Raw genomic sequence first — 142162 nt, forward strand, 5'->3', positions numbered from 1 at the left:
ATTTGCAGGGATGGGCCTTTGTCTAGAGCCTACAACTAGTTGTTTTTCAATGAATTTTCCCTTGTAGGAAACCACAATATTAGGCAAATCAGAACACATAAGTCAAACATTTCAACTACTGGTCTTTCCACCTTAAAACTTTCATATTTTTTTTGGTCATTGTTTTTTCTAATTAGCTGCTATATCCTGAGTCACATTCTGAGTCAAAAAAACTAACGCAATTCAAATTCTTGAAAAACATTCCCAAAAATTTAATATGGATAGCAGCCTAACAGGAGTTTGGTGGACCGCTGGTGGTATATTGCATAAAGTGGAGATGGGATCCAACTCTAGCCAAAATGCTTGTGCAAACCGGCATTTATTTGCCACAAAGAGCATTAATAAAAAATTTTGTACACCAAAGTTTTTTGGGGTTCGGGAAAAGGCCGTCTTGGTGATGTCATAAAAAATGTCACCCTTTTCCTGTGAGAAAAGTAGTTGGCAGTGTATGCATTATTCGAGTTGTTCATTTTGAAGCTTCTGTAAAATGATTTCTAGTGCTAGTAGCAATTTTTGTAGTTGAGAAAGTGCGAGGATTTTCCTATTTAAATTTTTTTGCAAAGTTTTTTTTTTTTAATGAGAGATTTGTTATATTTAAAACTGTTAGGATTCAAATTTAATTATAATTTTTTTTAACATAACGAAGTGAAATATTGAACCTTAATTTGACCTAAAATTAACAATTAGAAGTGCAATTTTTTTTTCTGACCGATGGCCAAAGCTCTCGTAAATAAACAAGTAAAAAGGACAAGAACTTAGTAGTCATTTTAGTTGAACTTGATCAACATTCAAGAAGGATGACAATGACTTGATAAATACACCATTCGACCACCTGAAAAAAAGACTTTTTTAAAGATAAAAAACAAGTGGTAGACAAACAAATAAGAATTAAGTGACTTCCTGTAAATAGCAACAAAAAATTATATTTTTCAACAACAAGAAGGAATCTGAAGCAAACTTGTAGTAAAAATTTTGTCTATAAATTAAATTTCTCTTGTTAGAAAGAGGCATCAATCTTCTCAACTCTCTCATTTCTCTATGGTATCTCCCTCCCTTCTTTTGTATTTATCCGGTTTCTTTTCTTTTTTTTTTTTTTTTTGTAATTGGTATTGGAGTAAGAATCAAAACAAAAAACTTTGCTAAATCGATTTAATCACAACTTGAAGAATTGTTTAAGATTAAAATAGGCTTTCCCCCTTTTAACTCTACTAGTGAGGCAGTAGCCACCGAGGGTACAGGGCAAAACCGCGTTAATAGTGAAAACATATTTTTTTTCTTGGCTTTAAGCACCATGTGACTAACCTCATCTTCTTCCCACTTTTCCATGGAAGTCTTCATTCCCCTTTCATATAAATATACAACTATATAGGACTGTTCTTTTACGTACTTCCAATTCCATCCCTCTCTCTCTTTACCCACCCCTTCTCTTTACTTCTTTTTTCTTACATGAACTTTAGATCCAATCCATACTTAAAATCATTGGATCTCCAATATTAGATCTTCAGGGCAATATCCTAGAGTGTCATCGATGGCTGCAGTAACGTACTTCAGTTTCCGTAAGGTACTTTTGCTTTATCTTGCTTTGTTTTTGTTGATTTTTATGCTCCTTTGTGCCTCCATTGAGAGCCATGAGCTTCAAACCAATCGGTTTGGTGCTAGAAGAAGATTGCTAAAGCTTGAAGAAGACGATGAACAATTGTTGCTGAAGAAAAAAAGCTCTGGTTTGTCCACCAAGAACAACCAAACCAAGCTATTCAAATCATCAAACCTATCCCCCAAAAACCAAACTAAACTTATCAAATCAAATTTGTCCACCAAGAACCAAACCAAGCTTTCCAAACCTACCAATTCCACAAAAGCAACAACAGTCTCTAATACCCTTTCCAAGTCTCCATTCAAGCAGCTCAATTCCAGCTCTCAACTGAAGAAACTCAATTCCACTTCTCTCCTGAAGAAGAATCTCAATTCCGCTTCTCAACTGAAGAAACTCAATTCCACTTCTATCCTGAAGAAGAATCTCAATTCCACTTCCCTGTTAAAGAAGCTCAACTCAACATCAAAAGCCACGAACTCCTCCAAGACCACTTCACTTACCTCCAAGAAAACCTCGGATCTACTCAAACTAAGCCCATCCAAGAACAAAACAACCACCAAAATCACTTCTACAAAAACAGCGGAAGACAAAAAACAGACTGACCCTGAATCTTCAAAACCCCAAAAGAACTCAAGCAAAGAAAAAATCCCCACAACCCAGAAACCAAAACAACAGAAAAAACAACCCAGTTGGATTGATCAAGAAGATGGTTCTGATTTAGTAGCTGAGTTCCGAGATCTCCCAACCAAGTTCCAGCAAACCCTTATCCCAGACCTTGAAAAATTTTCAACAACCTCAAAAGCTTACATTGCCAAATACAATAACCAAATCATGAAACAATTCAAACCATATGTCGGCAACAAACATGCCCCTACCATTGCTACTATAATCTCTTGTGCTTTCCTTTTAATACCATTGCTCATAGTTTCCCTCATTTTTAACCGCATCAAAGCCTACTTTTCACTCCAAAAAATCCTCATTTTCATCCAAGTTTACCTCTCCATTTACTTCTCCATCCTCTGCCTCACTTCCCTCGTTACCGGGCTCGAGCCACTGAAGTTTTTCTACGCTACTTCGCCCTCAGCATACGTCTGTTTACAGGTGCTTCAGACACTTGGATACGTGCTATACTTGCTGCTGCTTCTGATGCATCTGATTTTTGTTTTCTCAACCGAGTCCGGGCTGGGTTCCAAGATGTTGGGCTTGGGCCAAACCTTAGTGGGCTTTGCCGTTGGGCTACATTATTACGTGGCAGTGTTTCATAGGGTGGTTTTGCATCAACCGCCCAAGACTAATTGGAAGGTCCATGTGATCTATGCCACGTGTTTCCTGGTGGTTTGTCTGTGTGCTAGAGCCGATAGGAGAAAAAAAGCTTATTTGCAAGACGGTGGTGAAGAGGGAAAGAAAAATTAATTAATTAATCTATATTTTTTTGTGTTCAACATTAAAAATTTAGTTGGTCCTAAATTTATAGTGGTCATAATCTCAGCCACTTAAAATTTGTAGCAATAAAGAACACAATTGTTGTCATAAATGAGATTGTCTAAGAAATTCCCAACGGTCTCTTTCTTTTGTTAATTACTATATTTTTTCCCTTTCCCTTGCCCTTTTTATTTTTATTATTATTTCTGGTTTATTATTTAGATAGAGAAATGTAATTTGTCGACTGTAATGTATAGTGGGCAGTGTAACACAATTGAACAACAAAAATGGTGTTAATTACTTTTGAAAATAGAGAAGAATTTTGGAATTGTATTTCCAAATCCAAGTTTATATAAATTTTTTATTGTTAGTTGTAGCAGTAGCTATATAAATGGTAAGAGGCTATGTTAAATTATTTTAATTTTGAAATTTGACAAGAAAAAGTACAAAAATGTCAGTTTATCTGAGTAATAGTACAAATTTTAGTTATAAATTTTTTTAATATAAAAGAAATTTTAATTTAAAAATCAGAGATAAATTATAATTTATAAATTTATAAATATTATTTTTTAAAAATAATTATAGAAATCTATTAAATTAAAATTTAGATTTTAACTAAACATAAATTTATAAATATTAATTTTTTTCATTTTTCATGTTAAATAATAAAAAAAAAACCCTCGATTTTATTTATAAGTTGTGGAATTTTTATGGCACCAATGTCAAAATCTAGAGATTATAGTCGGAAGCTCCTCCGGTTTCTTCAGTCACTGAAACTAAGGCATCTATTTTCCTAGGATAGACTAGAGTGGACGTCTCACGAGCGTAATATGGAGCGCGCGTTACGGGTTAAAATCTTGGTGACCGACGGTTTTGTTGGAATTGTCGGTGACTGGCTGGATTTTGTACAACCGATAGTAAAGTGCTTACGTGTCTTGTCTTGACCGTAGTTTTGTTCTCTGTATACAAGTACTTTACGAATGGAGCGGGTTGTACAGTAAACTAAAACCCCTGGACCCCTTTGATTTCATTTCATCATAGATTAGACAATTAGATGATGAAATCTTATCCATTATCTAACAAAACTCTTAAATAAAAGGAGGGTCCCACTAAATGTCATTATCCGGAAGATTAAGATGATTGATCAAGATCTTGACCATTTAATTTTGAATAATGACTTTTTAATTTTAACCCCTTGGGCTATTGGCTCTAGGACTTGTTTGTGCGTGATTTTCAATGGAGAGGGGAAATCCAGGAAAAAATGCAACTGGTTTTTCATATAGTTTGGTGAGATGTGTCGATGCAATCATTCTTTCCAATAATTTTGAATGATAATGATATTTTTCTTTTAATTTAGTTTCACTGTGAGAAATATCTCCTCCGTTTTCTCACGATCAAGGGTGGAGCCAGCGGAGGCAGTGGGAAGTAGGTGCCCATGGATGATGGATGGAAGTCGTAGTAGAAGTGCAGCATCAGTTTTGTCAATTGGAAACAAAGTACAGTTAGTTAATGAAACAATCAAATCTACCTGTCTTTGAAACATTCTCCAGATTTAAACTCCATGGTTGGGTTAGACAGTCTCCCATATATATATATATATATATTTGGAAATTTATTGGGTGTGTCTCATTTCAAAGTGGTGGTTGGATTTTAATTAATTCTATTTTCCACAAGCATGGACTTTTCCAAATATATTTTTAACAAAAAAAGTTAAAAGCGGTTAGGGCTAATTAGGCATTTTGGATATGAACTTTCAACACAATTTTGATTGATGATCCAAATTTTATGACATTTTTATAGGCTTAAATTGATTCAATCATGAATCACATGTATATTAATCTGACAAATGTACCATAATTTTAGCGGTAATATGAAAAAGGAATCCTCTTTCCCCTATAGAACATGCAAAAATAAGGGGCAAAAGCTATATAATATATAGTGGTTAAAAGAAATAAAATTAGTATTTGGGCTGAGCTTGGGTCTCAAAAACTTTGCTCAAGCCTGTTTGAAAATGCTGATCGAGCCTAGTTTGTTGTCTAAGTCTGGTCCGTTAGATCAAAACTAAGAGCCTAGCTTCTAAGGTTATTAGAATTACTAAAATTGTATCCTATGTTATTAGAATTGCATCTAAGGTTATTAAACTTCTATTAAAAATTATCAAAATTTTATCAAAATTATATTAAATGTTATCAAAATCTTATTAAAGGTTTTCAAAATTGTATCAATGGATTCAAAAACTCTATCATAAGTTAGTGAAATAATTTCAAGGTTTATAGAAATCAAAATTATATTAAACATTATAAAAATTGCATTAAAGGTTACTAAGATTGTATTAAAAATTATCAAATTTTTTTCAATGTTACTAAGATTCTATCAATTGTTACCAAAATTCTAAATGCGGTTATAAAATTATATTATAAATTACCAAAATTATACTAAAAGTGATCAAAATTATATATATATAAGTTACCATAATTTTATTAAAGGTTACCAAAAGTGTATAAATGATTATCAAAATTATATAAAAAATTATTAGAATAATATCAAATGTTATTAAAATTGTATCAAAGGTTATCCAAATTGTAACAAAGGTTACCAAATTATATAAAAGGTTATCAAAATCAAAGTAATATCATAGATTATCAAAATCAAAATTATATCAATGGTTATCAAAATTATTTCAAAACTTACCAAATTATATAAAAATTTTCAAAATTATTCAAGATTATCAAAATTTCATTAAAGGTTACCAAAATTGTATAATAAAGACCAAAATTATATCATAGGTTAGTATTAAGCACTTTTCAGTCTAATAAAAAAAAGTTCCATTCCTTTATTAGTAATTAATGTTGCAACATCAATATTTTCAAGCCTGTGAATATTTATTAATTTAGAAAAAAAAATTTCATTTTTGTTAGGCTAAAAAGCGTCAATCTAATCACTCAAGTGGAAGATAAATCAAAATATCAATTAATCACATAAGAGATAATAATTTAACATAGTTTGGTCTAACTAACTTACGTCTACAAATGAGAAACAAGATCCACTAGTTGTAAAAAATTACATCAAAACAAATCATATCAACCACTTAACAATCAATACTCATAAGACCCTTTTAATCTCCTCTAATCCTAAAGAATATTCTTAACCCAAACAAACAGATACCCTTGTACACAATTTCAACATAAATAAACACATACCCATATATACCCAGTCATTATACTTACGTGGATCCTCTCAATCTCTTCTGGTCCATTCCTATATACCATACCTATGTGGATCCTCTCAGTCTCTTCTAGTCCACTCACAAACATACAAACATACAAACATACACACTTAAATACATAAATTCTCAGTACTCCTATGGGGTGTCTATTTCATAAAATCCTACTACTTTCTTATATATTTTTCTCATACCTAACCCTATAGAGACTTTACCTATTTATAAGTATACAAACTTGCTTATTAAAATTTTTTTTTCTTTTAGAATTCTTCTTTTGTAAATCTTTTTATCCATCAAGCAATATCTAACAAATCTCAAATAAATCTGTTATGAGATTTCAATTACTATTCCCAATAACTTTTAGAAAATTAATTTGAGGGATATGCAATTCCACAAAGTACAACATTAATGTTTTTTTTTTTTTCTAACATGATTGCATTAACAAATATTTTATGCCTTTCACTTCTTGGTTTAACGGCACCAAGATAGATTATTAGGCATGTAAGCAAACTTGACTTGGAACCAAAACAAGCCCCTTTTCCATCTTCTAATATATATTCCTCTTAAACAAATAAACAATAGGAGTTCTTGATCAATCAGTTAGTTTATTTGCTTCAATAATAAAAAGTATTGGATTTGGGAACCAGTAATCTTTTGTTAACGATGTGTTTATGATAAAACTTGTGAAGATTTTGCAAATTTTACATCATTGCCTTAGATTTTGCTTAACAAGTATAATGAAATGGAATAAAAATGAAAAGCTTATTAATATAATTATTAAAATTTATAATATTTTTAATTTATAATTTAATAATTAAATTAATAATTTTGTCATCGTCACTTATTTTCATCATTTTTATCAAACAAAGCTTTAAAGTAATCTATCTACTTTTGATTTTATGTACAAAAGGTATATATGTAATGAGATCACATTAATGTTCATGCATGTATAGCAATATGTTGCAGTCTTTTTTTTTTTTAGATATGGACCAAAAACTCGATGAGCTGAGTTGTTTATGTCATAATTCATGGTGTTGGATTCCACCTGTTACCTATCTTTTATTGTTGGAGTCAAAAGCAACAATCCTCTATTCAAATCATACACATTTCTCTTTTTTTAAAAGTGTAGCATTCATAATTTAACTGCATATATATGTCGCAAAACTACATATAACAATCATATTAGTAGAAGGGAAATATAAGGATATGAGAATTAAGAAATCAACCAATAGAAAAAGGATCAAAGGAATGTTAAAAATGAAATGAAATCGTTGAGGATAAAAGTGTTAGCAAAAAGTCCAATTCAATCAAGCTAGCGGAAGTAAAAGCCAAACAATCAATAAATCACATAAGAAATAATAATTTAACATGGTTCAGCCCAATTGACTTACATCTACAGATGAGAAAAAAAAATTATTAGTTATAGAAAATTACAAACATACAATCATATCGACCACATCCATACTAATAGATACTTTCAATTTTTTTTAGTCTTATGGAGTATTCTTAACCCAAACAAATACATAACCATGTGCACCCATTCACCATACCCATGTAGACCATTTTAGTCTCTTCTAATCTATTCACAAACATTTAAACATACACACACTTAAGAAGTAAATCTTTAATAGTCATATGGGATGTTTATCTCATAAAATCCAACAACTCTCTCATATATTTTTCTTATATCTAACCCTATAGAGACTTCACATATTTATAAACATACTAACTTACCTATTAAAAATCTCTTTCCTCTTAGAATTCTTTTTTTGCAAGTCTTGTTATCCATCAAGCTATATCTTACCAATTTTAAATAAATCACTTATGGGATTTGTGTCACTATTCATAATAATCTCCACTTTGACTCAAATTTTATTAAATCATTGATTTTTATGCTAGATATTCTTGGCTCTACCTACAATGAAAATCTCGTAATAATCATCTTCTAGTGCGTATCTTTAAACTTCATGCAAATCAATATTTAAAACATAAACTTGAACTCTTCCCTTAAATTAGCTTCTTTCGACTTGCCTATTTCATGTTTTAACCTCAACTCTAATACTACTTGTTAGAATCACAATAAATCTAATACCACTTATTAAGATTATCATAGTTTTGATATCACTTGTTAGGTAAAAAGCCTCAATCCAATCAAGCCAATAGAAGTAAAAATCAAACGATTAATAAACTACATAAGAGATAATAATTTAACGTGATTCGATCCAATCGACCTATATTTATAGATAAAAAAATATGTAAGAGAGTTATAGAGTTTTATAAGATAGATATTCCATATAACTACTGAAGATATCTTATGGTTGTGTATGTTTAAATATTTGTGAGTAGACTAAAAGAGATTGAAAGGGTCTACATAGGTATAGTGCATGGGTGCATATGGGTATATGTTTATTTGGGTTAAAAATACTCTATAAGGCTAGAAAAGATCAAAAAAGTTTATAGGTATTAATTATGGGTGTTTGATTTGATATTTGTTTATAATTCTCTATAACTAGTAAATATCTTTTTTCATCCGTAGATATAGATCGGTTACGCCTAACCATGTTAGATTGCTATCTCTTATATAATTAATTGATTATTTGATTATGCTTTTGTTGGCTTGGATAATTAATTGATTTGTGATTTTTTACTTAATAAGTGATATCAGAACTATCGTGATCCTAACAAGAAGCACTTTTAAGATCAAAGACACATGTTTTTATAAATGTGTTCCATTCTTTCGATAATTAATTTGTTGGCATTTTAAATTTTAATTTTTTTAAGTTATATTCTTATTTTATCTAACCTAGCATAATTCTGCTACAATTCAAATGATTCTCTACCTTTACAACAATGTTAACAACCTAGTCTAGAATTCCATATTTAAATTCCAAGCATCATATAATTGTATGTTAACAACATCACTTGTAATTTGAGTTATTCCATTTAGTCTGTACTTAACTACTTTCTTTATTCTTATTGTGACTTATGTTGGCTCTTCCTCTATTTTTTTTAACATTCTTTAGTTTCTTTATCTCCAAACTAGATATATACATGCATTCTAAGCTATGCATAAGATAATTGATATTAGAGCTCTCCCCTTTATCTTTTTCTTTATCCAAACTCACTTAGTAATCCAGTTTCTAATTCTTCTATTGATTTTACACTTCTATATAATCTTCAATCAAATTTTCTTAATGTAAGCATAATAAAAAAAAAAACATATGATTCTTGGATTCATCCTTTTATTAATATAAGTAACATCTGCCCTCTATCTCTATTCCCTAGCCTTTCAACATGTCTTTAGTTGGGAGCCTATTCTGAATAACCATCCAGGTGATAAGTGAATGATTAGGAATATGGTATCTAAACCATAGAATCCTATGCCATCCAACATTCTCCCTTTTTGGCCTAAGTTCATTCTATATCACTTTGGCTGAGAAGTTGTCCCTTGAAAATGGCCATACTTCTATGCCATTATCCATCTTAATAAATTGTCGAGCCATCGACCTCAGTTGGAATAGTTTTTTTCATCTCCAACTACTGTTATGTTGGGTTGCCATTAGCTAAATACTTTTTCTTTTCATCATGTATCTTCTAGCTATGCTATCCATATTAATCCTGTTTTAGTAAGGATGGACCAAAGGTTCTTCAATATACAAGCCTGGTTCTATGATAATATGTCTTTGATTCCCAACTTACCTTTTGTGTTGGGATAACAAATTCTCTTTCAGCTTACTCTAGCTTTTTTCATTAATCCTTCTCTCACTTTCTTGAAAAAACTTGAACACTGATTGAATAAATTGTAACCTTCCTACATAAGATAAATGTTTGATAAACTAACTTTTTAATTTAGCTAAAATCTTATCTAACAAAGAGAAACAATCTTTCTGTCAACCTTTTAGTTACTAGTGGCACTCCTAAGTATCTTATAAGTAGCATACTTACGTTGAAGCTAGACACTTGTTATATTAATGTAAACTTCTCTCTATTTATCCCTGAATGGTAAAGTCACTTTTTTCACAAGTTAAGTTGTAACATAAAAATAGCATAAAGAGCTTTCAACACATCTTTTATCCCAATCATAAAGTCCAAGCTCTATTTTATAAAAATAAATAAGTCATCTATGAAGCATAAGTAAGTTAGATTGATCCTTTTTGCATTTAAGGTGAAATACAAACACTTCATGTTTAGCTGTTGCATCATGAAGTCTTGACAGTACATTGATTGCCAAGTTAAACAAATAGAGAGAAAGAAGATCTTCCTGTTTTATCCCTTGCGCTCTTTTAAAATAACCCACTAGTCTTTCATTGAAAGAAATAAAAGAACCATAAATTAGTGATACAACTCTGTATTCATCTTATTAACTATTCTTATAGCCTAATTGCCTTTAATACAACCAATAAGAATTTCCAATATATAGTGTCAAATGCCTTCTACAGACCTACCTTAATCACACACCTTGGAGATAGAGTTGTTTTACTATAGCCTCTTACCATCTCCTATGCCATCAGTACATTTTTTATGATGCTTTTCCCCTTTATAAAAACACTTTGGCTCTAACTAATTATGCCAGGTAGGACTTTTTTTAGTCTATTAGCCAAGATCCTAGTAATGCATTTATAGATTATAAAACAACAGAAGATAGGTCTATAATCTTTAATGTTGCTAGAAGTTTTACTCTTTAGGGACTAAAACAACAATCATAGAGTTACTAGTTTGAAAAAAATTACATTATAGCACTGTAAACATCTTCACCTACAATCAACTAGGCTTTTTTGAAGAAATGGGCTATATAACCATTCGGTCCAAAAGATTTATCATTATTAAGTGAAAACATAATATCTTTAATTTTTTTCTTTTATGACAGGCTTGGTTATTATATTCTACTCTTTTGTTGACAATGTGCTTTGTATTAGTTCAACCAAAAGCTCCTACATTCAACTTATAACATTTTTGTCTTCTGTTTCTATAAGCTTTTAAAAATAAAAGACTGGGTCTTGCACAATTTTAAAGTATGTATCCAGCTTGTTCCCATCTACATCAACTAAGATTGTTATGGTATTCCTTTGATAAAAGATCATAAGTATATTTATGATAAAAATTTTAGTCTAGAACCCTGGTTATCTAAAATCAAAATAATCAATGAAAAACATTGGTTATATACAATTTTAAAAGAAAATTTTAGTAAAAAACCACTAAAATTATGGTCTAAAAGTCCTCATTTTTGTGATTTAAATATCGTAGATCTATACAAGATTATACGAGTAAAACTTATTATTTATACCAAGCAGGATATAGATGAATTTGAAATTCAAATTTATGATCTTTTTTCAAAAGGGTTAATTGAATCAACAATTAGCCCACATTCAAGCCTTGCTTTTTTGGTAAAAAACCATGCAGAACAAAAATGTGGTAAACCTTGTATGGTAATCAACTATAAGAGGTTAAATCAAAATTTAGTTTTTGATGGATATTTTATACCTAGAAAAGATGTTTTGATAAATTTAGTGAAAAATGCTAAATACTTTAGTAATTTTGATTGTAAATCAGGTTTTTGGCAAATCATGCTTTCAGAAACCCCTAAACCTTTAACTACATTTAGTACACCAATAAGTCATTACCAATGGACTGTGATGACTTTTGAACTATGCAATGCCCTTCAAATATTTCAAAGGTAGATGGATACAATTTTTACTAAACATGCAAAATATTGTTGTGTTTATATTAATGATATTTTAGTATTTTCAAACATTCTTGATGAGCACTGAAAACACTTGAATATTATTGCTCAAGAATTTATTACTTATGGTATTATACTCAGTCTAAAAAAGATTAAGTTAGAAAAAATTGAAATTGAATTTTTAGGTTTAAAATTATCTTCATATGGTCTCTTTTTGTAAGATCATATAATTTCAAAAATTAAAGATTTTTCAAAAAAACTGAAAAATAAAAAAATTTACAACAACTTTTAGGTTTTCTTAACTATGGAAGACAATTTTTTAAAAATCTCTCAAAAAGAGAGAAGGTTTTGCAAGAAAAACTCAAGAAAGATGTTGATTTGCAAAAAAAACTCAAGAAAGATGCTGATTTTACCTGGACATCTTTTGATTTTGATATTATTAAACAAATAAAATTAGAATTAACTTAATACCAAAAGTATATTTACCTAAACAAAGTGATTATCTAATTCTTGAAATAGATGCCTCAGATAAACACTAGGGATGAGCAAAAGCTCAAAATAATGAACTAATTTATGGTTATAATTAAGATAAGTTTAAACAAAATGAGCTTAAATATATCATTTTTTAAAAAGAATTATTAGCTATAAAAAATGATATTACTCGTTTTCACATTTATCTTGCTCTTGAACATTTTGAAATCCAAACTGATAACCAATCAGTAAGGGATTTTCTAAAAAAAAAAAAGATAGACACTAATCCAAGAAGAATTAGATGATATAATTCTTTATATCAATATAGTTTTACTATTGAATTCATCAATGGTGATAAAAATCTTCTTGCAAATTTACTCAATAGACCAAATGGACAAAGGCAAAAAACCTTTGAACAACCAAGAAAAATGGAGAACAATTCATAAGAAGCAAACTAAAAAAGTTTCTTCTTCTTTTTCTTTTTTTCCACTATCACCAATTCCTAAACCAAGAATTTTTATTCACACTCTTTGTGGTTATCTTCCTTGTTAGATACCACAAAGACCCTTCTATCAACCTCCTGCACTACAACCAGTAATGCAAAATCCCTATTCTCAGATTGCACAAGATCCAAATCAATGGATACCCATTTCATATTCTGAAATTGTATCTTTAATAGAAAAACTTTTGAAAGATACACAAATGAAGGAAATAGAAATAAAAAATTTCTATAATCTAGGTTTTCTAGTTGACATATACAATATGCTTAACAATACTTGAAAATCCCATTTACCTCAGAATAAAGCTCAATTCTAAAAAAGATTACCAAATTAGCTAAGTTTTTAGCTAAACAAGCTAAAGAAAAATAACTCTTTGATCAATTGGTTTTCGAAAATCTTTTTTCTTCATATCTGCTAAAACAACAAGACATTGATTTCTTTGCCATTGAAGAAAACCAATTTTCTATTCAAGAAATAAACAATTTCTTAAATCTTTGTGAATACTTTAAAGATAAACAATATTCAAAATTAATTCAGTTAAAAAGAATTCTTTTATTTGAAAAAGCTACAATATTTCTCCTAAAAGAAATATTCCATAGAATATACTCTTCAATACTTCTCGAAATAGAAAAACTATTAAAAGAAAAATTTTTTGAATTTTATTTCTCCATCTATCTACAAACAATATAAATAGGTGAACAAATTCCAAAATTAAAATTTTGACTTGATCATGAAACATTCAATATAAAAAGTATCGAATTAGGTATAATAGGTGAAATTGTTGTTCAAAACTTCTCTTTTCATCATCTCACCTATTTTCTTGCTTTCATCAAGTCTAAATTTTCTAAGTTTGTTAAAGAGAAAAATTCTTTTAGCCATATCAGATGTGGGAAGTTTCCAAATTAATGTCAGAACCAGAATTAGAACCATCAATGGATGCTCTTGAAAATTTTGAACAGTTAACTCAAGCTATTCAGAAGTTTGCAAATTTATCAAAATATCAATTTCACATAGGAATATTTATGATGAATATTGCAAAACATTTTTTATCACTGGCAAAAACCCAGAGTTGATCTCGGACTTAGCAACCACTGATGGCCAAAGAATCTTTATCAAAAAATTTTATACTGCTATCAACCATGAAATAATAGTAAATTCTCAAGTAGTGGAACTACTACAAAAATTATAAAAAAATAGAAGATATTGATCCTCCTCAACATTTTTTATTTCAATATCAAGAAGGTTGGCAAATGTTAAATAAATTCATAATAGAATCCTTACAATCTTTCAACCCTGAAGATGAAAAGCTAATTAATATGGATAACATTTAAGAAGGATAAGCTAATCCAAGCTTATCTTCATTATTGTAACAGATAGTTGAACGATAGCTCGATCTCTAATACAAATCATTGTAGCAAATAAGCTGAAAAAACAACAGACAACCACAATAAAAGTGTATAGTATAAAGCTATGAATAGTACTTAGATTGCTACGGTAACTTAACTAAAATTAACCAATCATAGTTAGAATTTGTTTATAAATAGGACCTTTGTAAGAGAGTAAAGCAGAGTCTTCTGGTAGCCTCTCTCACAGCTATTCTTTCTCTACCATCCTCTCTTATTTTACCATCCTCTATTTGGATTTTTGTTTTGTTTTCCTTTTTCTTCTTCTGCTTCTTTTTCTATAAATGGTATCAGCCATGTTATTCTAGATTTTTGCTTTAAGAATCTCTCTTCTACCTTCATCAATATTGTAAGCTCTTTAAATAGATTTTTCTCCCTTATTTTCAAGTCTTCTAAAGGATTTTGAGATAGCATGACAGTTTGAATTTGGCCCAGGTCTTCCCTTTCGGCATGAGTTTTTGTAAAAAAATCACCATAGTAGTTTTGATTGAACTTTCTTAACTCCACTTTTAACCTTTTGAGTTTTTTATGCAGCAAATTCATAAGATTGCCTCAAATAGTAATTTACCTTGAACTATCCACAATCTTATTGAACTTACATTTTTAGTCCAATAATTGAAAATTTTGAATGGTTTTGAAAGCAAATGACATGTTTAGCATGATATAAGTTGCATTGGTGGTTCGAAACCTCAAGTGTTAAGAACTCCACATGAGACTACAAATAAACTAAAAGCCAAAAATCATTTATGAGAACTTTGTCCAACCTCCTTGCTAAATGATATTTTGGTTGATTAATTGTCTAAGTAAGTTTAGGCCCTGTAGACACATGCTTAAGTAGCACTGCTTTTCATTTCAGAAGTGAATGTTTGGTTGCCATTATAGTCTGAGCTCTTATCAGTTTGAGCAATGATGTTAAAGTTACTAGCTAAAATCCAGGGGTTATCCAGAACATTACCGTTAAGACCAATTAGGTAAGACCGTAGCCTTTTTCTCTGTATGCCATCATTACTGCCATATATTACAGAAAAATAAATTTTTTGGATTCATGCTAAATACAATATATGATACTTTGGTCTGTGACTTTTATCAAATCAGCTAGCACATGATCCTTCTTAAGGATCCATAATCTATCATTAGGAGATGCGAAGTAATTGTTAAAGATGCTCCATCCATTGAAATGCTTCTCTAGTATAAATTGCAACTTATATTGCTTAACTCAAGTCTCTATTAAATAAGTAATGTCTACATTTAATCTTTTTATTTTATCTATTACTTCATTTTGCTTTTGAGGATCATTAAATCTTCTAGTATTCCATATGAACCATTTCATGAGGAATGATAGTAAGATTGACTTCCAGAGGTTGTGGACCCTGCCTTTACTTGTTTCTTTCCCTTATCTATAGGTAATTTCTTCTTATTCCCTAAGGTTTTCATCAAATCAACTACCCTCACAGCAACAACTATTTACTTTCGAAGTGAAGGCAAAATTAAATCCTCTAATGCATTTCTAGGATCCAAATCAGTACAAGCATATTCTATTATTGTCTTTGACTCTTTAATAGATTTTGATATTATAAAATTATTTGTTCAGTCAACTCGAGCAATTAAAGATGGGCTGTGCATCAAATTTCTCTTTCCTTTTATTGTCCCCTTGTCTTTGTTCTATTCTTCATCATTTTTCTTGCTCACCTGTGCATGTTCACTAACCTTATCATTACTCTTCTTTGGCACCCACACTTGACCTGTTGCCCAAAGATTCAAATAGCAGTCGAATAGCGGTGTAGCGATCGTTATTTCGCGGTCGCACCACTATCCGTCACCGCTATTGGAGAAAAAATGAGGGAGAATTTGAATCTCGTCTATAGCGGATGAATCACGATCGTGAATTACAATGTAACGATGAATAGCGACAATAGCAATCTGTTATTGCCCGCTATTACCGCTATTCCTATTTTCATTCAAAAATTAAAAAAAAAATAATTTGATTTTATTTTAAAACTTAAAATAAAAATAGCTAGAAAGAAAATAAACATCAATTTACAAATTTAGAAAAAAAACTCACAAAACTTAAACTTTTAAAAATATCAATTCTTTCAAATTCAACTTCAATCATAATCAAGTATATGCAATTTAAGGTAAACAATTAATTTAATACTCAAATTATCTTTTTTTTTTTATTTTCAAAATTACCATGATTTTGTGTGTTTTAGATTAGATTGGACTATGATACATTGGTAGAAGGAGGCATGAGTTATTGAGACTTAAAATAAGAGATAAAAGATGAGAGTGAGACTTGAGGTTGATGGAAGCAAGCAGATAGCACACATTAAATAAAAAGAGAACTGAGAGATGAGGATGAAGGTTTGGAGAAAAAAAAATTATTGAATGCAAGGTGAAGGGATGAGAAGTTGTGTGGGTTTGTGCATTTAGTCAAGAGGCAAAGGAAGTAGACTCGAGGCTATTATTGTTGAAAATTACCCATAACATGAAGGCTGTCAAGTTTGATTTACTATAAGTTTATAAAAAGCAATTCTCTTGACTCATAAATGATAATGCTCTTACTTAATTTATAAATGTCTAATCACTTATTATTTGATTTATATATAATATAGTTCGGTAATAATTTGATGAGTACGGTAATTAAATAATAAATATATCATTTGTTATGATTATTTATTTTTTACATATTTATTTATCTCTTATTATTTTTTAATTATCATATAAATAATTTTTTAAATATGAATATTTTATTATAAATATTTTTTCTTAAATAAATAAAACACATGATATGATATAAATTACTTTAAAAATCATAAAATAAGAGGTTTTATGATTAATAATTATAATTATTATATTTCATACCAAGTTGAGCAAAATTTAAAAAAATTAACGATCACGATAACTACAATAACCGCAAAAATTTTCATTAAATATCCGCAATCGTGACAAACATGATCGCTACCGCAATTTAAATCCCTGACATCAATGAATCTTGAAGCTTCCAAACTAGCCTTCATTTCAACACAAATTTTTACGTAGGTCAATCTCTGCCTATTTGCTATGATCGAATCCATATACAGAGGATTACGCAATGCACTTGCTATGTAGCTCGGCCCTCTCTTCTAGTATAGTTACAATGGCACATTGCCCAACTGCACCTAGATTGGAAACTTATCCATATTGAATTCCGAAGATTTTATTCTTGGTACCTATTTCTAGACAACCAGCGGCTTGTTTTATATGTGCCAAGGGCCATGTTCAATTACCCAATCTCCAGCTACTTCATTCGAGAACTGAATCACATACAAGTTACGTCTAGCAGGCTTAACCTCAATCGACCATTCTTCCCTCATAAAATGTTAACCATCTTTGAAAGAGATTGAAATTTGGCATTCCTCCGATGAATTGGGCAATGAAAGAACTCTATCGATGGTGAATCCCTTCCTTAAGTACTTCATCTAAAGGTTTCACTGTTATTCTACCCTCTACCTGTACTGGTGGAAAGTACTCCAATGTTTGATCAGTTGAAGCAGAGAAAAGCTGTCGCCAATCCATACCTTTTTCCTTTGGCATCAATTCTACCGTGGCAATTCCTGTCATGTTCCCGAACCTTACATCCAACTCCTCTCTTCACTAGACCAACTTGAGCATCAAGACTCTGAATTTCTTCCTACGATCTAAATCCCTTTTCATTGGCAATTAGATTTGAAATCATTCCTGTTGATGAGCTACCCAATCAGTTCATGACACTGTCATCAATTCAAACAAACAACAATGGATTTGTTTAAGAAAATCACAATACAACAAGAATTTAAAAACTCCCACAAAGAAACAATCATTTTTATGCAATTTTCATGAGAAAATGATGAAGAATCCAAGGAGATCGTGGAAATCCCTAGCCCAAGAAAGAACATGCTAACGTTGTAAATTTCAATTAACGTCTTTATCAATTTTAATTTAGTATATATGCTAGTATTTTCTTTATCCTTCCTATCATTATTCGGGCAGTTTCAGGTTATCCGTTAAGCACGAAAGTAGTACTCGGAATGATTAAAATAAAAAAAAAATGTAATTGGATACGGAAATGGGGAGTGATATTTATTTTTATTAAATTTAATAATTTAAAATATGATATTATAATACATAAAAATATAATAAAAAATATAAAATATAATATAATTTAAAATATTAATAATTATATATAAAATTAATAAAATTAAAAAATATATTTTATATTTATATAAATTATAATACATACATTTTTGTAAAATATTATATAAATACATAAATTTTAATCAGTTACAAAACAAAAATATATAAATCGTGATATCTACCCTAATCAGTACCAGCATAAGGAGGACATTTTGAGTAATTTCACTTCCCCCATTATTTCAAAACGGTAATAAAAAAACCAGAGACAGGCGTGTAAGAAAATGGGACCATAGCCCACAATTAAAGAAGAAAATAATAATACAACCGGAAAAAGGAAATAATGCCAGGCCCATTTGAAAATAAAATCTTTTCCATATAATTTCCCCACGTGCTACACCTCAACAAACTCACCACTACCCAATCAAACCAATCTTAAATGCCATCTCAGTGAGACTAATAGCGCGTGTCCAAAAAATCGCGTGGGGAAGTGAATGCATTTTTAGGGAAAAAAGGAATTTCTCTATTGCATTAAAACAGTATTGTTTTTCTTTCCTTTTCATTTTGATTTTCAAGTTTTCATTACATGAGTAAGATCTTCTTCACTTTGCTATCAGAATCCAAAACCAAAAACAAAAAAAAAAAATAAAATCTAAATAAAACAAAAGCATCTCCTTAGTATCGGCTACCATAATCTCTCCAAGTATTTTTTTTTTTATTCCTTCCTCTTTAAGTTCTTGAAAGCTCACATTTTGAACAAAGAACTGAAAGCTCTACCACAGAAAAATTTAAGGAAAAGTCTTTTACTTTTTTGGCAGGAACTGATTCTTCCAAGGTATCATCTTTCTTTCTTTGTCTTTTTCTTTTTTTTGTTGTTGTTCATGTTTATGTCTGGGTTTGCCTTTTTTTTTGGTTCTAAAACTCATTTTTTTAAGTCATAGTGTGTTTCAGTGTACTCTTCTACTGTTTCAAAGGTTTGGTCTTTTACAGATATATTTTTGAAATAATAAATTCTGGGTTTTGTTTTTTCTTCACTGGATTGTTTGATTATTTGAGTACTTTTTCTTTATTTTTTTTGTTTAATGGGAATTTTGGATCTTAATTGAGAACTTGATGTGAATAAAAGCATTATACTTTAGATCCAATTGATTGCAAAATGTGGTAGCTGAGATCAGAATAAATTATGCTCTTTGTTTTGTTTAGGTCGTGTGTTCATTTTGTGCCTTGGAATTTGGGTTCAATTAAGATGTTACTGTCTTAATATTCTTGTTAACTGATTGAAATGATTTTGTAGCATATCATTTATTAGCTTAGACTTTAGACAAGTAATGGAGTTATTTTGATTTTGTTCAATTATTTTTTGTCTTCTTTTAATTGATATTGGAAGTGAATTACAAATGCTTAAACGTTATAGTTTGTAAGGGAAAAGAGTGAAAAGGAAATTAATCTTTTAATCTTTTTCCAGGAAATGAGTGTCTTAGTTTTCTTTTTTTTTTTTTTTTTTTTGTGTTTGTATTGTTTTCTGGATTGAATGTTCATTTGACTAATAAGAAAAAAGGTTCTTTTAGTTTCAAGAGCACCAGAATTTGGATATAATGTCAAATGATGCTAGTTGCCAAAGGAGCTGGTTTTGGTCATTATCACTTTAATAGGCTGAAAAAGACAAGCAATACATGTCACATGCCTATAGGCTATAACCCACTAGTTTTCGGAACTGTAGGTTGGGATGTATGTGAGATAAAATCTAGTAGACATCAGAGAAAGTGACAGAGTCATTTGTATTTAGAAATTAGGTAATTATCCCGAAGGGGATAACGCAAGCATTTAGAATTTGAAATTTTAACCAAGAAGTCATGATGGAATCTTGGGGATGGAAGAGTGGGATTTATGTGACGGCAAATGGCTGTAGGTCAAGCCCAGTGGACTTTCATGTGTAATTCAAAAAAACAAAAAAAGAAAGAAAGAAATTAGGTAATTGATTAAGAATGAATCAAAGTACGCAAACTTTCACTTTAAAAGAATTTAGAGTAATTTGTGGAAATAATGTGTAATTTTGGATCATTTGCAACTCTATCAACATGCTAAATTAGAACAAATAGTAATGGATTTGCTTTTTAATGAAACAATTTTCTAGGTTCATTATGATGGTTAGAAACACGGAGAACCATACCTGCCATTACCCGAGAGTCAAGCTCCTACGTCTTCTATTACTATTGCTGTAATGATGTTGTTTAAATAATTTCTTCCTTTGCAAGCTAGATGCTAATCTTATTCATCATTGTTATGCAGTGTTCAGGCTTTTCTATCTGATTTGCCATGTGGTAATGTATCTACTTGGTGCCTTATGAATCTTATGCCAATAACAATCTAATCATGGATAAGGTATCTACAGATTGTCCCTACCCAGGGTGCTTTTTCTGTGTCATGAAGGAAGGAAACCCTACTAAACGCAGAGCCAGTATTCTAAAGTTCTTTAGAGATCTTCCTTCACAAGATGATGATGGTCAAGTTCTTCCTATCAGTGGCCTTTGGAATACTGCCATGGCACATCCTAATGATCCTGAATTCATTGAGTTGGGGATTTTTGAATGCATGTCTGCACTAATATGGAAAGGTCTAAAGAATCGGCGCTGGCTTTCTCATGACCAAAATATATATATTCCTTATTATGCAGCACATATTATTGGATCCTACACCATGAATGTGGAAGAGTTCGCGGAAAGCGCTGTGCATGCTGGTGTAATTCCTCCTTTAGTTGAGCTTTTGAGAGGTAGGTTGACTTGGGTTGAACAAAGAGTGGCAGTGCGAGCTCTAGGACACTTGGCTACATATACGAGTACTTTTCCTGCTGTAGCAAGTCATGGAGAAATTCTTGAAGTCTCTATTCAGCTAGCAATGAGTTCACTGGAAATAGTTTACTCTCACTTTTACCAGTATGTTGATAGAAGGCTAAGTTATCACTGTGACCTGCTTACTCGTGGTATGGGTGGTGTTGAAATGGAGTCAAGGAAGGCTGAAGAATGGGCTAGTCAGCTGCAATGTTGGTCCCTTCAACTCATTAATTGCTTTGCTTTCAAGCCTGAGTTTCTTCCCAACATATGCAAACCTGAATTTCTTGCAAAACTACCAGGAATGTGGGGTGGACTTGTTAATGAAAACTCACCGGCTGGTATTGGTTTGTTAAGAACCATCTGTCATCATAAGCTTGGTAGGGGACCTGTTGCTAGCTGTCCTGGCATTATTGAAGCATTATGTAATATTGCTCGCTCATCTGATGATTGGCAATATATGGCTATTGATTGTCTTCTTTGGTTGCTTCAAGATCCAAGCACATCTCATAAGGTATATTCCTCTCATAACTGGGTGAGAAAATTTAATGTAAATTCCATACTGATGTAGAAGGCCTGAGACCTCTGTACTGCATTACTGCCACATTATTTACTGAGTCTCTCTTTGACAGTGCCCTCTATCCGTAACAGCTGATTCTATTCCTTCAATGGAATCTGAGCTAAATCATTGAGCATGCATGCTTCCCTAATTTAATTGGATTCCATATCACCTTTTCATCTTTTGGATGTTTATTTTGCGGAAAGTGAATTTGAACTCAATACCTCTTGAGGCAAGATATGGTTAATAGGATGATTTTTCCTATGCCAAATCCTCCTACTTATGAAAATCATCTTCACATTTACTCTTTTGCAGAATCATTATCATCTAATAAGCACATGCAGCCATCTAGATTGCTTTTGACAAAACGTCATTGGAGAATGAAAAGAAACAAGTTGAATTCTGAAATATTTGGGAAATAGTCCTTTCTTTTTTTGTTATAGAACATGTCTTTAAGCTTGATCTAAATCTAGGTTGCTTTTGACAAAAATGTCATTGGAGAATGAAAAGTAATAAATGGAATTCTGCAGCATTTGGGAAATCCTCCTTCCTTTTTCTGTTATCGAATATATGTCTTTAAGCTTGATCTAAATTGTCATGGAGATGTAATTCAGGGAAATAGTCCTTGTACGATCTTGCTTTACCTTGATTTCCCCTTTTCTGTGTCATGTCTCCTGCCAATGCAATCTAGGTAGTCAGAGTTATGCCCCCCATTTTTGGTGTTTGTAGTGTCCTTTTTTATCAGAATAAAAGAATCCTGATTCCCGACAGATAATAAAGCATGCAAATTTATATTGAAATTACTTAAGCCAGTGAAGAAGCACCCATGTCATGGTTGACTTGATGAAATTTTTCATTCATTCATGTATCATATATCTATTTTAATATCTAAAGTTAGAGCTCTACGCTCAACATAAGCTGTCAGCTGAAGTCCAAGAAAAGGTTTTAATATGTTGATACTACAATCTTTGGTAGAGAGCCTTATCTCAATAAGAAATTTTGCCACGTAATTCTTTGCCTTTTGTTTTGGAAGCTATGGTATTCTCTGTAGAACTCATCTTCGTTTATTATACAGGTGATAGATAAGGCAGTACCTGCCCTTGTAGACCTTGCAGAGATTACAACTCTGGGTGATCACAAAAAGCTTGGAGATTCCATTGTTAATGTTCTCCAGGAATGTACTCAATCACAAGGGATGGGACGCAGCTCTCTCAGTAACCGCTCAAAAGAACTGATTGAAGAACTATCGAGTTCCAGGCAGAGATTGAAGTGGGAAAAGAATATGCCAAAGGAGGATCTCCATATTAAACAGGCTGCTGCTTTAGTGGTCAAGCTTGAAGGAAACTCTCTTTTCTCATCAGGAAATATATCTGGAGCTGCATCAAAGTATTCAGAAGCATTATCATTGTGTCCAATGAGATCCAAGAAAGAGAGAGTTGTTCTCTACAGTAATCGAGCTCAGTGTCATCTTCTATTGCAGCAACCCTTGGCTGCCATAAGTGATGCTACACGTGCATTATGTATTCACAACCCACTAAACCGTCATGCCAAAAGCCTATGGAGAAGAGCTCAGGCTTATGACATGCTTGGTTTAGCTAAAGAGAGCTTGCTAGATGCCATTCTCTTCATAAATGAATGCTCTCAGTCAAATGACCCTGATCTCTCATCGAGGCAAAATAAGGTTCCTGACTATGCTGAACGATTAGTCAAGAAGCAAATGCGTGCAGCTTGGTTATTTAGAGAGGCAGCTATCAAACATGGGGGTGTGCACTGTGAGGGTGATGCAGGTGATATGTATGGCCAGGATACTGATGACTCTGAATGGGAGACAGCGAGTGAAAGCGATATAGGAAATGATGGAAGGGATGAAATGGGTGAGGAGGATGACGATGATAACGAATGGAAGAATGAAGATGATAGGAAAAATAAATATGAAAAACCCTCAATGAAAGGTAAAATTTAACATTTTAATATTGTATTAACTTTTATTGCATTTTGACATGTTTGGATGCTTGCATATGCTACCAATTAAACAGTAAAAAGTAATAAAATAATGATAGTAAAAGAAAGGAGAAATCTGTTTTTTATTCCTTTTCTGATTGCTGAATAGAAAGGAAGGTGGAAGGGGGCTGTTCACTAAAGAGCAAAATGATATCGACACCAGGTTGAATTTGACTGATGTGATTCAATTTTGGTTTATATTGCATTCTTTTAGGTTATTTAACAGTTATCTTGCAGATGTTGGGACATCCCACATAGGAGCCATACCTACCTTTAGAAAAGGAGGTTGCAAGTTTGAATCTCCTGCTAATACGTCTCTATTTCCTCTATTCTATATTCCTATTGCTAGTCAAACAAGCCAATTTGACCCAAGCTTGAGCTTGAGCTTGATAATTCCTACATCAGCTAAAGTCAAGCTTGCTTTTTTTTTTTTTTATTTTATAAATTATCCAAAAAAGAAACAAATAAGCTTGCCTTTTTTAAGCTCATATAAAACTTAATCTTGGCTTGAGGCCTTCAGCTCCATCATGATGAGCCATGCTGTTAGGCTTGCTCTTCTGTATTCGCTAGTTTTGTCATGTTTATTAACTCGTCAAAAGTTTTTTAACCTTTTTTCTTTCAATCTAATCCATCCTTCTTAGTTCTTCCCATATGGAGACAATCTTTTTGTTCCTTAGTTATGTTAACGACATGTGGTCGTTAGTTACTTTAGAGAGAAAAGGGGAATTGTATATGATAAAAAGTAATAAGTAAAAATAAAGTCCATTTGTTAAATTGCCATTTTCATGGGAGTGCTTCTTCCATCCTAGTTGCTTCATTCGACTCATACAATATATCTAATGGTTGTGAGCGGACAACATTTCACCTCTACTGGATTTGCTATGACTTTTTACTATCGTCCAACCATTACTGAGGCTTTTGCTTATTTTCAATACATGTGAGTGAATGTGTTGGTTGCAGGTCTTTGTATAGGTCTGGACTGCCTACCCTGCCTTCACCCATGACCTCAACTTTTCACCTAGAGTTTTGCTAAACCAGCTTTGACAGAATTGTTTCATCATTTATTACTTTTATGTTTGCATGTACAAGGGTATGGGATATTTGATGTTCTCAGCCGTGTGCTGCGGACATGAATGCAAGTGTTGGAGTGTTGACATGTACATATGACATCTGACTGGACATGTCAACGGTCAATAAATAAATATAGATAAGTATGTTTCAGTATTATTGTGCATATTTTATGTAAATAATGGTTGACGAACCTATCTAAATTTCGTTATTTGCCTTCTGTTATATTTTACAAAGGTCAGTTGATAATTCTATTATGCTAAAATTTAGTATCATCCTTACACATGAATTAAATAGACTTCTAGTCTAGAATTCATAGTCTGGCATAAGTGAAAAACAATAAAAACTATAGTCAAAGACTGAGACTTTGGTATTCTTCTCTTATTTGTTATATTTTCTTGTCTTCGCCGAATATACTTGACCTATATAAGGTCTAACAAGGCACATGCCTGCTTGTTGATCTTTTAACTTTCATATTTATGTGATCCTTTTTTTTTCCTTGGTAAAAGTCGGACTTTACTACCATGTTCAATATTAATCCACCCTTGCAGGCAAAAGGAGAAGAAAGAAAACACGAATTAATATATAGTGCTTGCAAATTCAGCCCTAACATCCCATGTCTTCCCAATCATGGGTTGAGGGTGCAGAAGAGTTGTAGTCTGCAATCAACCTACCACATATCGGCTACTTTAAGGCACCAGTAAACTGTGACAAACAAGCAATATTTTTTGTCTTTGTCAACTTTTTGGGTTTGAGGGGTTGAAAGATGTCCACTATCGAATAATTCATCTCAGGAGTGTTATATGTTTATTTTTTAGGAGATTATGATGTTTTAAATCTTGTCACCTTGAGCTATGATGAGTAGTTTGCATCATTCTCGCGCTTGATTAGTTTGCTAGCCATTTGTTGTTTTTGGCCTTTAACAATGCATTGTTTCCTTGACTTTCACAGATATAAAGCACGGGTTTAACATGCAGCTCACAGAAGATGAACCGTAAGTGTTTGAAGGACAAACAGCATAGATATTGACCAGTAGTGAACAAAAGCTACTATGATTTGGCATTTGTTATTTCATGTTCCAGAGCTATAGCCTAGTCGCATTTAAAGTTGGTCTTATGTCTAGCTCAGTGAAGAAGCAGCTTGGAAGGGAAGCTTTTCTTTGGTCATTGCTAGAGGTAAAACTTGTTTTACAAACATTTGTTATATGTTTTATGTTTTTCTTTTCTCCTGATTTGTTCTTGTTAATTTCAACTGTAGAAATTGACAGAGATTTTGAGTGTAGGGAACCGTTTTGTCTGGAGGGTGTGAAGCTTTGTGAGTGATCTTAAGATCTTTGTGTATATAAAACCCTAAAAGGTTTTTGGCACTGAACTATCATATTTGAATGATAATTGTGATATCTTATGATGGTTCGAATTTTTTCTTGTGCGAGGAAATTTTGGACGTTCATGCTAGCTAAAAGGATTATAAAAAGGGAACACCACTTTTGTATGACACGTCAGCACAGTTGCAACGGTCCATGTAAGCCCCAATGTTAGGAGAAATTATTATATAATCTTTTTTTACCTGAATTAATCAGACACAACCAGACCAACAGTTATGTTGTCTATTAGTAAAATGTTAAAAACTTTTAATTTCAATGATCATAGGCTCCAATCTTCGAAACCTCAAATATATATATAAATCAGACAACGATAATGAATACATGTTCAATTGACAACTTTTAATTATGTGTTGCACCTTGATTTGTCGAGTTTATGATTAACATGGTAGGAAGAGCTTATATAAACTTACTGGATTTGTGGAGCAATCATTCGGAGACATGCACGTGGAGCCAACCATGTCATTTGTTCAGGTTCATCTGCGAAATTAATTCCCATTCTCATGGGTTATTTTAGTAAAGAAACCTGTGACGTACACAATTAATATGATTTAATTTAATTGATTTATACAATTATTATCAAAAAATGATATCTAATTATTTTTAAATTTTATAAATAAATTTAAGAGATTATCACATACTTAACTATAATACGCCGTAGATCATTCACAAGGGTTCAATGAAATTTATCTGCAAACACGATTTAGTGTTGTGAAAATCCTTTCCCTACTGTAACTGGTCACCGAATGAAGTCTTATAAATAAGATTATAAACCTTTATTTTATGAAATGTAATATTGTAATCTTATATCTTATAATTAAGTAAAAGGCAAAAAATCAAACAAACCTATGAATAAAAATTTAATAATCATTCAAGTTTTTGTCATTTTGTTGCAATCAATTAAATTCTTAAATACTTATTTTCATCAATTAAATCCTTTTTAAATGAATTTATTAACAGTCAACATTCATTTTTATTAAATTAAGTACTTAATTAAGATAAAAATAAATGTTTAATAGTTAATTAGATAAAAATAAATATTTAAAAATTTAACTGATTTGAAATAAAAAATTTAAATCTTAATTAATTGCAAAAAATAAAAAACTTAAATAATTGTAAAAAATTTGTTCGAAATGTTTTTTAACCTTTTGTCAGAAAAATAAAAGTTCTTATATCTTACTGTGGTTTTAATTTGAAAGGTTTGAAAATGAATTTAGCTTGGGAAAGTACATTAGACTTTATTAAGTTAGCCAGTACAAAAACGTGGAGAGCCGTGCTTTTGTTTCTTTCCTGCTAAAATTTAAAATATGGAAGCTTTAATTAAGAATCTAAATTCCAAGCTTAGGAGTCTGTCATATAGGAGTAAGGGCCATTTTTGGGAACCAATTCCATTTTTGTTTTTTTTTGTATTTTCCAGAAATTGATACTATACTAGGATTATTATCTCCCAACTGCCTAATTTCGCTTTTAATTGAAGATGGGAACGTCTAACCAAAAATTTTCAACTGCCTCCCAAGCGAAAACAAAAACAATTCCATTCCCAAAGCCTCCCAAGCAACCCAAACAACTGCTATCCCTGTTGACCCATTGGTTATCGCGCTTTCCGCCCAACTTGGTGCCGTGAAACTCTTTTCTTTTCAGGATATATATATATATATATATATTGTTATAAAAAAATAAATACTCTGTAATTTGAGATAAAATAAAAGATTCTTTGGGATAGATTTGAACCGAAACGTTATTAAATATCATACTTTAACAATATTTTTATAAATTAATTAAATTGTTAACAAAAAATTTTGTTATTTTCATTTTCTTATTTATATAAATAATAAAAAAATTATTCGTATCAAATTCAAGACTTGATTTTTTGTGTTTTTTCTAATTATTTTTGTTTTTTTTTATTTTTCATGTATTTTATTAATTTAAATATCGAAATACATTTTAAAATCATTTTTGACACTATTAAATTTTTTTTTTGTGATAGATCAAGATCTTCAATTGTCATATCAAACATTACATTAATAAAAATAAAATTATTATTAATTTAATAATGAAATTGTAAAATAAAAAATAGGTTTTTTTTTTCATATTCCCGTAATTAAAACTTTAATAGAGTTTTCCTACTTTGTTATTATATTTATTGACAGTAAAAAAAATATGTTTACTTTAAGATTCCATTTGACTTGAAAACAAAAATAAAAAAATAAAATTTAAATTTATAATAACACCAAAAAATAACCAAAATAATGAATAATTTTATTTATTTGAAAATATAGTAATTTTCTTTTAAAAATTAAGAACCAAAACAATTTCCATTTTAGGTTTCTCTTCGCTGTTATCAACAAACTAAACCTTAAAAATGAAAAAAAAATTACTGCATGTTTGGCATAGGGGGGGAATGGCATGGGAAAGTAAAATATTACCTATTTTTATATCGAAATTTTTATATTATATTTATTTTTATATTTATATTTAATGAATATTTTAAATTTATTTTTATAATTATTTAATAGATATGAATAATCTCATAATTTTTTAAAAAAAGTAAAATCCAAAATTTATACTTTTAGTTTTTTTATTTTTACCTTATAAATTTAGATAATTTTTTTATAAATATATATTAATATATATTTTTAATAAAATTAAATTAATTTAAAATAATAATTTATATTATTTAATAAAAATATATTTATTAAATATATATAATATAGGTATGAAATAAATGTGTTATTATTCATTTTTATCTTTATATTTAATTAAAATTTAAAATTATTCACATTCTCATCTTTATTTTTATAATATAATATTTATTTTTATCTCTTTCTTCATTTAAATATAAAAATTAAAAATTTCATTAAATATAAATAAAATTAACATCAGACATGCTAGACCCAATTGCCCTCAATCGTCTGCCAAACATACTTCTACAATAAAAGAAGGTAACAATTGAAGCTCGAAAGGAAGAAAATGTGAGGACATTATTTCAACATTTTGGTCAAATCCAACGTTGATATGATGGATCCATGCCATAATTGTAAAGATACGACAATGACTTTTATCTGATCATTTAATTTAATTATTGATGCATATTTAAAAAAAAATTAAAATTAAATATCTTATCCTCAATTTAAAAAATATGCATTGTTGCTTTACGTCATTTTTTGAAAAATAACGTGCAGTTGTGTACTTCAGTGCATTGGCCCTCATAAAATTTAATTTTATATTTGATTATGTCTTTTCAAATTATTATATTTAATTACAGAGGTTAGTGGTTGACTATAAATAAATAAAATGGCCCCCACCAAAATTCATGCTATAATGTATGGCCAGCAATTTTTGGTGACCGCTACGTTGAAATTTTGGGTGAATTAAAAAATATTTCTAGTTACTTCCAAAAACATTGAAAAAAAAAAAAAAAGAGATGACAACGATGACGAAAAATGTGAAAAATGTATTTTTATAAAATTATAAATATAAGTAGAAATTGTAATAAAATTGAGTTTTATCAAATTTTTATTTAAATTTAAATTAAAAGATTGTCAATAAATATAATAATATGTGTATTTTCTGTATTATATTTATTTTATATTATATATAAAATATAAAAATTTTTATATTATAATTTATATTAATATGTTAAATATAAAATATATATTTTTATTTTTATCAGGTCTAATTTTTATTAATTTTGAATTATATTATTAATTTTTTATTATTTTTATATTATATTTAAAATTATTAATTTTAATTGTCACGTGAAAGTCATTCTTAACGAAGGAAAATTTGTATTTGTTTTTTAAATAAATAAAAATAAAAAAGTTGAATTTTAATTTTTTATAAAATAAAACGTCAGAAATTTTTTAATAAAGATGGGATCTAAAATGAGCACTCAGCTGTTTCGTCAAACTATGGATTAAAAAGAAAAATGAGGATCGAATACCAAAAAAAAAAAATAAAGGACCTGTGTTTTTTCTCTATTCAGAACAAAATTTTGAATATAAAAAAAAAACCTATAAATAAGCTCCGGCAACAGCTTATCATCGAATCTATCAACTGTTAGGCTTTTTTCTCTCTTGCTTAAATTTAAGGACAAAGCTGCTCTTCTCTTTGTTCTCTACCCTTTGAATTATGTTCATAAGGTTCGTCTTCGATTTAGCAACCCTAAAAAAATAATTAAAAAATCTTGGGTTTGAATTTTGGGTTCAATTGTTAAAGAGCTCCGGCTATTTTTATTATTTGTATCTAAATAAAAAAAAAGGCGGACCAAATTTTAGTTCCAGAGAATAATTGAGAGAGAGAGAGAGAGAGAGAGAGAGAGAGAGAGAGAGAGAGAGAGAGAGAGAGAAGTTACAGACATTAATGCGGTTTCTATTGTTTTGATGGTGCCGCTTTGAGAACTTTCTGCTGCAGTCAGGTACGTTAAAAAGCCACTCTCTAGTTTGATGATTTTGCTTTCAGCTTTAGTTTTCATTATTTTTTTTGTTTGAATTTTCTGGATTTGATTAGTTTTAGCTAAAGTGTTGATGGAACGATTTTATGATGATTATTTTTGTAGGAAATTTTTTGCAACAATAAGAAAAAGACTGCGTTACTTTCTTCTTCTTTTTTTTCCCCTTCATTTTAAGTTATTTGATCAAATTATGGAAAGTTTGGTACACGGAAAATTGAATTGAAGTGGAGTTCTAAAAAATTAGGTCGAGTGTTTAAGTTGTAAAAATTTAATCCCATGGTAAGAATTTAGCTTTTCTTGGTTATTTTTGAAGGTTTGAGCGGAAAATGTGATAGAGGAAAGGAATTAATGAATTATAGCTCTGCGACGACTTTTGCGTGTATAGATTGGAAAGAGTCTAGTTACAGTTATTGTTAAATTGAACAACTTTGATTGGCCTTATGTTGTCAGAATGTGATTTTTGTTGTTAGAAATGGTAAATTTTTATGTGGTATTTGTGTTTAAGACCAGTTTATTTGGCTTGTCGCAGAGGGTTGGATGCCCCCCTAAGCTCTAGTGTGGCAACTAGTGTTATAACTTGAAGTTGGTAGCATGTTGGGCGGTAGGCACAAGATTAATTTAACAACTCTTTAATAAAAGGGATTGTTATTAGTTTTCTTGTCAAGAAAGCAGATGGTGTTGCTCAAAATCAATTTTTTACATTTTTCAAATGAAAAGTATACATTTTTTTCTTATATTCAAGCAGTGGAGTTTGCAATAGATTAAAAAGGGTTAAAACTAAACCAATTTCAGTCAGTTTATTTATGACACTCCATATGCCTCTGTGTGCCCTTTTTGGGTCTTCATCTGTACAGGTGTGTCAACTTGTATAAGCATTCTATACTTGCACAACACTTTAGCTGCACATCTTTACTTCAACAATTTGCTTAGCTTTTTTCAGCCTTTATTCTTTTCAATTTTTGATCACCTATTGAAGATGGGTCCAGATTAAATAAATGTAGCTCCTGAGAACATCATCCAATTTTTACATTTTCAAGATATGCTCTTCAATGTGCTCTTATCTCTTCAATGAACATTTTACTGAACTTCAACAGTGTTTGGTATATGATTTTTTATGTCTGTTGTTGCTCCTTTCTTTTCCTAGTAGTTTTATAGTTTTGTTATGCTGATGGTGCTTAGTTAATATATCTCACAGATGTGTTCTGTCTGATTATTGTTGAGAATTATTTGATAAAAAGGAATATTACAAGGCATATTTAGTGTGCTTATTTGTTTTCATATTAAGACAAATTGAAGTATGGGCTCTTGCCAACATCTACTGTTGATGGAGCATGGTTAGCACTATTGGCTTGAATTGGAATTGTGAGAGTGCAATGCAAGACAATAGAAAGAATGCACTTTTTTGTCCTGTTCTAGACAAATATATGCTTTATCTTGTTAAACAACAGGATCTGACTTATGGAGAATCATCCTATGCTCTCTTATAACGTGAATTTGTTACAATGGTCTTTCCTTCTGCAGAGCATTATCTTTTGCTACTGATTGCACATTAGATGGTGTCACAACTACCCTTCTTATTCAGTTTCCAAGTTGTTGAGCTTTGACCATAAAATTCTGGAGATTTTTTCTATGGGGGCAGGGTGGGATGATTTTGGGATGTTTTAGTGAATAAGAAAAAAATGCTGTGCAAATTTCTCTACTTTGAATTTTTCCTCCTAGAATTTATTTTTCACTTGTAATCCTTCCCCTTGTTCTTTGTATCCTTTTGTTTGTCATGAATAACAAATCTTGTCATAGGGGTATACGTATCATCTTATATAAAAACAATATTTCTGTGTATATTTCTAGTGAAAAATTTTCACTTATGCTTAGAAAGTAATTAGTACTATTTGTCCCTCTTTCTATTTATTGGTTCCTCATATTGATTGTGGGGAAATCCAAAAGCTTGAAGAATTATTGTTTAACAATTGTTGTTAATGCATTCCAGATTCTTCCCTCCTTGCTTGGTAGGTAATCTTTGCTAAAGTGAAGAGTTTCATCTTCAACAATGCCTTCTCTTCAACTGTTGCAGTTAACAGAGGATGGCCGAAATCTTCTGGCCTCTAGGAGGTATTGATGTATTTTATTGGTGATAATCAATTTAAATAATTATATTGACACTTCTATATCTTAGTTGAGTCAATTTATTTGTTGTATAAATGATAAGAGTTGGTGCTTCTTCCGAACTGGTTTGATAATGATAACACTGATAATTTAGATGTCCGCTAGGGCAAGTATTATATAGTATCTCTCCTTTATCCTTACCATTTCCTCATATTTACCTCTTGACAAATTGTGATTTAAGCCAGATTCTGTTATGTTTTCCTATAGTTTTACTAAATGATAGTGTAAAATATGGGACTTATTTTTTCTAAAGGGATTAGATGCTTGAATTTAACTTCAATCAACTATCTTTCTTCTGAATCTTTAGTATTTCCTTAATATTATTGCAGTTTTTTATCTGTCTGTTACCATCCTATCAAGGTTAATATGTTATGTGGCATGATATTATTCCTTGCTCCACCTACCCTGCGGGGTTCTGTTGGATGTCCATGCTATGATACTCTTTTTATGTTACAATGCTCAAGCCACATAACCTTTGTCTTCTCTCCTTCCCTGGTGACTGTTTTGTATTTTACTAGTTTTTTTATGGTTTTACAGGAAAGTACTACTGCTTGCTTCTGGTATTGTGGTTGCTGGTGGTGCTGCTGCTTATGTAGAATCACGGTTTAATAGTAAAAAGCCTGATTCATATGGTCATTATAATGGGGTCCGAGATCATAGAGAAAATTCTGATGAGGTTCTTAAAATGAATAATAATGTAAAGGGAACTTCAAAAAAGAAAGGTGGATTAAAGTCCCTTCAGGTTTTAGCAGCAATTCTTCTATCTGAAATGGGCCAAATTGGTGCAAGAGATCTTTTGGCTTTGGTGGGCATAGTGGTAAGCCTTTCTTTTTCTGTGTTTCCAACATAACGTGTTTTAATACTGCATTTGCTTTCTAAGTGTCTGTTATCTTTATATTTTATTTGTGTCACGGTGACCTTTTTCATTGCTATTGCAAGCATTATTAAGAAAATGGACCAGTAGGAAAGTTGAAGATTATTTGAATTTTTACCCTCCAAATGAGGTGGGTTGTTAAGTTTTTTCCTGATGTTGAATCTTTGGTGTAGAGATGCCACTTGAGCTAGTGCCAAGTGGCATATAACAGAAGGCATTGGTTCAAATTCATCTTTATACTCGACTATGACAATTTGTTACCTCAGTAAAACACCAAAACTTCACCTCTCATTCCCCTTGACTGTATAATGTAATAATTTTTCAGATATTTTGATCTAGAATAGGAAAAATACAAGAAATCAAAGTAAGTTACCAAGGTCTAGTTGCTAGATTTCTTGCTTCAGTTATTTATTTTATTTAACAATTAGTTAGTGTATTTGGTGATATAAGTAACATGAGAAGGAAATGGGTAGCTAAGGCTCTTTATCTATTTGCTTTTGTTATACATGCATCTATGCAGATGGATACCTACAAACCTTTGATTTTAGCTTGCACTTCCCATGTGAAATGTATCAGATATAGCAATTGGGATAGAAAACCTTTAAAAAGGTGAATGGAAATTTAATTTCCTTCCGTAGGGATGTGACATAGGAGACTTTTGTTTTGTGCTCTTTTTCAGTAAAGCATCTACCTTGTACCTTTTTGCAGGTGCTGAGAACTGTGTTGAGCAATAGATTAGCAAAAGTTCAGGGATTTCTATTCCGTGCTGCTTTTCTTCGGCTTGTACCATCATTTTTCCAGCTAATATCTGAAAACATTTTGTTGTGCTTTCTTCTGTCGACCATTCATTCTACTTCAAAGTATATAACTGGTACCCTAAGTCTGAGGTTCAGAAAAATACTGACGAAACTCATCCATGCACATTACTTTGAGGTAGTTTTCTGCCTTTTCTGTTGGAGTAATCTGTATATAACTGATATTTTTTTACCTTCTATGCTATGCTTATTTTTCTAATCTGTTTAGATCAGGTATTTTCCTATCATAACTCATGACATACTTTGATGTTCATTTCTTCCTGCATGAGTGAACTATCTTCTTTGCATAGCTTTATGAGTGGCAGGTGGAATTCATTGTTGTTTTATATTTAGTTGTCTAATATTCTTTAAATCTTAGTTTATGTTTTCCTCTTTTTTATTTTATTTTATTTTTTTAAATGTGCATGACATCTTTAACCAAAGCATTATGGGATTAAATTCTAAATCTGTCCTAGACTTGAGATATGTTAAGTTTAGAATCATATAAAATTTTCTTTACTGAAAATCCTACTCAAATTGTTGTAACTTAGCATACATCTGAAGGGTAATAGCATTAAGTAGATTTCTTCTGAGTGGTGAAAATTCTGTTCTACAATCCAGAGATCTAGTCATTTATGCTTTTCCTCCTGATGCCTTTTCCTAATTCCATTTTTTTTTTTTTTTTTGCTTTCAACAGCAATGAGACTATCCATCTGATATATAAATTGCAAATTCAATCTCAATCTCTGAGGATGATGGTGCTTTACTTTTGTTTGTTCTCTGCAGGAAGAAGCACTTATCAATTAGATTTACATGATTTATAAGTTTTATTTTCTCGTTCTTAGTATTTTTCTCTATTGTTTATCAATAAAATATTTAATTTCAGAACATGGCATATTACAAAATATCACATGTTGATGGACGGATTAGGAATCCTGAACAACGGATTGCAAGTGATGTACCAAGATTCTGTTTGGAGTTGAGTGAGCTTGTACAGGATGATTTGACAGCAGTTTTTGATGGTCTGCTTTATACTTGGCGACTTTGTTCTTATGCTAGCCCAAAATACATTTTCTGGATATTGGTAATTCTTCGTCCTATTCATTTGTATTTGTTGCAGGCTTACGTAATTTTCTGGCAACTGCTCTGCTAATGTAGTTATTACCATAACGTCTAGTTGTCACATTAGTGCATGTGATTGCTTTGCAGGGCTATGTTTTTGGAGCAGGAGCTGCGATAAGAAACTTCTCTCCTGCTTTTGGAAAACTAATGTCCAAAGAACAACAGTTGGAAGGAGAATACAGACAGCTTCATTCAAGGTTAAGGACCCATGCAGAAAGTATAGCGTTTTATGGTGGAGAAAGTAGAGAAGAATCTCATATTCAGCAGAAGTTTAAGACTCTTGTTAGGCACTTGAGTGTCGTACTTCATGACCAATGGTGGTTTGGCATGATTCAAGACTTCTTATTGAAGTATCTTGGTGCTACTGTTGCTGTTGTTTTGATTATTGAGCCTTTCTTTGCTGGCAATCTTAGACTGGACGCTTCAACATTGGGACGGGCAGAGATGTTAAGCAATTTAAGATATCACACCAGTGTTGTAATTTCACTATTTCAGGCCCTGGGAACCCTTTCCATAAGTTCAAGACGGCTAAATCGTCTCAGGTATTTCTTCGTTGATTTCTGGCTTTTGAGAGGTATTAGATATATACTTTTGGAAGAAAAACAACATATGGAGGAACATTAAGCACTTTTTAAGCAACCTCTGCAATCTTACCATGTGCATCCCTAAAATTTATGACGAATATGTTGCACATTCAGTCAGTTGTTGATTACTAGTTTATTACAAGAAAGAACTTGAGTGAGTTAGAGGTAAGGGAACATTAAGCACGTTCTAAGCAACCTCTGAAATCTTACCATATGCATCCTTAAAATTCGTGATGAATATGTTACACATTCAGTAATACTTGTTGATTATTACTAGAAGGAACATTAGTGAGACACAGATCTCTGATTCATCTAATAACTAAAGTTTTATTCTTGTTCTTATTTCTTTTAATGTCTTCCAGTGGTTATGCTGACCGCATTCATGAGTTAATGCTCATATCAAGAGAGCTACGTGCTGATGATAAAAAACCTTCCCTGCAAAGAACTGCAAGAAGGAATTACTTAACTGAGGCTAATTATGTTGAGTTTTCCGGTGTCAAGGTATTTGAGATGATATTGAACCATTTATGATTCTGAATATGCCTTTATTATTATTATTATTATTATTTTTTGTTCTAATAGTTGAAATGCTATACAGGTTGTCACTCCAACTGGGAATGTTCTGGTGAAGGATCTCTCTTTGAGGGTTGAATCGGGATCTAATCTTTTGATTACAGGTTATTTTTCCCTTGAAAATATTGTGATTTATATTTTTACCTTTAATATGCCTTATGTTGTCATCTCCTTGTCTTTTAGACATGCTTCTATTTTGCTTTTCTACATTCATTTCTATTATTGTCGAGGAAGTGTGATGAGCTTTTATTGAAAATGAGAGTTACCATGGACAAGTTGTTATAGATTTTGTTAGATAGTGATGATTCATAGCTAGTTTTGGTTGGTTGCAATGGGGCTTTGTTCTTGGAGTTTTATTCTTGATATGATGCCAAAGAGTGGCTTAGTTTAAATATAAACCCTGGTAACACTTCCTTTTTTAATAACGATCTTACTTTGTAGCATATATTTCAGTACGTATTTAATTTTGAAGTAGAATATGAATAGGTAACGGGCTTAGAACATTGAGTTTGTAATCCTCTGGATACAATTCTTATTCTTATTTTTAGAATCCTTTGCTTTAGGTTTTAATTAAAAGCAAGAAAAAGGTTCTCATTTTTTCAGACATCTATGACTTTCTTTAATTTGATTATACCCTGCTAAAACTTCAAAGTCATACTCAGTGAGATATTTAAAAGAAAAGGAAAAACTGAATAAGAGGACTGGGGATAGTTGTAGAGGGAGAAAGAAAAACATACTATATGTGCAATTCTTGCCCGGAAGAAGCAGAGTTCCTTTTTTTTTTTAATGAAACATTCTCTTTTCACACGAGGCAGGGGCCCGGATTTATCCTTGAGTGCTGGAGCAAGGATGTGGTGAAGATGTGAATTGTACTCTATCTCTCACCTACTCATACCCATCAACCCTTTGGCAACCTTACCTGCTTTTAACTTTTGACAAGTATTAATATCCTTGCATCTATGCCTTTTCACTGAATAGTGAAAAGTCTTGGTTGTTCCTTATCTGTGTATTTGTGTGTGTATGTATTTTACATATGCGCACTTTGTGTATGTATATGTATGTATATTTATTTATATATGCTGCCCTTCTTTATCTTCATTTTTACCAAATCTAATATGTGCTGTTGCTTTGCTGAAGGTCCAAATGGCAGTGGAAAGAGCTCCCTTTTCAGGGTTTTAGGTGGTCTTTGGCCACTGGTGTCTGGCCATATTGTGAAACCTGGGGTTGGTTCGGATCTTAACAAAGAAATTTTCTATGTGCCACAAAGACCATATACAGCCGTTGGAACCCTTCGCGACCAGTTAATTTATCCTCTTACTGCAGATCAGGATGTTGATCCTCTTACACAAAGTGAAATGATGGAGCTGTTGAAAAATGTATTGAGTTTCATCCCATAATATTTTTCATGTTTTCTCTTTCTTAAAATTGTATTCATGCTTTCTATTTCTTTTTGGGTTTTACAGGCTACCTTCAAAACAGCTCTTAACTTTGTTGTCCATGCAGGTTGACCTTGAGTACCTATTGGATCGTTACCCACCTGAGAAAGAGGTTAACTGGGGTGATGAACTCTCTCTTGGGGAGCAACAAAGATTGGGGATGGCCAGGCTGTTCTACCATAAGCCTAAATTTGCAATTCTTGATGAGTGCACAAGTGCTGTGACAACTGATATGGAGGAGCGGTTTTGTGCTAAAGTTAGAGCTATGGGTACATCATGCATAACCATATCACATCGTCCAGCACTAGTTGCATTTCATGATATGGTTTTGTCCTTGGATGGGGAAGGAGGATGGAAAGTTCATTACAAAAGGTACCAAGCATAAATTTGTGCTTATTTCATATATTACCAATTTTTTTGGTGTGTTAATTGAACTTCTATAAAACCTGCAGGGAGGATTCTTCAGTAGAAAGTGAAGGTGGGATTGATTTGACTAAACTTTCTGAGACAGACCGCCAAACTGATGCAATTGCAGTTCAACGGGCATTCACTGCAGCTAAAAAGGTCTTAAAATTTCTGAAACTTGGTTTTCTTGTGTGTTTTGTTTTGTTTAACTGGATCCATTTTATCTCACTGCAAATTTTTGAGTGAATTTGTCTAGGACTCTGCATTCTCAAATCCAAAGACTCAATCATATGTATCAGTGGTGATAGCAGCATCGCCCTCTGTGAATCATGATGTTAAGTTGCCTATTGTTCCTCAACTCCAAAGGGATCCAAGAGTACTGCCACTGAGAGTAGCTGCCATGTTTAAAGTACTGGTATGTTTTGAAAGAGCTTTTTTTTTTTTTTTTTTTCCTTTTATTCAAATAAATTAACCTTGGGAACTTAAAGGATGATTTGCCCATTATGTTACTCAAAGTAGGTATCAATAGTTGAGTTTGTGAAGTTCTAAATTTTTATGGGACTTGAATAACAAAAAAATATAGCTTCTCTTGTTTTGTTAGGTCATTGGTAGGAGATTTATGTAGTTGTTCTGACTTTGATCCTGCCTCATGTTGAGTTTTAGCTTATTCCTAAATTGAGTTTTCATTAGCGTTTCAGATCCTAGACATTATTCTGTAGGAATAGTAGATTAGATTAAATGGGCTTTAACATAGTGTTTGAATCCTACAAAATAAGTGCTTGAAGTTATATACTTGTCTTTTCTGAAAGTGCCATTATGGATTAGTAATGATGGAGTTGACCATCTTCGACTAAATGTTCTCAAATACACTTCTATAACTGTAACATAGATGATACAAGAAGCTTAAATACTGTTGTATAACATTTGTTGAGTGTTGAGCATATCGAGCATTCATTTTTGTGATATTTTAGTTATCTTCAATGTTTGAATTCAAGTAAACCCGGTGAAAGGAGTCCTTAATGTAAGTAATGAGCACATGGTGTTCTCATCCGCTAACACAAGTTTTTAATTCTTTTATCTACAACCTTAAATTTGTGTTTCAGGTACCGACCATATTTGACAAACAAGGGGCTCAACTACTTGCAGTTGCTTTTCTTGTTGTCTCAAGAACATGGGTATCAGATCGGATTGCATCATTGAATGGTATTAGAAATATATTCTTTTACTTTTATCCATTTTAAAATCTGAGAGATTGTTTTATTGTCATTTAAATACATCACTTCTCAGGAACGACTGTGAAGTATGTTTTGGAGCAGGATAAGGCAGCCTTTATCCGATTAATTGGTAAAAGTGTTCTCCAAAGTGCTGCATCTTCATTCATTGCGCCTTCTTTGAGGTAATTTTTTCTATTCATTATGTGTTGACCTCTATATGAAATACTTAAAACAAATAGAGAAAGATCAATCTGTTAAACTGTCTCTTGAGTCAATGCTAATATTATTGCGTTATTGTACTTGTTAATTTTTGTGACATTCACTTATCTGCAATATAGGCATATATTTGTGTATATATATATATGCTATTTCTTCCTAATTACCCTAGGGCATGTTGTGTTATTATTATTGATATAGTGCTAGTGGAGTGTACCTCAAATTGATGTCATACTGGTAACTGTGATTGGTTTAGCATGAATGTGTGTAACCCTCAAACTTCAGGGTCAACACGTTCTTGAAACCTAAAGAAGGTTTTCTTGTTTTTCTTGAAGGTACTGAAATTGGTTTCTCTGAAAAAAAAAAATCTCACTGTGCTTTCCAAATAAATGTGTTAATGAATGCCATAATATGTTCTGATTTCTGAAATTTTCTTGAAGGGGAGATATTGCAGCAGCAACCAAAAGAGTTGTAGCATTCATATAGTGTGCTTTTTCTCCTATACTGTACAAAGAATGCTTTGTAAGACTATTCATTCCATTTGGTATGTTTTTTGTGCTGTATGTGCAGATTTTAGTGGTCTATTTTATATGCAAAAGGCTGTTTGCTATTTTATATGCCACAGGCTGTTTGTCTAACTTGTTGGTTTGTATTTGCCTGTAATTTGTGACTGTTAAATAATAGATACTCTTTGTGACGAACGATGTCATGGCTCGGTATCCTATACTTGGCTCATTTCTATTCTTATTTTATTTCCATTTCTTCATGTCATTCTGGTAAACTTCTGAGTAGATCTCTGGATCATATGAAGACAATGAATACCAGTCGTGCATTTACAATTTCGAGGATAACCTCCAGCAATATTTCTACTAAGAGTTTTCTTTTAAATAATTTTTTTGTTTATAGTGCTTCAAAAAACTGATTTACTTGACTCTTGGTGGTATGAATTTTACCACAGAAGTTCTAAACTCATCCCTAGCTTTATTTCACATCTAGGTTCATGCCTTCTCGGTGAAAAATATAATTTTTAAATAGCTTATTTCTTGGTTTACAGGCACTTGAAAGCTAGGCTGGCCCTCGGATGGAGGATTAAATTGACCCAACATTTGCTAAAGAACTACTTAAGAAATAATGCATTTTACCAGGTAGTTTGATCAGCTCAGAAACAGTGATGTCTGAGTACTTGGAAGGCATTGCACAATGGTAATAATTGTCACACATTACCTAGAATTCAGCAATGGTAAATTCACATCAAATGCATCTCCTTGTAGGTCTTTCACATGTCAAGCAAAAATATTGATGCAGATCAAAGAATAACCCATGATCTTGAAAAGTTAACAACCGATTTATCAGGGCTGGTTACCGGAATGGTAAAGCCATCTGTTGACATTTTGTGGTGAGTACATTATCTTGATTTATTATGGTAGCACTATTTGTTTCCTGTCTAATCTTGATTCTAGGCTTTGAAATTTCATGTTCCTTTCCTCCATCCCTTATCTATCTTTCTACGAAAAATTCTCAACAATGCTGCAATTTTTAAGGTTCACCTGGAGAATGAAGCTGTTAACTGGAAGAAGGGGAGTTGCTATTTTGTATGCATATATGTTGCTTGGTCTGGGTTTTCTAAGGACTGTTACTCCTGATTTTGGTGATTTGACAAGTCGAGAACAACAACTTGAAGGAACCTTTAGGTAATTTGATCTTGGTTTAGAATCCATGCTACTATTACTAAGAATGCTAGATGTACTTACACGTGGAAATACTTGCATGAACATGTATAATGCCAAAATGCTGATACAAACTGGTGTTTCTAAATCCAGACTGCTTTGGTAGTTTGAATACGAAGCCCAGGAACTGAGCTCGGTAGTCACAACTCAAAAGTAAAACCAGAAGAACCATAAAACCTGGTGGCTTTAGTAAATTGTCTGGTGCTTCAAAATATTTATTTTTACCTACTTCTCATAATTGTTACTGCCATACAATCAAGTTTTAGAACATGTAATGGTCCATAGAACTGCCTCTATCTGAAAAAAAGGAGCGGGAAAAGGGAAAAGAAGAAAAGACTTTAAAAAGATTCTGTTTTGACAGAAATGAAAAAAGAAAAAAACCCTCTGCTACTGTCTCCTCAAAGATTTGGCTTCTTCTATATTGATAAATTTCTCTCCTCTGTTCGCCACTTCCTCATTAATAGCTTCTCTTTAAGTTTGCAGTTTGCAAAGCAAAACCATCTATTACCATATCATTGAACTCCCTTACATGTTTCTTGTTTCCCTGTTTTGATTTTTCAGTTCCTGTATAATAACAGCTAAATGGCCAAAATAAACAGATAAGTAAAAAATAAGACCAGGGGAGGACTCATTCACTAATTAAAATAAGTGATAGTTTAGCTCTTTGTTTGGCAACCAATCCAGAGCGTGATATCCCCCTTCCCCTGCTCTTCATCCCTCTCTGGCATCTATGTATGTAAACTGAATAGCTGGGTCAATGTGTGGCACTCTTGTTTGTCATCTGGGCCTATGTTTGGGCTTATATATTTCATTGGCCTAGATGATGATCATTTGGGCTTTCTTTGAAGTTAGATTAGATTGTTAAGATATGAGGCAAGAATGGCAAAATAACAAAACTGCAAAGATGAATATTTCTTTTGAGCAAACTTGCTTACATGATGCAACAGACTGATCAGAATATTCAAAATTTCTAATATGAGAAGAATGCTATGTTGCTATCTCATTTTTTATGTTTATATTTTAATTAATTATTTTTAGGTTTACTATGTGATATTGTCATGTCTTAGCAAGGAGTTTTGCCATGGTTAAACTCTTCAATTTTAGGTCTTCTCTTATTTTTACAGTTCATTACCTGTTTAGTTTTTAAAACATTGAAGGATGTGATACAAAAAACATGTTCTCCTGTGCTTGCATGTGTGTAATTTTATGAATATCTGGATGATGATGCATATATCATTCTAATAACTTATTCTATATGTTAATTAGGTTCATGCACGAAAGATTGCGTACTCATGCTGAGTCTATTGCTTTCTTTGGAGGCGGTGCTCGGGAAAAAGCTGTAAGATACTTTGAATTCATTTTTATGTCTGAAGCATTTGAATCCAAACTGTTGTTTCTGTCATTTATGATGCAAATGTAAATTTTCCTTGTGGAGAAGTAGACCAAAATCATCAATATACTTAATCTATCTACGGGTTGGCTACTGGAAGTTTGAATACATCCTTATGCTTATATCGCACAACTATAGTTTACATTTTATATGCCTGGGCTGAACCCCTATAAAATGAACTCTTTTTTTAGTGTTTCTACAATTGCTGTTTTCATACAGGCTTGAATTTTGCATCAAGAATTGTTTACATGCCAATCCTTGATAAGAAGATCACAACCTGTTGTGGGTTCCATGTGTAATTAAAATTTTGGTATAAATATTTTCCAGCTTAATATTTCAAAGACAGATATTGATTGTCGCCCTCCGTCTCTCGTTATTATATTACTAAAGGAATGTTTTGCAGCAAAATGAAAGCACTTCAGGCTTTTGCTCCTTGTCTAGAGAGGACTTGAGCAGATAATTTGTTTTAAACATGAAATCCATCTTAAGCAATTTTTGCATGGATAGTGGTCCACTATTTTTCCCCTTTTGCATGGTTTGCTACCGTGCATGCATTATGTTATTAGACTCCGTTTTCCCCATAATTTCCATGCCCGTCCCTAATTCTATGTTTGTTATATTTAACAGATGGTTGAGTCAAGATTTAGGGACCTTCTTGATCACTCTTTGTTACTTTTGAAGAAGAAATGGCTGTTTGGTATACTTGATGATTTTGTTACAAAACAGCTTCCACATAATGTTACTTGGGGTTTGAGCTTATTATATGCCTTGGAACACAGGGGTGACCGAGCCTTGGTTTCTACTCAAAGTGAGATATTTGACTCAAATTTGTGTTACTTTATGGTTTCTCCCTCCTATTTTTCTCTCTGAATGTACTTAACTATTTTCAGGTGAGCTTGCACATGCACTGCGGTTCCTAGCATCTGTTGTTTCTCAAAGCTTTTTAGCCTTTGGTGACATCCTGGAGTTGCATAGAAAGTTCCTGGAGCTATCTGGAAGCATCAACCGAATTTTTGAGCTTGAAGAGCTTCTTGATGCTGCTCAGTCTGGTATATCTAATTTACTCTCTCCTAATGGTTGTTTATACATTACATTTCTTTTTTATGTGTATTTTTATTGTTTTGGCTGAAATAATTGCCTCAAAAGATTGTCAGATTCTCATAGTTGCTAGCATTTCTTTTGAGAGCTTTTTTTTTTTTTTTCTAATCTGTTGGTGCCAAGTTTTTTTTTTTTTTTTGGGCAGTATGCCGGTGTTGAGTGTGAAAAAGCTTTACATAATACAAATATCACATGTTTGGAGAAAAAGGTTTTCTGTCAGTTTTTCGAGGGGTAATTCATAAATTATAGCAACATAAATGCATAGAAGTTAGTGTGCTTGTTTGATAAGGTACCAACAGACTAATGAAGTTTATTCCAAGTTGATTTAATTTAAACTGAAGTAGGTTGCATGTAACAGTTAGGTCTATGTGTGTGTAAGCTGCTTGCAATGTAACACTGCATATATTGTTCCTCATTATAGGACATTTTAACAAAAACAATAATACATTAATTTGTTGGGCTTTACAAAAACAGGGGATTTTAAATGTAGGCTGTGTTTCAATTTGATGTAGTTTTGCTCATGATATGTATCACGTGAGGAAGTCTTTCTTGTGATGTATTGCTTCTGTATGAAGCTTATCTGTTTTGTCCATCATAAATATTTTTGTTGATCAGCCACTTTGCATGTTTATTGATTAGGATCGACTTTTCTAACTCATCTTCTTTTGTCTTCCTATATATTTATTTTAAGACTTACTCAGTTACATAAATGTTGCACATTTAATCTAACAAGATTGTCATCTAACCAGGAGATTTGAGCACTGATAACTTGTTGCGGTCTCAGAGGACTGGTCTCTATACTGAAGATGTTATTTCTTTTGCCAAGGTGGATATAATTACTCCAGCACAGAAGCTGTTGGCTAGGCAGTTGACTTGTGATGTGTTACCTGGAAAAAGCCTGCTTGTTACTGGTTAGTATAGGAATTATTATCGTTTGCCTTGATAGAGGACTTACATCTGACATGCTTTTAATCTCTCAAGGTCCAAATGGGAGTGGAAAAAGTTCTGTTTTCAGGGTACTTCGAGGTCTCTGGCCCTTTGTGAGTGGAAAACTTTATAAACCATCCCACTATTTTGATGGAGAGGCTGTATCAGGTTGTGGCATCTTTTATGTTCCTCAGCAACCATATACATGCTTGGGAACTTTAAGGGATCAAATCATATATCCTCTCTCTCGTGAGGAAGCAGAGTTGAGGGAATTAAAGCTGTACAGAAAAGGTAATCTAGTTGCACAAGTTGCATTGCTTTCCTTATCCTTTAAAATTCTATTTTGATATGTACTGTTCATTTATGATTAAACGGTAATTTCTGGTGAATGAGTTAATTTGACTACTTTTCTAGACTGTCAAGTTACATGGTACAAAGGAGGTGCCATTTAGATTTGTAGTGGTGTATTAAAGATTAGTTACAACAAGAAGAAACTGAGCTTTTTCCCTCTATGTTCAGGATCAATTCTCAGTAACCTCAGTAAAGATTGAGGTCCTCGCTTATAATTTTCAGCTATTTCCTCTGGTCTTCCTCTGCCCCTAAAACATAGTTGGTAGCCAAAATTAGATTGAGTTTTTCAAGTTCCGAAAAAATAAAATTATCTGGAATTTGGGCAATTGATATTTGTTTTTTTTTTTTTTCTCTTGTGATGAGTTACCAAGGGACATGGACTAGAATTAAGTTCAAAATGCTCAAATTTCCATCTGGAGGTTTCACATGAGAATGTATCCGATCTCTGTGACTATCATTAAGAATGACATTACTGTTTAAAAGCATGGTAGAATGACAAATCCTTTCTTGTGTCTATTGGTGTCGAAATTACTCTTTATTTTTCTTCAATGAATTCTCCAGAAATAATGTATTGAATTTGTTTATTTTTTGGGAATTGTAAACATGCAAAATTTAAGGTGAAAATTCTGCAGACACCATGAACATTCTTGATGCGCATTTGAAAACTATTCTTGAAAATGTTCGATTGAATTATCTTTTGGAAAGGGAGGAAGGTGGTTGGGATGCCAATCTCAATTGGGAAGACATCCTCTCGCTTGGAGAACAGCAGAGATTAAGCATGGTTAGTTAAGCTAACTTGTTCCAACTTCAAGCCATGTTGAGTTAAGCTAATATTTATACAAGACAGAATTCTGTTGTATGATATCAAACTCTGTTTTATCAGGCACGGTTATTCTTCCACAAGCCTAAATTTGCTATCCTTGATGAGTGCACAAAGTATGTAACTAATCCCTATGTATTTTGTTTAAAAAACACTTGGCAGTTATCTAACTTACCTGGGTTTTTTCCCATGGCAGCGCCACAAGTGTCGATGTTGAGGAACAACTTTATAGACTGGCACAAGACTTGGGTATAACTGTTATTACTTCATCTCAGGCAAGTAGCTTCAATGACAAATATGCTACGGATTATTTTTCAGGCCATCTTTAATTCAGTGGATGATAAAATATTTGGGATGCTTGTTATGATTATCTGATTCACCACTTCCTAATAGAGACATTGCAACAAAGCTATAGTTGCACATTTCAATTGTAATTTTTCCATCACATTATTTATTTATTTATGCTATTGTAATTTTTCAGCGGCCTGCTCTAATACCATTTCACGCTTTGGAGTTGCGACTTGTTGATGGTGAGGGTAACTGGGAGCTTCGTTTAATCAAGCAATGAGTTTGGTGCAACGATCAACATTCTGTATGTGCTCTGCTGTGTACTATGATAGCTACAAGAACTGGGGATAACTCTGAACCCGACTTTGCTGTTTCATGGAATCAGTTAACGTAATTATACACTGGATAAATTCTTTAAGATGCTCAGAACATGGAGTAAAGCAAATGTGATGCCAGGTACCAGTAATATTTTAATTTCCCCTTTCGAAGAAAAATTCATCATTTTTTATTGTATACCACAGGCTGTGGTATTGCTCAATGCATGAGCTGAAGCCAAACGGTGAAGCAAATTAGATCAGATTATAGCAGATATTGGTAGTTCGGAGTTATTCAATGATAACAGCCAAGTAAACCATGATTAATGTGTAAGCATAAAGAAAATTTTCATTTACAGGTTTTTCATTTTTACCCTCTATTTTTTACCCTTTTTTAGCGGGTAAAATCCGTGGCGCGTCATATTGTAAGAATTGATGCCTAATTATTCCTGCCTCGTGAATAAAATTGACGTATTTTATCCCCTTTATATATTTATACCTATGCATGCAACTTTTTTTTTTTGTCTTTCCTCTTCTTTGCCTAGGATTTTAGCAAATTTTGTTTCGAAGTACTTAATAAGATTTTAAAATACAATGGTAAGATACTATTAAAATACAAAGGTAAGATTTAAAAAAAAAAAAAAAAAAAAAGAAGACTCGGAGATGAATGACATTCTTAGAGGTCAGTTGGCTTTTTAAAATTTTTACTCAAAGCCTAATCTCTAGGTTCAAGATATTTGAAAATATTTTTAAAATATAAAATATTAACAACTTTAAAATTAAATAAAAAATAATATTCTAAGTATTCCTCCCCATCACCTCACTTAATTTGACACACGAAAAGTTACGTACAGATCACCCAATTGCATAATTTTAAAGCCAACCACCTCTCCCAAAAGAGGGCGACTGGGGAGGAAGTTAAAAAGATCCAGCCCCCTCTTCCCCATTAATTTAAGCGGACCAAGAGTAAGGCTAGTGTAGTTGAGATTCATGTGTAGATCATTTAGTTGTTTTTATTTTGATGTACGTCACAAGAGAAACGCAACTCCATCTTTTTCCTTTCAAAAAAGAAAAGAAAGTTGATATAGATGAATTATAGTGATATATGTGATCTAGATTTTTGTGGCACTCTTCTTAATTAATGCTAGCATTTCTATTGCTTGGTGCCATTATTGTTAATCTCTTAGCAATATATATATATAAAACCCAAAAATTATCTTCTCCGAAAAATTTGTATGGGATTCAACTTGACTAAAAATAAAACATCCAAAAGTATTGCGGGTGTACACGTGATTTAATGAACCATTGTGTCACTTCATTATTTAACTATTTATCTTGTTTATCCTACTCAGTCATTGGTTTAATTTTAGGGGTTATTGTCATATAATTTATTTGTTTTTTTTTTTAAAATTCGTATGATTTTATTTCAAAATCAATCAGAATAATTTTAAGAGTTTTTAAGAGATAAAATCACTATAAATTGTAAAACTTATATTTTTTTAATGTTAATTTAAAAGTACTGGAAAGAAGTAGATATAATCTTAAAAATTGTCCATAAAAAATCAATATGATTTTCTAAATATGCAGATACAACAATTTAAAATTAAGAAAAAAGTTTAACTTTAAAATTAAAAAAAAAATTATGTACCTTTAATGAAAGCTCCGACACGTGTCAATTTCCAACAGCGAGTCTTCATGTCCTCCAAAACCACGAGAGTACGTATCTTTAATTTAAAAAAAAGGCTTGGTAATTGGTCCGAGACTCAATATTTGAAAAAATTTTCTCATCCCTTCAAACCAAATAAAATCTCCAAAACTGAAACTACTCTTTACTTCAGCTCAGAGCACACCAAAAAATGGAGAGAAGCACGCCCGTTCGAAAGCCTCACACCTCAACCGCCGATCTGCTGACGTGGACGGAGGCTCCCCCATCTGCCTTCTCCGCCTCCGCCCAGCGTTCCTCTGGTCGTTCCAACCAGGTCTATTTCGATAACAATTAGATACACACATTTGTAATTTTGCATGCTTGCTTCGATACACATTTTCTTTATCTGACGAATGGTGCAATGAAGAACAGCCGTCGGATAAAATCAGCAAAGTGCTGTTTGGAGGTCAGGTTACCGATGTCGAAGTTCAATCTCTCTTGAAAAAGTAAGATCTCTTTCTATTTTAAGTTTCGCATTCTTTTTAAGAAAAATTTAGGGGAAATTTTGCATCTTTAGCTGTAAATGCCGTTTCATTTTTAGATATAAGCTTGAACTGTTTTCTTTTTGGAGTTTGAAATTTGAGTTTTATTATTTTGTTGTAAAAATAAGACCTTGAATTTCATCCTTTTCTTTTTAGTTTAGAAATGTAGAACCAGATCTACTGTTACATTTTATTGGGTTTTGTTTTTGATCTCTATCAAGATATTAATTTTAGTTGAAATATTTAGTTGTTTTAGTGGTTTAAGTGTTAATCTAGCTCAAGGTCCTACATTTCTCTTTTGAGTTTTTTTTATTTGTTTATTCCTTAACCGACTTGCAATAGAAAGGAAGAAACTTTGTCTTTTTATATGAAAGCATATATTTAATCATGCTTTATGGAGTACTTACATTGATAACTTATGAGTTGTTCGGGTCTTTTTTTTTTGTTAGATTTGATGGTTAAGCTGTTTTTTATGTGCTTCATTTGAAAATGTTGTGTTTGAACTAAGATATTTTGAGTTAGACATTGTATGATAGATTGCGGTATAGACCATGACAAACATAACGTTGGGTAATATATTTAGTTGTTATCATAAATCTCAACTGTCAAGTCTAGTTGGCTAAAGCATAGCATTAGAGTTGATTGCACTCTTGTAGTTTCCTCATTTATGTATCTTCATTATTTCCGGATTCTTTTGTCTCCATCTGCTTCTTTTGTTTTTTATTTCTGGATTCATTGAATGTGCGAATTGTGCTGTCCAACTCAGCTCATTCTGGTTTAAGACTAATATTACATAACAAGTTAGATTTGGAACTGATGTGGAAATTCCTTGGGCTTTTAAGTTAACTAATTTAATTTCATGCGCTTGGATTGCATGCAATTTTATTTAACATGGAAAGAGTCCAGCTCAAACCAATATTTTGACTTTCAGTTATCTGGTCTCTTGTAATGCTTATTGGATCGTTGATTAACTATGGATTATTGATACATATACTCCCAGAAGTTGGACTCTGTTCTAAGAATTTCATGACTTTGCATGAGTCTGTTGTGTTAACCAAATCGTTCTTTCTCATTTGTACTCTGGCATGGAGTTATGTAATATAGTACATTCATCAAGGGCCAGTTTGGACATTTGTGGCTATTATTCATCTGAGTCCATCTGAAATTGTTGGCTATTATTCATCTGAGTCCATCTGAAATTGTTCACTATTGCTCTTTCAGGAAGCCTTGCTCAGGTTACAAAATGAAAGAGATGACTGGTAGCGGCATTTTTGCCGCCAATAGTACTAATGGTTCATCTGAACCTACTGCTACTAATCCTACTAATAAAACAGGATTGCGCATGTATCAGGTATCAATGATCTCCCTCGCAGAATGAGCATGATTGTTCACCAGTTGTCCTAGATGTAAATTTACCATTTTAAACTTTGGTGATATGATTTTCAGCAAGCAGTGAATCGAATTAGCCAAATATCATTCAGTGCTGATAGGGGTGTTTCTCCTAAGAAGCCTACCTCTCTTGCCGAGGAAGCGAAGCAGCGGGAGTTAAGCGGCACATTGCAAAGTGAGTCAGATGGAAAGAATAAAAAACAAATATCAAATGCAAAGTATAAGGAGATAAGTGGGCATGACATCTTTGCCCCTCCTTCTAAAATTAAGCCACATTCATTGGCTGCTGCACGCTCCACTGAATCAAGAGAAAGCAAAGATGTGGGAGAACCTGTGCCACGAAATGTGCACACATCTGTCAAAGTTTCAAATGTGAGTTTATCTTTTTTGTGTCTGATAATCCTTTCTCACTGTTTTAGCATTGGTAGAAAGTTAGAACTGTTTATTCAGTGGTAGTGCCTTTCCAATATGCAAGTTATTTTGGGGGGGTTTGGATGCGTGGTTGCTTTCCAATCAGTCTTTAACACAACATCCATTTTACTTTTAGGAGTAGTAACTTCATAGATTCACTACATTACAACTAAAACGAAAAGTGTTGATAAAGGCCAAATCTGTTAGTCCCCTCAGTCCCGCAATGACAGTAGAGGCTTCCATTATAAATAACACTGTAGCAATCCTTTATAAAACTGGTCAGATGCTTTTATGCTCATGTGAGATTGGGAACTAGCACATGTTTACATAAATTTAGGGTTAAACCTGAACTTTTTTGTCTAGCAAATAAAACTTTGTTTTTTCTGCATGCAAGAATTCCTTCAAACAAATTCCATTTTAGGCTTATCATGCCCGCATTCATCCACAACTTGATCATTCCAAGTGCTCCCTCTGTTCTTTAAGTTTTGCTGCATGCAGAACTATTTCTAGTTCTTCCTACTTCTCCATATCTTGAATTTGAAGTTTCACCAGTCATATAGCTGCTAACATTTGTTTATAGCCTGCTGGAGGTCAGACAAGTATCCTATTCACCGAAGAACCTGTTGTCAAGACGACAAAAAAGATACATAACCAAAAGTTTCAAGAGCTGACCGGTAATGATATCTTCAAGGGAGATGTTCCTCCAGGTCATGCAGAAAAACCACTGAGCAGAGCTAAATTGCGAGAAATGAGTGGCAACATCTTTTCTGATGGGAAGGTGGAACCTCGAGATTATCTGGGTGGTACACGCAAGCCCCCTGGTGGTGAGAGTAGCATTGCCTTGGTTTAAATTGATATTACGTTGACTGTGTACCAGTAGTGTCTTTTGCTGTACATCCCCGTTTGAGTGCAATGTTGTTACTGTAAAGTGCCCTTGATGCCGAATGACAATCAAATTTGGGCTTTGGAGTGGCGTATGTTGGTTGTAGCTTCTGTATACGTTGTTATAATGTAACATTTATATCGAAAACCTAGTGATAGGCTAATGTAGTTATTTTAACAATTTCCGGTGTTGTGTTTTTAGTGTTTGCTCTGGACGCCAGACCAAATTTGTTTGTTGCTGTGGAATAACAAAAGGTCCTTGGTGAGTTGGTCTCTGATATGTTCTTGAGCATACACCAAAGTATTTGATGTTAAAATTTAGCTTTCCTATGTCTTAATAGTTTGATGTATGTATCATGCATGCTTGTCATTGAGATCAAAGGATCAAATGCCATTGACAAATGCTAAAAGCTTGAACAAGACGACAAAGTGATATTTCCTATGATAACTGGCTTATGAAATCCGATTGGGTTCAAGACATAACTAGTTTCTAAGGATATTGCTAATCATTTTTTCATCCTTGCATCGGATATTGTCGCCTCGACTTCTGATGCTTTGTCTCCTCAAAATAAAACCAAAGACTCAAGTTCCAGTCGTGCGTAAAAATTGTTTACTTGATGAACACCCTGCTATTTTTTGTTATGGACCAAATAGGCTAGTACTTGTATCAGCTGCAGCATTTCAGTGACCCTGGCCTGCATTGCTTTGCAATCCTAATTTACTAAGTACTGCAAGCAGTAGTCGTCTTCATGATTGAAAAATGTCTGCAAAATACTTAAAAAGGAACACCCAACTCAACCACTTCATCTTGAAAGTTCTACATGGAAGCAGCGGAATACAAAAGCCACGCTTAGACAATAAAGACAGACAGAAATCCAAGACAACATATAGCTGAAAAGAAAACTAGAAATCCAAGCAAGAACTGAACATAGAAAACAGCTCAGACATCTCCAGCTCCAATCAACGCGAGAAGCATTCTCTCATGGTCTCCAGAAGTATCTCCAGCAACTGCTTTTTCCAGAGGGACACTGTTTCTTCGCTGATATGCCTCCTTAATTCGCACCATATCTACCTCTGCCCTAGTTGTGACGACTCTAGTAAGAGCCCTTTCATCTGTTCCTAACTTATTGATCGCTTGCCGTAGAACCGTCTCAAAATATTTCTCAGGGACAGTCAAGCACTTAATCACAGCTCTCAGCAATTTGAGAAATTCATCCTTGGGGTCAGCCTTCAAATCCTGCAAACCAGTATCTCATTATCAGTTTGAATTAGAACATACTCTTATTTAGCATATACTTATACTTTGCAAGTCTATTCTGCCAAATGCTATAGTGACATCAACCTGTCTAGACCACCAACTTTATAGTTAAAAAATGTTAACTCAAGTTACTGCTTTCGGTGTCTCATAACAAGAAGTATTATTTCAAGGGCCATCAGAATGATTTCTGGACAGGTAAATGATTGGCGCCCACTAAACTTTTATATTTGTTTTTCGTTCAAATTAATACTATAACTTTGACAGGCTGGACATATTCAAGAACTTATCCTTGAGCTCATATCAGAATTTATTAAAGAAAGTCTTCCTTCAAATTTTCCTTTACTTCCATATATCCTCTCATGTAGTTAAAATGGTAGGATGAACAACAAGTCTTCTCATGGTTGCACGAACACATATAAATGATACAAATTTAAATTTTCACTCAATTTCATAAGAAAACTGTTAAGCAGGGCCAAAATAAATACCTTGTTAATAGCATTCCCAAATGCAGAATTATAGTGATTGAGAGTTGCATTTAGTTGTGCCTTACTCCTTGTTGTTACAATCCTGATTACCTCCTCATCACTGTAATGCTTGTCTGAGATCTTATCACGAAGTATCTTAGCCTCAGACTTTGCCAATGTCATGTTCACCTCCTCTCCCTCATATCGGAATGCACTAACAAGTGGGACCAAAAGCTGCACAAGCAAGTAATATAAGCAAACACTTCATAAATCACATTTAGATTTGTGTTCAGTTTTTAATTAATTTTGGTTAGATCAATATGTTCAAGGGATGATTTAATCAATTAACATGTCAGAGATTTTGCAGTCTATTCAGGATTCAACTCAAGAAGGATAAAAGGGGGAAAATTTTCAAATTGCCCATGCCCAGGAAATTTAAGACTGAACCTTGCGATACTCTCCAGTAGTGTGGTGTGCTACATCTTCTTCAAGGGATTTCTTATAACGAGCATGATATGCCTTCCTCACATTGAATAGTTCATATGAAGACCTAGTGCAAGCTATTTCCATGAGAACCCAATTGCTTGATGTTAACCTCTTTGTAGCTTCATTCGCCAGAAATGCATCACGCTCTGCTGGGTCCAATGTAAATAGTAGCACAGCCCGCTGTTGGGTGTGGAAAGAAAAAAAAAATCCAAATTAAAAAGTAATAAACCTTCTGAATAATAGCAAAATTACTTTCCCCACTTTCCTTTCAAGAGAACTGCAAACACTGCATACCAAAGCCAAACATCAAGTCTTGAACGCAAAATAATCATACATTACTTATTCCATTAGATAACTTGGCAATGTAAATCGTTCTCGTCTGAACAAGATTAAGACAAAGATATGTCAAAATCTGACCTCGAAGTCACTTGACAGTTCCTTATCCAAAGACGTAAGGAGATCTTCTCCATAAGCTTCACCATAAGCTTTTCGAATTGAATTACGCTGTGCTGCATTCCTGTGAGCCAATATGTCTATAATCAATTTCTCATTCGTACCCCAGCCTGCAAAAGATTATCAAAAACAGCTCATTGTCATAGCCTGTCCTTTGAGCGCACAGAAGCAAAAATTTAACAGGACATATCTGTTTTTTGTGTAATACAATACTTATAACCAAAATAGCACAAATTGAAATATTATTTCATTACCCCTTCAAATACTTAATGAGAAAAGAAAATGGTTCTGCAATTTAAGCATACAAATGCCAGATGATTAAAATAAAATCTAATGCTATGTTTGGTAGTAAGGGAGAGCTGAAAGAATGGAAAGGTCAATTGATCTACAAACTATAAAGGCAAAATCTGATGTGCCTAGACATATATATAATCAAAGTTCTGAATACCCTTTTAGTCTCACTTCAAATTAAACAAAAAAAATCTCCCAAAATATTAGGTTCTACAATCCCCCCTCCCTGCTTTCACCCCCAAAATAACAATCCAAAATATCAAAATCATTTAAAATGCAGATCAGATGGTGATCCAACACTGAAAGATCAAAACAACAGTGATCAGATCAAGCATCCATGATCAGTCAAAGTAACCATTTCCAAATGAACCTGATCACCATCATTTCTCACTTAGCTGATGACAAATCCCAAAATTTTCTTTTAAAAAAAAAATTTTACTATCATATGACTGACTTCCAAAGATCATAATAAAAATGACCGATAACAAAACATGAAACCACCTAGGAACAAAGCAGATCAACCAAAATACATAAAGCCCATGATCCACTTCAATGTGCATGATCAAACATAAACTCAACAACAACAAATCAAAGTAAAAATAAAAATAAAAGATTGATCAATGACTCGATTTAGAAATGATAGAAGTAATGAAAGACCTTCAAAAGCTTTACGAAGTTGCTCAGCATCCTCAGAAGGAGCTGGAACATGAGCTGGCACTTTAAGGGTTGCCATTCTCACTCTGTCTGTTTTGTTTGTGGAGAATAGAAAACGAAAGAAGAGATTGCAGAGATAGCAGTGATAAGGAAAAGGGTGTACAGCCTTAACCCTTTCTTTATAGTGCAAGAAAAGTAATTAAATTTCATTTTTGTAGTTAAAACTTAAATGTTAAAAGTATTTTATGGTAATTAGGCATTCACATGAAAATTTCCGCCGAAAGTTTTGCAGCGCATTCTCTGGCAATAATTAAGTAGGGACAACAACAAGATATTTTCCTTACCTCTGATGATAATGTAAGACACGTGTTGCAGGTAATTGAGTTTTTAAGCCAACTGTTCCGCATTTCCAAGCGTTTCATTTTCAAATGGGAAAACAATGGATTGATTTGATTCCTTTTTCGGACGGTTTTGATGGGACAGATAGCGCCCAGGGATTGATCCATGTCTGATAATTTGTATGAATAATTTTAATGCGAGTATTTGAATGATACGATTTAATATAATAAAAAACGAATAATTAGATATGATTAACTTATTTATTTAAATAAATAGATATTATTTAAATTAATATTTAAACCCAAAAATTTATTTAAATATTAATGCTTTATTTAAATGATAAATATGATTATTAATTTATTTAAAAAATAATATTAAAATAATTTTTATAATTTGTTTTTTATATATACTTGCATGAATAATATAGTATTTTAAATTTGTTATCATTATTTGACATGTATAGGACATAAATAATATCGTAACTTAATTATATTGACATAATTAAAATATAAAATATAATTATATTAAATTCATGTATAATTTTTTTATATAATTTTATATCATATTATCATGTCATATTTAAAATTATTAAATTTACTCTTTAATAAGTCATCAAATGATTAAGGTCATGCCACATGTTACTATTCGAAAGAGGAAAATTGGTCGTATATTAAATATATATTTAACTTTTAAATTTTAAAGGTTTTGTTATTTAATACTTAAAAATTTTTTCCATCAAATGGATACATAAACTTTTAAATCATTATTATGTTAGTACTTCGGATTAATGTTGTTAGTTAATTTTATTAACCTAACATAAATATTGAATAAGATATTAATATGTGTCAAAAAAGTTTAGTTAGCATTATATCATCATTGTCATGTCAATATAAAAAATAAAAATTCTAAAAATTTTTAAAAAATTTTAATTTTTTTTAAATTATAAAAAAGTTAAAAAATTTCAAATAAATTCAACAAAATTTTAAGAAATTCTTTAAAATTTTTTAAAATTCAAAAAATTCTAAAATAATTTTTAAAAAATTTTATAAATTTAAAAAAAAATAAAAATTTTTAAAAATTATAAAATAATTAAAAAAATAAAAAATTCTGAAAATTTTTTAAAATTCTAACATTTTTTCAAATATTCTAAAATAGTTTCTAAAAATTTTAGAAAATTCAAAAAAATTATGAAAAAATTCTCAAAATTCTAAAAACTTTTAAAACCTTTCAAAAAAAAATTTTTATTTTAAAAATTTTTTAAAAATTCTGAAAATTTTTAAACAAATTTTAAAAGATTTTAAAAATTTTTTAAAATTTTTTAAGATTTTTTTATGCTAACATAATAATAACGGTGTGACATTAATTGAATTTTTTTAGCACGTGTCAACATCTTTTAGATGTTGATGTCATGTCAATAAAATAAAATTAATTAATGATAAAAAAAAATTTTAGATATCTATGTGACAAATCAAAAGCATTTGTTTTAATGATAAATACACTTTCTTTTCTACTTAAAGAATCAAATTTTCATTTTCATTTTTCTTAAAACTGTACTTAAATAAAAAAAATAGAAAAAGAAATAACTAGTGGCTCTCCATTGTAATGACTAGATTGTTCACTCAAATTATGAAAACACTATTAATTAGTTTGTTGAAACTCCAAAAACTTTATGCTTCAAATTTTTTTCGGATTTGTGGGAGCTTTGAATCAGATCTGAATAATCAAAGTTTTAGGAACTTGTTAAAATGAAAATAAATTAATGGTAAATGAGAGATAACTTCTGAATATAGAACAATGTATAGTAGGTAATATAAATTCACATTTGCGATTCTCATACCAAACAGAAGTCTACAAAAAGAAAAAGATTTTGTATACAGTTGAATTGCTGTCTTATAGTATGAACTAAATTGGAATTGGTAGAATTAATATTGCAATGTTTTCAACCACAAGGGTGGTCGTTTCTTGCATGACACCTTGTGACCGAAAGAAAAAGAGGAAAAAAAGATGCAGAAAAGAACAAGAAAAAATTAATGGAGAGATAGCAACTTGAACTACTTAACCCGTTTCAAAGCCCTTTTTTTATAATCTAATCTTCTTCCTTGTTGACGTGTGGCCTGTCCCACTGCTAGAGCCAAAGCCAATTGTTTGGGAGAACTCTGAACTATACCTATTGAAGTCGGATGATATATCATTTTCAGCAATACAATAGTGAAAATGCATCTACTCCATTTTCATTTCCTTTTAATATCTGAACCAACTTTCTTTTTTAAACATAATACTACTGGAGATCAGCTAGTTGCTACAAACCAAGCAAATGAATATGCAGAAGAAAAAGAGTCGTGTTGTTGCTGATAAAGCATGGAATCTCTTGCGTTTAGCATTGTTATGGGCAAGAAAGGTTGGTGTGTTGAAGAGAGGGCTAAAGGTCAAGGGCCTTGGAAATAAAGCTCACAGTGACCAAATCCATTATCTGGAACGTCAGCTCTCGTTTGATAGGACTCCTGACTTCCATGTCAAGAAGGATCATCATACAGGCTCCATGCAGTTTCTTTTCCCTTGCGTAGGCGCAAACACACTCGAATTCGATTATGATATTGGCGATGATGAAGCTGGTGGATTTTATGGCAATTACAGCGGAAGGGAAATTTACTTAGAAGAAGAAAAAGAAGAAGAAGGAGAAGAATATGAATGCAATGGCTATGAAAAGAAGAGTCAATTAGAAGACGAAGGGATTGATTCCAGGGCGGAGAAATTCATAGCTGAGTTCTATGCTCAAATAAGATTTCGGAATTGACTAAGATAAACTTGAAGAGGCTACAATTGTATGATATATATATATATATATATATATATATATATCTAGTTTCTCAGGGAGTGGCAGAGTATCTTGGCAATCATGAATTGTTGTTTACAATAAGTGTTCCCCCCTTAATTTGATTGAGCTTCGTTAATAAAGTAGCATTGAGAATTAATGTTTATTGATATTATATATATATATATATATATATATTTATATCCTCCATAGAAATGTCAATTAATTGAGCTTTTCATATAGCAATAAGATGGAATTAACTATGATGTAAATTGGAAGGTTGAAGGGAAAATTTCAAGGCATATGCTATAATTACCAAGTACTATTTCCTTGAATTGAGTTCCTAAATCCTAAACTAAAAGCAGCGTGGGTTTAAACTTGAACTATGTTACTCCTTGGAGTAAATACAAAGTACAGAAATGCACTTTTATTACTACCAATACTGTTTTACCACAAGAAAGAAGCAATCAACACAAAATGAAATGCAGACTTCAGACTAGAACATCACTTCACATTTTGCACAAATTTAATGGTATAATTGGGCTCAAAAACAACATTCAAATTGCAATTATTCAGTGATTTCAACAACCCTAACTTTTGGCTTCTGTAGGGCTTCTTTCCCGAGAGTGAGAATAAGCACTCCATTCTCCATAGAACCCTGAATCTGATCAGTCCTTGCATTATCAGGCAACTTGAACCTGCTCATTAAATTACCAGTCTCAGTGTTTATCTGAAGCATTCTGTCATCATCAATTAAAACTATGATTTCATCCCTGGCGACCCCTGGAAGGTAAGCATTGAACACATGTGGTCTTTGGGTTTCTCTTAAGTTGAATTGAGTCCCAAGGAGTAGGAAAACTTCACTGGAGAAACCAGGGAAAGGGGTGGAAAGGAATGAAGGGAAAGTGAAAGGGAAAGCATCAGTGAAAGGGTTCCAAAGATCAAAGTTGTTAAATGGATCCCATAAGTCTAGGGGAAAAGGACTGTGACTGTGCCTTGATGGCCACTGATTGGGACAATTGACATGTTTCTTGTAGGTTAATTGGCAGAATGGGGCTGAAGGAGAGCGAAGGGAGCTCTTGAGTGCCTTGTTGGCCACTGATTGGTGTTTCTGGTGGGTTAATCTGTAGAATGGGACTGAAGCAGAGTAAAAGGAGCTATTGATTTTGGGGAGAAACAGAGTAAAGAGTGAAGTTATACGAGAGATCTGGCACTTTTCTAGAATGCATGTGAGCTTTGCAGCTGGAAGTGAAAGTTAAGCCCACTTTAAAACACTATTTTTCAAAGCATTCAGTTAACCAATCTCTTTCAATCCATCTCCTAAATGTTTAAAATTCTCGTGTCTTTCTTCCATCATAGTCCTGGAAGCGAGACGAGAAAAAGGAAGCATTGAAAGATTCGACTCCACAAACATGTTTAAAATTCTCGTATTCTCGTGACAAAAAAAGGAAAGATTCGACTCCACTGGGGATCGAACCCAGAATCTCTGGTTCCGTAGACCAGCGCCTTATCCATTGGGCCATGGAGTCATATTGGGAAAGAGTATCCATAATAAATATAGAGATTGAACGAAGGTGGGGTATCCACTTCACACCCTTCCTCACTTCTCCATTTTTTTATTTTTCATTTCTATATTTGTTTTTATTTTTTTTTAATTAGATAAATTTTATGAATAAAAGTTAATGGAGGGAAGATGGTGAAATAATCAATATATAAATGGTTTTAATTTACATCAATCCAAAATAGGTACTATTTCTCTTTAAATTAAGATCTTATCAATTTTTTTTAAAATAAGGTAAATTAGAGATGGATTTAAGGTATTTCGTTTTGTTTTAGGTGTTCATATAGCATCTCCTTCTATTTGTTTTTTCTTTTCATTATCTTTATTTTTTTTAAAGCTTTTGCTTTTTTGTTTTATTTTTTTTACTTTTATTTTTTTATTAAATAAATTTTATAATAAAAAATCAATTAAGATAAAAATGATAAAATAATTCATACTCAATGGATTATGATTCGTATTTGTACATTTTTTTAAAAAAATCGAGCTTTGATTATAGCAAAAGTTTTAGTATTACACCTGAATCTTGGTTTATATAAAAACATATATTTTATTATTTATTTAATTCTATATTTATATATGTATTTTATTTTAAAATATTATTTAATATTTTAATTTAATAAATTTACGTATCATTTCATTTAGATATGGCGATGGTCGAAGCAAGGAGGGTTATTTTTATACTCTAACTTGATTTGATCTTATATTGTATAAAATTATAATCGACCCAATTGACTCAACCCTCGAAATTAATAAAATATTTTTTAATTTAAAATATTATTTTTAAATATAAATATAAAATTAAATAAATATGAAAAATATTAATATATAAATATAAAATTAAATAAATAATAAAAAATATTTTTATATATACCCCAAGTTAGGTTAGGGTAAGTTTGCCAAAAATTCGATTTCGATTTTGTTTTATCTAAAATCTAATCTGATCACACTCGAAATTTGATTTTAAAAAAAATTAATCTTATAAGATCGGATTAGATTAGAATCCAAGAAATATATGTCAGATTGCCAACCTTAATCTCATTTGATTTATTTTAAATTTTATTTATTAAATAAATTTTGTAAAGAAAAGTTGATAGATGCATAGATGACAAAATAATTTATATACAATAGCTTTTATATTCATCAAGGTTCAATTTATGTATTTTTTTTTAAAAACTAAAACTTTAGTTAAATTTTACCTTTTCAAACTATTTAAATCAAATCGGGATAGAGTCTGGGATCAAGTTTAGAATGCTCTATATCAAGCCTCTTTGAAATATATAAAAGAATAAATTTTATTATTTATTTAATATAGATATATATTTATATATATATTAATAAAACTATTATTTAATAGCTTATTTTAATAAAAAATTATATTTATATATAATTAAGTTATAATTTATATTAAAAAATAAATATAATTATATTTGTTTATATATTACCATTCATTAAAATTTAATATAAAAATTTTATTTTATATTTAAAATATAATTTTAAAAAATAAAAATAAACGAAACGTGAGTTTAATTCAATACGTAATAAATAAAAGTTAATCACTTAACAACTTTAAGGAGTTACTTTAATTCTACTCTCTGTTTCCTCTGCTCTGGCTACTGGGTAATGTAGTTTCTCCACAACGGTAGATACTATCATATTATTATTACTTATGGTGGTTTTGTTGTTGAATTTGGTGGATTCGGCAATCTTTTAGGAGCTAACAATGAAAAAAGAAGGTCTTTTTTTGAGAAAATGAATGGAATATAGAATCGACAAAAAAAGGTGGGAACTTGCGGTGTAAAATCTCATCTTCTGCATATTGGATGATAAAAGGAAGGAAATGGGAAAGAAAAGTCTTTGAGGAGCAAAGCTGTTAACTTTGTAACTGATCTTACCACTGACCTTCTTAACCCGATCTCCGATAAACCCTCCAAGCCCTCTCACGTTCCTCCTGTAGGTTTCTCTCTATCCCTCTCTCGTTTTGCTGATTTCTCTGTACATATCTTGAAAAGTCTTCTTGTTTCCCTTTTTGTTAAGGTTATGAATGCTTATGATGATGATGATCACGACGATGTTGCCTTGTTCTGATGTTTGATCAACATCCCAGTTAAAGTTCGATAATGGGCAGTTAAGATATAGGTTTATACTCTTGATTCTTTTGACTTTTCATGTTTTCAAGGTATTTGATTGGCTTTTGTTTTAATTTTCATTTTTGTCTGTTTTTTGGTTCTTTTTCTCTTGGTTAATCCTTTCTTGGAATTAGAATTATTGAACTGATTGTTGAAATTCTTTGCCAGAACTTCAGTATGGTTTCAAAGTGCATTTTTCTTTTTTTTTTTTTTTTTTTTGTAGGCTTGCTATTGTGAATTTGTGATTTTAAACTTTTCTGCAATTAAAAAAACTTGCGTACGAATCTCAACCTTGTCCAAAGAGGTGGATCAACTATTGACTAGTTAATGTTTTTTGAAGTATTACCATGTTGAGAGCCTGCAATCAGGGTTCAAGTTTTCACTGTATTGGTTTTCTTTCTAGTAGGAAAATGTGAGTGAGTCAAAAAGAAGTCAATTAGAGTTAATCAGCAAAGCGGATGATAGGGATCTAGTTGATGGCCCTGATACGTCTTCCTTTAGTGCATTCCTCTATTCGCTATTGGCTTCTTCAGAATCAGGTCACAATTTGAATCCAGATGACCAAAATGATAATCAAGAGGAAACTGGTGATGCATCTGACACACTAATGAAAGAGAACGGTGGAAGGAAAAGCTTACTTTCTAGGGGTAAGCAATCACTTAGAGCTTTCAACCAAGTTACTAGGATCAGTGGATACAGAAATCAAGATCACGAGGGTGATTCTGACATGAAAAGTGATGATGAGGGTGATGCTAAATTTGATGGACTTGAGATGAGACATATGCAAAATGTTAAGGAACCTTTTGTTGGGCTAAAAGCCTTCAATCCAATCACACCAGCGGAAGCGAAATCAAACAATAAATCAAACACACAAGAAACAATAATTTAACGTGGTTCGGTCCAACTGACCTACATCCACGGATGAGAAACAAGATCCACTAGTTGTAGAGAATTACAAACATACATCAAATCATCAACCTCACTCAACAATCAATACTCATAAGACACTCTCAATCTCCTCTAGTCTTATGGAGTATTCTAAACCCAAATAAACACAAACTCAAACCCTTGTGCACCCTTTCAACATGACCAAACACATACCCATATGCTCCCATACATCATACCTATATGGACCCTCTCAGTCTCCTTTAGTCCACTCATAAACAAACATACACACCCATAAGACGTAAAGCCCCAATACTCCTGTGGGGTGTCTATCCCACAAAACCCTACAACTCTCTTACATCTTTTTCTCATACCTAACCCTGTAGAGACTTCACCTATTTATAACCATACAAACTTGCCCATTAAGAATCCCTCTCCTCTTAGAATTCTTCTCCTGTAAGTCAAACTTGCCTATTAAGAATCCCTTTCCTTTTAGAATTCTTCTCTTGCAAGTCAAACTTACCTATTAAGAATCATCTTTCTCTTGGAATTCTTTTTTTGCAAGTCTTCTTGTCCATCAAGCAATATCTGACAAATCCCAAACAAATCTCTAACAAATCTCAAACGAATCTCTTATGGGATTTGAGTCAATATTCCCAACAATCTTCACCTTGACTCAAATTCCATCAATCATCTGTCTTCATGCTAGACATGCTTGGCTTCACCTACAATGGAAGTCTTACAACCATCTTCTTTTCTCTTGTGTCTTCACGCTTCATACAAAACAATCTTCAATCTTCAAAACTCGAACTCGAACTCTTCCTTTTCCCATATCTGAAACTGTCAACTATTCCCATGTCTCGAACTATTGGCTCTTTTCACATCTTGAATCTTCAACTCTTCTTACGTTTCAAACTTTCAGCTTTGATACCACTTGTTGAGGAACACCACAGCTCTGATACCACTTGTTGGGCTAAAAGCCTTCAATCCAATCACACCAGCGGAAGCGAAATCAAACAATAAATCAAACACACAAGAAACAACAATTTAACGTGGTTCGGTCCAACTGACCTACATCCACGGATGAGAAACAAGATCCACTAGTTGTAGAGAATTACAAACATACATCAAATCATCAACCTCACTCAACAATCAATACTCATAAGACACTCTCAATCTCCTCTAGTCTTATGGAGTATTCTAAACCCAAATAAACACAAACTCAAACCCTTGTGCACCCTTTCAACATGACCAAACACATACCCATATGCTCCCATACATCATACCTATATGGACCCTCTCAGTCTCCTTTAGTCCACTCATAAACAAACATACACACCCATAAGACGTAAAGCCCCAATACTCCTGTGGGGTGTCTATCCCACAAAACCCTACAACTCTCTTACATCTTTTTCTCATACCTAACCCTGTAGAGACTTCACCTATTTATAACCATACAAACTTGCCCATTAAGAATCCCTCTCCTCTTAGAATTCTTCTCCTGTAAGTCAAACTTGCCTATTAAGAATCCCTTTCCTTTTAGAATTCTTCTCTTGCAAGTCAAACTTACCTATTAAGAATCATCTTTCTCTTGGAATTCTTCTTTTGCAAGTCTTCTTGTCCATCAAGCAATATCTGACAAATCCCAAACAAATCTCTAACAAATCTCAAACGAATCTCTTATGGGATTTGAGTCAATATTCCCAACACCTTTGGCTGTGGGAGATCTTCCAGAAACTTCTGAACCATCATTGCTTCTTACGGAGCAAACAAGAAATGCCCTTTATTCAGCACTTCCAGCTCTTGTTCAAGGGAGAAAGTGGTTATTGCTCTACAGGTGAGTGGCACTTTTCGGTTTGTTGAATTGAATTTGGTCTTTCTTCGGATACATAGTTTTGCTTATATTTAAAAACAGTTATTGTTCTTTCATTGATATATCTCTGTTGTCCTTCACAGTACGTGGAGACATGGTATATCACTCTCAACACTGTACAGAAGAAGCTTGCTCTGGCCTGGCCTCAGTTTGCTGGTAACGGTTAAATGACTTTCTCCTGGAGATTATCTTTGCTTTTATATCATATTTCATATGTCTTCAATGTTGCCATACTGTCATAAATATGAAACAGACATTTACATCACAGTGAGCTGGATTGTCATTCCCATTGTCCAATGCGGGATGTTAGTCCTCTAGGGACATGTCTGTACCTTTAACCTTATCAATTTATTTATTCTCCATAAACTCATTCTATCATATCGAAAGATTCTTACATCTACGGATCCCTGTACTCATGAATTCTTTTTCCAATTCATATTCAATTTTGCACTTGTCTTTAATCTGTCATACCAATAATGTGTAGATTTCAAATCCAGTTCTCCTTTATCTATGCTTGAACGATGAATTTCATAAGGTACAACATGTTTGATTTCAGACTCCTCATTGAGGTTATTGCCCCAATGCAAGTCCTTGGGCAAGGAAGTAAATTTGATTTTACATGTATAAGTGTTGTGCTTCTTGTAAATTTCGTACCATCACACATATGTAGTGCACAATAATTTTTGAAACTTGGGTTCCTTTTCTTTTGTCTCCCGGTTCAATTTTAAGGTTGCCTTTTGATTGAAATTACTATAATTATATCTCATTAGTGACTATTAAGTGGTTCTCAATTTAACCTTCTATTCTGGTGCAAAAAAAGTTTTTATAGATAGCTTTTTGCAGGGGGCTATATCAGCTGCTGCTACCTAAAACAAACATAATCTGCAGAATTTTCTCGGTTCTGGTTTTCTATCCTTCCTTTTTTTTTTTACTTTATTTATTTTTTTTAAGATAAACAGTGCTTGGGCATCTATGAGTTGTATTTGGACTTCTAATAGGCCTAGAAAGACATCAGTCTGATCCATTTCTACATGAGAATAGAAATTTTTGAATTTTTAACTTGAAGATTAAGTTATTCTTATTTCAAAATGTGATGTAACTGTTCATATTAATGATTTGGCTACACTACTATTTCTTCATGTCAGCATGAATGTAGGCATGTTTATTTTCTGTCTATGATGAAGCTGTTCCATTTAGGTTTATGGGCTGATGGCATTTATTTTTTCTTAGGTTGTTGGAGACCGTAAGGGTGCAGTGTTTTGGTGGTCTGGTTGAGGGACCCCTAAAACCAACTAATAAGAAATACCAGGTGATGCTAGAAAACACTTCTTGTATCCAACAGGTATTTCTTATGAATATCTTGTTGACATTACATTTTGAACAGGGAACAAATAGTACCTTTGTTTTCACAAATAGACCCGGTGATCCAGTTATATTCCGTCCCACAGGTATTCCCTTCTTTGTCTACCGTTTCAAAGTTGTCACAGTATATAGATTCCTAGCTGTCTAGACATTAGAGCATGTGGTGCTGAAAAAGTAACTACTGAATGACGATCATGTATGTGTCAGAACATAGTATATTGACAGCTGAAATACCATATAGCACTCATGCATAATTGACCTAGTCTGCAAGGGGGCTTGGACAAACGATTTGCTCTGCCATCTTTCTTTAGTATTAAAACAGTTTCTCTCCGAGTAAACTTGGCAGATCTAACAGCAAATATGGAACAGGTGCAAATCGATATTTCACCCTGTGTTCCACTGAATTTCTGGCAATCGGTGGTGGTGGCCATTTTGCACTCTATCTAGATGGTGATCTGTGAGATTTCTGTCCCTCAATGGTTCTTTTATGTAAAAATATCTAACGCTATCCCCTTTCCCTCATTCTCCCTTCTCTTTGTTCCTCCTTTTAAATAGAATTCTTGTGTTAATCATCTCTTTTTTTAAAAAATAAGTTTGCCGCTGGCAAGCTTGTCAATGAAACACTGCTTTCTGATATTTCCAATTTTTTTATGCAAGGTTAAATGGATCTAGCTCGTACTCAGAAGCCTATGGAAACCCCTGTCTTGCTTTCTCTGAAGACTTTGAAGTGAAAGAGATTGAGGTATGCACGATGCCCATCCTTCTCTCTCTTGCTCCATTCCACACCAATGCCACTATTTCCGTTTGCTTCATGAATTCACATTTGGCGTGTTTGTAATTTGAGTATGAGATGTTACCCTAATATTACAAGTTTGTTCACTTTATCCTTGTATGTTGTATCGCAAGTTGTGGGGCTTTGTATATGGATCAAAATACGAGGAAATACTCGCTTTAAGCAGAACAGAGATGCCTGGAATTTGCCGGTGGTAAAAGCAAAAACACCCTTCAAGCATGTGGCTGTCTTATTTCAATATGATCATTGACCACAAGTTAGTTCCGATAGTTTTCATTTGGTACAATCATCTTTTGCTGTGTTTGCTGACCTATTCCTTTCATCGTACATGTCATTACTGCTTTCTTATGCTTGTACATACATGCCAACGTTGTATATACAACAAGAGCATATGATAATTAACTTGGTAACTACCCTATCAATCTGTTCTTAGCAGGAGTAGAAGCACAATCTTTCTGCTTTTAAACAGGATTATCCCTACTCATGGTTTGTTTTAAATCAAGCCTCAGTGTAAGCTGAAAGTTTAAATCTTTCACCAGACATTCTTCAAGCCTGTTTAGCCTGGTTGAATGTGTAGTAAAAATGGTGTTGAAATAGAGAGGAGTCGTCTTATCCTTGAACGCCATAAACCATAATTGAAGATGATGGAGGCTGCGAGATGGCCGCCTTTTCTTTATTCCTTTGGAATTTTCATACCGGTGAAAAGAGAAAGGAAGAGAAGGATTATTCAACTTGGAAGCGGGTTAAAAGGTAAGTGGAAAGATTGAAATTTCCTACCCTTCTTCTTTCTTTCTTTTTTTTTTCTTCAAGGCTGTGCATTGAGCAAAATATTATAAATAAATTATTGATACCAGTAAACAATATTACACGACTTATTAGTTATTACAGCCTGAAATAAAAAACCCATAACAACAAGCTAACTCTAATCAACGAACAACTCTACCACCCAAGACCTCAATACCAAAAGGGGGAAAAGAGGGCAAAAAGGAATGCACCTTCCAACATTTGGATCGATATGAGTGCTCACAACAAGATCGAAAGCGCTTGTTGTAAATATCTGTCACAAAATTGGTATAAAAATTACATGTAAACTGCTTTTTCATCGGTGAATCATTAACTATGGCAGCTTGTTAGAAATGTTTTTTGTCAATGTTGGTTAGCCAGGAAAAAAAGGTTTATAATCATGCCTTTAGCAACTGCAGATTAATTGCCAATCAAATAAATACCTTCTCACTTAAGCGGTGAACTTGATCTACTACTCGGCTGTAAAATAAAGATGCTAAAATCCCCTCACACAACTGTTGCAGCCTTTACCAGAATTCCTTCTTCTAACTTCTGGGGAGGACCACTGATCAGACCAGTGGCATTGACATCTGCTGTTTCTCATAGGCAGAGGCATGAACACCGAAAGCAGCACGACCAGAGGGGTCAGGATTTTTTGACCATGCTGCATCCCATTCCACTGCTTTAGCAGTACTGCAAGCCACACTTGGACCCCCTGGAACAGTTGACCTTGCAGCATTCTGCTTGCAATTCGAAGATTAATCAGCAATATCAAGAAAATTGAGCAAAAAAGGTGTTAAAAGGAACAGACATAATAAAATATTATGCTAGAGGTGTATTCGGTTCAGAGAAGAATTTCTTATAGTCATATAGAGCCTCTTTTATCCTTGTTTGGTCTGAATTAGTTTCACATGCCCTAAAAATCTCACAATACCTGGGCCTTTTTATACATCTTTGTTGGCTAAGAATCCCATTTCTCCATCGATAGGTGTTAATAATTTCTAGTAGAAAACTTGTGGGACATAATGTTATTAACTTGATTGCGTTTTCCATAACACTACTACCTGTCCCCCAAAAATTTGGGAATGTCCCAAGCCAACCAATTGTGGGCAAGTAGATAAATGATGTTCTCCCTAATGGTGGAAAACTAAAACAACCTGGCAAGCATCCCACCCATAATGGATCAGTGAAATGTTGTTTTCAGTTTATTTTTCTTTCTTTTCCAAAAATGATAATTGGACATGGAGTAAAAGCGAATTTGGGACATGTTGCATTCCCCTCAAGAAAATCTAGATACACAGAAAAGAAAGGGATGGAAAAATAGAGTGAACAGTGTAACACCTTAGGAAAAAACTTCTCAAAGATAGTTCTGTAATAGTATCCCTCTTTTGTGGTTGGAGTATTCTCAGGGTAGATAAAGCTCGCATTCATCAACATTGCATCAGTGACCTGTCAAGTTCACAAACAATAGATTGTTCCTATGCAGCCAAGTGGAAAATGTCTCCAAGAGGAACTACAAACAAATAAGCCTACCTGTTTGTCAGCATGGTCCTTTAAACCATCAATCCAACTGTATCCAACTCCATCACTGAACTGCTCCTTCTGCCTGTACAAAATGTGCTGAAACAAAGAGAGAAAAGCAGTTTCAAGAACAAGAATTTCTTCCAAGAAATTTTCCATCAGAACTCAAATTGAAAGATTACTACACTGAAGAAACATAGTCATTGAAAACAGGACCAAGTAAAATGATAAGTCCCAGTAAATTTGCTAGATGGCAGGAATATTTCAAAGGCAGATTTACCAACCTTTTGGCAGATATGGCTTCTGATCATCATCAAATGCATTACGTAACACCCACTACTCAATCCTTCTGAGATCAGGCCTTATCTGCAATGGCAATAACCATAAGCGGGCATTCCTTCACCCAAAAAACAGTCTGAACATCTAACTAAATTTTATAACTCTTAACAATGTTCTAACAGTCTAAAACATAGTATCGATCAAGTAACTGACCCCCTAATTTCCATCAGCTCATTATCAAATAAAGGAACCTAGAAAACCCACTACCAACTTACAGACCAGATTAAACACCAAATGCTAGAACACATCCATGGAGTGAAATGCTACCCTCAAAATGGACAAGTGAAACCAGGAATGATAACCTTGCAGCAAAAACCAGAGATAGAGCAACAAGCAATAATAGCAAGAATGCAAAATGGAAAATAGCCTCTATGCATTCAGTACTTTTCTCATGTAATGACAGTAAAGCTTTTGTATAAGTTATTCCAGTATAGACAGACACAACATTCCTTTTCTCGACGGTTAAACTAAAGAATGTAATGGAAATGAAAGATAAACTAAAGAACGTAATGTAAATGAAAGATAGAGAAATATCAAACCATTTTCCACTCTGGATCTATACTCATTGCAATGTTGATGAATTCTTTATCTAAAAAGGGTACCCTAGCCTCAAGTCCCCATGCCGAAGTTGCTTTATTTGCTCTCAAGCAATCATAAAGATGAAGAGCTTTGATCTGGTGAATTATTAGAACATCATCAGAAGCCGAACAATATACAACAGGTAGTCACATATCAAGCCTAACATATGGATTCTTCCAACTCCTTTACTAATGCCCAGGAAAACGAAAAGTGAGATCATCTGGAATACCTTTCGACATGTTTCTTCATGAAATCCTCTTTGTTAGGTGCTTTATGGAAATACAAATAACCTCCAAAAATTTCATCGGAACCTTCCCCTGAAAGAACCATTTTCACTCCTAAAGATTTTATTTTTCTTGACATAAGAAACATGGGGGTGCTGGCTCTAATAGTCGTCACGTCATATGTTTCAATGTGGTAGATGACTTCCTCCAGGGCGTCTATCCCTTCCTGATAGGTCAAAAGAGGAGAAAGAAAATTAAAAAAAAAAACCTTATTTCTCCATCTTTTTTTCAAATGAAGTGGGAAATTGCCTGGACGGTGAAATTAAACTCATGGTGACGAGTTCCAATATAATCTGCTACCTCTCTTGCAGCTTTAAGATCAGGAGAACCCTGAATAACAAAATGTCAAAATTATTATAAATAAAGAATAATCTCAAGTTACACTTCAAACTAAGATCAAGATAGTGTGTTATTTGAAGCTGCAGAGATTCAACCTAACAACTAGAAAGAGATCGGATGTAGATATTATGTAAATTATTTGCACAGATTATTTGCATATACTAGTAGCAGCAGTTCCAATGCAAGTATATAGCATTCTTCAACGAAGAGTCAAAGAATTTGATTTACCATCAGTTACTCGCACTGAACAACCATAGCGTTTAAGGCAACAACAAACATATCTAATGAACAGGCATATCTTTAGACATTAAGAAATGTCCCAGGGAGGAAGAAAACAAACATAATAAGAGGATATGGAATCTTTCTCCGTGCCACACAAAAGTGAGCATTAAGACCTTCAAACCAATGCAGAAGGTGTGTAACTGTGACCCCCACTGGCAAGCAACTTCTGAATTAGTTAGCTGACGGGAAGCTACCGCTGCAACAAGTGATGAGTCCAGCCCTCCAGATAAAAGCACTCCAAATGGGACATCTGTCATGAGCCTCTTAAGCACAGCCTATATAAAATAACTTCACGAGGAAAACTTAGCAGTGAAACATAATTGGCATAGCACAGAAATAAGTCCAACATTTATTAATTTAAAATCAAGGGAATAGTAACAAATGCTAAAGCCATGTGCTTCAGTGCCTCTTCAAGCATTCAGATGACTGATCCACTAAAAAAACCTTCAACAAATATTAAGAATCTTAAAATATTTCCATTAACAATTTTCTTTGTTTGAGTCATTCATGACTAAATAGGCTGATATCAGAAAATCGAGAGAGGACAGAGACAGAGAACTAATGGAAAAGGATAACACAGAACTACAGAGAGCCATAGAGGTAGACAAAGCTTCCAATTCTAGATTGGAGGTCAAGTTGAAATCTTAAGACCTAAGGTAGGTGGGAGATCTCCTAAAAACTAAGGGTATATTAGAGTAACAAATCACCCCCTAAACTAAGGTCTGTTGTTGTTCTCTTGAACGCCAATTAACTAATGAAAAGGTGGTCACAAGAAAAGAAACAGACTAATAAAGCAAAATCCAAGAAACTAAGCTGACCCTAGCCAATTAGGGGAAGGGGGACCAAATCACAGGGACTCAAAGACTTTAGCAGTTCTCCTTTCATATTCTGAACAATGCTTTACTGCACTAGCATAAGACTGCTCTGCAGTCTGCAGTAATGACACGGTGACTACTTAGTCAATACAGCTTACTTAGGTTTTCCACTCGATTTCTAGCTAACTGAGAGACAAAATAACGACGTGTGATTCCAAAGTACTAAAATAAAACCAATAAAATCAACACAAGAATAAAAGGAGGTTTAAACTGTGCCTTCTCAAAGGCCTCCCGTAGAACTTTGGGATCATATGGAGTTGAAGGTATCTCCTCCAAGTGCCATGGGGGGTTATACCATCTTCTAAGCCCTCCTGCAGAGATTACAAATGTAACAAATAAAGGGCATTGCATGCAACAAATCATAAACAAAGGTGAATTTAAAAAACTGATCGCAGAAAAACTGAGAAGAGAACAATATCATGTACCATGCAAATTTTAAGTTCTCCTTCAGAAGTTATATGATCAATTCTTAAACAAGCTAGAAACTAAAATATCCAAAGAAAAAAATACCTTGCTTGCTCGAATATATATGCCCTGGAAGGAAAGACATAAATCGTTCACAATCGTCACTCAAAGCTTTCATCTCAGAAGCAAACCATACCGAACCTGCGAAGTAAATTGCATTTAATTAGAAGTATGCATCCATAACAAGGAGGAGGGGGTTAATATAAACCAGAATGAGAAATGGAAAACTATTTTTTGCCTTGTTTTGATAGATCTTAATTTGCTCATTAGAAATGGAAAACTATTAATAAAGCACAAAGCATGAAAAATCCAGCCAAACTGGAACACATCCAGCTAATTCCTAATGGAGCCAAGACTAGGTTCACAAACCAGCGAGATAATTAATTAGCCTAATAACTAACTAGATTTTTGCCATGCATTATGCATCTTAATAGAACCAGTAATCGAAAACTTGATTGGATATTGATACAATAGACTAGAGAAAAGGAAACTTCTTCTAAGTCGGCAATGCCACTGACAAAGTACACGACAATGAAGACTTCATGGTTAGTTCATAAAATAAAAAATAAAACGCAAAACTTTCAAATCATAAAATATAGAATTGGCAACAATGTCAAAGTCCAACTAATATTTGTTTAAAATTTTACAATGCTAAGAGTTTTGTTGGATGAGTTATGAAAAATAATATACATGTTGGAATATTATAAAAATGTATCATTGTAAGTCATGTCTTGATCGAACTATTGTTTAAATCTAAAAATTTACATAATTTTAAAAAAATTTAATAAAAATTAAAATTCATTAAATCAGTTTGGATATAATTTTTTTTATATCACTTTAAATTTTAGATTAAATTTTAAATAAAAGAATTAAAATTGAGATCTTACTTAACTAAAATAAAATTATATAATTAAAATATTATAATTATATAAATATATATATGTAAATTTTTATTTTAATATTTTAATTAAAAATTATATTTAAATTTTTTATTATACAAATTAAATTTAATGATTGAATTAAAATTTTTTTTTAATTTGTATCAAACTTAAAAATTTTTGAAACCCAAATTATTAAATCAAATCAAATTTAAATAAATATATAAATTATTAATATCAAATACAATTAATTTTAATTTGATAGCTCATAAAGACTTCTATCAACACTTGGCCCAGCCTTACCTTGCTCATGATTAATCGTGGCCCCTCCCTTCCTTTCAGCGGCTCTCGTGGTCGGAATGCGGAATTGGAGTTTGACCTGTTTTCTAAGACTAAGAAGATAACAATTATTAAAGCAAAAAATAAATATTTTTGGGCCAATAATCGTAATAATATATCTTAGTTCCCATATTTTCTTTGGGCCGTCTTTGACTCTTGACCCCTTTTAAATCGAAGAAACTGAAAAAAAAAAAATTGTCATTTTACTTGGTCAAGAGTAAGGATGAAGAAATATATATATAAAATAAAAATAATTTAAAATTATAATATTTGATTTGGTTTAAATTAAAATTTTTTATTTAACTTAATTTAAAATTGATATTATAATTTAATTTAAGTTTGATATTAAATATATATTAAAATTGAATTGAATTTTAAATAAAAAAAATCAAAAAAATAAATTAAATCAAATCAAATTATATATTTTATTAATTTTTATAATATTTTATATTTTATAAAATAAAAATAATTATTTTATATTTAAAATGATGTAAATATATTAAAATTTTATATTAAAATAATATATAAAATGTAAAAAATTTTAAAAATCATAAGTTAAATTAACATAATATAATTTAAATCATATAAAATTTTGATTCCAATCTAATTTTAAAAATTTATAATATTATATTTTTTTATATATTATTTATATTAAAAAAAAACAAACAAACAAACCAAATAAAATCATTATCACGTCGTCAAAGAGCCGAAGCTAAGTCGTAGGAGCAACCGCGATTTCTTGTGTGACAGGGAAGAATAGAATCATTCTCTGATCCCATTTAAAATCAATCTCCATTGCATTCGCCAGCAAAATTATCAGACTAGCGAGGCAAGGATCGACGTTGGGACGGTAAACAAGAAATTCCCCAAACATTTTCTTCGTGAAGGTCGCCAATAATGCCGGCGACAAAGCCCAAAGCTTCTACTCAGAACACAGCCAAAATGAGTCCACGCGTTTGGTTTTACTCCATTTTGCTGACTCTTCAATACGGAGCGCAACCTCTCATCTCCAAACGCTTCACCAAGTAACAATAAATTCCTCGAAAACTTTAGTTTATTTAATTCTGTGCTTTTGATTTGGCTTGTAATTAATCGCCTGTCGGATTTAATATTATTTAATTTAATTTTTGAGTGATCATTTCGAAATCCGGATTTGGATTATGGTGGAAAAGTAGCAATTGATGAAAGGAACGATTTTTTTAATATTTTATTTTATCATGAGCTTTTGGCTAAGTTGAATTTTTTTTTTGCCTTAGTTTTTTTTCTTCTTCTTTATATTTTCAGCATAATTAGAGATATTGACGTTTGAATTAGTCTCCGAGGGGAGCTTATTTCTGTTTTGAACTTGAAGCATCATCTTGGCATGTCCCTTGTATTTTATACAGTTAGTACTTGTATATCTTCATTGGCACCAATTGCTCAAATGTGTTCATGGTTGCTTATTTTCATATCTTAATGCGAATCTTTTAAAGTTTACAATGCTATGATGTAAATTCAGTTTAATAATGATGGTACACATGAAAATGCCCGCACGCTTGCACGCATGTATATCGAAAGATACACCACCCCTAATTCCTTAGTTTTTATGCATATCTTACCCCAGTCCGAACAGTCCGAGTACGATTGAACAATTTTCTTTTTCAAGTTTTTAACTCATGATAACCATTTTTAACAGACGGCAAGTAATTGTAACTTCATCAGTCTTGACATGTGAGATAGCCAAGGTACTTTTTACAGATAATTTATTTTCCTTTATTTCTGGTTCTTTTAGCATTTAAGCATATGAATTTATAAGATCTTTGACTTTTGAATATGCTTACTAGGTTGCATGTGCTCTTATTCTCATGGCAAAAGATGGTAGCTTAAAGAAACTGGCGAAGGAATGGACTTTGATGGGTTCACTTACTGCATCAGGTCTTCCTGCAGCAATTTATGCACTTCAAAACAGCTTGTTGCAGATATCTTACAGGAATCTTGATTCACTTACTTTCTCAATGCTGAACCAGACAAAGATATTTTTCACTGCCTTATTTACATATATCATACTGAGGTATCTTTCTTTGCATTTATCTCCTTTGAGTGTTTTCCAGCAAAAGAATTTGCCTAGATGATATTACCTCCTTTTAGTTTTAGAGAATTTAGTACTGATCATCTGGTTCCTATTAAAGCTAGAAACTAGGATGATGTTTATATGTTTTACTCATTATAGCTCACCAATATGTTAACCTGTTTTTGAGTTTTGCAAATGACTTAATTGCTAGTTATAATATGTTTTATGAATTTGATAGTTCTAATAATTGTTTTTTCTTTGCAAAATGGCATTATTTTAATCAAAAGCATCATGATAAGGCAGTTATTGATGTGGACAAATGTAATGATATTTTGTGATATATTTCAGGTTATTTGGCTTAATTTGTGGTTTTTCTATGTAGGCAGAGGCAGTCAATTCAACAAATCGGGGCTCTGTTCTTGTTGATCATGGCTGCCGTTCTTCTAAGCATTGGTGAAGGCTCTAGCAAAGGTTCTAGCAGTGGTGACCCTGACCAAATTCTATTTTATGGAATTGTCCCAGTCTTAGTTGCTTCTGTACTCTCTGGTCTGGCTTCTGCATTATGTCAATGGGCTTCTCAAGTAAGAAATGGCTTATTTTCCTGTTTTAAAGATACAAATTATGAAGGCTTGCCTATTTTCCTTATTTTCCTTAAGGTTTTCTTTATTACAGGTCAAGAAGCGCTCATCATACTTGATGACTGTAGAAATGTCCATTGTTGGAAGCTTGTGCTTACTGGCTAGTACCTCTAAGTCTCCAGATGGAGAAGCTATCAGACGCCATGGATTCTTTTATGGTTGGACTCCACTAACTTTGGTAATAGTCCTATTTTATTAGAAAATTTCTCTGAAGAATATTGGGGATGCTTTTGGGTTTACTCAAGCAGGAAAAGGACAGAGTAAGACTGGGTAGGGAATTTTGCAAGTTAAGACTACCATATTTCTCTATAATGGATGCCTGCAAGTTTATGTTGGTAATACTTTTTATTTATTAACTGCTATGGTACATGAATGCTAAAGATTGAACACAACTGTCCTTTTTCCAGATTCCGGTTGTAGCCAATTCTCTTGGTGGGATTCTTGTTGGCCTTGTCACCAGCCTTGCTGGTGGTGTGAGAAAGGTAAGCCTAACTACATAAAAGCAATACGGTAACTACTTAGGATGGAGTATTGAAGGATAGAGTGATGATTAAATGGGTGCAGGTCAACATGGGGGCTATGGAATTGCATATGTTATAAATCATCAAGTAAACAAAATATCAAACTTAGTCATTGACCTCATTTCTTAATTAGTTTTTTACCACGTGTTGACATCAAATAGGGGTGAAGGGTAATGTAGGCCAAGTGCCTTCTATGTATCTAAATTCTAAAGGACACAAATTTCAGAATATCATTTTTGGGGGATCATTAAAGCTGAAGATCATTCTTCCTTTTATGCCATAAATATTTATTGTTTGAATTTATTTTCTATACCACATCATTTTCTCTAGGATACTTATGCCTGCAAAATTTTCTCAAATGCCTGCAGGGGTTTGTCATTGTTTCAGCACTTCTTGTAACAGCCATGCTGCAATTCCTTTTTGAAGGAAAGCCGCCGTCAGTGTATTGTCTCGTGGCTCTTCCACTTGTCATCAGTAGCATTTCGATATACCAGAAATATCCATACCAAGTTAAAAAGAAGGAAGCCTAAAAACTTGCAGGCTGATAAGGGGATTTCTCAGAGTGGCCCCAATTGTTATAGTTTCCATTTGTTTTCCCAAGTTTTAGGGGAGGGGTAACAGGAATTTTAGGATGTTGTACTTACTGGCTACTAGTGTAGGCAATGAAGAAGGCAGATTATACTTGATTTCATCTATTTCAGGACATTTGAATTGGGTATTGATTGTGACTGAAATTGGGAAGAACAAGAACAAGGCTTTGATGTAGTAGTCTGACCTTTACAAGCAGTGCAAAATCGTATGAATTATGAAATGAATAATCATGCATGTGAAGTAATTGAGAAGTCCTATATCATGCTCTGAGATGAGAAGAGTACTTCAGAACTTGATTGTAGACGGTGGCTTCACTGAACAAAGCAATAAATAAAGAATACCAGAATCAGTATTCAAATCCTTTCTTTATTGCTTTGTTCAGTAAGATAGAGTTGGTGATGACTATTGAATACTGAAAAAGATTATTCAGTTACAACGCCTAAATAGAGATAATTACCATTGCACTTAAAGAATCTTCTGAACACACATTAATCATAAACCAAAAAATGATTTGAATGAAGAAATAATTAAAATGAATTTTTATGGAAGTATTTATAAGCTTTAAAAAAAATGTTTGAAAGACTTTTTCATAAAGATATTTGATTTGAATGTAGTATCACTATTTTTGAAACAAATCATACTAAACTTTTAATTTTAATTACTAAGATTCAAATCCTAACCTCTTCAATTATATTAAAAAAAAAAAAAGAACTCAAATTCTTAACTGTTATGGTGTCTGGTGGACTGGGGCCAGGTTTCTGTTTGTTGGAATATTAAGACATTTAGATTTGAGAGGACCTTGAAGTTATCTTCAAGGCCCATTAATACTAAACGGAATTCTAGCCCAGCCCAAGATAAAACGGGGCAAAATAAAGCACAGCAATCGCCGAGGAAACTTTTCCTTCTGCAAAAGCCTCACAAAAACCTCTTAAATTGCCATTTCGAGCTTCGAGCTCCATAAGAAGAAGCCAGAGTAACCAAAAAAACAAAAGAAAAAAGAAAACGGGCAGTAGATTAGGAAGACCAGTTGTCCACTTCGCGAACCTTCCAATCAAGCTACTAATGCCAAACACCTTCACCAACATGAAAGAAATAGCTCTCAAAACCATCCCATCGGCATCCAAGATCGAGATCAAACGCGTCCTCGAATCCCTCTACGGTTTCGACGTCGAAAAAGTCCGTACTCTCAACATGAAAGGCAAGAAGAAGAAACGCGGTGGTTTCTTAATCGCCAGACCCGATTACAAGAAAGCTTATGTCACTTTAAAAACCCCTCTTTCTATTTCCGAGAATCTTTTCCCTATTCAGATTATTCAAGAGGAAAAAGAGAGTATGAATAAGAATAGTAAGAGTAAGAGCGTTGTGGGAGAAGGGGAAAAGAAGAAGCATTGGCTTGATGGGAAGATGAAGGATGATAGAGTAGAGAAGGGGAAGGGGAAGGCTTATTTATTTGTTGACGTGTTATTTTGAGATGGCGTTTTATTTTTTTTTTCTTTATTTTGAATTGCTTAGCTTTTGTTGGATTGATTGAGCATAATTGAGTAACTTGTTTAACCAAAATGGAATTGATAAACTTGCTTTCTGGTTTAGTATAATTGTCGATCAAACAATTCTATGAATCCTCCAGTGCCTAGTTGAAAAATTGAATTCCTGTTCGCCTTCTGTTTCATTAGAGATATATAGGGTGAGGTATCTTATGATGATAACATTCAGTCTAAAGTCTAAACCTTGTAAACTAGTCAAAAATGGAAAGGCATATATGCGGTTGAGGCTATTGGCTGGATTGAGCATTGACGTTACAAGATGCTTACTGCTAATAAATTTTAAGATAACGATCGCCTGCGTCTAAAGCTGAGTCTAAAGCCCGCTGGATTTGATCTATTCTGTCCGTCTCCAGTGTCATCACTTTCTGCCTTCACATGGAAAGAGTTCTTAATCTTCCTCCAATTCAAACTCCAACCTGATGCATTCTTTTGCTTGTTGCATATCCTTTCATACTCTTGTTGCAGATCAGAATAGTCATTTTGTAGTTCTGACATCTTTGTCTTTACATTCTCAAGTTCTGATTTGAGGTCCTTTATCTCTGTGTTTGTGGATGGTCGATGTTCCTCTTGTTCGGAATTATCTCCTCTTGTTAATGGTTCCTTACCTTGCATTGCCATCCTCATTTTTGCTTGCTCTGAAAATAAAATCTGCATGTATTGTGTTGTTCGTAAACTAATTAGCACTCAGAGGATGAGTTTTATGCCTGGTGAGTTTGTCTACTTATCAAAGTGTCAATAGCTTCTCTTAATGTTCCTTCTCTTCATTCTATTGGCATTTTATTTCATTATCATGTTATCAGAGGCCTGTATGCCAGATAAATTCCGATTTCTTGTCTCAATTCTCTGCAGTGAAATCTATAAACTGTATTAGGGACTACATGGTTTAGTTTAGGAAACATCTAAACATTACTTTTTGGTGTCCATACTTGTTCTTTTGACCCTGTGATTACCTTCTTTAGTGAATGACAAAAACATACACTCACACACACGCATAAATATTAGACTGTTGTGGTTATAAATGTTCTGTCTTGATTTCTCTCTTAGTTTTGTACTCTTTTTGGAGTTTACTTGAGCTTTTCCTGCTATGGATATGTACTTATATAAGGTGCTTTTTGGTGTTCTCTTAAAGTGATGCGCTTCTCAATGACAAATCATTGGTATAGATGCATGCCTAATATGGACAAGCTCCCTCTATAATTTATAAATAATTTTCTGTTGAATTCCAGAATGATGAGTTATCACAGTTGTGAGTACAGGTTTGTAAAATGAAGATCTGTTAACTAGCATTATGAGAATCATTAAATGCTTGCACTTGTCTTAGATGTGGATTTGCTATTTATATAAAGATTTAAGGAATCTATCACTGGCCTGTCAATCTAACTTTAGTATAGGTCCCTGATGTTGCAGTATTGCATGATACTTTTGATTTACTTTAGAGCCATGAATCTGGAGTTTTGTCCAATAACTCTTTAAGAATTGACTCATTGATCTTGATTTCTGATTCAGTACAGATTTTTCATAACTCATGGTGATATTAATGCAATGAAAATTTTTGAATATAAAGTTCTGATACAAGTTACCTGAACAACCGTTTGTAGGGGCAACCTATCATTTTGTGCAGCATGCATGCACGCATCAAATGATAGTTTTTCACAGTTCATTATTTTGCACAATCTTCTCCGGTCATGCTCAGATAGTGTAGGATGAGTCTGAAAAAGTTATCAAGAATTAAATATTAAGATCTACATCAACAAATGATCTGAAAAGCATAAGAGGCTTGAAAAGTAACCTTGAGATAGATATCCATGGCCCTATAGAGACCATCATCACATGATCGAGCATTTTCTGGCAAGGATTCAGCAAGAACCTGAAATTTTGTGATGGAAAGATTTGGATCCCTTGCTATTTCAGCTAAGTAATTGTCCAATAGCTTACTAACATTTGTTTTCCCCATTTGTTGCTGTTGTTGTTGTTGTTCATGCAGCAAGAAATAGTCCAAAATCCTTTGCACCACATCTATGTTGTGCATTGTTCGCTGCTCAGGCGAACTGTTGAGGGAGTTATATGAACAGGAAATCAGTCTAATTTCATGGTTACAAAGGGAACTTCTCTTTTGGAGATTTTCTTTTTGGATTAAAGTTCTAAATTAGACAATCTACAATTGAGGTAGAATACTCACTTTACCATTATTCCCTGATCTTCATTTTTATAATTAGGGATCAGTAGGTCGTTAACATTGGCATCTTCCAGCATCATTCCAATTCTCTTTTCAAGATCTGATATCAGAGCTGGTGACGCGGAATATACCAGGGCTGTTTTCAGCATCTGCAACAAGAACTTACATGAAACAGCTTCATATTGAGACGGAAGTATGCTTACTAGGTTTTCAATAATTGTTCTTTGCTCCTTGTTTTGCGCAGAACTCTCTTCTTCCTCCCTTCTCAAAATGATGAACTGCAACTCACTCTTTCCGTATCCATATCCCCTCAGTCCTTCCAGTTCCTCATCCATGTATGGCAGCCATTTATCTGCATAATTCATTATGCATTTACCTACGATCTCTGCTTTTGTTCCTTTTGCTCTAATTGCTGTCATAATCCTCATGAAATGATGAATGTGAAGGGTAGCCACATCATCAAACCACCAACTTTCTTCACTAACTATTTCTCCAGTTGATGCGTTCTCTCTTGAAATCTTATGAGCTATTGAGTCACAGCATCTTCTGACAATCTGGAGGCTTTCTGCCCATGGAACTAGGGTTTCACAAGATTTGAGGACAGTAATAGTGTCTTTCCAGGAAGCCAGGACTACAAACGTGAGAAAAGCTTCTGTCTTGGCTATGAGATTCCCATCTTCAAATTCTTCTGTCATCTCTAGATATTCGGATGCACATCTCAGTGAAGCTACGTTATTGGGGTTTAAATCTAGTGGGAGACCATAACAAAATTTTAGAATCATCTCAAATGTTTCTGATCCACCTGGAAAATTTTCAAGCTTGAGATCACGTCCAAAATTTGAGATTGAAGGTTGAAGTTCCAACCGCCCAATGTAGCCACATTTTGCTATCAAAGGATACTGTTTCAGGATAAAGAGATCAGAGAGCTAGTAGTTTGATAACAAGGTTGGCTCTTCATCCTTATATACATTAATTTCAAGTTGTTAAGATTATTGTGTTAATTGACATGAATAAATTGAAAGAGTAACTGGTTTCTTTTATCTTCCAACTTGGCCAGAGAATATTCAGATTTTTCTTCTCTAGGAAAAATGTTTAATTCTAGAAATCTGAAATAGTGATAAAACAGGTTTAAAAGCCAAATGCTTTATTTGTTAATTATCTGTCTATATATCATATCACGAGGGATTTTGATTGTTTTAGAGTTGCATTGGTGTTCTTATTTAATGTGTTTAATTCCTGAACCCTACTGTACTAAAGAAGCGTTCAAAATAATTAAAAATAAAAGGTAAACAAGAAAAGAAAGGGTCCCGATAGTTATGCAGGTCTTATTGGTATCTTCATTTTGTTTACTAGTTACCTTGTGAACATTGAAGATGACTCCTTGAACTTGGATCGCTAAATCTGTGGGGATTTGAGATGTGGCAAACCTGCATTAACTCCCCAAAAAAAAATAACGGAAACCTGAGCTGCAGGGATAAACTTTGAAACAAATGATAAGTAGCTTGTTCATTTCAACATATTTATTGATTTACAAAGCAATTATTCTGTTGTCAATCCTTGTTTGTTGGGTTGAAACTTGAGAGTTTGAATAGCAAGGAATACAATTTTTACCATGAGAGTTCTTTCCTTTCAAGGCCATCGGCTGCAGTGATGAGTTTGTTTGGAATTATGATGCTTTGATCATAAACTTGATGATCATTGCCATCAGCATCACTCCCACCAGGACTTCGTGGATGAGCCATTTGAAACGACTTCTTCATGGTGAAGCTCTTCCTGCAAATATGTTAGTAAGTTTCTCATACTGTTTATAGGGATGAAGAATATATGAAGGAAAAAAAAAAAAAAGGAGGGTGCAGCTTGAATAAATGTGAGAAGCAATCCTGTGGCTGGAAGGGACAGATGGTCTTAAGTTAGTTGGTAGACTGCAACCTTCAGTTTTTTTTTTGGGTTTAATAGATGGAGATTAATCAAGGTCGATGTTACAATTGAGGGGAAGGGAATGTTGGGTATGATTTGTCAATTTCTCAGCCACTTATGCTTGGATTATTTCTATGATGATTTTGTGGTTTAATGGAGGCAGACACACTGTATCAAACATTTATTATAATCCTATACAGTCCATGTCTTAGATCAGGAAACTTCTTGAATTTGAATGTGAATCAAATATCTGAAAATTTTTTGGCCGATTAGAAAGCAGCGTGAGAGAACTTGTATTTCATTTGCACATGCATGCATTTTTTTTTTTTTTCAAAATCTTTTCGTTTGAATACCGCATAAATTTATAACTTTGAGTAACATGTTGCCTGAGTTGTTCCACTTTGCCATGCAATGAAGTTATATACAATAAAATGGTAAACACTATTTGGGAGCTCAGCCTTTTTCTCCTGATGCACTTCAATCCTATACCCATTACGCTAATATATATATATATATATATATATATATATATATATATATATATTTATGCTCTTTTTGGGATCAGAATTAATCCATTGCCAACACTTGGAAAATTTCCTTCTTCAATTGTCCTTAGGCTTTAGGCCCTTAGACTTCTGTTAAAGAAAAAAATAGGGGTAAAATTGGAAAGTAAAAACCTGTTAAATGATTTTGACTAAGCCGTCCTCGTCGTACTTGGCGGTTTTTCCTGTTCCCAACCAATATAAAAGGGATTAAACTCAAAGCTTTCTTTCGTGTTCTTCTCTCTCTTCAAAATTTCCATTTCCATTTCCATTTCCGTCAGAAATAATAATAATAGTAACGATAAAATCAAAATTTTTTTCTTCGAGATTCAGATCTAAAACTCTCGCTTACAAGCAAAAATAGAGAGAAGAAATTGAAAAATGGCGACAGTGTCCCCTCTGGCGAAATACAAGCTGGTATTCTTAGGCGATCAATCCGTTGGCAAGACCAGCATCATCACCCGCTTCATGTACGATAAGTTCGACACCACTTACCAGGTAAGCTTTTTTCCTAATTTTTTAAACAATTTAATGTGGTTTTTCATTGATTCATGCATATTCAACGAATATTTGACCGTTTCTTAAGTTCCTTTGTTTCGTACATTGTTTGAATGTGATTTAGTTTTCGTATTCGATTTATTGATCTGGGGTACTAATTGCGGATTTAATATCGTTTTTGCTTGTGTTGTTGATCTTGAGTGAAATTATCTTAGTGTAAAAATGCTTGATTTGTAACGTACTGGGAATTATGATCAATTTTGCGTAATAGCTTAAACAGATCTTGATTTTTTTTTTTTTTTAATTTCTATGATTACTTTGGTTTTATTTTTTCTCTGTCACAATTATTTCAAATTCATTGAATTTGAATTTTCCTTCCTCTAGATCATAGAATATATTAGAATTGACAGTTTATATATATATTTTCCTTGAATATTTTTAAGCATTTTGGAGAAGAATTTGCTCATGATTTATTGATATAATTCAATTCCAGGCCACTATAGGAATTGATTTTTTGTCAAAAACAATGTATCTTGAAGATCGAACAGTTCGATTGCAGCTTTGGTAATATGATTCTTCCTTTCTCTCTTCTCTCTCTCTCTCACAATGTAGAATCTTGGATAACTCTGGTCAACACTTAGTTTATTCAACTCTCGAACCAATTCCATAAATGTTGAATGAACATAAGCACATTTCTTGTGAACTCGAGGCATTTGTTTTAATTGCTAATAATTTCAATTTTAGACTACAAATTAGTTCCAAAAGAGCTTAACTTTTTTTTAAGGCAGGTATAATTTGTTGTCAGCGATGGAGCTTTAAAGTGGTGGGTGATGATCATGACAGCAGAAAAAAAAAGACCATTTAGCATTTCCTCTTCATCCAGTTAGGAAATGTTACAACTTTTGGAAATAGAAACTTATTCATTTCTCTTGTGTACTTTATCCTCTTAAAGTCATTATGCTTGGTTGAAATTTGTTATAACAATCTAGTCTACTCAGTTTCTTATGGACCCTTTCAGCTTTCTGTTTGGCAAGAGTATAGTATAACATGTCCGTTAATCTAATTTCTTGGTTTTCATGGTGCATATACTTTTTAATTTTCCAATTGTCTTTTCTCCATTTGAGTTTTATCTTATAATTTCACAGGGATACTGCTGGGCAGGAGAGATTCAGGAGTCTTATTCCAAGTTATATTAGAGATTCTTCAGTTGCAGTAGTTGTCTATGATGTAGCTAGTGAGTATAAGCTAACCCAAGTACCTTTTTTTTTTTTTGTTTTTGACTTCATTAGATGAGACTAAAATGGAAAGCTTTAATTGACTGTATGATAATGCTAATAAACAACTCTCCCCCATGATAACAATTATCGTTAGATTGGCGTACATGTTAAACTTAATTATTCTCATTCCTGACTTGGATATCTCCTCGCAGATAGGCAATCATTTTTAAACACTTCTAAGTGGATTGAAGAGGTACGCACAGAACGAGGCAGTGATGTCATTATCGTCCTTGTTGGGAACAAAACTGATTTGGTTGATAAAAGGTTAGTGTTGGGTTAGAAAATTGAACTTTCTAGATTGATTTTCCATATTACTGGAATTTGATCAGCTTATTTGCTTGGGTTTATTTGAATTTAGAAAGTGTAAATCTCTTTTTGTTTTTCCTTTGGTACTTAAGAGGGTTTAACATCCAGCTTAAAAACGCACAAAAGCAATAAGTAATAAGTGCAAGTCCACTCACACAATACATTTTTAGCTTCCCAACTGACAAGAAAGCCAGCAAAGTTGACTTGCTTAATTTTTCATGAACAGGAACCATGTTTTTCTTTGTTCACATTGATAATATGCCATTAGGTCTAAAACTGAAATAATAGGGAATTTCTTTTAACAGTCTTAACTATATCGTGGGAGTAATTCTTAATGTTGTTTCCATCTGTATCATTTGGTGATTAAACAGGCAGGTTTCTATAGAGGAAGGTGATAACAAGGCTCGTGAATTTGGAGTCATGTTCATAGAAACCAGCGCAAAAGCAGGATTCAACATCAAGGTGAAAAAAACAACACTATTTTATAGTTATACACATACATGTGTGTATATATATATATATGTATATATATATACACACACAATATATATATAGTTAAAGAATCACTGTAGTTTGCAGACTAATTTCTCTCTTCTATAATTTATTCCCGAGGGAAAGTATTGTCAATGTTGATCTAATTCTTTTGCATGCTTGATCTTGACACATCATGTTTTTATTTAGAAGCATTGGTATTCGATACTTTCTCCTCATTTTGTTGTAAACATCCTTGTTAACTTCCAGTTTCATTATGAATATGAAATTGCAGCCTCTATTCCGCAAGATTGCTGCTGCCTTACCAGGGATGGAAACGCTTTCTTCAACAAAACAGGAAGACATGGTTGACGTGAACTTGAAGCCCACCGTCAATTCATCCCAGAAGACAGAGCAGCAAGGAGGGGGTTGTGCGTGTTAAGAGAAATGTATTTACTAATAACCCAAGAGAGAAAAGTAAGCTCAAGCAGTTGATTCAACCATCAAATACCCAAGTAAATTTAGCAAACACGGTAAAGGATTTTGGTCGTGCGGTAGATTGTTTTCATCTCTTAATGTTATTTTCCTCATAGTTTACGGAACTTTTCTTCAACTCTTCTTCCATGCATCGCATAGTAAGTAGAGTAAAACTATTTTATTTGTCTCAGAAATTTCCGTCTAGGATAGCCATTCATTGTGTGATTGGGATTGGGGTTTTTAACGTTCAAAATTATTCTTTTATGAGAATTTTCTACACATTCCATTCTATATAAAATGATACTGAAAATGAAAGCATTGTTCTGCGTAAAAGGTTACATTATGTCTGGTATTGTTTTTTTTTCTAGAAAAATAAGTGCTTACAAGGTGGGGTGGGGCAACAAACTACATTTTAAAATGATAAAAGACGAGAATTTTGACCATAATTTGGATAGAAAGAGTGATTAACAGCTCAAAGTTTCACAGCTTGAGAAGATCCAAGGTTTTGGACTTTTGGGTTAAATGTTTAACCAAATCCAAGTCCACCCCGACAACCAGTGCCCTTTGAGATTGACAGCCATCATCGAGTCATAAAGATAAAAGCCCATTTTTTTAAATAGGCCCACGCATGGATACGCTGTTTAGAGTTATCCTAGTTTATAGGTATTTTTTCCTATCATCAAACCAAAACAAGATTTATGGGTGTTGCTATTATAACTTGTAAGATTCCTGGTGTCGAGAGGGAAGGAGATGGAAACTACAGTTGTAACAGCCAATTTCTCTATCTTTATATATATATATATATATATATATATATATATATATATAAACTTTAAGCTATCCAAATTTGAGCTTGAACATTAAAACTAAAAATACTTGCACTACGAAAAATCTTACAATCTATCAATATGTCATTAGTCATTAGATCAATTTTCATGTTATTATTACCATTACAATTTTGAAGTCTGTTTCCATGTCAAGGTAACTATCTTAAACAAACCTCCCCAAAAACATGCCAAATGGACAATAACATAAGCCCTTATAGCTTTACTCAATTACCAACTAGACGCGCTAGGCAACCTATCGGTTCATAATCAAGTTTTCTGGGGGCCTTTTGGTTTATGAACAAGACACAACAAGAATTTAGTAAAATATTGGCTCTTACCCTTTTAACCCAAATTTCCCTCCTAGGTTTTTGTCTTAATGAACCTCTTAGCTATTCCTTACACTAGTCAATTGCGACATTCTCAGCACAAGTTAAAGCACACTTTTCCGATGTATCGTAAACTCAAATCACTAGTCACATTTACAGTGGAAGCTCGAAAAATGAAAACAAATATATTGACATTAAAAAGCTGAACTTAAAGCAACTGTTCTCAAGACACAATAGTTGTCAAGAAATTTCAAGAAAAACAAGTTCAAGCATAAATTAGAGGGAGATGAAAGTGGAGGTACTAGACATGATTAAACCCATCAATAGTTTGTCTAACTCTCAGCGTCAGATAAATCAATATCAATGTCCCCACACTTGACCTGAACCAAAGAAGAAACAATGAGTCCATGATTGAAAGAGACAGAAGAAAAAGAAAGAACCAAAAGTGCAAATCTGATTAATTGTTAGTACTAGGAAACTTGTGATTGCTTTCGTTTACCATGTGCAATAGTGCCAGCAAGCCAACAAGAAATGTGCCAAACCATTTCAATGTAGGAATATTAGACTCTATCAGGTTACGAACGGTGGCATGGCATTTGTGCTTTATATGATGGATAGGCAATGCATGGTGTTCATTCAAACATTTCACCAATTTTTTAGATGAATCATAAATTTAGTTACTAGATGCATGATGCTTGGCTATCTTATTCCTTGAGAGAACAAAAAAAAAAAAAAAGACTATAGCTCAAACTGATGGTTCTTAGTGGTTGCTCTCATGATTGGAGCTTGGACTAGACAACTGACTCCTCCACTGTAGAATAATAGATAGATAAGAAAAGAAAAACGAACATATGAAAAGATCAATTTACTAAGTGTTACAGAATCATAGAAATGCAGATTACACTTATTTCACTATGGCATCAGGTTAATATTATGTTCACCATCCAGAGTAGACTAATGGACAAACAATAAAGCTTCATCAGACTAACGACAGAAAATTCTCTAAAGGGATGTTAAACTTACACTGAACTATCACATACTTATTATTTACTATATTTTAGATTTCCATGTATTGCATTAATGCTTTCTATTTTTGATCTCCCTAACATCCCAAACCTACTTGTTCTATGCAAAATATTTCCTCCTTAGTTGTCAAATGGTTCCTAAACATTTTCATTTTTGGATATCTACTGGCTCCAAATAGTTGATATTTACATATTCTTTTCACTCCTCTATCACATTAGATTTCAAAAATGTCTTAATAATGACTTCGCCTACCATAAAATTTTAATGTTGTAAACTGCAATCACACTTTGACTTCTTAAACTAAATATATCTGCAACAAATCTACATACAAGATAGCACCATAGGGTTGATGTTTGGCACAATATTATCACTAATTGGGTTATTTTAAAGATGTTATAACAGTGATTCAAATCTTTTGTCTTACTAAACGAAAGTATCAATTAATGAAAATTTTGTAGTTTGAAAATAAACTGCTTGTTTGCAAGGAATCCAGAGCTTACAAGATTGAGAAAAGGAGGACTATTTTCCTTGAATCAAATGATGCAGCTCGTTTATATCTTCTCCATCTGTTTGTTGGTGCATCGTGAACTCTCTCAGTTGATGATTTGTCTGTTCCAATCAAACTCAGTTTTTAGTTGTAAACACATTCTGCATGGCATGAGTAAGGGGTACCCTATGGAATGAGGAATCAAAATGCAATATGCATAACCAAAAAGAACTAGACAGATCCTAAATGTGATACATAAAATACCGCACAGAAAAGGTAGCAGACAATTCCAAAAATAATTACAAAAATCACATAGTTAACCCAAAGTTTACTGATCAAGAGAAATAATTAAATAGAGTTCAATCTTTGAATTCTTCAAAGCCCTTTGAAGTAACAGTTCCACATAGCGTTGTCAAGTATCAACCGCAGGTCTGTTCACTGTCTATACTTGGTTCATTTGTTCTCAATTGTTAGTTCACTGGAATTGCATATGTCAAATGAAGTTCTTTTGTCAATTTTAATCTTCTTGAGGGTTAAAGTTTAGGCCTGCAAGCGGGGTTACACGAAGATTAACATTTTTTTTCTACTCCAATGGCATCCATGTGAACAGATTACCATGGGAACCTCTGGTTTCTGCTAATTATCATAAATCTCGTTCAATTTGTTCAAAGTGCATGTTTGATATCAAACCACCACATGAAATGATACGCCTGAAACATTAGAAACCTGAATTGCTTTATAACAGCTTGCTTACAAGCAGAATATTCTTTGGATGTTTTCTTGTTTCTTGTTTAAAAGAAACTGTCAGCCATATATTACACTAAAGAATGCAATCACAACTAAATCATGGAAATGGAAAATGAATCCATAAGTTATTTATGGGGGACATAAGGAAATTACTGTTCAAAAAAGTACATGTAAATAATAGAATATGCTGACAAGACCTCACGGAGTAAGTTTTAGTGCAATTAACCCACAAATAGTTCAAAGTTGACTGAAGTCTCACCGACATTTGAGCTTGCTTGCCTTTGTAACACCTTCTGCAAATGCTGTAATTCATTGAGATCTAATATTAGTGTCAAGAGTGAAGGAAAAAAAGATTAAGACTCAAGGGGAAAATCAGCAATGCTTTGATGATTAAATAATTAAATTTGGAATATCCCAGACTGTGTATGATCAGCAATTCACAGAATATGCCCTTTAAAAAGAAGAGAAATTTTCTAAAAGATTAATGCTATAAAGATAGGTAAATCGAACTTACTGTAACTACGCCTTCACTTTTTGAATTGCCAACAGTTTCATCACTGGATTTAAGTATGTCAGGAGTCTCTTTCTCAATGTTTGTATCCAGAATGCAAGATGAATAAGCATCTTCACTATCCACTTTCAAATCGATGTAGTTCTGGCAACTCAATTGCGCATCTAGATACATATGGTTTTTTGATGAAAAAGGAACATCTAAGAGGCTCAAAAAAGTTAACTGTGGTGTACATTTTGGACTCGTGTTTCCTTCCTCAGGCAACAAAGAAATGCTATAGACATCCTGGCCCTGCACAAAGGAATTGAAAAAAAAATAGGAGTGAGCAGAGAAACTGTCAAAGCACAACTCAATTAATTTCCAAATTCTCATTTTAAAGAAATTTATTTTTGAGAAAGAACAAAAAGTTTGAACTAACTTTTAAACACAGATTATTGGGATCAGAAATTTTGTTTGGAAAGTATAGAATCTAGAAAATAACAAAAATGGAAGCCATAAAGGAAATTATTAGACAAGAAAAGGAATTCAGACTTAAGCATTAAATCTCATGGGTCATGGGACATGACCAGATTTGAAGTATTCAAAACGTGTTCCATCATGAGATCATCTCAATGGACTGGCAGTGGTGTACACTCTATCTAAGTTCCATTTTATGGGAATTTTCTCTTCTCCTAAAATATAACTGAACTGATCTGATTGAAAGAACAGAGGAAAAAGAGGGATTTCAAGATCATGCTGATTCCTGAGAAGATCGAAGATAACTCAACACTGCAGAAGATTAGGAATGAACTTACATGTAAAGTGTTTAAGCTGCATTTTTCTCTTACTGGAAATGAAGTTTCCTCTATTAGAATAGGCAAGACATCTGAAATTCCAATAAAGGAAATTCATTAAACATGCTTAGCGAACTGAGGGCATTGAATACACTATATCTGACATGAATATCCTTACCAAGAGAACAATGCTGGTTTGTCTCGTCACAGCTTGGCTTAATCAACTCAAAGCATGAAACGTTGACTGGTAAATTGGTGCTTCCATCCACCATCCCTAATGAGAATGGTTTTTCCTGGAAGCAATTGTGTTAAAATAAAGCATTGCAAAACAAACTTTGATAAAGAAGATGACATAACAAAGAAGAAAAACATCTCTTCTTTTTCTTTTTTCATTTTTGGGCTCTTTCCAAACTAAAGCACAAGTGGGTGTCAAGTTAAATGTGAGACTGATATGATTTTGAAATTCCATTCTAAGTCATGGCTGATTTCTATATTATCTTCAGATTCATTAATGGATGACATTTTACCATAACAATTCAAAGGAAAAAGAACCAAATTTGCTAATTTGCAGAGATGAAGAATTTTTATAATTTTCATTTTCCTTTCTTTTTTCGATGTGAACGAGAAAAAATCAACAACATAATCATATATAAATAGGCACTAGGCAATACAAGAAAGTCTAGGTCATCATAACCACACTAAAAAATTTTCTTAAGAGAAACAAAGCCATTCCAATAGGCCAAGAAACTGAAGAAAATGAAAGAAATTGAAGTGACAGTATCTTCCTTTTCCTACATTTTCGCAGCTACAAAACAGGAAATTCATATTTTTCAAAATAACAAAAAAAAAAAAGCAATGGAAGATAGACTAGATCATAAAGGCCATGAATGAGCCGCTATAAGAAATTTCCACCAGCCCTGAAAAAGAAAAAAGGAATGAAATGCAAACCGGAGAAAATACAAGAAATTTTGAAGTATAAAATTCATAAATTTTTTACCACGTTTCTCAACCGGCAAATCTAGCAAAAACTCATTTTTCCAAAAAAAAAAAATCAAAGAAACTTGACACTTAATCCAAAATTAGAAATTCTATTTCCAAAAACAGCTCCAATTTAACAACAGAAACAGAAAAGAATCAAGAGCTACACATTCCAAAATAAAAAAATAAAAAAAAATCTCACCTCCCCGATCGATTTAGCGGTCATTGAAGGAAAGAAAAAAAAGAGCGACAGAGTGATAAAATCTGAGAATATTTCAAAAATAAATTTGATTTAATTTTTTTTAGTATTAGTTGCTGTGAATTTACAATTCTCTTTATTTATATATAGTATAAAAGACAGAAAAAAAAAAAAAAAAAAACGAACGTTAAAAGGCTATATCGGAGGTCGGCGCCATCTGCGACAAAAGGCCCGTGATTACGACTTCGACGACAACGACAAATCATCACCCCTGCCCTTTCTTTTTTATTTGACGTAAATGCCCTTCTCTTCTTTCTCTCATTTTTTTTTAATCACTCTTTCTTTTCTTTTTTATTTCTCTTTAGTGTTGTTACTTATTTCTAATTTATCCCTAAATGGAAATCTTTTAATTTTGAATTAACAAAAATTTTGCTAATGAATAGAAGAATTATGTTTTTTTTTTTGTCAGATTTATATTAAGTTGGTAAATTAAAAGAATTTGTTACATAAATAAAATATATAAAATTGATGAAATAGTTTGATATTTTACTTATTTAAATAAATATTTTTATTAAAAATTTTGCAATAGAAAATATCGTTTAATAAACATGAAATTTTGTGTAAATGCTATTTTTAACTAAATTTTATTGAATTTTATTAATTTATCAATTTTTAAAAAATTATGACTAGTTAACAAAATCCTTACTATAATTAGAAGTTTGTTTTTTTTTTTCTTTTAAATCTATTATAGTGTAAAATTATTTAAAAAAATTATAGTGTAAAATTAAAACCATAAAACCTAATATTGTTAAAAAAATCATGAGATGATTTTAAAATTAGTTCTAATATCGATTATCTCACATTCAAATAAATATTAATTTATAACTCTTTTAAAATTATTTTTAAAAAGTAAAAAAAAAAAATTAAAACCTTTATCCAAAATAAATAAAAAGTAGTAAATGGCAACCAAAATTATATCACCATTTTTATAGGCATAACTTATCATTCCAACAACCATGCAAATGGTCAGCATCTTTGGGTTCATGCTCCATAACGACTCAACATTGAGGCACGGAGAAATAATATGGATAAAATTTTTAAGAAATAAAATAAATTATTTTATAGCGTAAAAGATTGTGAGATTTAAGATTTTGGTGAAACGTGAAATAAGGTTGATAATAGTTTGATTTAAATCGAATTAAGTTTAATTTTTTAAATATTATATAATATTATAAAAATTTAAAATTTAATATGAATTTTAATTAAATTTTCATTTGATTTGAATTGAATTTTTATTCGATTTAAATTAAATTAAATTTTATTAGTTCAATTTAGTTTAATTTTAAAATTTTTTATATTATTTTAATATAAAATTTTAATATATTTAAGTAAATTTTGATAAAAAAATTATTATTTTTATTTTATAAAATTTTAAAATATATATAATCTAAAAAATATATATAATTCAATTAAATTTTTTTTATTTTTCACTTTCCGATCTTAAATTTAATCTGAATTTAATATATATTTAATATTTAAATTTGATTTAAAATCAAATAAAAAATAATTTAAATCAAATAAAATGTTATAATTTCAAATCAATTTTTAAATTTTTTATTTTTTTTCTCAAAGTGCAAGTTGAGAAACAGAAAATATTGAGTGGGGGGGAGATTTAATAAAAATGGGTACGAGATTTGTCAGGTTGTCTGAACCAAAGCTTTAAAATAAGCTGCACGTGAAGCTACAATCTGAAGAAGAAAAAGAGAAAAAAGGGGGTTTATTATTCGATGCCACTGACACAAGGAGACAAAAGTCAATCAAAAGAGATTCACGGGAATGCAATTCTTTGCACCATTTGGCTAAGCACCCCCGCTTCTATGGAATATATAATTGAGTTGGAAGTGAGAGAAACTCACTTCGATGTTACCCATTGCCGTCCATAGAAGCGGGGGTGCTTATATATATATATATATATAATATTTAAATTTAATTTGATTTAATTTTTTTATTTTCAAATTTATTTTTATTTAATATTATATAAAATTATATTTAATTTTATTCAATTTAAATTAATAAAATATTATTTTTTAATATAAATATAAAATTAATTAATTAATTCAAAATAATTTTTTATATATATTATTTTATTTTAATTTTTTTTTATTATTTGATTCGTTTCAATAATTTATTTTTAAAAATAAAAATAAATTTTAAAAAATTAAATCAAACAACATCAATTGAATCTGAATCAAATTATATTTTTCTTTTTTACTAAAACAAAAGTAATTGTTAATATATATATTACAATTCTAATAAATAAAAAAGAAAGTAATAATTACCCCCAACAACAAATTAATTAGCTCAATACGTAAGTTTATTCATCTTGATGTAGCTGATTTTATTTCTTCATCAGTCGCACACCATCTTGTCACCTTAAAGAGGTATTATGAACAGTCAATTTGCTCAGATTTTATATATATAAAGAGAATGCTATGTATAAAAAATAAAAAATAAAAAGAAAAAGAAATCAACTCTTTGAGTGAATTGAATTATGAATTTTTTATTAGGAATTTTCTAAACTACAACCAGTGCAAAAAAGAGAAGCTTTGGCACTTGCTCAACAAATCAATGTAAATAACAGAGAGAAAAAAATTATTTTTTATTTTTTAAAATTTTAATTTACTTTCAACCTTCTATCTTCATTTTATTTAATTTATTCATGAATTTTTTTTATTTTTTAAGGTATAAATTAATAATTTTAAAAATAATTATTCTAAATTATAAATATTTGCAAAGATAATATGTATTGTAAAATTTTCTTTCTCTTAATCTATCTCTTTCTCTTTTATATGTTTACATTTTTTTTTCATTTCATCAAAAAGATCCAAATAATTTCACTTTACTTTTAATAACATAAATTTATAGCACTAAGATGTATAATTCACAACATTTTTTCAGTAAAAAAGAAAAACATATTTGTTAAAAAAAATTAAGAATAAAAAAAAATACATGAAACCCATAAAAAAATTTTAAAATTATTTTTCAAATACAAAAACCTTAAAGCATATTTTGATTATAGTCAAGACAAAAAAAAAAAAAAAAGAGTAAATTGTCGATTTTTCATGCCTCTTCCATTCTATTTGACAAAGCTACCATCTCTCTTTGCATCAGAAATGAGAACCTTGGCTGCAGGAATTGCAGCACACAAAAATATCTCTACGATCTTCATTGAAGAACAATATCTTTTGGTGGGTCTATGTTAAATATATATGCATTTGGGGTTACATGTTTTGTATTTTGAAGGAGAAACATAGGTGTATTTTCATTTTCGTTTTCCCTTTGGTTGGTGGGGTTCCACGAAATTCAATTCCTACCTAACTTTGATAGCATCTTGCTTGAGGTTTAGACTTATCTTTACATTTATCAAGTCCTGCTGGAATTTTTTACTTTTGTGAATCTTTGGAGCTTGAAAAGAAAGAGCTAGCTTTCAATTATTATAAGTAAAGAATGGTATCATTAAAATTTAGAATTTAATTCAGTTAATTGATGTTATTATTTTAAAATAATAATATTTAATAGATATAAAATTTAAGTTTCAATACTTGTATTTATTTTTATTTTTTGAAATTTTTTCTGCAAAAAAAGAACGATACCAGTACATGTAAGGCCATGCTAAGGGACATTCCATTGGCACTAATCTTTAACGAAAAAGATTATATATGAGTTTCACTTTTCATTCCTTTACTTTGGCAGAAATTATTGTTATATAAAGAAGTTAAATTAGGATTCAAATATAAGGTCAAGTTTAAGGTAAATACTTCAGATTTTGAGCTAAAAAATGTAGAAGTCTAAGAGGATATCTCAACAATATTGAAATTTGAGACTTCAATCTGAAAATTTTAAGTTCGAATTTTGAGAGAAAAAAAAAAAAAGGAAGATAATATATATATATATATATATTTTGTATACTTCAAATACAATCAAAATTTACATATACCAAAAATATAAAACGAGAGTGAAAAACTTTCGATTTCTAAGAGACTTGAAACCTGTTAATTGGCTGAGGTACATGTTCTAAATCAAGCTTACAATGTTGCTGCCTGCTAGATTTGGGACAACCTCAAATTTGGCTTGACTATGGGAATATTTTGGTCTATCAAATTGTGATAAGCAAAGTCAATTCTTACCTACAATTTTTTAACTTGAAGCTTCATGATTTGAACTCTTGTCCCCGGACTAAAATTTTTGTATTCTATCAATAACTCACGCGCCTGGTTGCAATTCTTTACTAACATTACCAGCACCTAAAACTCAACCTTAATTCCACCCTTACCATCTGTCAAATCTTGCTAGAACTGGTACTCTTAAGGACAAGAAGGGAAATGCCATGAAAAAGTTGTGTAGTCCATCAGGGCTTGAAAAGGAAAAGCAACCCCCCCCCCCCCCCCCCCCCCACCCATAAGCCATTGACCTTATATTTCTGGTGGTAAATTTATAGGTTAATTAAGGGCAGGACTTGTTCCATGCTTAGAAAATGGTTTGAGAATAGCTTATTTGCACGCCCAGGACCAAATTACAGCTTGAACTTTAGTCATATATACATTATTTATCGCTTTTGTAAAGATTTTTTTTTTGAAAGCTAAAGAAAATATATATTAATAGAGAAAATAGGATAAAGCCATGCTTTTAGCCAGGGAATCAGCAAAGGTGTTTGCTTCCCTGAATACATGAACGAAAGATACTATCCTGATGCTGGCATAAAGATTGCTGAACCTATTTAAAACGGAATTATACTTCCAGGGGCGTTCAGAGATAGAATTCAATCACAAGGTAACAATCAAGGAATCATTTTCGACTATGATTTCAGGAATGTGATCAATGTTGGCACTAACAATGATTGAAAGAGCTTCCACAACAGCAAGTAATTCAGCAAAATTAGAGTCTTGTATACCTATGTGTTTGGAGAAGAGCAATAGTATCTGGCCTTTGTGATTTTCGACACCCCTCCAATACCTGTAGGCCCCCGTTTTCCAATTGCAGAGCCATCTACATTAATCTTGCACGCACCCAAAGGAGGAGGTGTCCATATAATATGCTTCTTGACTGCTTTCATCTTGCGCGGGATGGATATATTGTGTAAGTTTGTACCAACATCAATAGAATTGCAGACTGCTTGGGGAAATTTTGCCTTTAACCACCAATGAAGCCTAATGCATATCAAATTAAACGGCTCGTCAGTTGAGAGAACTTTTTGATTGAAGACTTTTTCATTTCTTGCGAGCCATAACGACCAGATGACTGCAAATAACAAGGTAACCCAAATTTGCTTATCGATTTTTTTCACAGAAAGATGACTCCAAGATTGAAATAGAAGACTTAAAGATCCCGGAATAACACAAGAAGTACAACTTTGCCCACAAAACTTGTTCCAAATTGTCCAAGACAAGTGACAGAAAACAAATAGGTGATCCACCGTTTCGGCGTCTTCGCAGAAGGGGCATTTGTTCGGCACATTGCGTTGGCAGGCCTTGCTTTGCAACACCTCCAGGATCGGAATGCAGCCTTTCAATGCCTACCACACAAAAATTTCGACTTTTGGAGGAGCCACGCTTTTGTAAAGATTAAGGGTAGTTTTACCATGTACTTAAGCTTTGAATTCAGTATCGTTAAAAATTATAATGGAAGAAATTGTTCTCTCCTTGATAAAATGCCTGCATATGGTTACCGTTAAACGGGAAAGAGAGATTGAGGAGGGCATCAACAAGCGATTGTCAAGAAAACTTGATCGGCAATGGCAGAAAAACATTGTTGTGAGACCTCCCCCACCTTTGAAGAAATTGCGAAAGCAAGAGGTAGCTGAAGATGTTGAGAAATCTGCAGCTTGAGCCACTCCAAATAGTACTCCACATTTTCATGGCTAGAGAAGGGCTCTTTAAATTGTAGCAGTTTCTAATTTAGACCATTTTGTGCATGAAATTTTGTGTTGAAGTTAGTATTCTTTCTCTTTTTGGTTTACCTGAGATTGTGTATTACCCTATGTCTTCTAATAATCCTTAATTCATTTTTCCTCACTATCGATTCTTATGGTGGCAGGCAAATGAACACCAACTCATATCTCAATAATGTAAATTTTTTTTTCGGGTATCTAAAATATCTGTAAGTTTATTTTATTGCTTCTCAGCAAAAAAAAGAATATGTTGGTATTATATTTATTGCTACTTCTATATATTATTATTTGCAAATTTATTGATTAATGTTACTATTACTGTATTTTGCTCAGATAAAACATGAATTTTAGACGCTTACTTATTATGGAAGTCCTTGTCTCTCTATGAGGTTGGTAATTCCTTTGCACTGTAAGGTGCATTACGAGAACTTGCTTTGCCTATTTTGCTGCTTCACCAGCAATAGCAATTAAACCGTTGACAAGTTTTTTGATCTATAACAGAATATATGCTATCTTCTTAGAAATTGATTTACTAGTGGAATATTCAAATTAGCAACAAATTTAGGTTATTCTTGCAAAGTTGGTATGTTTTATATGTGTTTTTATAACATGCAATTATCAACTTTTAGTCTCACTTTCTTTCACTGTCCTTAGCTGTGAATATGATGTCCTTGCCGATGAGAGTTGAACCAACAAATACATGGTAGTTGATGGCTGATATAAAGATCCCAAATGTTCCAAATAGTTATCAAGTATGCTTTGTCATAAATATTTATTACATTATATTTTATATTGCATAGTGATCACTGCATCAAGATTAATTCTTAATTACTTTATTTACCCCAAATCCCATATCATTTGGCATAACCATAGATCTAAAAAACTAAAGTCAATGGTAGCCATGAAAACAGTAATCAAGAAGCTTTACATTTTCCATTAAAAATATGGATCGATCAATTACCCGAAGTTCTAGTGTCATTTTAGAAGAAATCATATAGTCTTTGTTTGTCTTTGTCGTGAGGTAATACAAAAACCTTATATAATAGAGTGATAACTGTGAGTGCACTTGTGTCAAGGCCAATAAGATGCAAATGCATGAACGTCGTCTTATGGAAAGTGAACCTTTTCTACACGTAATTATCATTGACATGGTGAAGATATGATGAAATTAGCATATATTTTCAGACCCCACTTCAATATTTTTTTTCTCTGCTTTCTATTGGGTTTGTTGGGTTATGAATAGTTGAAAATGGAGAAGTTGGTGCGCCATGAACTCTGCAAATATGATTCACGTGCACCGGACGTAATAGAAGTATATCTTATTAACTGTTTCTGGTGACCACTCCATTGCAATTCTTTTAATTAGTTGTTTAATAGAGCACTGAATTAACAATGCTGAGAAGCAATAATCTATGTCAATTTTCTATGAGGCTTTTACCGCAGGGATTGTAGTGCACTGCAATATTTAATTTACATTATGTTTTATTTACTTTGACCAACAGTTCATGATCAGGATCATTGATTATTATCAGTTCATCTTAGGAAGTGTTTCAGAGAACATTCATGCTGATAGAAGATGCTGAACGAACATCCATTGGGTCGATGAAGCTATTTGAATCTTGGGTGCGCTTTTTATGTCAACTTTCACATGTTCATACTCAACGTCATTTCATTTGGTTGTACGTTAAAATTAAAATAAACTTAGGTGACAAGATTGCTTAAAACAAATCAATCCATTTTAAAGAACTTCCATGTTCTCCATCACTAGTGAGTGTTTAATTGATCTACATATCTAATGTTAGCGTAAAACAAGTATTTTATGGGGTTGTTTCGTTTTTGAATGGAGATGGAAAGACCGAAAACCATTTATATAAAAGTGTTAAAGGAAGTGTATGAAGTCCGAGTTTAGATGCATAGGATGGAAACTTAACTGGGGAATAAGCAAATCAGTTGTTTAGCTGACACTAAAACTATGAGTTTTTCTAATGATAAAATAGTAAGTTGTTTAGGTGACATCACTTACTCTCCAAATTCTTTATTTAAACCCGCTTCTTTTTTGATGTAAAGGGTTGGTATACTGAACTTTAGGAACCCTAGTTGAAGAAGTAATCTCTCTGTTTCCTTCTAAAAAAATCTTCTGCTAGTTTTCTTGGTGAAGGTGTTAATCTGTTTTCCCCTTTCTCTAAACACAATTCTTGGTTTCTTTTATGGGTAAAACTTGTGCTGACAGAAAAATGAGGTAAGTGAAGGAGAAAAAAAAGGTGGAGAGTGAGGACACGGTGTTCTTGATGTCGTTGTTGTTAGTTTGACTCTTGGTGGCCATTGATGTGATGTGATGTGATGTGATGCTTTATAACTGTTTAGGTTAGAAATAGCTAACATATCAAGTAAGAAAACAGTGATTTTGGACAAACAAGACCCTGAGTATATAGTCTACATATCCAGAGCAGCCATTGTTAAACTAGTATTACATCTGCAAAAGCATATCTATCTATGATTCAACATTTTAGGTTGAGTATGTATAATATATATATATATATATATATAGATATATGGTGGAAAATTCAGTGAGCTTGCTGGCTGCAATCCCTTCTTCTAACCATCTGCCTATATGGTCAAATAGGTCACCATCGATTCAGTCGCTATATATCTAGCTTTTTAAGTTTTCTTTCTTGCCATCAATCTGAAAGATTCTGATGACAAGCTCTCGCCATACAATATAAGTATATAAAACAGCCACATTTTTTGACTTTCCACCATTGAAATTGGCATCAAAATTGTTCTAGCAATCAATCTTGTAGGTAGGAGGCCACCTTATTCCATAAGATCAAATCTTCTTATTTTCATTTTGAGTCACGCACCCAGTAAATTTTTTCTTCGAAAATAAAATGACCGAGTTAAACGTTTTAATTTTTTTGAACGAAATAGGGTAAATTTTTACTTAGACATTTCTCTTCCTTTGTATAATCGTACATGTTTATACAAAGACATGCATATTTATACATATGCTCATATACATACATACATACATACATACGTACATACATAACTAATCCAGAGTAGTATTCCATTATTGATGTGTTTGGCTAGAGTGCAAATTCAGAGTGCACAAGTGGGAAAAGGCTCTTAAAATGCGCGATAGATAGCTTAAACTATCAACTTCTTATTAGGCAATACAAACGGACAATTAGGACAATGATCAGATGCCATATCCCTATAATTACATCACCCAATGAAAGTTAACACATTCCTACCGCCACCTTTAGGAAGAAATAGTAAATTAATTATAGACATTAATTATTGGATAATCACATGATTTACTTTGTGGCTTTGTGACTGTGATGCATAATTTCCATGTGCTCAACATTTCTTTTGTGCAGGACAACAGCTAGAGGGAGACCTCGACTAAACACCTTTTTTCATCAATTGAGCTTCATTTGTTTATGAAAAATTGATCTCATTAATCATCAGTGAAAATTTTAAATTCTATCAACGGATCAGACTTTTTAAGGTCTGTTAAAAAAAAAAAAAACTAGATTAATTTATTTTATCTACATAAAATTAGAAATGATCTATTTGCAATTCATGTAATCATAACAGCCTTCCAATAATAGGATCCTAAAATTTAGCAAAACATGGAGAAATGATTTTGTATTCGAAGCATTATCAGTAAACTAACAGTGTTTATAAGAATGGATAAGGAAAAAGGTGCATATATTAAACATAATCATTTCTTTTCGACCATTTTTCATCTATTCCCTCTAAGTTTTTAGAAAGGAAAGCAATGAGAAAAGACTACTACTCTATACATTTTGAGGCAGATCATCAATGGCAGAGATTATGTACATAATCAGACAAATATGATTGGTGAGGTTTAAGCAAACAGAGACAGGGTGCCAGGGAGTGGAGCAAAACCCAGCAGATCATCAGTGGGGTTGTAGTAATATAGCTAGTGCGTAAGCATAAATATATATATTAAGCTAGCCAGAAATATAAACATAAAAAATTAATTTGAGATAAGGACCCATCTGCATAATAGTAATATTAATACGTACAATGATCCATGCAATAATGATCAGTGATGAAATAAGAGGGTTTCAAAGATATCATGGATGACGCTTCAGCAGTTTGTTCTGATGCTGACCACTTACTTCTGCTTCGAAGCTCTTGTTCATTTGTTTTTGCCTGTAAACCAATCTTTATTTAATCAAATATAGTCGTAGTTTTTTTTTTTTTCTAAAGAAAAAAATACATACATGTACCATTGAATCAAAATATCAGTTCTAAAAAAGCTGATTGGGATATATACATGTTAATTATTTACTTATTTCTATCTAATGGTAGGTTTTGCAATAATTGGCACTCTATATACTTTGCCACTTGCTATACTCTCTTTTACTTCTATCCCAAGTTGTAACCTTTACCAAGTACCTCTTTGACACCTTCTAGTCAATTTTTATTAGGATTTAGGATTCCTTTCCACTTTCCCAGTAAACAATTCAAACAGAATTAAAGTTTTTTTATTTAAAAGTTTTGTTCCCCTACCCTAACTCAGAATAGTAATGAATCAGAAATCAAAAGGTTGAAGATGCAATAGGTGTGAAACCAGCCACTCTTCTTGACCTGCTTATATGACATTTTCTATATGTCTTGGTTGATGATATAATAATTCATTCATATTTCTAATGAGCGAGAGATGTTTATGGCAACCTTCTCAGCAATTTGGTTTTAATATGTTTGTGGGTCACCATTGATGTAATGAAGTTATTTTATAATACAAAAATTCAGGGTCCAGTTAGAAAACTGAAAACACAAAGTCAAGTCGAAATAACGTCATTTACAAGTTACAGTAAAAGCGAAAGTCATTTACAAATATATACAGTTGAGATTTCAAGAAGGATTAACCCATTGTTCTGGACGACACAAATATATGAATTATCAAATTTAATAAAAAATAATGTTGTTTTGCCCAAAATAGGAAACCAGTACGTACGTCTGCTTAATCAGGGAATAGAAACTATATAAATATAGTGAGCATTTGCTCATGGTTGGATTGGAGGGAGGCTGCTGCCAAGTCTTAAGGAAAGAAAATTACATAGATGTTGAAAATAGGAAGGTCTCCTTGTTGTGGTGAAGGTGGTCTTAAAAAAGGTCCTTGGACCCCTGAAGAAGATAAAAAACTTGTCAAATATATCCAAGAAAATGGCCATGGTAGCTGGAGAGCCCTTCCCAAACTTGCTGGTACGAATTGAATCAACTAGCTACCTCTTCCACCCTCTTATTAATTTCTCTCAATCTCCCTACCTGAGATTATTGTTTCTTTGTTATAATTTCTCAGGTCTTAATAGATGTGGGAAAAGTTGCAGGCTGAGATGGACAAATTACTTGAGGCCTGATATCAAGAGGGGGAAATTTTCCCAAGAAGAAGAGCAAACAATTCTCAATTTCCATTCCATCCTTGGAAACAAGTAATTTTAACAACCATTTAATTTAATGTAAATTTTTATAAATTTTTAGTTTGTTTTTTGCATCTTGAATAATGTATACTTATTTTTTTCCTTGTTATTCACAAGATGGTCAGCAATTGCAAGCCACCTACCTGGGCGAACAGATAATGAAATAAAAAACTTTTGGAACACCCATTTGAAGAAAAAGCTCATCCAAATGGGAATTGATCCGATGACTCATAGGCCTCGAACTGATATCTTTTCAAGCTTGCCTTATCTGACAGCTTTGGCCAACCTAAAAGAGATTCTGGATCAGCACCCATGGGAGGAACAAGCTGTAAGGCAACAAGCAGAAGCTGTTCAAATGGCTATGCTGCAATGCTTGCAATATCTTCTTCAAACCCCAGCTTCCATTTCATCTGGCTCTAAAAACATGCACAACACTTTCACTGATATGGAGACTATTAATCTTTTAAACTCACTTTCTCCAATCAAGGATAACTCAGTTTTAAGTTCACTCCAGCAGGATGTAGCAGCTACTTCGTTTCACGATTTCAATGATTCAATCCCTTTCCCTCGTTTAACAGACCTACAAATCCATTGTGAATATGGAACAACTAAGAGCAAGGACACGGGTCAAGCTCAAGAGTACACAGTGTTGAGCCAAGTAGAGAATAAATGCAATTCACCATGGCTCACTCCATCTGCAACTCCTTCACCTTATATGATTCCACCTATAACAGAGATTTTGATCAACAATTTGGGGGATGCTTCCTGTTCTTCAACCTATGGTGGAGCTGCGCCTTCAGTTTGGACTGATGATCACCTAATCTTTGAATACCCTTTGTTTCATGAGCGTGCTTAGCTTAATTTTGTTGAATATGTTTGAAATCCCAAAAAAAAAAAAAAGGTTTGCAGTTACTCCACTTCTCTTTTCTGTGTACTTGTTTCTGCACACATACTATTCATTATATATGTGGACAATCTTTTCTAAAACATCAAAGACTACATTAATATATATAATTATATATAGATGAGATGAGATGAGATAGCCTTTGCATGTTTTTACATACGTTTTCTGTTTTTGGAAAAAAATTTTAAATCTGCAGTTCACCCCACTATATATGCATGTTTCAAGGCAATACTCCCTCAATTTCTTGTATTTCTTCAAGGTAAATTCAAGTCAAAATGTTTAATCTTTTTAAATTCCAGGCTTCAGTGTACTGTAGGAAAGAAATGTTCCTTCTTCTTCCACTCGTCTTTTTTTCCTATTTTTCAGCTGCCCCAAACAACAATAAACCTATAGCTCATTCAAGGTGTAGCAATGGTAGAACCTGGTAAATTCTATTGCTATTTACTATAGAGAAGTGGACCCTACCAATAATAAAAAGCTCTCACATCTTTACTTTCCTGTTCATTTTTTTTTTTTTTAAATTTTGGGTGGGGTAAAAGGAATCTAGCTAGAAAAACAAAGCTAGTTTTACGTACATGTTTGCTGCAAATTAGCAAGCAGATCACTCGTTTTCTTACAATTTAGAAACTTGTTGACATTACATACAGATCGTTTTCATTGAACATATCCCTTATTGCATTCATTTAAATTGCTAAGAAATTTCAGTTAATGGATGCTTTTGTAACGTTTCAACGCTGTAAATCATTTTCATGACTTCAAGTAAATAGTAATAAACAAATTAAGCGAAGTTTGAAGGAAAAACACAATGAAGAAAACCTACAAAAACAATTAAATTCTTAGGTTACGCATGAAGCTCGTTCTTTGTCTTGCAGTTCATACAAGAAAAAAATAAGTTTTTCTTTCCTGCTTGATTCTTTGCCCTACTTTTGGTTTTTATATATTCCGACTGTTCTTGATTACTTTATAAATTAAATAAATCACTATATAATTTAGGGTAAGTTGGGATCAAGACATTGACCGAACCTTCTGATCCAACCACTCTTGAAGAATAAGCAGTACTGGAATGAAAGAATTCCTTTGATTTTGATCGTTATATATCTTGTTCATCAAATAATTAAGCGCTTTGTTCTCAAGTATGTGTTTCGTATTGCTTCTATTGATTGCACCGAAACTTTACTTGCTAGCTTTTGCTAGCTTTGTAACCTTTTGAATGCTTTAATAAACTTGGCTTAACAAAAAATGGAAAAAAAAAGTGCTTTGTTCTTAAAGCATGAGAAGCGAATTTTTATTCAGATTTTTTAACTAATTACATGGGTCGGGAAGATAAGTTTGGAATTCAACAAGTTTATTCCCCTTTAAATGATTTACTTAAATTTTTACTTAATGATCATAATGAAATATTTAAGCCACGAGCCTATGTACGTAGTCAAAGCGGGCAACCGCACTCTTTAGCACCTAATAAGTGCTTTGTAGAAAAAGGATCCAACTCTTTTTTTTTTTCGATTATATTATCCATATGATCGTTAAGTTTGTGAAGATTAGTTAGTACTTTTGGAAGAAAAATTGAATGGCTAAACAGTTCAAAACCAGATTAAAACTTTGATTCCCAGTCCTGACTCTGAATTTTTGTGGTTATTAGTTGAGCATGCCCTTCTTCAAGAGCTTTCCTTAAAAACATGTCGATGTTCTCAACTGGCAGCAGGTAACGACGTCGCCGACCTAGCCAGGGGAGGCAACTGGATTTGGATTAAACTTTGAGTCTGACCTTTTAAAATTAGAGTTATGTTTTGTAATTAATAGATTTTGAGTTTGACTTAATGATCATCCCTGTATAAACACATTATAATTATAATAATACTTTTCAACGTAATTGGATTCAACTACAAGGTTGTATTCTCTCTTTTTTTTTTTTCCATTAAAAGATCGAATTAAGGAATTAAGGTTTATCCAACATTAACTTGAGTCGCCAAATCATTGTCATTGAAGCAATTCTTTTTGGCCAAAATTGAGGCAAATTCAAAAAGATAGAAAAAAAAGGTCAATTAGAAGTTAATGACTGTTGTAAGTTTAATTAACTTGCAATTTTTTTTATATACATAAACCGTAATTTAACTATAAAAAAAAATATTACAATCGTTAAAATTTAAATTTATTTAATATCATCTTTTAAAATTAATTATACGAATCAAGCAAGTCTAATTTGTAAACTTGCTTATTAATAATACTTAACTTTCATCTTTTATGATCAATAATTTGAGTAAAAAATCAGACATGAAAGCAATAGTTCGGGACCCCGAATATATGTCGATTTCTTGGGAGAGTGGTTGGTTTTATTCCTTTTCTTACAAGGGATTGACTGTAATAATTTTAACCGAACCATTAACCTCACTAATTTTTTCTTTGAAAGCAAGAGAGATTAGATGCCGTGTTCTACTAACCCAAATCCAAAAAGAAATGGAATGGTGTGTTAAGGGTGCATAATTATCGAAATATTTTATTAAAGCCAATAACTCTTTTTTTTTTTTAATTTGTTACATTACAAATGATAACTCAAAGATATATAACATTCAATTTTTTTTTGTCCACCATTCTTTTCTTTGTCTAAAAATAACCTTTTAGTTACAGAAATATTTTATGAATTAATTGTATAATAATAAAATATTTTGTCGATATTAATTTTTTTGACAAAATACTTTTAACATCTTGAAAATTTTTTACCATAATTCTATAAAAAAATTTCATATTTTTTTTTAGGACGGGGCTTAATCTCAAGAGTTTTAAGTTCAAATCTCAAACTTTTTATAATTAAAAGTTTTTTTTTTTTTTTTTTAAAGAGTTAGATGCAAAATACAATTATGATCGGTAGAACAACAAGGTTTGACTGTTGCCCAATTGGATAATGCACGTTAGAAATTTCCAACCTACCTTAGGCTTCAAGTTAAAGACCAATTTCGGATTTGGGATGTCAAGCCATACTTAACCAAGGCCCGAGCCGAATTTCTAGAGTCTTTCGGGCTGGGTCGAGTTTGGTATGGAAAGTCAAACCCAATTTGGCCCAGTAATGACTTTGAACTCATATGATTACTTTCTGAAAAATTCAACCACTACCAATGAAGTAGAGACTTTTTTCTTTTTGTTTTTTTCTTTGAATGTTGACGTTGCTCACTTTTTCTAATTTTCTGTCGTAATCGCTCGCGTCACCCACACGAATTTCCTCGGCAAAATGACGTGCTAGTCTGTGGCGCCAGCTGGCTATCTCTTCCACTAAGCAAACCCAATTTTGACGCCTTCAACAAGTGTGGCTGAGTGACTGCTTCCAAACAACTTCGTTTAGTCAAAATTTCTAGTTGGCATAGTTTTTCTTTGTTTCTTTTAAAGTAAAATATTAAAAGTCACTAAATTTTATTACTTTATTTAGATAAAATTTTCTATTTTTGTTGTACTCAATTATTAACGTAAATATAAATAATAAAAAAAATAAGTAAACAAAATATTTTTTATTAAAATAAATAATATAAAATAATTCAAAATTATGATCTAATATAATTTTAGTTTTAGTCTTTTATACAGTTGTACTGAGCTATTATTGTTTAATTTATATTCAAATATATTTTTAATTTTAAAAAAATTAATTTATGTTAAAGACTTATTTAAATATAAATTATAATATAAGTATTTATTTAAATACAACTTTAACTATTTATTTGAGTGTAAAATAAAATTTAAAGATTTATTTAAATACAATAAAAAAATAAAATACATATCTAAACAAAGTCATAAAGTTCAATAAAACTTTTTAATAAATAATGTTTGTTTACATGGCTATTACTATTTGTAAATCTTAAAATGATGTACTAATATTTTTAATTAAACTTATTTAACTATTAACGATTCTTTTCATTAACATTCATAAAATACCACAAAAATTAAAATTACAATGTTTAAATTCAATCAAATCAAATTATAATTGCAAATTCAACCTTTATTTATAATACACAGACAAAATTGTTCTTTATCCCTATATATTATATATAAATATATATTAGCTAATTTTTTAATAAATATGTACCAATTTTATATATTTCCATTATTTAATTATAATTCAATAATTTTTTATATTTCAACCAAAAACAAATATATTTCCGTTGAAGTTTAGGGACGTTTGAATGTGAAAAGCATCTTGCTTGGTAGAAAGCCAAAAGACAAAAGAGAATTTGTGGTTACTATGATCTCTTGCTCGCTTTGCTCTTTTCTTCACTCAAATATTATTATTGATTTATTTCCACTATTTAAATAAAACGTTCATACTATAAACAAAAAAAAAATACACATAGGTCCAAAAAAAATGATGTCCAAGTCCAACAATGGCCCAACAGTTTCTCTGGCCCGCAACCTCCACGCAACTGTTTGAATGGTCAAGATGTCATCTGAAATCTGCACGTGTCAATTTCGACGTACTTGCTCTTGTCGTCTTTTTCAAAGTAAAATACAATACAAAGACCAAAGCTTTTTTACTTTCTCTGTCTTTAAGCTTATCAATCTTCACGAACCCATAAACAAAATGTCGAATCCCGGAGAACTTTTTTCTATATCGCCGGAATATACCATCAGCGGAGGACCCTCTCACCTGCAACAGGATCCGATGGGCTGTGCCGATCCACATGTCCCACTCCAAAACCTCTCAACAGTAAAAAGTAGAATGGATTCCCTGCAATATTTCCTATCTCAATCGGTCAACGCCAACACTTTGATCTCCAAAGATCAGATGGACCTCGTTTCCTCCGAAATCGCCTCCGCCATCCAACAAATTATCGTCAATGGCGCCGCCCTCCTTTCTTGCGCCCAAATAACCAATTACCCGAATCCGACTCCGATCCCAAACCAGACTCCAGATCCGAAACCCGAGTTGGACGATTACGATGAAGGAGTGTCCGAGATAATCGAGTTAGACGCGGTGGAGTTGCTTTCGGAACATTTACATTTCTGTGAAATTTGCGGGAAAGGGTTCAAACGTGACGCGAATTTACGGATGCATATGAGGGCTCACGGAAATCAGTATAAAACTCCCGAGGCATTAGCGAAAAAATCAGAGAACAAATGGGAAGTGAAGAATTCTGGTCGGAACATCCGATTTTCGTGCCCGTATGACGGGTGTAATAGGAACAAGAAACATCACAAGTTTAGGCCGTTGAAATCAGTTATTTGTGTAAGGAATCATTTCAAGAGAAGTCATTGTCCGAAAATGTTTCGTTGCAATAGGTGTCATAAGAAGAGTTTCTCGGTTTTGACCGATTTGAAGGGCCATTTGAAGCATTGTGGCGGTGTGGAAGAGAGTAAGAAATGGAAGTGTAGTTGTGGGAATAGTTTTTCTAGGAAAGATAAGCTTTTCGGACACTTGTCGTTGTTCGAAGGGCATATGCCAGCAGTCACGGAGGAGAAGGAGGATCGGAAGTTGAAAGGAGTGGTAGCAATGGAGGAAGATGAGGAAAAGGAAGAGGAGTTGATGGAGAGTAAAAGGTGTTTGGAAGATGAGTTTTTTGACGGTTTGCTTGATGGGTTTGGATCTTTTGAGAATTACTGTTTGCAAGATTTGTTGTGATCGTCTCTCATGATGGCTTTTAGCATTTCGGGATTTAGGTAATACTTTTTTTTTTTTTCTGTTTCTTTCATCTTCATGTACTTTTTTTGTTATAATTCTTTGTAAAAAGAGTGTAGGTATTGATTTTTTTCAATAATCTCTGTTGTAACATATAGTAGTGTTAACTTCTTGTGACAATAGCATGTTCTTCCTATTGTTCTTTTACTTGCAGAAATAAAGGATGGATTATGTTTGATTAATGTGAGTTTTTGATTCATTGTGGATAAAATATAGGTTCACTGATTTTGTGATATGCAGATTGAATGTTATTGATTGTTTCTTCTTTTGACATAGTGTAAACTCTACTCCTGAGAAAGTTCAATTCGACCTTTTATACTTCAAATAAGGAAATGAATGGCTGGGGAGCTAAAGGGATCAAAATTATAGTTGTAGAATTATGTTAGTGCTCTTATGTCACCGGTCACCAATAGTTGTCCAACTTTGTAGCCATATGGATTGGGTAAAATGATTATCAGGTTGCTGAGTTTCACTATCTATTTACTATATGTTGCCTAATAGGGGTTGGAATCATTTTGGAGGAACAAGGTCACTTCTATCTTATCCAATTTTTTCTTTTATTATTTACTTTTCTCTGTTTCCCCAGCAGAGAAGGAGGGGGGGGGCGCAGAATCCTGGACCATGACCTGCTAGCAACCACTAAGAGAAGCAGAGAAGCCTAGATTCAATTGTATTGAATGGAATGGAGAAAATAAATACTAGCATGGGAACCCAACAAGTTTGTGATTCAAGCAAGTTGAGTTGTGTAGAATTTAGTCCAAAAGATGAGGTCAAGTGCTACACTGGCTTCTGAGTTTTCTGATGATTAAATCCTTTATATAATTATCAAAATAAACTTATCTCATGATTAGATATGAGATTAATCGCCAGATTAACCACAGCAAGGTTTCCTGTTACCATTCACTTCTTGCCTGAAGTTTCATTGGCTTCATGGTCCCCTTAGAGCTTCTCATTGTAGCCATATTATTTATTGTATGTAATAATTGATGGAATGCTGCTGCTTGGGCTATGCCTTTCAGTTCTCTATTTGGTGTTTGTGTGAGTTTTTGACACTATGCTGTGTGTGTACGTACCATTTCAATTTCTTTTTGTTGGACATCACTCTCAGCATGGAAAAACTAATCCTGATTTTGCTGTTATTATTGAGAGGATGCCATTGGTATCTAGAACCACATTTCTTTACTGTCTTACATTTTGTTGGTATCAATAGAAGTTACATCTGAAGTTTCCTAACCATAGTTGACGGTTATCTTGAGACGGTTGACTGAGAATACAAGGCTCTGTAGAATTTCACAGTGTGCATTCATCTTAGATGATGGGAACTGTCTTAGGTATAGCCTCCCCAGTGGCCAAGGTCTTCATTTGTCTTCTTTGCCAAGTCTGTCCTTTTTCTCCCGGGTAAAAAAAGGAGTGTCCTCTGCTTCAATATCAACTGCTGCACAAATTTTTCTTCAATGGGGGAGCCAAATTTAAGTTTGATTCAATCTGTAATGCCACATTGTTTCCATCAACAATTCCAAGTGTCAAATAACACTGAGCAAGTATTGGTTTTTAATAGAACTGAGATGAAGTTGCTTGCTGAATTCTGAACCCCCCCTTAAAAAAAAGTTGAAATGCCATGATTCGTTTTTACTTCGTTCTTGAGCTCATGTACCTTGATATAGATATAACACAGGATAATTCTTGCAAGTATAACGCAGAGAAAGAAGTTGTAAACTGTGCATGTAATCCCTGCAAGTCCATTGAAGATTCATACAATGCAAGTTGGTAGAGTTGATAAATCTCACTGACATTATATAAAAATTTTTTCAATATAATACATCACAAAACTGTAGCATTTATTAATAATTTTCAAGAATTGTAATTAGATTGATTAATCAATTATTCCATTTCTTTTTCATAAATTCAGGCATTTAACTTCTTTATTTTTCTCCATCAAATTTTATAGTCCACCTTAGATTGAATGGTTTATCTTCGGGATTTTTTTATTGTTATTCACCGATCATTTAATTCTCAAAGTTCAAGCATATTTGGGGACGAGTTTTTTTTTTTATTTTACAATAAAAAAAATTAAAATCCCCAATTTATCAAATAAGTTTACGGAATAAGATTTGATATATGCACCTTCATATCTAATTTATTTTATATTAAATATGTAAAAAATATAAAAATTATAATATCATAATTTATATTGATAAATCAAATACGAAATATTTTTTATTTTTATAAAATTTATGGATATTTTTAAATTTTAAATTATATAATTTTTTATTTTTTATATTATTTTCATATTATATGTATTGTGTTTAAAATTGGCATTACCCCGAGACACCGAGTCAGTTATCGAAACAGGTTAATTTGCGTTAAATTTAAAGTGAAGATTTGCAAAGGATGGGGAGAAGGTGGTAATTTTGGAGGTAGAAACAGATAAAGAAACGCGTTTAACCAGCTTTATAATTTTGAAATAGGAAGGTGGATATACCACAAACTCTGATGTGCATCATCAGATTCAGAGTTCACACTGTGTTGACTTGACTAGCTTAGGCCTAGCCCGGGACCCAGGTTGTCACTTCAACAAGGTTTATTTGACTAAGATAAAAAAATTTGACCACTATAATGAGATCTTTCCAACCGACCTAATTAGCTTTTTAATAAAAAAATTATAAATATTAAACTTTAAATTTAATCTATTAAAAGAAAAAAAGAATGACAAATTTGACGATTATTGGCAACGAAATTATAATTATTTTGAAAATTTTCAAGTTGTTTACTTATTCTTATTCAATTTCAAATTTATTTTTAATAATTATATAAACATTATAAAAAATAAACCTAATGTTTTATATAAAATTATATATAAATATTGTAATGATGAGATGAACGTTATCAAAATAATCTCTTTATCTTAATTTTAAATAAGTTAATCTGTGTTTGTAAAAACAAAACTAATCTATGTACTTTAACACTCATTTATATTCTAGAATGGTTGATAACATCATCAAATAAGACCATTATCTATGTTAATGAGAAATTAAATGATGCGAAATATAAAAATATTTTATTTTGTTGGGGGTAAAATTTTAATTAAAATTTCAAAAATTATTTTATTTAATTTTTAAGGAATAAATTTTATTAAATATGAATTAAAAATAAAAAGTAAATTAAAATTAAAATACTTTATTTTTAAAAAAAATTAATTGAGGTAATTTATGTTTAAATAAAAAATAATCTTATGATACAAGTATTTAGTCACATAAAAGACAAAATAGAGGACTAACTTCTCCATTAATCTTTCCTTTTTTTTTAACCTAAGTCAAAAGAAAACAAAAAAATGTATACGGCTCAAATATTTTCTATCTATCACATTTCTTTTGTGATTTTTTTCTAAATTATAAATTACCCATAGATTTTTAAATTTTTGACAAAATTATAAATATAAGAAAACTTATAATTATAATAAAATATTATATTTATATAAAAATTATTTAATTAAATTTAACAAAAAAAAAAACAACAAACCAACACATAATTAGATAAATCAAATATAAAATTAAATCAAATCACATGTGATAAAAACTTGAATCTAAATTTTTAAAACCTTAACTTATCGTTAAACCATTACAAATATAATAAAAAAATTTTAATAATGATATTTGATCTTTCAATTTTTTAATTTTTATTATTTTAGTATTTCTTTTTTACTATTTAATCTCATAGTTTATTATTTTCTATTTTTCACTTTTAATTTTTCATAATTTTTTCAATATAATTGTAGACATTCATTTTTATCCAAAATGATTACATATCATTTTTCAACAATCAAATATGGTCGGGTCTAACTTTAGGTTAAGTTATTAATTTTTGCTTAATTACATTTTTAATTTGATATGCTTGGGGTTTATGTTGTTTTCTGCCTAGCCTATTTTTTTGGCTTTTTCTTCGGGTTCTTCATAAAAGTATGGATTTAATTTATGGATGTGTGCCAGGTAAATTGCAAAGCCCGGAATAAAAATAAGGCTCATAAGTGGTTTTTGTCTTCTTCTCCAAATGTTAAAAATGGTAAAATTGCTTATGCAAGATGACAAATAATAAAAAGGAAATATCCAGCTCAGGCTACCATGGCAGCAAGCTTTTATCAACCTCGAAAACTTTTCCTTCCAAATTGTCTCCCTTATTCCCAGCTCTTTGCTTTCACCCTTAATTTCACCTATACAATCTTACGATCATTTGATCAAAAGCTCACTAACCTAAAAGATTCCATTATCCTACATGCAGTGACTAACACTTTGCTGAGTATCCATTGCTGCATTTGACAGAAAAGGCTCAAAACAAAAAATAATTATAGTTACTAAAGGTAAATTAAAGGGTTAAAAATAAAGGACTTTTAAGTGCCAGGGGACACCAATTTTGAAAAAAGGAAGAGGAAAATCAACCCAGGCATAGAATGAAAACCAAAGAAAATCCCACTATCACACTCCCCATACCTTCGCTCGGCCTTAGCCACAGCGTTAACCTTCACGTACTCAATTCCATAGCCACATTAGTCCCATCTCTAACCTCTCAATACCTGGTCTGCATACCCCGACACCATAGCCACACCAACCCCAGCACCATAACCCCTTTGTCTACACACCCAGTCCCCTATAAACCTAGCCTACCATCACCAGTCATTGCATGCGCAAACAGCATTCCCTGCGCCCAAACACCTTGTCACCCATAGCCATATTTCAGTCTCGATCTACCAACATAGCCTTGGCATCGTAGCCACCCTCACTTTTACCAAACCAAACATCCTCACCACTTCCCCTATCACAAAGCCGCTATCACCAGCCTTTCCAAAAATTACTCCCAACATCAGAACAAAAACCCATAAAAAAAGCCTACTGCCACCACACAAAAAAAAAAAAACAAAGCTACCCTATCCTAAACTACCCAAAAAAGAAAAAAACAACCATCATATCTCACCATCAAACATATATAGAAAAACTATATATATATATATATAAGTTACAACCCTCTGTGACTCAGTGCCAAAGAGACAACCAACAAAGAAAAAAAACTTTTGGCCAAATACTTTGGAGGTCAATCTAAGAGGTTTATGACAGGTTTGGAAGGAAGGGAGCTTGGATTTGGAATTAGGAGACCAAAGAGGTCTTTAGAGGGGTTTTTTTTAAAGATTTTCGACATCAACTATGGTGGCCGGTAGTTCAGCATGGCGTCAAATTCTAAGTTTGGGAAGAGGTTTTGAGATTTTTTTTTTAGAAGTGAGATTAAAATGAAATTTGAAATTTTTTTTAACTTTTATAGTGTTAAAAAAAAAAAGCCAAAACGACATCATAGAGAGGCTTAGGATCTGCGAGTGACCCATGGCTCGACTCGACGACCTGTTTCAGTCCCAGCATTCAACCGGTCTAACTAAATTAGACCCGAATCGAAAACAACGGCTAGTACTGCTCCAAACTGTCACAAACCACTTGAATCGCACTGAACCATCCTAGATTGCCTATGGACCAATGACCAACATGAACGTGTCAGTTTTGGGTAATTTTTTTTATTTTTTTAATTTTTAAATTATTTAAGTTAGTTATTAATGTATATTTATATTTTAAATAGCTAGAATAAATGTGTATATTTTAAAACATAGGAAAATTAATGTTTAAAAAAATAAATTAAGGAAAATGTGTACGAAAAAAATATAAAAAAGTGTTAAAAAAATGACAAAACAAATATAAAAAATATAATAATGAAAATAAAAAATTTCGATGATGAAATATTAAAAAAGTTCGAGTAGTGATTCCTTAAAATCTTGAGGTGAAAATTTTTTTTTAAATACTATAAAAGTAATAAAGTATTTAGAAAAATATTCAATATAAAATATTTTTATTTAATTAATTCTCCTAAGATATATATGGCTTAATAATGATAAAAATAATAAATAAATAAATAAAAAGAGATGATAAAAAGTAAAAATGACCTTTTTTTGAGTATCAAGATTGGTACATGACACATGAATTTTATTTATGATGATTAATCATTTTTATTTTCAAAAAACATTAATAAGAATAATAATAAATTTAAAAATAAAATTAAAGTCAGAATAAAATAAAAATAATAATAATAAAAGGGAGGAAACAAAATAAAAATATCCGAGAGTGTGATTTTAAGGAAGTTTGAGTAGAAATTCTTAAAAAATCTTTAAATGAAAAAATTCTTTTAAAATACGACTAAAGAATTAGGATACCTAGAAAATTTTTGATAAAAAGATTTTTCTTGCTTCGATTCCTATAAAAAATAAATAAAATAAAAAAATAATAATTATAATAATAAATATCTATAAATTTAATAATAATGATAATAAATCAATTAGTGAGTAAAATAAAACAAGTAACAAAGAAAATATAACATAAGGACAAATAAATGAGATGACTAAAAATTTTTACACACATACTATATGTTGTCATCTATATTTTATACAATAATCTTGAAGTAACGTGAATTTTTAATGATGAAATTTTAAATAAGTTTAAGTGGTAATTTTTAAAAAAATTTTAAGTGAAATTTTTTTTTAAAATTATTATAAAAGTATTGAGATATTTAGGTCAATTTTTAAGAAAAAAATTTTATTTACTTTTTTTCAAAGATAAAAACTTTTATACAATACAATAATATTATAAATAAAATCCATATAAATCATATTCCATTTAAACACACCAACTCTAAAATTTGATTATGAATTCAGTATCTTCCATCTTTAACATATTGAATAGTTTCACCCAAATGGACATCTCAGAAACAAAATCCCACGTGAAAATATGTGTAGTCTCCATGTGAAACATTTCCAGGCATTTAACATAAAATAAATAAATATTTAATGAAATACGTTAATTTTTTAAAAAGTTATTTAGGTGGAGTTGATAAATCTCACTGACATTATATAATTTTTTTTCAATATAATACATAAAAAAAATGTAGCATTTGTTAATAATTTTCAAAAATTGTAATTAAATTGATTAATCTATTAGGTTTTTTTTTTTTCAATAAATTCAGGCATTTTAACTTCTTTATTTTTCTCCAGCAAATTTTATAATCCACCTTAGATTGAATGATTTATCTTCGAAAATTTTTTATTGTTACTCACTAATCATTTAATTCTCAAAGTTCAAGCATATGAGGAGACGATTTTTTTATTTTACAATAAAAAAAAATTAAAATCACTAAAGTTTTGCAATTATCAAATAAGTTTATAGGATAAGATTATATATATATATTTGATCATTTGTATATTTATATCTAATTTATTTTATATTAAATGCATATAAAATATAAAAATTATAATATTATAATTCATATTAATAAATCAAATATGAAATATTTTAAATTTTTATCAAATTTATAAATATTTCAAAAATTTTAAATAATATAATTTTTATATTTGTTATATTATTTTCATATTCTATGTATTATGTGGCATTACCACGAAACACCAGGTCAGTCTTCGAAATGGATTAATTTGCATTAAATTTATTAAGTGAAAATCTGCAAGGATGGGGAGAAGGTGGTAATTTTGGAGGTAGAAGGAGATAATGAAACACGTTTAACCAGCTGTATAATCTTTAAATAGGAAGGTGGAGATACGACAAACTCTCGTCTACATCATCCGATTCAGAGTTCACACAGTGTTGACTTGACTAGCATTGGCCTAGCCCAGGCCCAAGGCTGTCACTTCAACAAGGTTTATTTGACTGAGATAAAAAAAAATTCTATAAAAAAAAAAAGGATGATAAATTTGACGATTATTGGCAACGAAATTGTAATTATATTAAATTTTGTTCTTTTATAATGAAAATTTTCATGTTCTTTACTTGATTCTTATTCAATTTTGAAATTTATATTTAATAATTATATAAATATAATAAAAAAGCCTGATTTTTATATAAAATTTATATATAAATATTATAATGATAAGATGCACGTTATCAAAGTACTAGAAAAGTTCCTATGGTAAGTCAAAAAATGTATATTAATCCCTTTATTTCAATTTTAAATAATTTAATCTTTGTTCGTTAAAAAAAAAAATCTACTTTCACATTTATGTATGTTCTAAAATGGTTGATAACATCATCAAATAAGACCATTAACTATAATGATGAAAAATTAATGATGGGGAATATAAAAATATTTTATTTTGTTGAGGTGAAATTTTAATAAAAATTTCAAAAAGTTTATTTTATTTAATTTTAAAGAATAAATTTATTAAATATTAATTTAAATTAAAAAGTAAATTAAAATAAAATTGCTTTATTTCTTTTGAAAATTAATTAATGTAATTTATTTTTAAACAAGAAAATAATCTTATGATACAAGTATTTAGTCATATAAAAGATAAAATAGAGTACTAACTTCTCTATTAAGCTTTCATTTTTCATTTTACTAAGTCAAAACAAAACAAAAATGATGTTTACAGCTCAAATATTTTTTTATCTATCACATTTCTTTTGTATTTTTTTCTAAATTATAAATAACCCATAATTTTTGTAATTTTTAACGAAATTATAAATATAAAAAAATTATAATCATAATAAAATATTATATTTATATAAAAAATTATTTAATTAAATTAAACAAAAAAAATCAATAAACCAACACATAATTAGATAAATCCAATATGAATTCTTTTAATTAGTTATCATCATGGTAGTAAACATTATGTTCATATAAAAATAATGGAGAAAATCTTTAAATTTTAATAACAAATTTCCCCGTTAATAAAGTAGTAATTGTTTTTTTTTTTTTTTTTTTAAGTTTCAAATGCAAATGAATTTATCAAAATATTTGCATTCAATATTTTTTATTAGTTAAGAAAATTAGTATTTTCTTAAAAAAGTTTAGTTGTATAATTAATTTGATATTTTATAAACCAATTTTTATTTTCTCATTCTTCTTAGATCTTGTATTTTTTATTGATTTTTATTTTAAAAAATATATTTTAAAATCTTAGTTTTTATTATTTTTATATTATTATATTTTTCATCATTATTTTGTTTTTTTCTTTTAATAGTCTCTTTGTGTCTTTTCTTTTTTTTTTTTTAGTTTTGGGTTTGAACCGAATAAGAAAACAAATTTGGCTAGCCCTAACGGATCAACTAAGAATATCCACTTTAATTCAGGCAAAGACATATGTTGGTGAATTTATCATTCACATTCCCTGCAAAAAGGAATTAAATCAAGCTTGCGTCATAGCTTTAATCATGCAACATCACTTTGGTCATCAAGATCCGTCAGCAATGAACGATGAGTTGAAGCAAATATTTAGGTCAATCAAATGATCACGGGAATGTCACTTCTTACATGAAACTTACAAACCCTTCTCCCTTTCAAATTTGCGACCCCGGAATGTCAGAAGAGAAAATTTCTCGTTTGATTTCAATGCAGTAGCCGTGAATTCCAAGAAGAAAATTTGTCTACATCCCCTTTACAGGCAAGTTGATCATGTATATATACATATTCGTCTTCATGCAGCAGACACAACACAAGTAGCTGCCAACTCAATTTGTTTGTTTTATGTTATATTGCTGGTTGATTTATAGGAGTTTTGATTGTTAAATTAGAAGAAAGATTCAAGCCTTTTAAGTTAGCAGCTTTGCATGAATTAATCATGACAGTACCAATTGAAGCTTTAGCAATGGCAGGGGCTGATTATAATGAATGGGGTTTGACTATTGAAAAGTGGGAAGATGATGATTCAGAGTGGCCTCCTCCGCATTTACTAGCTGAACAGGAAGAAGAAGAAGATGAACCCGAAAGGGTTGTGAAACAGGGCATTCAAAACATTGGCAGTAGCGGCCTAACCCACCTTTGGGAAGACCTTGATGGCATTAATTGTGATGACAATGGCAGCTATGGAGCCACAGGAGAATATTGCAGGCGCCATCGAAGGGTGTCTCACGGCAGGATTTTGGTTGAGAGGATAATACAATCGTTGAGGTCAATAAAGCTGATGGTCAGATACATGATCCGGCTATTAATGATTGCAACGATTGTTGGGAGGAAGAGAGGAAGAGATCTTTGAAGTCATCTTCATCCCATTCCAGTTGAGGATTACATTTCCAAGCTATTCACTTCATCTATTGCTAATTTTTTGAACCCCAATCAGCCTTTTGAGTGTCGAGGTCTGTAATGTGGTAACATTTTTTGTTTTTTTTTTTCATTTTATTTGTTTTCTTCTCAGTTTGTTTAAGATTTTTTCTTCGATCTTGTAAAGTTTATTGAGCCATTGATTGCTCATGGAAATTGTCATGATGTAATCCGAACCTATTTTTCCGTTCTTTTTTGGAATGAATAATGCCGAAAATGTTTCCTGTAAGATTCATTTCTTTAGGCCTTTGAACAAAACAATACAATACATCAGTACCACCATATCAGAAATAACTGCGTACGTGTGGGTGACATCAAAATCAGCATTTGAACAAAAGGAAAAAAAAAAGCATCACGAGAACGTTGCTTTTAGTATGATGTTTCTCTCAACTTTCAATCTCTTCTTCCCTTATCTTGAATGTTGAACAAACCTTTAGTTTGATCATCATTCAAACACGTGAATTTTCTGAAGAAACAGTACTTGTATATATATATATACACACACACACACACACCATCTTTCTATAGATCCCAATTAGCCACGTTCGTTCAATTCGCTCTTTTCATTGCTAAAAGGATCTCAGTAATATATATTGCTCTCTTATTAGGATTGTAAAGCCAAAGGAAGAAAAGTCTATAAATCCAGCCATAACCTTTCCAATTTTCATCCTGTCAGTTTCAATAGAAGCTTTGCCAATGGCAGGGGCTGATTACTCAGAATGAAGCATGGTTACTAAAGAATGGGACTCGTGATGAGTCATCGCAAATTGCTTAGTTCTTTCTTTGTTTTTTTTCTTTTTTGCAAAATTTGTTCATTTTTTCTTGTCCATAATAAAGTCGGATTGGAATTTGAAATTAGCTTTTTGAAATTTTTGAGGCTTTTGTTAAAAAATGTTTTTAATGTATTAGTTGTGATATTAGGAGAAACCAATGAAAAAAAAATGTTAAAAAATGCACGTTCGATTTAAGGCTCACATATCGTGTCTTCCTTTTCCAACATGTTCAATGTTGCGAAATTGGCAATAGCAACAAAAAATATTACATTTACATGACCTATTTATTACATAAGCTACAAGATATGATATGGAACAAATTAATTTTAATGAGCTTTTACATAACAAAAATCAACCTTATCTTTTATATGAACTTGTGTTGGCGTGGTCAATAATTGATTATTGAATGTTGATTAAATGTTGAATCAATTGAGATGGTAGTTCGAGAGTATAATTGAGTTGAATTGAATCAATACATTATAAAATTAGAGTTCGACTCGAAATTGAAGTTCAAAACTTAATTCAAACTCAACCGAATTTTATTTATCAAGCTCGAACTTAACTTAAAATAAAGTTCAAGCTCGCTTGATAAAATTTATTACCTAATAAAAATTTGTAAATTTGATTAATATGCTTGATAGTAAAACTTAATTAGTTGATTTGAAAATTGAACTAAAACTTAAATTGAGATGTTTTTCTATAAATAATGATATTTCAAAATAATATTGTAACAATATAAAAAACACACTATCAAATTAAAAAAAAATTCTAAACATAAAAAAATTAAAAATTTCGTAATATTTAGCCAATTAAATCCAAACAACCAAATTCAAAAATTTTTCAATGTAAAAAATTGAAAGTCCCAATCTAACTAATCAAAGATGACAATAGCTTTCATTAAGGCAATACTAATATTGTAACACAAAAGGAAGCACTAAAATAAGCACTATTGCCTAGGGGTGTAAACGATACATTAGTACTCGCAAGCTATTTGGATTCGATTAAAAAAAAACTCGAATTCGGTTCGATTATTGTCGAGTCGAGCTCGAGCTCGAGTAGCTCGACTTATCGATCGAGCCGAATTCGAGTATTCTTATATCTGACTCGAGTAGCTCGCGAGCCTAATCGAGCTTTTATATTTAAATATATTTTTATTTTTTTAATTAATAAAATATTTCGAATCCGAGTTCGAGTTCGAGCATGAATAATCGAACTCTTGTCGAGTATACGAATCGAGCTTATTTTTATATATTAATCGAATTTAATCGAGCGAGCTCGAATAACTCGAATTTGATCACGAATCGAGCTCGAGCTTGAAAAATAAAACTCGATCGAGCTCGAGCCAAGTATCGAACCCCGAGTTGTGAGTCGAGTTCGAACTCGAACTTCTCACTACTCGGCTCGGCTCGTTTACAGCCCTACTATTGCCAACATATATTATTCAAACTTTTTTTTTTTCTTAATGTAGTTAAATTAGAAATAAACAACATTCAGTATCAAGCTTTTAGCCGAGGGCGTAGCTAAAGGTTTAGCAAAATTACTCGCTCAACTTTCAAATGTGCAGTAGCAGTTCATACGTGAAGTTGACGCTTTGATTTTTCTATGTAAACTGATGTTAATCGGAGGTAGAGATAGGCAAGTGGATACAACCTATTCAATTTGCAGGCAGCTATGTTGAAATGAGACACGAAGGAAGAATGCTAGAAAAGAAAGGGGTGGCAGCTAGGATAAGATGGGAAAAGAGAGAACAGAGGCACCGTTAAAAGAGAGAGTAAGAAAAGGAGAAGCAAGTGAGACTGAGAAAGAGTTAAAGTATTTAGGGTTTTATATATAAATATATATAAAGATAAAATTGTAAATTTTAATTAAAATAATAAAAATATATATTTAAATAAAAAAATTAAATTAGACTTGCAAGTAATTCGAGTTAAGTATTAAAATATTCGAATTTTATTGAATTAATAAATTAAATTACTCAAGATCAAACTCGATTTGATAATAATTGAATCAAATTCGAGTTTTATTCGAATCGATCTTAAATAATTTATAAATATTAATATATTATTTATACTCTTAAATAGTCAACTTGACAATCAAAATAATGATCAAACAAATAAATGGATAAAAAGGTAATCTTAAAATTTTTGACTTAACATATACCGTTTATCTCAGTACTTACGTCAAGCTGAGGAAAAAGTAATAATCTCTCATATATATATATATATATGTTTAATAGCAATTGTAGGCATGCGTTTCTCATGCTTAACACTTGAGTTTAATTTCACCTTGGAGAGACAATGTGATAATCTCAGCTATCAATTTGCACGCGTCGTCTCAATTCTTTTATCACTGGTCAATATTTCTATGATCAGCATTGTACAGCAGGCAAAAGACTTAGGATACATTGGTCAAACGTAAGATCACGAGAATGTTACCTCTTTTATGAATTCATAATGTAAAATATACTCTCAAATTAACCCACTTTATCCCTTGTCTCTTTTTTCTTCAAGAGAGAAACATCAACTTGATTTCAGGAGTCTAGCCCGTGAGTTTTGAGAAGAAAATTATTCGTCTCCGCATGGAGGGAAGTAGCCTATAAATACAGGATTTCTGGTCATTGCAAAAAGACGTAAAAGTTTTGGACATTCTAGCTATAATTCAGATAAAGTCACGTCAATTTCGATAGAAGCTTTAGCAATGGCGGGGGTGGATTATATTGAATGGGGTATGCACATTGAAGAGTGGGAACGTGATGATGATCAAGAGCTGCCTCCGCCACATTTACTGGCAGACGATAAAGAAGAAGAATGCAAGAAATGGCGTGTTAAGCAAGGCTGTTCTGTCAACAATTCAAGTTTGCCAAACTGCAATTTGAAAGATGATAATGTCAGTGAAAGATTTGTTCAGTCAAGAAGAACAATTGAGAAGATATGGTTGTATCTCATGTCAATAGAAAAAAATGGTGCGAACCATGATAAAGCTGTTGATGATTTCTCAGATGGAAAGAAGAATATTGAACAATAAGTTCTCGTGATATACCATTGCAAGGTGAACTGCAATATCTTTAGCGACGTTCAATTTGTAACGAAGTTTGAAGGACTTTTGTTTCCTTTCCTCTTTTACTGCAATTCGTTTATTATTAAATTCTCATCATTCATTAATTGTAATTCGTTCAATCATCAATGTCATATTGGCAGATATAAAAAAAAAAAAAGAAACTTTGTCATGGTTAAATATACAGTAGCTGAATTAAAAATAGCTTTAAAATCAAATTTCTTTCAATCCTTTTAGCCTTTGATTGATATCTCTTTCAAAAATGATTCCTTTAGGTCTTATATTACTGTGTTTATGCGGCGAGAGAACAGTGCGATCATATATGTTTATGGAGAACAAGTGAAAATAACTAAAACCTCTTTTTCTGCTTCTCACCAATAGATGCTACTACACGGATCTTTCCACTGTAAATTAGCTAATCTTATCCCCACGGTGCTTCAAAACATCCTTTTACGGCTATCAATCTAGCAATGCAAGGCACATCTTCTATTTATTGGCGGTAAATTTAGCTTCACTACTTCTTAAATCCGTTGGAATGGTCTACTCTTTTGGTCCCTGCTATATGCTAATTATATTTGATCTGTCCATCCCGATCTCTATCATCTCCAGGAACAAAACATGCAAGGGAAAAAGCTAGAATATCTAGAGCCTAGTTATCACACTTACGTTAATTGCCTCAACGCAGAATCAATGCATGCATCAACCTAATCACACTTATATTAGGAGGGCCACAAAATTGAGGTGATTTAATCTCATTTTGTAATAATTTTATATAGTGAAAATCTGTAACGATTGCAAATGAATGTAACTCTCACGTTTAAAGTGAATCATTATAAATCTTAACACTTTAAACAAACCACTTATAATAATATATATGTACTGAGGAAAAATTCGTTTACACTAGCTTAAGTCTTAACATTTTTTTTTTTATTTAGACCAAAATAACTAATATTAAATTTATTATTTTGATGCAAATTAGTTATGAATTTAATTTTAATCTAAAGGTAAAAATGGTATAAGATTTATATTAGTGTAAGGAATTCTTACTGATATGTATTTATACATACTAAAGCTATCAGAATTTAGCTTCCAGTGGTAATCAACCTGCACCTTTCCTTTATTCCTGAATGTTGTTTTTCATGTTTCAACTTTCAAGTGCTGCACTTTGTTCTGGGTATACATATATCTTTTGTTTTTTGGTTTAACGATGAACAATTTCTAGGAGTAAATTTCAGATTCCGGTGAATTCATGCCCTATTGCTTAATTCCGGATCGAATTTCTATATCACAACTGTTGTTGCAAGTTGCAACTGTAAGTTCAAAAGCTAGCTTCCTAGTTGTCGAAACTAAAAGTTCAGAAATAATTAAGTTCCTAAGTTTAACAAACCCAGTTTAGTTCTGGTTTAATTCTGATAGCATTCCATAATATCTATTCCCTTTGGTTAGTTATCAACATCTCCTCTGCTACTTAATGAAGGTAGAGGACACAACACGGAAAGATATCAAGCTTGCGTCATTGCTTTAATCACCAGCAAACTGTTACATAATATGGTCACGAGACTATTGCTTTGCTTCTTAGTTGGATGACTCTAGTCTTAGGAATAAACCACCCTACTACCCCAACACAACACAATAAAATAAATAGATAAAAATAAAACCCAAAAAGAGACCTGAAATATTTTTTGGGGTATTTGAAACCATCAGGATTGAATTTTGAACTTAAAAATTCAACATTTGTTGACAGACCTGAAATACTTAATTTGTATGCTACCTGTGAATTTTTACAAGGATTTCGGAACCTCTAATATATGGACGATCATTTGCATAATAGCATATGGAATTGAGATAATTTAGTTCTTGTTCTGAGAATAATTCTGGAACAATTAAAGCCAAGACAATTTACCTAAATTGCAAGATTTTAGCAATAGCAGGGACAAGTTATCTTCAATGACCAGATTTGCAGGATTCACGTTCAGTCGTCGCAATATTTATTCTTCTTTCTCACCTAGGGCATGCTGGATATTAAGCTGCAGTAGAACTAAGTTCTGTACACCTTTTCCAGTGAATTAGTTTGATGTCAAGGTGTGAATACACATTGATAGAGGAAACTCTCATTTAAACGTTCCAAAATCAAGGTACAAGTTTACCTGCATAAGGCTAATACTAGTGTGTTTATACAAAAAGCCATGCTATTAATCTATTACTTTTCATTCATCCAAGACTACACTCTTATCCATGGACGCACTCACTGATAGATGGATATACGAAAAAAAGGGATCATGATTCTCGGGTAAAATGGCACCATTTAGTATCAACCTAATTTAATTGTGCAGGTTGTCATAACGTCTAGATCCGAAGATTTATCGCTAGACATTGACTTAAGGGAGTCGCCACCAATCTTTTTTATCTAGGTGTGATTGGCCACCTTAGGAATTTTATCCTTTCAGGGAACACCTAAGTTTAAAGGTCCTTAAAAGAATAGGTTCACGTCTACTAACCAGAACAGGGTTCGGGAGTTCGGTTACGTGTGAGGAAGGTTATTGTTGGGAATATTGACTCAAATCCCATAAGAGATTTCTTAGAGATTTGTTTGAGATTTGTCAGATGTTGTTTGATGGATAAGAAGACTTGCAAAAGAAGAATTCTAAGAGAAAGAAGATTCTTAATAGGTAAGTTTGACTTGCAAGAGAAGAATTCTAAAAGGAAAGGGATTCTTAATAGGCAAGTTTAACTTACAGGAGAAGAATTCTAAGAGGAGAGGGATTCTTAATGGGCAAGTTTGTATGGTTATAAATAGGTGAAGTCTCTACAGAGTTAGGTATAAGAAAAAGATGTAAGAGAGTTGTAGGGTTTTATGGGATAGACACCCCATAAGAGTATTGTGGCTCTACGTCTTATGGGTGTGTATGTTTGTTTGTGAGTGGACTAGAGGAGATTGAGAGGGTTCACATAGGTATGATGTATGGGAACATATGGGTATGTGTTTGGTTGTGTTGAAAGGGTGCACAAGAGTTTGGGTTTGTGTTTGTTTGGGTAGAGAATACTTCATAGGACTAGAAGAGATTGAGAGTGTTTTATGAGTATTGATTGTTGAGTGAGGGTGATGATATAATGTATGTTTGTAATTCTCTACAACTAATGGATCTTGTTTCTCATCCGTAGATGTAGGTCAGTTGGACCGAACCATGTTAAATTGTTGTCTCTTGTGTGTTTGATTTATTATTTGATTTCACTTCCGCTGGTGTGATTGGATTGAAAGCTTTTAGCCCAACAAATGGTATAAGAGCTGTGGTGTTCCCCAACAAGTGGTATCAGAGCTGAAGGTTCGAAACGTGAGAAGAGTTGAAGATTCAAGATGTGAAAAGAGCCGAAGGTTTGAGACTTGAAAAAGCTAAAGGTTTAAGATATGGGAAGAGTTTGGTTTAAGACATGGGAAGAAATAAGCTTAAAGGAGCTCAATTCAAGATAAGAGTTTGAGTTCGAGTTTTGAAGATTGAAGATTGGTTTGTATGAAGCGTAAAGACACAAAAGAAGAGAAGATGATTGTAAGACTTTCATTGCAGGTGGAGCCAAGCATGTCTAGCATGAAAATGATGATTGATGGAATTTGAGTCAAGGTGGAGATTGTTGAGAATATGACTCAAATCTCATAAGAGAATTATTTGAGATTTGTTTGAGATTTGTTAGATATTGCTTGATGGATAAGAAGACTTGCAAAAGAAGAATTCTAAGAGAAAGAAGATTTTTAATAGGTAAGTTTGACTTGCAAGAGAAGAATTCTAAAAAGAAAGAGATTCTTAATAGGCAAGTTTGACTTACAGGAGAAGAATTCTAAGAGGAGAAGGATTTTTAATGAGCAAGTTTGTATGGTTATAAATAGGTGAAGTCTCTACAAGGTTAGGTATGAGAAAAAGATGTAAAAGAGTTGTAAGGTTTTATGGGATAGACACCCCATAAGAGTATTGGGACTCTACGTCTTATGGGTGTGTATGTTTGTTTGTGAGTGGACTAGAGGAGACTGAGAGGGTTCACATAGGTATGATGTATGGGAACATATGAGTATGTGTTTGGTTGTGTTGAAAGGGTGCACAAGAGTTTGAGTTTGTGTTTGTTTGGGTAGAGAATACTTCATAGGACTAGAGGAGATTGAGAATGTCTTATGAGTATTGATTGTGAATGAGGGTGATGATATGATGTATGTTTGTAATTCTTTACAACTAGTGGATCTTGTTTCTCATCCGTGGATGTAGGTCAGTTGGACCGAACCACGTTAAATTATTGTCTCTTGTGTGTTTGATTTATTATTTGATTTTGCTTCCATTGGTGTGATTGGATTGGAAGCTTTTAGCCCAACAAATGGTATCAGAGCTGTGGTGTTCCCCAACAGTTATAGCACCCTCACAACGCCCATCAAAATATGGTATCAGCTTAAATTTGTGTTATCCAATAAGCCTTAAAATTTTATCAAGTAATTAACTATTGAAAATTATTTTCAATTGACTCTAATACTTTTAGCAGAAAATTGAAAAAATTCCCTCACCTCAAGAGTATGCAAAAAAATTACTGTTTCACTTGCAGAGGCTCCATCGTCGGATTATTTAACATTAAAGAAAATTCAAAGGAAATAAAAAAGAAAAAAGAAAAATAATTGCTTTTGTACAAGAAAAAATTGATACTTTCAACTTTTTCCCAAAATATAATATTTTGAAAATTTAATTTCGAGAAAAATTGATACTTTCAACTTTTCCTCAAAAACCCATTTTTCAAAATTTATTTTTAAGAAAAATTGATACTTTCAACTTTTTCCTAAAAATATTTTTTGGAAAATTTTAATTTTTAAAAAAACCTTTTTTAAAAACTTTATTCTTAAGGAAAATTGATACTTTCAACTTTTCCCTAAAAATATTTTTTGAAAACTTTTAATTTTGAAGAAAATTGATACTTTCAATTTTTCCTAAAAAAAAACCCTTTTTTTTTAAAAACTTATTCTTAAGAAAAATTGATACTTTCAATTTTTTTCAAAAATATATTTTTTTGAATTTTATTTAGAGAAAATAAAATAAATAAATAAATAAAAAATGAAAATAAATAAAAAATCCTAATATAATAATAATAAATAAAATAAAATAAAATAAAAATAATAAAAAGAAACGAAAAAAAAAACCTGGGAACGACTCGACTTGCGGAAGAAAAAACGGCTTGGAGCAGCGGCTCAGGGGTGTCAGCTCGACTCGACTAACGGCTTGAGACACGGGTCACACGCGGGTCAAAAACGGGTCGTGCTCGGGTCGGATCGGATCTTGACAAAACGTGCGAATCCTCTGGGTTACTTAACGTAAAAACAACGTCGTTTTGAGAAGATATATAAGGCTGATTCCTTCGTTTCTTCAGCAGAAGCCTTTTTCTCTTTCTCTCTCTTTTTTCTTTTTCTCTCCCTTCTCTCTAAAATTTTTAAAGAACTTCAGTTGAATATTCATCGAAATCTGAGTTTTTCGTTGAAAGTTCATCGAAAAGTTGATCGATTTTTGAAAATCTTCACCGAAAATTGGGTAGCAGGCCAAAAACTTCAAACTTGATCGAAATAGTCACCGTAAAATTTAACTTTTGTAAAAAAATTTAACTGAAATCTAGAAATTTTCTAAAAATTTCTAGAAAAAAATTCGCAAAAAAATCTTCAAAAATTTTCCACCGATTCTTAAAGCTATTCTGACGCCTCTAAACCCTTTTTCAGCTTTCAAATCTCTTATGTCTGCCTTTTTCTCCCAGCTAGTAACTCTTTTCTCTCTCTTTTTCCTTTGATCCAAGGGTCCTTTTATAGGGATTGATCAGAAGAGTTTTTGATCAATCCAAACTCTTCTTTGGATTGGGATTCAATCATTGAATCTAATATGGACTCTGATTGAATCCCAATTCACAGTGGGATTCCTCCAAAACCAATCCAATCCTCAGCCGAAAAAATCAGAAAAATAAAAAAACCAAATAAAAATATTAATGAAAATAAATCAAAAAAACCAAAAAATTATCAGATAAATTAAAATTAAATAATAGATAAATTATAACATATAATCTGATAAATATACATATAAATATTAACAAAAAAATAATAATAAGGATATATATTAATAAATAGTAGTAATAAATAAATAAATAATAAATACATAAGATAAAAATAAAAGAAAAATATATATAAAAAACAATAATAATAATAAAAATAAAATAAAAATGTAAAATACAAAAATACAAAAAAAGAAAATAGACTTACCTATTTGGACCAGGCCCAATTGATCCGGGCTTGGATCAAATTGGGTGTCTACAGCTGCCCCTCTTTGCACATTTTCTGTGAAACAAAAATTGTGCAAAGATGTAGACATCCAATCAAGACTCAACTCGATATTTTTTATTTTTTATTATTTTTTTTATGTTTAAGATTTGATTAAAACTCTTCTAAGTAGAGGCTCAATGACTTTGAAAAACATAAACAAAGCTCTTCTAATCAAAGGCTCAACGACTTTGAAAATGAATAAACAATGCTCCTCTAATCAGAGGCTCGTTAACTTTGAAAAGATAAATGAAGCTCCTCTAAGTAGAGGCTTAACGACTTGGAAAAATAAATAAATTCTCTAAGCAGAAACACCATGACTTCAAAAATAAATGCTCTTCTAAACAGAGGCACCACAACTTTGAAAAGTAAATTGTTCTTCTAAATAAAGGCAACCACGACTTTAAAAAGTAAATTGCTTCTCTAAATAGAAGCACTACGACTTTGAAAAGTAAATTGCTCCTCTAAATAGAGGCAACGAAACTTTAAAAAGTTAATGGCTCCTTGACAATCAAGTCTAAAGGAGTTGAAAATTGTGTTTGATAGAATTTTAGGAGATTATGCCTAAAGGTCTTATAAATCAACCTTGATACCAAGAGACATCCTATTTTAAGGATTAGGAACTTACCTGACAAGCTTTTTCCTCAAATTTGAAAATGTCTTCACATCTATCTCCTCTATGTGAGATTTTGAAATACCCCTGCTTCTTGAATTTATGTAGTATATGCTATGCAATGTATATGAAATTCAATGCATGTTATGCAAATGTTGGCTAATTAACACTTATTCAGTTTGTGGTACTCAAGTCTCTTAAGCTCTTTTTTTGGGCCCCGAACCCTTTGATTCTTCAAAATTTGGACTACGCTGCTCTTCTAAGATCGAGCCAGTGTAGCTCTCAATTGACTCTTTCGCTCGTATTCTTTTTGTAAAAAAAAAATTTTTCTTCCAAATTTAGTGTCCTTATCAGGAACTGAATATCTTGATTCTGCCTTTATCATTCAGGACCTCTTCACTGTAATGTAAAAATTTTTTCATGCCATTATTCATTTATCAGTTATTATTTCAAACTCAAAAAGTAAGAATGCATTTGTCCATTTCTTCCATTGTAGGATACTAAGAAGAAAAGAATAAGAATGGTTGAGAAACAGTCACCAAAAAAGACATAAAGAGTGAAATAAAATGTCTTGTATTAGCAAAATGTTGACAAATTTTGACCAAGAGAGAATTACAAGGATAAGTATGGGGACAAAGCCCAAAATGAATAATCGGATAATCATGATAACACATCTCAAGATTTTTTTCTGAAAATCCAACCCTCTGATGCATTTAACAACTTGGAGCTCTTCCAAATTTGCTAGTCTCCATGCCAATGAATTTTTAAATTCGATGCCGTATTCTCCTTATCTAAGTTGTCTTTTCAGGTTTTCAACCTAGATAAATCCCCTATGACTCAAACCGCCCTTTTAGGGTTTTCGCCTTGAGTCATCCTTTTCATTCACTCTTTTTTTCTTTTTTCATTTTTTTTCATTTTTTCATTTTTTCTTCAAGCATAGTATTTCTTCATAGTATCAGAATTTATAGGATGGGGTAAATCATTTTCATCCATCTTAGTCAGTATCAATGCTTCACCCGAGAAAGCCCGTTTCACCACATACGATCTTTCCCAATTCGGAGTCCATTTTCTTCTACTATTGTGCTGGATTGGGAGAATTCTTTTCAAGACCAACTCTCCTTCTCAAAAGCAACGAGACCAAATTTTCTTATAATGAGCCCTCAACATTTTTTTTTGGTATAGCTAACCATGGCACAGTGCAGTCAATCTCTTTTTTTCTATGAAATTTAACTGCTCATAGCGTTCTCAAATCCATTTAGCTTCTCTTAACTTAACTTTTTTTAGAACCCTCAGGGAGGGAATCTCTACTTTCACTGGTAGTACAGCTTCCATCCCTTAAAGTAAAAAAAATGAGATTACCCTAGAAGAGGTGCGAACTGACGTTTGATATGCATGCAGTGCAAATGGCAACTTCTCATGTCAATCTTTATAAGTCTCGATCATCTTTTTCAGAATCTTTTTTATGTTTTTATTGGCTACCTCAATTGTCTCATTCATTTTCGAACGGTATGGTGCTGAGTTATAATGCTTGATCTTGTATTAAGCACATATTTCTTACATCATCTTACTATTTAGATTCTTGGCATTGTCTGAAATAATTCTCTTTGAAAGTTCATATCTATAGATGATCTCTCTCTTTATGAACTTACAAACAATAGATCGTGTCACGCTCGTATATGATGCTGTCTCTACCCATTTTGTGAAGTAATATATCATCACAAAAATAAATCTATACCCGTTAAAAGCTTTTGGGGTGATTGAACCAATGACATCCATGCCCCACATTGAGAATGGCCATGGTGGTACCATAACATGCAAAACAGATGATAGAGTATGGATCTTGTCAGCATATATCTGACATTGATGGCATTTACGAGCATAATCAATGTAATCATTCTCCATCGTCAACCAGTAATATCCTACCCTCATGATCTGTCTCGCCATCATATGTCTACTAATATATGCTTCACATATTCCATCATGCACCTATTCAATGATTTTTCTCGTTTTAGTCTTACTTACACACCTCAATAATACTTGATCCCGACTTCTTTTGTACAGAACATCCTCATCTAGAAAAAAACTCATAGCCAATCTTCGGATGACCCTTTTATTATTTTTTGTTACTTGCCCTAGGTATTACTGATCCTTAATATACTATAGAATGTCATGATATCAGAGCTTTTCATCTTCTTCTTCTTTTACATTAGAGTAATAAGTTGGTATATCTTTAACATCTAGCTTGATGGGCTGAATGTCAGTATTATCATTAATTTGAATCATTACAGTCAGAGTAGCCAACGCATCAGCAATTAAATTCTCTTCTCGAGATAAGTGGTCAAACTGGATATCTTCAAATTATTTCGTCAACTCTAGAATATACTTATGATATAGAACGAGTTTTGAATCTCTCGTGTCCCATTCTCTTTTCAACTGATATATAACTAGAGCTGAGTCTCCGAACATTTTTAATGCTTTCACTCTTCTATCTATAGCAGCTTGTAAGCTCATGACACATGCCTCATATTCAACGATGTTATTTGTGCAATTGAAATTTAACCTTGCTGTTACAGAGTAGTATTATTCTTCTGAAGAGATCAAAATTACTCCAATTGCGTGCTTCAAGGCATTGGCAACTCCATCAAATACATTCTTCAACATTTTTTTTCATGCTTTCTTTTTTTCAGTTGAGAAATAGTCCTTAGGTCTTCATCAGAGAATTTTACTTCATTGGTTCATACTCTTCAGTAGCACGATCTGTAAGAAATTCTGCTATAACACTCTATTTTATTACCTTTTGGTTCACATATATAATATCATACTCCGAGAGTATTACTTGCAATCTAGCAATTCTTTCAGACAAAGAAGGCTTCTCGAAGATATATTTAATTAGATCTAATTTTACTATGAGCCATGTGGTATGATAGAGCATATACTGTCTGAGTCTTTTGACAGTCCACGCTAATGCATAACATATTTTCTCTAATGAAGAATACTTGGATTCGTATTCCGTGAACTTTTTACTCAGATAGTAAATAGCTCTCTCCTTTCGGCTAGACTCGTCTTGTTGCCCCAGCATACATCTCATTGAATTTTCACATACAGTTAAGTATAAAATTAAAGGTTTCCATGGAACAGGTGGCACCAGCACTGGAGGATTTGACAAGTATTGCTTAATTTTATCAAAAGCCTCTTGACATTCCTCATTTTATTTTTCAGGATTATTCTTACGAAAAAGCTTAAATATGGGATCACATTTGTAAGTAAGCTGAGAGATAAATCGAAAAATGTAGTTCAATCTCCCCAGAAAATCTCGAACTTCTTTTGGTGTGCTGAGAGGTGACAAATTCTGAATGACCCGTATCTTATCTGGATCGACTTCAATTTCTCTTTCACTGACCACAAAACCTAGTAACTTCCCTGACTTTACCCCAAATGTGCACTTGGTTGGGTTTAATTTGAGCTGAAACTTTCTTAATCTTTCAAATAACTTTCTGAGGCTAGTGACATGATCTTCTTCCTCACAAGACTTTGCAATCATATCGTCTACATACACCTCGATCTCTTTATGCATCATGTTATGAAAGAGTGTTACCATGGCCCTTTGATATGTTGCCCCAGTATTCTTTAACCCAAAAGGCATGACCTTGTAGTAAAAGGTTCCTTACATAGTCACGAAAGTGGTTTTTTTCATATCATCTGCAGTTATTTTTATCTGATTATATCCTGAGAAACCATCCATAAAAGAAAAAATTGAATGCCTAGCCGTATTATCTACCAGTGTGTCGATATGAGGCAAAGAAAAATTATCCTTTGGACTAGCCTTATTCAAGTCCCGATAGTCTACACATATTTATACCTTTTTATTTTTTTTAGGAATGGGTACTATATTGGCTACCCACTCTGGATACTTAGCCACTTACAGAAATCTTGTGTCAAATTATTTCTTCACCTTTTTTTTATCTTTAGTAGCATTTCAGGCTTCATTCGTCTCAGTTTCTACTGAACTGGCTTATATTCTGGCTTTAGGGGCAATCTATGCTCCACTATCTCTGTGCTCAGCCCTAACATATCCTGGTAAGACCAAGCAAATACATCTACGAATTCTTGAAGTAGGTCTGCCAATCATTGTCTATCTCTTAATGAAAGTAAAGTGCCAATTCTGACATCTTTCTTATTCTCTTCATCTCCTAGATTCATTAAGTCAACTATCTCTTGATGAGGCTCAATTGGCTTATTTTCTTGTTTAATCAATCTCATTAGGTCAGGAGGCATAACATATTCCTCAGAATTCTTTTCATTGTCAAGTTCATCAGTGTTAATTAAATTCTCAAAACTAACCTCTTAATTATTATCATGATTATCTTCATGTTCATTTAAAGACCTGAAATTGAATGAAATGGGATATGTTGGCAAGATGTGCTTGAGAAGATGGAAATAATGAAGACATAAGAAGAAATGAATGAAAATGCATCATTCCTATTTTTTATTAAAAATAATAAAAGATGAATGGCCCAAATAAGAAAGATCACCCCAATGCCTTGGGTAATAGCTATTGAGATGTTACAATTACATTGTTTTAGTCTCAAAAGTCATAAACATCTCGATGACACTCTAATTATTCAGCTCATAATCTAACAGACAAAGGCGAACCCACTCCTCTTGATTAAGCCCCACTTCATCTTCAATAGCATTAATGGTTAACTGTGTAAAAGCGTTTTTGACACCTTTTCTTGTATCTGGGTACATGAATCCTTCAAGTCTGAAAGTCTCATACAGGTGTGGGATAACCATTAATCTTGCTGTCTTTCTTGTTGGCCTTCTTTTGACCTCTCATTCTGTTATCTCATAGCCTAGGCCTAACCTGTCACTATTGTCTATCACCGTTTGGGGTTCTTTTATTTTTTGCAAGTTCTTACCCAACCCTAGTCCTGGATACCAGCCCTTGTTGATGACTTAGCTCATCATTATCCTTGAAAAGGACTGACTTTTAAATCCTTCACCTACAGAATTAACCAATTCAAAAGATCGATAGGAGCATTCTAATGCTTCTTCAGCAACCTCTACATATGGAGTATTCAATGGTTGGGTCACTAGCATGTCTTCTTCCCCGACTACCACTACTAATTGACCTTTTACATTGAACTTGATCTTCTGGTGCAAAGTAAAAGGCACAGCTCCTGTCATATGAATCCAAGGCCTTTCTAATAGATAGTTGTAGAATGGAGAGATATCCATCACTTGAAACTTTACACTGAAAATGCATGGCCCAATTTGTAAGGGCATTTCAATATCCTCCAGGACTTCTATTCTGGTCCCATCAAAGGCTCTCATAATTATCTGACTGTCTTTCATATGAGAGTAGTTAATGGGTAACCTTATCAAAATTGACATAGACATGACATTGATAGCAGAGCCATTATCGATAAGGGCATTGGCTATGATATGACTTTTGCACTTGACTGTGATATGCAGAGCCTTGACATTTTTTTTTCCTTCAAAGGAATCTCATCATCGCTGAACGAAATGTGATTCGACATGACTAAATTTCCAGCCAGGTGGTTCACATATTCAACAGATACATTATGTGCCACGTATGCCTGATTCAACACTTTCAACAGGGTATTTCAGTGTGACTCTAAGTTTAGTAGTAGTGATAGTAATGATATTCGAGCTAGTATTTTTTCAACTATTCAATAACTGAGTACTCACTATGTTTTACCAATTTCAGAAATTCACAAACCTCTCTTTTCGATACTGACTTCGAGCAATCTTCTTCAAGTTCTATTTCAAGATTATTTCATCTTTCTTTTTTTTTTTGCCTTCTCTCTTCTAACCTTCTCTAACATTTTTGGATTGTTGTACCTTTCACTTTGGGTAATACCTCTTACACCAGTTATATTGGAAGCGTCAGCTTTGGAGACATCCTCTTCTTGCCCATGAACCACTGTATCACAGTCATATCTCCAGGGTACAACTTTATCATCTTTATACAAAAAATGGGTCGAAACTTTAAAAGTTACCAGCCTAGGAATAAGTTTGTCTATGATTGACTTTGGCTTGTTCCCATAATGAATTGTCACTGACTTTGAAAATAGTTTTTCGGGCTTATCGGTCATGGACACCTCAACACTCTTTAAGTTTTCTCTTCTTCATAGACTTCCATCTGATATGAATATAAGAGTTTTTGCACCTCTTGGTAAAACTGCTCACAGGTTTTAATGGAATGGCCTATTTCCCCATTATGATACTTACAACTAGTACCAGCTATATATACTCCACGATAGCTATGTGGACTTACTAGTTGTATCATGCCAGCTCTCCGTAAAATATCGAATAGTTAGCTGAGAGGTGTCTTAATATCTGCCACTCTTTTCTTCACATGGCGCTCTTGTTCTTCACCTATAGTATTCACGTTATGATTCGACAAAAGATTGCACTAACATTCGGTGTAGTCACCCCTCTCGTATCAAAGCAAATCATTTTATCCTTGATCAACCGTTGCACTTTGTGTTTCAGGATGGTGTAATTTTTGGTGGAGTGACCAGTAATCCTATAATGATAGTCACAGTAGGTTGTGAGATCGTACCACTTGGGGTAAAGTGGCTTGAGGGGTTCTAATTTACTTGGAGCAATCAAATGACTTTTGTAAAGCTCCTTATATAATTTTGTACAAGTCATTGAAATTGAGTCAAATACAGGTTTCTCACGAGTAGTTCGTTGCTCTCGCGAACCACCAATAGGGTTAGTTGGGCAATTTTTAGGTTTTGGGGTAGGTTGAGTGTTAGGACTGTACATGGTATTTTGAGGCCTATGAGGGGTTCGATATGTTTGGGGGTATGGTGATTGTACAAATGGTTGGTATGGGTGAGGGAAAGTATTATTTACAGTAGGGTAATATGGTAGATATCCTGGTGATGAGTAGGGTTGATAGCCCTCAAATTACTGTCTATCAAAGCTCACAGCCTGAGCTTCAGTTTCTTTCTTTTTCGGGACTCTCTTGCTAGATGCTTCATTTTTTTCTAGCTTACCATTCTTGATGGCACTCTCAATAATTTCTTTCGAAATTACCATATCAGTAAAGTTTTTCGTTGTATTTCCTATCATTTTTTCATAATATGAAGGTTTTAAAATGCTAACAAATAGCACTGTAGTCTCTTTCTTAATCAGAGGAGATTGTACTTGAGAAGCAATATCCCTCCACCTCTGGGCATACTCTTTAAAAGACACGTTTACCTTTTTCTCCAGATCTTGTAAAGATAAACGATCAGGGGCCAATCGATAATATGTCGATATTGACTGATGAAGTCATGTGCCATATCGCTTCAAGAGCGAATACGTATTCTGTCCAGCTGAACATACAATCTAGCTACTAAACCTGTAAGGCTATCCTGAAAGATATGTATTATGAGTTTTTCATCATGAGCATGAGCTGCCATCTTTCGGTAATACATGGTGATGTGAGTTCTGAGGCACTTCATATCGTCATATTTTTTAAATTTTGGTACTTTGAACTTATGAGAAATGACCATATCAGGGACTAGGTAGAACCCAGCAGCATCAACTGACCCATAAAAATCACATCCTTCCACAGCCCGTAACCTTTGTTCTGGTATACTAATCTTAGAGCTTTCCTGAGTTTTCACTCTTATCTTTTCTTTCTTTTTTTCTTTTAAATCATCTAAATCAAGAATTGGTTCTACTATCTTTTCAGTAAAGATAGGATTTACATAGCTATTATAATGCCCTGGGTTGGAAGCTGACGGTATTTCAGGATATGTTGGATATGTGAAGTGTTACTGTAGAACTTCTTGAGCAGACTGGGCTTGAGGTGGGCCAAAACCTAAAGGATATAAAGGGTCAGCCACTTCTTGCAATGGAGGAACTTGTTGGCTTGCATTTTTTTCAACTTCTTTTTTTTTATTCAGGTTATTAAGAGCATCCAGAATCTTGCTCAACTCACTTTCAATCTTTTCCTGTGCTTTTTCTATCTTTTCAAATCTGTGAGAATTTTTTTGCTCCATTTGTTTGGCTCTAAACCTTGTGTTGTATCGATGGACAGGGTTCTCGCTAGATTGAGCTATCATTGAACCTTGAGTACTATATCTTAATATTAGTACATTCGTATAACTATCACACGGTTACTTTATTAAGTGTAATGAATGAGAATGCAATGAATGAGAAATGCATGTATGCAATGAACATTTGCCTTAAAGATGATATTCAACTAAAAGATTTCATTTATTCTAAAAAAACTTTTATCTACATTGAGTTTATTATCCTAGAATTATAGCCATAAAATTGTTTGATCTGTTCATATTGGGCCTTGGCTTCTTTGATGAAATTCAACGGACGCTGTCCATGTTCTCCTACTGGGGTCACCGCTTGTTTCAATGTCTTTGCCTCTTCTACCATCTCTCTTGCCTTGCATACCCTTTTACAAATTTAGGTCGTTAGAAGCTCAATGTATTTCTGTCTTCCTAAGTTTTCTCTCTTACCACACCAGACTTGGTATGATAATTTTCTATGCTCCTTAACCAATGCTGCAATGTGGTCTCTTTGTTCATTCAACTTTTGCCTTAGCCTGCTCAAGTAACTGTTTAGCATGTTATTCTTTATCTGTACTTCGATACTTTCTTCTTTTAATTCAACATACTCTTGCTTCAATCTTGTATTTTCCTCAGTCAGCTCGACAATGGTTATCTCTTTGGTCCTTTCTCTCACACATAACCTTTTATGCTCTTGATGTAGCTTTGTTAGGTCTTCAATAGTTGTATCACGTTCTCTAATAATCTTGTAAACTTTAATTTCATGACTTTCAGCTTTATCTTTCCACTGGGCTTTTTCTTCTTGAAGCTACTGGATTTTTTGCTTTAACTTACCCTTTTCAGACTCAAATTCTTTTGTTGCAAGCTTTAATTTCGATGGTGCTTCTTCAAGTTTTTCTTTTATTAGTGGTTGAAAGCTTTCATAAGTGAATACCATTTTTTGTCTTCATTTTGCTCTCCCAACCAAGTACCCTGGAGTGATTTTATAAATAAACGGTCCAGGACTCACTCTTCGATGATTTTTTCATGCTTTAATCATCTCATTTATCCTCTGAAATGCTTTAGGCTCACTGTAAGAGAAATTTAACTGATGAAGCCCATAAGTCATAGGAATTAACTGTTCTACCCTAAACTGTCTTCTCACTAGGAATGGTACATAATTTGTTGCTCCCCATAAACCTAGAAGTGGGACCAATGTATTATCCCCACATTAATACAACATAAGCTCACGATTCATCCATGGGGCCAACCATCTCACCTTGGCACTGGTCAACCTTTGTAGAAAAGTTATCCATTCCTTTTTAGACTTTCGTTCTGACCACCCACTTTCATAGAATTCTTTGATCGGAGCACGATTATGGATATAAAGTTAGAGAAAGCACCATTTCCTTGTTTAAAATGACTTTTTATCTATAAGTACAATAACTATATGCAACCTATGAAGCACCCTCCATTCCGATGACAATAACTCAAAGATCTGATAGTCTCTGCTAATATTATCATTGAAGGATTACAGCCATTGATCACACTATCGAAGAAGTCAACCACCGCTATCTCAATATATCCCAAAACCTTTGAAAAGATCACCATTCCGTATATGGCCAAGGTAAATATATCTAACCCCCGTTCTTTATTGGCATATTACACTAGAAACTCATGAAAGAACTTTCAAAGTAGGCAAACATGTTCTTGTTTCTTCTTTGTATGAGAATCCACAACTTTCTTGTCATCCTCATGAGTTGAGCCAGACTTTTATAAAATCCTGACTTGTATTTTTTGACATATATCTTGTCAAGAGCTTTAAGGTGTAAACCCAGTAAAATAGAATATTCTTCAATGATGAGAGTCATATCAGCTTCATTGAAGATGAAACACTTATATGCAAGATCCCAAAATTATGCTGCAACTCTGATTAGTTAATCATCAACAAATACTGCTAGAAGGTGTGCTATATGACCGTGTCTCTGGTAAAACTGCTCTTATCTTGATGGACTCATCTTCTTTCAGATATCAACCAAATCTTCTAGATTGTTCTGTTTGAAGAGGATAGATGTTTCTTGAGATAGAATAGAATCATATCCGATTGGTAAACAATCCTCCATCTTTAATTGAATCTTTTCTGACTGGGCCCTTACTTTGTTGGGTGTCTCACAAGGCGCTAATACGGATGAAGAGCAAACTAGTCGTTCATTGGAGTCCATGAAAAAAATTTGTTGAAGACCGTCTTTTAAGCAAATGTTCTTTATGCAACTGTATGATATGAGTATGAACCAATGCAAAAGAATGGGAGAAAAGGTTAGTACACCCAAAAAAAAGAAATAAATAAATAACTAAGCAAATTTAAACATCACATAGAAAAAGAAGAATGAACCCTATGTTTCTGGTCAAATCTAAAAGGG

At 32.3% G+C, this 142162-nt stretch overlaps 14 protein-coding genes, 1 non-coding gene and 3 pseudogenes across 31 annotated transcripts; 11 read left to right on the forward strand and 7 right to left on the reverse strand.

Annotated features, from left to right (window-relative positions):
• Nucleotides 1-1178: 1178 nt before the first annotated feature.
• LOC111316957 (uncharacterized) lies at nt 1179-3227 on the forward strand. The gene has a single exon (XM_022919212.2). It carries the CDS (start codon nt 1568-1570, stop codon nt 3044-3046), a length of 1479 nt encoding a protein of 492 aa, XP_022774947.2. The 5' UTR covers nt 1179-1567; the 3' UTR covers nt 3047-3227.
• A 15720-nt stretch (nt 3228-18947) lies between these two features.
• Nucleotides 18948-26365, forward strand: LOC111316958 (uncharacterized). Of its 3 annotated transcripts, XR_002693452.2 has the most exons (5): nt 19068-19316; nt 20771-21823; nt 22944-23820; nt 25889-26112; nt 26195-26365. XR_002693452.2 is itself a non-coding variant. In XM_022919214.2 (4 exons), the coding sequence occupies exons 2-4, from the start codon at nt 20855-20857 to the stop codon at nt 25933-25935; spliced, it is 1893 nt and encodes a 630-aa protein (XP_022774949.2). In that variant the 5' UTR covers nt 18948-19316; nt 20771-20854; the 3' UTR covers nt 25936-26365. The 3 variants fall into 3 exon arrangements, 2 of the variants coding, with proteins under 2 accessions (XP_022774949.2, XP_022774951.2); XM_022919214.2 differs by having other exon boundaries at nt 18948-19316; nt 25889-26365; XM_022919216.2 differs by having other exon boundaries at nt 19074-19316; nt 20874-21823; nt 25889-26365.
• A 3818-nt stretch (nt 26366-30183) lies between these two features.
• On the forward strand, nt 30184-47555 carry LOC111316960 (ABC transporter D family member 1-like). 9 transcript variants are annotated; one of them, XM_022919217.2, is made up of 26 exons: nt 30184-30735; nt 32759-32880; nt 33472-33751; nt 34517-34741; nt 35489-35686; nt 35812-36266; nt 36671-36809; nt 36907-36985; nt 38019-38257; nt 38385-38689; nt 38770-38881; nt 38979-39137; nt 39826-39925; nt 40010-40118; nt 41207-41297; nt 41424-41548; nt 41694-41843; nt 43146-43218; nt 43897-44077; nt 44160-44318; nt 45117-45278; nt 45349-45585; nt 46263-46426; nt 46529-46581; nt 46662-46740; nt 46947-47555. In XM_022919217.2, the coding sequence occupies exons 2-26, from the start codon at nt 32819-32821 to the stop codon at nt 47031-47033; spliced, it is 4023 nt and encodes a 1340-aa protein (XP_022774952.2). In that variant the 5' UTR covers nt 30184-30735; nt 32759-32818; the 3' UTR covers nt 47034-47555. The 9 variants fall into 9 exon arrangements, with proteins under 9 accessions (XP_022774952.2, XP_022774958.2, XP_022774956.2 ...); XM_022919223.2 differs by having other exon boundaries at nt 30214-30735; nt 45120-45278; XM_022919221.2 differs by having other exon boundaries at nt 30214-30735; nt 32782-32880.
• Nucleotides 47556-48822: 1267 nt separating this feature from the next.
• LOC111316963 (uncharacterized) lies at nt 48823-52210 on the forward strand. Of its 2 annotated transcripts, none has more exons than XM_089753312.1 (5): nt 48823-49046; nt 49145-49218; nt 50476-50605; nt 50701-51015; nt 51650-52117. In XM_089753312.1, exons 1-5 carry the CDS (start codon nt 48924-48926, stop codon nt 51902-51904), a joined length of 897 nt encoding a protein of 298 aa, XP_089609438.1. In that variant the 5' UTR covers nt 48823-48923; the 3' UTR covers nt 51905-52117. The 2 variants fall into 2 exon arrangements, with proteins under 2 accessions (XP_089609438.1, XP_089609437.1); XM_089753311.1 differs by having other exon boundaries at nt 48824-49046; nt 51635-52210.
• Nucleotides 52211-52711: 501 nt separating this feature from the next.
• Nucleotides 52712-55689, reverse strand: LOC111316962 (annexin Gh1-like). Its single transcript, XM_022919228.2, has 5 exons — nt 55546-55689; nt 54562-54707; nt 54106-54324; nt 53680-53892; nt 52712-53173 (listed from the first exon to the last, which is right to left on the reverse strand). The coding sequence occupies exons 1-5, from the start codon at nt 55619-55621 to the stop codon at nt 52877-52879; spliced, it is 951 nt and encodes a 316-aa protein (XP_022774963.2). The 5' UTR covers nt 55622-55689; the 3' UTR covers nt 52712-52876.
• Nucleotides 55690-57687: 1998 nt separating this feature from the next.
• LOC149511993 (18.5 kDa class I heat shock protein-like) lies at nt 57688-60066 on the reverse strand (annotated as a pseudogene). The gene has a single exon (XR_016333224.1). The product of XR_016333224.1 is annotated as an 18.5 kDa class I heat shock protein-like (transcript).
• Nucleotides 58196-58859, forward strand: LOC111316409 (uncharacterized). Its single transcript, XM_022918370.2, has one exon. The coding sequence runs from the start codon at nt 58196-58198 to the stop codon at nt 58673-58675; it is 480 nt and encodes a 159-aa protein (XP_022774105.2). The 3' UTR covers nt 58676-58859.
• Nucleotides 60067-60149: 83 nt separating the features above from the next.
• TRNAR-ACG (transfer RNA arginine (anticodon ACG)) lies at nt 60150-60222 on the reverse strand. Its single transcript has one exon. It is a non-coding gene; the product is annotated as a tRNA-Arg (tRNA).
• A 1859-nt stretch (nt 60223-62081) lies between these two features.
• Nucleotides 62082-67561, forward strand: LOC111316964 (oxidation resistance protein 1-like; the record flags this gene model as incomplete). Its single annotated transcript, XM_089753464.1, is given in 10 exon segments — nt 62082-62204; nt 62787-63185; nt 64960-65102; nt 65222-65294; nt 66369-66395; nt 66397-66447; nt 66523-66586; nt 66870-66957; nt 67158-67242; nt 67407-67561. Coding segments are annotated over 10 exon segments (1137 nt in total), but the record flags the coding sequence as incomplete, so codon positions are not given.
• A 170-nt stretch (nt 67562-67731) lies between these two features.
• LOC111316410 (asparagine synthetase [glutamine-hydrolyzing] 3-like) lies at nt 67732-73083 on the reverse strand (annotated as a pseudogene). The gene is made up of 10 exons (XR_016333225.1): nt 72806-73083; nt 71534-72606; nt 71049-71129; nt 70745-70965; nt 70476-70610; nt 69885-69963; nt 69610-69698; nt 69418-69525; nt 68520-68816; nt 67732-68350 (listed from the first exon to the last, which is right to left on the reverse strand). The product of XR_016333225.1 is annotated as an asparagine synthetase [glutamine-hydrolyzing] 3-like (transcript).
• A 1565-nt stretch (nt 73084-74648) lies between these two features.
• LOC111316965 (UDP-N-acetylglucosamine transporter ROCK1-like) lies at nt 74649-78032 on the forward strand. Its single transcript, XM_022919235.2, has 7 exons — nt 74649-75002; nt 75653-75701; nt 75801-76027; nt 76410-76608; nt 76700-76843; nt 77073-77147; nt 77555-78032. The coding sequence occupies exons 1-7, from the start codon at nt 74875-74877 to the stop codon at nt 77714-77716; spliced, it is 984 nt and encodes a 327-aa protein (XP_022774970.2). The 5' UTR covers nt 74649-74874; the 3' UTR covers nt 77717-78032.
• A 474-nt stretch (nt 78033-78506) lies between these two features.
• Nucleotides 78507-79372, forward strand: LOC111316967 (uncharacterized). The gene is made up of 2 exons (XM_022919237.2): nt 78507-78531; nt 78649-79372. Exons 1-2 carry the CDS (start codon nt 78507-78509, stop codon nt 79245-79247), a joined length of 624 nt encoding a protein of 207 aa, XP_022774972.2. The 3' UTR covers nt 79248-79372.
• Nucleotides 79373-79600: 228 nt separating this feature from the next.
• On the reverse strand, nt 79601-83270 carry LOC111316968 (BTB/POZ domain-containing protein DOT3-like). Its single transcript, XM_022919238.2, has 6 exons — nt 83109-83270; nt 82855-82924; nt 81501-82396; nt 81111-81369; nt 80902-81030; nt 79601-79969 (listed from the first exon to the last, which is right to left on the reverse strand). Exons 1-6 carry the CDS (start codon nt 83255-83257, stop codon nt 79601-79603), a joined length of 1872 nt encoding a protein of 623 aa, XP_022774973.2. The 5' UTR covers nt 83258-83270.
• On the forward strand, nt 81026-87266 carry LOC111316966 (ras-related protein RABH1e). Of its 3 annotated transcripts, XM_022919236.2 has the most exons (8): nt 81026-82442; nt 83132-83284; nt 84290-84454; nt 84948-85018; nt 85600-85688; nt 85884-85995; nt 86409-86499; nt 86804-87266. In XM_022919236.2, exons 3-8 carry the CDS (start codon nt 84338-84340, stop codon nt 86948-86950), a joined length of 627 nt encoding a protein of 208 aa, XP_022774971.1. In that variant the 5' UTR covers nt 81026-82442; nt 83132-83284; nt 84290-84337; the 3' UTR covers nt 86951-87266. The 3 variants fall into 3 exon arrangements, with proteins under 3 accessions (XP_022774971.1, XP_089609773.1, XP_089609772.1); XM_089753647.1 differs by lacking the exon at nt 83132-83284; XM_089753646.1 differs by lacking the exons at nt 81026-82442; nt 83132-83284 and having other exon boundaries at nt 84167-84454.
• Nucleotides 87267-88312: 1046 nt separating this feature from the next.
• LOC111316971 (uncharacterized) lies at nt 88313-93013 on the reverse strand. Its single transcript, XM_022919241.2, has 7 exons — nt 92863-93013; nt 91861-91975; nt 91704-91774; nt 90913-91200; nt 90658-90700; nt 89665-89773; nt 88313-88518 (listed from the first exon to the last, which is right to left on the reverse strand). The coding sequence occupies exons 1-7, from the start codon at nt 92884-92886 to the stop codon at nt 88440-88442; spliced, it is 729 nt and encodes a 242-aa protein (XP_022774976.2). The 5' UTR covers nt 92887-93013; the 3' UTR covers nt 88313-88439.
• Nucleotides 93014-97568: 4555 nt separating this feature from the next.
• On the reverse strand, nt 97569-98576 carry LOC111316412 (uncharacterized). The gene is made up of 2 exons (XM_089753465.1): nt 98571-98576; nt 97569-98431 (listed from the first exon to the last, which is right to left on the reverse strand). Exons 1-2 carry the CDS (start codon nt 98574-98576, stop codon nt 97811-97813), a joined length of 627 nt encoding a protein of 208 aa, XP_089609591.1. The 3' UTR covers nt 97569-97810.
• Nucleotides 98577-103905: 5329 nt separating this feature from the next.
• Nucleotides 103906-105228, forward strand: LOC111316413 (transcription factor MYB53 pseudogene; annotated as a pseudogene).
• A 4438-nt stretch (nt 105229-109666) lies between these two features.
• Nucleotides 109667-111829, forward strand: LOC111316972 (protein SENSITIVE TO PROTON RHIZOTOXICITY 1-like). 2 transcript variants are annotated; one of them, XM_089753822.1, is made up of 2 exons: nt 109667-110803; nt 111409-111829. In XM_089753822.1, exon 1 carries the CDS (start codon nt 109728-109730, stop codon nt 110763-110765), a length of 1038 nt encoding a protein of 345 aa, XP_089609948.1. In that variant the 5' UTR covers nt 109667-109727; the 3' UTR covers nt 110766-110803; nt 111409-111829. The 2 variants fall into 2 exon arrangements, with proteins under 2 accessions (XP_089609948.1, XP_089609947.1); XM_089753821.1 differs by having other exon boundaries at nt 111412-111829.
• The last annotated feature ends 30333 nt before the right edge of the window (nt 111830-142162 follow it).

Source organism: Durio zibethinus, chromosome 24, assembly GCF_047325235.1.
Source record: "Durio zibethinus cultivar Kanyao isolate XHJ-2024 chromosome 24, ASM4732523v1, whole genome shotgun sequence".
NCBI lineage: Eukaryota > Viridiplantae > Streptophyta > Magnoliopsida > Malvales > Malvaceae > Durio > Durio zibethinus.

Bases quoted from the DNA above. Each gene is read 5' to 3' on its own strand.
- LOC111316967 (XM_022919237.2), top strand. From the start codon at position 78,507: ATGGTGTCTGGTGGACTGGGGCCAG. The intron at 78,532-78,648 runs GTTTCTGTTTGT...ACGGGGCAAAAT, and splicing joins GTCTGGTGGACTGGGGCCAG to AAAGCACAGCAATCGCCGAG.
- LOC111316966 (XM_022919236.2), top strand. From the start codon at position 84,338: ATGGCGACAGTGTCCCCTCTGGCGAAATACAAGCTGGTATTCTTAGGC. The intron at 85,019-85,599 runs GTAATATGATTC...ATAATTTCACAG, and splicing joins ACAGTTCGATTGCAGCTTTG to GGATACTGCTGGGCAGGAGA. The intron at 85,689-85,883 runs GTGAGTATAAGC...ATCTCCTCGCAG, and splicing joins AGTTGTCTATGATGTAGCTA to ATAGGCAATCATTTTTAAAC.
- LOC111316968 (XM_022919238.2), bottom strand. From the start codon at position 83,257: ATGAAGAAGTCGTTTCAAATGGCTCATCCACGAAGTCCTGGTGGGAGT. The intron at 82,397-82,854 runs GTAACTAGTAAA...ATCCTGAAACAG, and splicing joins TCATCTTCAATGTTCACAAG to TATCCTTTGATAGCAAAATG. The intron at 81,031-81,110 runs GTTACTTTTCAA...TAACTTTTTCAG, and splicing joins CCATGGATATCTATCTCAAG to ACTCATCCTACACTATCTGA.
- LOC111316965 (XM_022919235.2), top strand. From the start codon at position 74,875: ATGCCGGCGACAAAGCCCAAAGCTTCTACTCAGAACACAGCCAAAATG. The intron at 76,609-76,699 runs GTAAGAAATGGC...TCTTTATTACAG, and splicing joins TATGTCAATGGGCTTCTCAA to GTCAAGAAGCGCTCATCATA. The intron at 77,148-77,554 runs GTAAGCCTAACT...AAATGCCTGCAG, and splicing joins TTGCTGGTGGTGTGAGAAAG to GGGTTTGTCATTGTTTCAGC.
- LOC111316972 (XM_089753822.1), top strand. From the start codon at position 109,728: ATGTCGAATCCCGGAGAACTTTTTTCTATATCGCCGGAATATACCATC.
- LOC111316957 (XM_022919212.2), top strand. From the start codon at position 1,568: ATGGCTGCAGTAACGTACTTCAGTTTCCGTAAGGTACTTTTGCTTTAT.
- LOC111316971 (XM_022919241.2), bottom strand. From the start codon at position 92,886: ATGACCGCTAAATCGATCGGGGAG. The intron at 91,201-91,703 runs GTAAGTTCATTC...TCCTTTGTGCAG, and splicing joins GCAGCTTAAACACTTTACAT to GGCCAGGATGTCTATAGCAT. The intron at 89,774-90,657 runs GTGAGACTTCAG...TGATTGGAACAG, and splicing joins GCAAGCAAGCTCAAATGTCG to ACAAATCATCAACTGAGAGA.
- LOC111316960 (XM_022919217.2), top strand. From the start codon at position 32,819: ATGCCTTCTCTTCAACTGTTGCAGTTAACAGAGGATGGCCGAAATCTT. The intron at 41,298-41,423 runs GTAGTTTGATCA...ATCTCCTTGTAG, and splicing joins GAAATAATGCATTTTACCAG to GTCTTTCACATGTCAAGCAA. The intron at 44,319-45,116 runs GTATATCTAATT...TCATCTAACCAG, and splicing joins TCTTGATGCTGCTCAGTCTG to GAGATTTGAGCACTGATAAC.
- LOC111316963 (XM_089753311.1), top strand. From the start codon at position 48,924: ATGGAGAGAAGCACGCCCGTTCGAAAGCCTCACACCTCAACCGCCGAT. The intron at 50,606-50,700 runs GTATCAATGATC...TATGATTTTCAG, and splicing joins CAGGATTGCGCATGTATCAG to CAAGCAGTGAATCGAATTAG. The intron at 51,016-51,634 runs GTGAGTTTATCT...ATTTGTTTATAG, and splicing joins CATCTGTCAAAGTTTCAAAT to CCTGCTGGAGGTCAGACAAG.
- LOC111316962 (XM_022919228.2), bottom strand. From the start codon at position 55,621: ATGGCAACCCTTAAAGTGCCAGCTCATGTTCCAGCTCCTTCTGAGGAT. The intron at 54,708-55,545 runs GTCTTTCATTAC...AATCTTTTGCAG, and splicing joins ACTTCGTAAAGCTTTTGAAG to GCTGGGGTACGAATGAGAAA. The intron at 54,325-54,561 runs GTCAGATTTTGA...CACACCCAACAG, and splicing joins AACTGTCAAGTGACTTCGAG to CGGGCTGTGCTACTATTTAC.
- LOC111316958 (XM_022919214.2), top strand. From the start codon at position 20,855: ATGGATAAGGTATCTACAGATTGTCCCTACCCAGGGTGCTTTTTCTGT. The intron at 21,824-22,943 runs GTATATTCCTCT...TTTATTATACAG, and splicing joins ATCCAAGCACATCTCATAAG to GTGATAGATAAGGCAGTACC. The intron at 23,821-25,888 runs GTAAAATTTAAC...TGACTTTCACAG, and splicing joins TGAAAAACCCTCAATGAAAG to ATATAAAGCACGGGTTTAAC.
- LOC111316409 (XM_022918370.2), top strand. From the start codon at position 58,196: ATGAATATGCAGAAGAAAAAGAGTCGTGTTGTTGCTGATAAAGCATGG.